At 45.9% G+C, this 138,979-nt stretch overlaps 49 non-coding genes and 7 pseudogenes across 49 annotated transcripts; all 56 read left to right on the forward strand.

The window, feature by feature from the left end:
• Positions 1-1,947: 1,947 nt before the first annotated feature.
• On the forward strand, positions 1,948-2,152 carry LOC130320818 (U2 spliceosomal RNA; annotated as a pseudogene).
• Positions 2,153-4,243: 2,091 nt separating this feature from the next.
• Positions 4,244-4,434, forward strand: LOC130320726 (U2 spliceosomal RNA). Its single transcript, XR_008866580.1, has one exon. It is a non-coding gene; the product is annotated as a U2 spliceosomal RNA (small nuclear RNA).
• Positions 4,435-6,508: 2,074 nt separating this feature from the next.
• LOC130320727 (U2 spliceosomal RNA) lies at positions 6,509-6,699 on the forward strand. The gene has a single exon (XR_008866581.1). It is a non-coding gene; the product is annotated as a U2 spliceosomal RNA (small nuclear RNA).
• Positions 6,700-8,782: 2,083 nt separating this feature from the next.
• LOC130320728 (U2 spliceosomal RNA) lies at positions 8,783-8,973 on the forward strand. The gene has a single exon (XR_008866582.1). It is a non-coding gene; the product is annotated as a U2 spliceosomal RNA (small nuclear RNA).
• Positions 8,974-11,062: 2,089 nt separating this feature from the next.
• On the forward strand, positions 11,063-11,253 carry LOC130320729 (U2 spliceosomal RNA). The gene has a single exon (XR_008866583.1). It is a non-coding gene; the product is annotated as a U2 spliceosomal RNA (small nuclear RNA).
• Positions 11,254-13,344: 2,091 nt separating this feature from the next.
• Positions 13,345-13,535, forward strand: LOC130320730 (U2 spliceosomal RNA). The gene has a single exon (XR_008866584.1). It is a non-coding gene; the product is annotated as a U2 spliceosomal RNA (small nuclear RNA).
• A 2,085-nt stretch (positions 13,536-15,620) lies between these two features.
• Positions 15,621-15,811, forward strand: LOC130320732 (U2 spliceosomal RNA). Its single transcript, XR_008866585.1, has one exon. It is a non-coding gene; the product is annotated as a U2 spliceosomal RNA (small nuclear RNA).
• A 7,840-nt stretch (positions 15,812-23,651) lies between these two features.
• LOC130320834 (U2 spliceosomal RNA) lies at positions 23,652-23,783 on the forward strand (annotated as a pseudogene).
• Positions 23,784-26,405: 2,622 nt separating this feature from the next.
• On the forward strand, positions 26,406-26,578 carry LOC130320813 (U2 spliceosomal RNA; annotated as a pseudogene).
• A 2,093-nt stretch (positions 26,579-28,671) lies between these two features.
• On the forward strand, positions 28,672-28,862 carry LOC130320733 (U2 spliceosomal RNA). The gene has a single exon (XR_008866586.1). It is a non-coding gene; the product is annotated as a U2 spliceosomal RNA (small nuclear RNA).
• Positions 28,863-30,955: 2,093 nt separating this feature from the next.
• LOC130320793 (U2 spliceosomal RNA) lies at positions 30,956-31,146 on the forward strand. Its single transcript, XR_008866640.1, has one exon. It is a non-coding gene; the product is annotated as a U2 spliceosomal RNA (small nuclear RNA).
• A 2,082-nt stretch (positions 31,147-33,228) lies between these two features.
• Positions 33,229-33,419, forward strand: LOC130320734 (U2 spliceosomal RNA). Its single transcript, XR_008866587.1, has one exon. It is a non-coding gene; the product is annotated as a U2 spliceosomal RNA (small nuclear RNA).
• A 2,087-nt stretch (positions 33,420-35,506) lies between these two features.
• LOC130320735 (U2 spliceosomal RNA) lies at positions 35,507-35,697 on the forward strand. The gene has a single exon (XR_008866588.1). It is a non-coding gene; the product is annotated as a U2 spliceosomal RNA (small nuclear RNA).
• A 2,087-nt stretch (positions 35,698-37,784) lies between these two features.
• Positions 37,785-37,975, forward strand: LOC130320736 (U2 spliceosomal RNA). Its single transcript, XR_008866589.1, has one exon. It is a non-coding gene; the product is annotated as a U2 spliceosomal RNA (small nuclear RNA).
• Positions 37,976-40,119: 2,144 nt separating this feature from the next.
• LOC130320739 (U2 spliceosomal RNA) lies at positions 40,120-40,310 on the forward strand. Its single transcript, XR_008866591.1, has one exon. It is a non-coding gene; the product is annotated as a U2 spliceosomal RNA (small nuclear RNA).
• A 2,094-nt stretch (positions 40,311-42,404) lies between these two features.
• Positions 42,405-42,564, forward strand: LOC130320830 (U2 spliceosomal RNA; annotated as a pseudogene).
• Positions 42,565-43,260: 696 nt separating this feature from the next.
• LOC130320815 (U2 spliceosomal RNA) lies at positions 43,261-43,444 on the forward strand. The gene has a single exon (XR_008866658.1). It is a non-coding gene; the product is annotated as a U2 spliceosomal RNA (small nuclear RNA).
• Positions 43,445-45,529: 2,085 nt separating this feature from the next.
• LOC130320804 (U2 spliceosomal RNA) lies at positions 45,530-45,720 on the forward strand. Its single transcript, XR_008866650.1, has one exon. It is a non-coding gene; the product is annotated as a U2 spliceosomal RNA (small nuclear RNA).
• A 2,102-nt stretch (positions 45,721-47,822) lies between these two features.
• On the forward strand, positions 47,823-48,013 carry LOC130320740 (U2 spliceosomal RNA). Its single transcript, XR_008866592.1, has one exon. It is a non-coding gene; the product is annotated as a U2 spliceosomal RNA (small nuclear RNA).
• Positions 48,014-50,103: 2,090 nt separating this feature from the next.
• LOC130320741 (U2 spliceosomal RNA) lies at positions 50,104-50,294 on the forward strand. The gene has a single exon (XR_008866593.1). It is a non-coding gene; the product is annotated as a U2 spliceosomal RNA (small nuclear RNA).
• A 2,111-nt stretch (positions 50,295-52,405) lies between these two features.
• On the forward strand, positions 52,406-52,596 carry LOC130320742 (U2 spliceosomal RNA). The gene has a single exon (XR_008866594.1). It is a non-coding gene; the product is annotated as a U2 spliceosomal RNA (small nuclear RNA).
• Positions 52,597-54,668: 2,072 nt separating this feature from the next.
• On the forward strand, positions 54,669-54,859 carry LOC130320743 (U2 spliceosomal RNA). The gene has a single exon (XR_008866595.1). It is a non-coding gene; the product is annotated as a U2 spliceosomal RNA (small nuclear RNA).
• A 2,098-nt stretch (positions 54,860-56,957) lies between these two features.
• LOC130320744 (U2 spliceosomal RNA) lies at positions 56,958-57,148 on the forward strand. The gene has a single exon (XR_008866596.1). It is a non-coding gene; the product is annotated as a U2 spliceosomal RNA (small nuclear RNA).
• Positions 57,149-59,239: 2,091 nt separating this feature from the next.
• Positions 59,240-59,430, forward strand: LOC130320745 (U2 spliceosomal RNA). Its single transcript, XR_008866597.1, has one exon. It is a non-coding gene; the product is annotated as a U2 spliceosomal RNA (small nuclear RNA).
• A 2,087-nt stretch (positions 59,431-61,517) lies between these two features.
• On the forward strand, positions 61,518-61,708 carry LOC130320746 (U2 spliceosomal RNA). The gene has a single exon (XR_008866598.1). It is a non-coding gene; the product is annotated as a U2 spliceosomal RNA (small nuclear RNA).
• Positions 61,709-63,781: 2,073 nt separating this feature from the next.
• Positions 63,782-63,972, forward strand: LOC130320747 (U2 spliceosomal RNA). The gene has a single exon (XR_008866599.1). It is a non-coding gene; the product is annotated as a U2 spliceosomal RNA (small nuclear RNA).
• A 2,068-nt stretch (positions 63,973-66,040) lies between these two features.
• On the forward strand, positions 66,041-66,231 carry LOC130320749 (U2 spliceosomal RNA). Its single transcript, XR_008866600.1, has one exon. It is a non-coding gene; the product is annotated as a U2 spliceosomal RNA (small nuclear RNA).
• A 2,074-nt stretch (positions 66,232-68,305) lies between these two features.
• On the forward strand, positions 68,306-68,496 carry LOC130320751 (U2 spliceosomal RNA). The gene has a single exon (XR_008866602.1). It is a non-coding gene; the product is annotated as a U2 spliceosomal RNA (small nuclear RNA).
• A 2,082-nt stretch (positions 68,497-70,578) lies between these two features.
• On the forward strand, positions 70,579-70,769 carry LOC130320752 (U2 spliceosomal RNA). Its single transcript, XR_008866603.1, has one exon. It is a non-coding gene; the product is annotated as a U2 spliceosomal RNA (small nuclear RNA).
• A 2,086-nt stretch (positions 70,770-72,855) lies between these two features.
• On the forward strand, positions 72,856-73,046 carry LOC130320712 (U2 spliceosomal RNA). The gene has a single exon (XR_008866568.1). It is a non-coding gene; the product is annotated as a U2 spliceosomal RNA (small nuclear RNA).
• Positions 73,047-75,122: 2,076 nt separating this feature from the next.
• LOC130320797 (U2 spliceosomal RNA) lies at positions 75,123-75,313 on the forward strand. The gene has a single exon (XR_008866644.1). It is a non-coding gene; the product is annotated as a U2 spliceosomal RNA (small nuclear RNA).
• Positions 75,314-77,389: 2,076 nt separating this feature from the next.
• On the forward strand, positions 77,390-77,607 carry LOC130320841 (U2 spliceosomal RNA; annotated as a pseudogene).
• Positions 77,608-82,997: 5,390 nt separating this feature from the next.
• LOC130320806 (U2 spliceosomal RNA) lies at positions 82,998-83,183 on the forward strand. The gene has a single exon (XR_008866652.1). It is a non-coding gene; the product is annotated as a U2 spliceosomal RNA (small nuclear RNA).
• Positions 83,184-85,257: 2,074 nt separating this feature from the next.
• On the forward strand, positions 85,258-85,448 carry LOC130320724 (U2 spliceosomal RNA). Its single transcript, XR_008866579.1, has one exon. It is a non-coding gene; the product is annotated as a U2 spliceosomal RNA (small nuclear RNA).
• A 2,082-nt stretch (positions 85,449-87,530) lies between these two features.
• On the forward strand, positions 87,531-87,721 carry LOC130320799 (U2 spliceosomal RNA). The gene has a single exon (XR_008866646.1). It is a non-coding gene; the product is annotated as a U2 spliceosomal RNA (small nuclear RNA).
• A 2,078-nt stretch (positions 87,722-89,799) lies between these two features.
• Positions 89,800-89,990, forward strand: LOC130320753 (U2 spliceosomal RNA). Its single transcript, XR_008866604.1, has one exon. It is a non-coding gene; the product is annotated as a U2 spliceosomal RNA (small nuclear RNA).
• A 2,085-nt stretch (positions 89,991-92,075) lies between these two features.
• On the forward strand, positions 92,076-92,293 carry LOC130320842 (U2 spliceosomal RNA; annotated as a pseudogene).
• Positions 92,294-97,682: 5,389 nt separating this feature from the next.
• LOC130320807 (U2 spliceosomal RNA) lies at positions 97,683-97,868 on the forward strand. The gene has a single exon (XR_008866653.1). It is a non-coding gene; the product is annotated as a U2 spliceosomal RNA (small nuclear RNA).
• A 2,087-nt stretch (positions 97,869-99,955) lies between these two features.
• LOC130320754 (U2 spliceosomal RNA) lies at positions 99,956-100,146 on the forward strand. Its single transcript, XR_008866605.1, has one exon. It is a non-coding gene; the product is annotated as a U2 spliceosomal RNA (small nuclear RNA).
• A 2,092-nt stretch (positions 100,147-102,238) lies between these two features.
• LOC130320755 (U2 spliceosomal RNA) lies at positions 102,239-102,429 on the forward strand. Its single transcript, XR_008866606.1, has one exon. It is a non-coding gene; the product is annotated as a U2 spliceosomal RNA (small nuclear RNA).
• A 2,080-nt stretch (positions 102,430-104,509) lies between these two features.
• LOC130320756 (U2 spliceosomal RNA) lies at positions 104,510-104,700 on the forward strand. The gene has a single exon (XR_008866607.1). It is a non-coding gene; the product is annotated as a U2 spliceosomal RNA (small nuclear RNA).
• A 2,091-nt stretch (positions 104,701-106,791) lies between these two features.
• Positions 106,792-106,982, forward strand: LOC130320795 (U2 spliceosomal RNA). Its single transcript, XR_008866642.1, has one exon. It is a non-coding gene; the product is annotated as a U2 spliceosomal RNA (small nuclear RNA).
• A 2,094-nt stretch (positions 106,983-109,076) lies between these two features.
• On the forward strand, positions 109,077-109,267 carry LOC130320757 (U2 spliceosomal RNA). The gene has a single exon (XR_008866608.1). It is a non-coding gene; the product is annotated as a U2 spliceosomal RNA (small nuclear RNA).
• Positions 109,268-111,347: 2,080 nt separating this feature from the next.
• LOC130320758 (U2 spliceosomal RNA) lies at positions 111,348-111,538 on the forward strand. Its single transcript, XR_008866609.1, has one exon. It is a non-coding gene; the product is annotated as a U2 spliceosomal RNA (small nuclear RNA).
• A 2,086-nt stretch (positions 111,539-113,624) lies between these two features.
• On the forward strand, positions 113,625-113,815 carry LOC130320760 (U2 spliceosomal RNA). The gene has a single exon (XR_008866610.1). It is a non-coding gene; the product is annotated as a U2 spliceosomal RNA (small nuclear RNA).
• Positions 113,816-115,904: 2,089 nt separating this feature from the next.
• LOC130320761 (U2 spliceosomal RNA) lies at positions 115,905-116,095 on the forward strand. The gene has a single exon (XR_008866611.1). It is a non-coding gene; the product is annotated as a U2 spliceosomal RNA (small nuclear RNA).
• Positions 116,096-118,175: 2,080 nt separating this feature from the next.
• LOC130320763 (U2 spliceosomal RNA) lies at positions 118,176-118,366 on the forward strand. The gene has a single exon (XR_008866613.1). It is a non-coding gene; the product is annotated as a U2 spliceosomal RNA (small nuclear RNA).
• A 2,097-nt stretch (positions 118,367-120,463) lies between these two features.
• On the forward strand, positions 120,464-120,623 carry LOC130320831 (U2 spliceosomal RNA; annotated as a pseudogene).
• Positions 120,624-121,317: 694 nt separating this feature from the next.
• LOC130320824 (U2 spliceosomal RNA) lies at positions 121,318-121,513 on the forward strand. Its single transcript, XR_008866665.1, has one exon. It is a non-coding gene; the product is annotated as a U2 spliceosomal RNA (small nuclear RNA).
• A 2,082-nt stretch (positions 121,514-123,595) lies between these two features.
• LOC130320802 (U2 spliceosomal RNA) lies at positions 123,596-123,786 on the forward strand. The gene has a single exon (XR_008866649.1). It is a non-coding gene; the product is annotated as a U2 spliceosomal RNA (small nuclear RNA).
• A 2,086-nt stretch (positions 123,787-125,872) lies between these two features.
• Positions 125,873-126,063, forward strand: LOC130320764 (U2 spliceosomal RNA). Its single transcript, XR_008866614.1, has one exon. It is a non-coding gene; the product is annotated as a U2 spliceosomal RNA (small nuclear RNA).
• A 2,090-nt stretch (positions 126,064-128,153) lies between these two features.
• On the forward strand, positions 128,154-128,344 carry LOC130320765 (U2 spliceosomal RNA). The gene has a single exon (XR_008866615.1). It is a non-coding gene; the product is annotated as a U2 spliceosomal RNA (small nuclear RNA).
• Positions 128,345-130,438: 2,094 nt separating this feature from the next.
• LOC130320766 (U2 spliceosomal RNA) lies at positions 130,439-130,629 on the forward strand. The gene has a single exon (XR_008866616.1). It is a non-coding gene; the product is annotated as a U2 spliceosomal RNA (small nuclear RNA).
• A 2,088-nt stretch (positions 130,630-132,717) lies between these two features.
• Positions 132,718-132,908, forward strand: LOC130320767 (U2 spliceosomal RNA). The gene has a single exon (XR_008866617.1). It is a non-coding gene; the product is annotated as a U2 spliceosomal RNA (small nuclear RNA).
• Positions 132,909-135,006: 2,098 nt separating this feature from the next.
• On the forward strand, positions 135,007-135,197 carry LOC130320768 (U2 spliceosomal RNA). Its single transcript, XR_008866618.1, has one exon. It is a non-coding gene; the product is annotated as a U2 spliceosomal RNA (small nuclear RNA).
• A 2,083-nt stretch (positions 135,198-137,280) lies between these two features.
• LOC130320769 (U2 spliceosomal RNA) lies at positions 137,281-137,471 on the forward strand. Its single transcript, XR_008866619.1, has one exon. It is a non-coding gene; the product is annotated as a U2 spliceosomal RNA (small nuclear RNA).
• The last annotated feature ends 1,508 nt before the right edge of the window (positions 137,472-138,979 follow it).

Raw genomic sequence — 138,979 nt, forward strand, 5'->3', positions numbered from 1 at the left:
GAACTCAAAAACTGGAGACCAATCACCCTTCTGAACTGCGACTATAAAATAATGGCGAAACTGTGTGCTAACCGCTTAAAGAACGTAATCCATAAAATAATTCATACAAACCAAGTCTGTGGGGTGCCTGGGAGGAGTTTATGGGAGAACCTAAACCTTTTAAAGGATGTAATTAGCGACACCAAATTAAGAAAAGGAAAGCTGGCGGTTTTATCCATAGATTTTGAAAAAGCTTTCGACAGGGTGTCGCATTTTTATCTTTTTAAGGTTTTAGAGAAAATGGGTATACCTGATGGCTTTTTATTGTCTCTTAGAGCTTTTTATGATAACTGTACTAGTAAAATTTTAGTAAATGGTTTTAAGACACAGGGCGTGATTTTAAATTCCGGAGTGAAGCAGGGGTGTCCCTTGTCCCCACTACTCTTCATTTGCGCAATAGAGCCTCTTTTATGTACAATACGAAAGGATAAGCAGATCCATGGAGTCCCCCTGCCAGGAGGAGGGGGACTAGAGGCGAAGGTAGTGGGGTACATGGACGATGTTGCGGTGTTTTGCAGGGACACCCCATCGCTTCAGAAGACGCTAAAACAGATTCAATATTTTAATTGTGCCTCCGGTTTTAAAGTCAATTTTAACAAAAGTAACATTTTAAACATAGGCGGAATGCCTTTGTATGATGTGCCCGTCCCTGTGTCTGAGTCGGTGCAGATTTTAGGTGTCTCCTTTGACGAGTCTAATAATGGTTTTAATAGCTGGGACTTGGTGGCTCAAAAAATAAATAAGAAAATATGTATGTGGAACATGCGAGAACTTACAATGGAAGGGAAGGTTTTAATTACAAAAATGGTGCTTTTACCTATTTTATTGTATTTAAGTCTGGTTTTCCCACCCCCCGAAATGGTTCTAAAGAAAATAACAAAAGCTTGTTTTACTTTCTTTTGGAGTTCTAAGAGCGAAAAATTAAAGAGACAAATTGTGATAAAACCGAACTCCAGGGGCGGTAAGGATTTTCCAGATTTTAAAGCTTTCCTTTTAATAAAGTTTTTTAGCATGTGTTTTACTACTGTTTTTAAAGATAGCTACTGGTCTTATTTTGTTCGTTTTAATACTGGTTATTTTATGCGGAGGAACGGCTGGTTTTCTACAGTTTTAAGTTGCCCTTATTCTTTGAATTTACCCCCTCAATACATGATTTTAGGAAAAATTTTAAACTTATATAATTTTAAAGGTAAAAGTGTTCAGGATCTGTGCAATAGCAAAAAACTACTAAAGGAAATAAAAGAAACCAGTACCGTGACTCCCATCAAAAATTTTAACGAACAGAAGTGTATACAGATTTGGAAGATGTTGAGTATTAATTATCTTTTTAATTCACAGAAGGACCTGGCCTGGAGCTGCGCACACGAGTGTCTTCCATGCCGGGCATTCCAGCACCGAAGAGGATTATCCAACTCTGCAACCTGCCCGAGGGAGGGATGCCGACAAGAGGAGACCGTGCACCATCTAATATGGACTTGTTTTTACTCGCAGAAAATATGGACAAAGATACTCCCTCTGGTAAAAAGGATAACTGGACTAAAAGACTTAAATATTGCAGTGGTTTTTTATGGTTGCCTGGAATGCCCAACATGGACTCAAGAGACTATTGCATGGAAGATCATAAACTGTGTGAAGGCAGCTCTGTGGAAGGCCAGGAATATTTTATTGTTCAAGCATGAGGTTTTATCTGTGAAGGACATTTTATCTATCTGTTTTTATGAAATGTACAAGTACTATCTTTTAGACAAGAAGAGATTTCCGCTTTTATCTAGAAAATGGTTTTTAAAAGAATGGAATTCTATCTTGTAAAGCCACCAAGTGCCCATTTTATGTTTTAATATGTTGTAAATATGTTATTTATATGTAACTGTATTTATTGACATATTTGCACAACTTTGTTAACATTATTTAATTTTTAATAAAGTTGCCCCCGTAAGGGTAGTCAAGTTAAAAAAAAAAATCTGTTCTTATCAGTTTAATATCTGATACGTCCCCTATCTGGGGACCATATATTAAATGGATTTTTGAGAACGGGGGCCGATTTCGAAGCTTGCTTCCGTCGCCCTATGCATTGACCCGATATGGCAGTATCTTCGGGTACAGTGCACCACCCCCTTACAGGGTTAAAAAGAAAGATTCCTACTTTCATTGCTACCTGCTTGCTGGCTAGCCAGCTAGCCAGCCCTGTGGGCCTTGCTGCTGCTGCAGCCAAAAAACAAAAGGTGGTGCTGCTGCTGCTTCTGCTGCTTCTGCTTCTGCTTGTGTCTGGCCGCTGTTGGAGCGTCCAGGCACAGGACTTCTGCTGCTGCTGACTAAATGGCCTCCTTAATTGGATCATTTGAGTAGCCAGCACACCTGTGCAGGTAGGGCATGACATGATAGGCAGCTGCCTTGATAGCGGGTGGGTGCTGAATGTTCCTAATTGACAAAATAAGATTAATGCTTATGAAGAAATATAAAATCTCATCCCTTCCCCAATATCGCGCCACACCCCTACCCCTTAATTCCCTGGTTGAACTTGATGGACATATGTCTTTTTTCGACCGTACTAACTATGTAACTATGTAACATAACATGGGGGGGGGGGTCTCCTGGCTGTTCACACAGGTGTGTCATTGCTGTACATTGACCATGCATTGCTTCTGTGGTATTGCAAAGGCAAAGACAAATGCTTCCAGCCATCAATTGCACTAATGGATTGGTCATCAGCTGGCTGTCTATGTCCCGCATCAATATAGACCAAAGTACAGAGGGTTAGGCTATGCTATTGTGCACCTACCTGATGCATCAGAAGGTGCGAGGCCCTTGCTAAATTCTGTGCACAGACTTTGAGATCTATACTTTAGACTGTATCTAAACCTGCTCCAACATGGACTGACATTCTGGCCTACTTTCAGCCGATGCGACTTGCCTGTCGCTGAACAGTCGCTTTTTATGTATTCAGCACCTATGTATAATGTTGTAAAAATGCTCTAGAAGCTAAAGTCGCAGAAATGTCACACATATTTGGCCTGCAACTTTCTGTGCGACAAATTCAGACAGGAAAAATCAGTATAAATCCTTAGAAAATTATCCCCCAGTGTCTCCATCTGCTGGCGGTATTGAATAAGCATTGCTGCACTGATGGGGTATGCATTAGACGAAAAAAAAGAAGAAAAAGAAGAATAATACGCCCAGAAAAGAGGCGAAAAGGAGAAAAACGTAAAAAAACGTGAAAAAAAAGTAAGAGGAAGAGAAGGGAAAAAAAGGTGGAAATGGGTTTAAAAGTGATTTCGGCGGAGAATATATATATATATATATATATATATATATATATATATATATATATATACGCGCACACACACACATATATATAAACGTATTCTCCGTTGAGATATTGCAGCCGCTGCTGTGTCCAGGCCCAGGAGCCTTAGCACTGTGCTGTGATGTCACTCAATACCACTGACATCACTAGGTGTAAACAACATCTCTCCTTTGCTGTGTATGTGACTATGGAGCTGTTTGGTGATGTCGTCTATTATGGCCTTCATAGAAGCAACAGGAGATTGTTGCATCCATCTAGAACCCTCAGAACTACAGTGCTATGATGTCACTCACTTCCACAGGCCTTGCAGAGTGTAAACAACAACAACCCAGCTTTGTTGTGTATGTAACCATAGGGATTTGTGATGTCACCTAGAACCTTCACAGCAGCGACAGCTTTATGAGGAGCATCAGCACTGCTCTGCCTGAGCAGAACCATCACCGCCATAGGTTGTCAAATAACCCGGGTTTAACCCACACAGGTAAGTCCAATGGGGTGCAGGCATGTCCTCTATGCTTACAGCTTCCCGTGGGTGTTGGTTTGATACCATTTGGGGACAGCCAAGGAGGCATCTGCAGGCAACAAAGGTAGGTGTGTGCTTGTGTGTGTGTTTCCTATGCAGATCCTAAGCCCAGTGTCACATGCAAGTAGGAGGAGTAAGAAGGGTTCCTGGCAAATCCGGGTTATGGATTGCATTTAAAAAGGCCCCGTGGGAGTGCAATGGGCCCCTGTCTTGCTGCTTAGCAATAATGGTATGGGTTTAGGTTCTGCTGTGTGTACTGGTGGTTGACTGCCCCCCAGCCCAGAGTGTGCATGGAAAATTGTCTGGCAGCCTCCCTGACAGCAAGCAGTGATAGTGCCCATGAAGGGCACCTTGTTGGGCCCGCCCCTTTCACGGTTATCGCTTCTCGGCCTTTTGGCTAAGATCAAGTGTAGTATCTGTTCTTATCAGTTTAATATCTGATACGTCCCCTATCTGGGGACCATATATTAAATGGATTTTTGAGAACGGGGGCCGATTTCGAAGCTTGCTTCCGTCGCCCTATGCATTGACCCGATATGGCAGTATCTTCGGGTACAGTGCACCACCCCCTTACAAAGTTAAAAAGAAAGATTCCTACTTTCATTGCTACCTGCTTGCTGGCTAGCCAGCTAGCCAGCCCTGTGGGCCTTGCTGCTGCTGCAGCCAAAAAACAAAAGGTGGTGCTGCTGCTGCTTCTGCTGCTTCTGCTTCTGCTTGTGTCTGGCCGCTGTTGGAGCGTCCAGGCACAGGACTTCTGCTGCTGCTGACTAAATGGCCTCCTTAATTGGATCATTTGAGTAGCCAGCACACCTGTGCAGGTAGGGCATGACATGATAGGCAGCTGCCTTGATAGCGGGTGGGTGCTGAATGTTCCTAATTGACAAAATAAGATTAATGCTTATGAAGAAATATAAAATCTCATCCCTTCCCCAATATCGCGCCACACCCCTACCCCTTAATTCCCTGGTTGAACTTGATGGACATATGTCTTTTTTCGACCGTACTAACTATGTAACATAACATGGGGGGGGGGGTCTCCTGGCTGTTCACACAGGTGTGTCATTGCTGTACATTGACCATGCATTGCTTCTGTGGTATTGCAAAGGCAAAGACAAATGCTTCCAGCCATCCATTGCACTAATGGATTGGTCATCAGCTGGCTGTCTATGTCCCGCATCAATATAGACCAAAGTACAGAGGGTTAGGCTATGCTATTGTGCACCTACCTGATGCATCAGAAGGTGCGAGGCCCTTGCTAAATTCTGTGCACAGACTTTGAGATCTATACTTTAGACTGTATCTAAACCTGCTCCAACATGGACTGACATTCTGGCCTACTTTCAGCCGATGCGACTTGTCTGTCGCTGAACAGTCGCTTTTTATGTATTCAGCACCTATGTATAATGTTGTAAAAATGCTCTAGAAGCTAAAGTCGCAGAAATGTCACACATATTTGGCCTGCAACTTTCTGTGCGACAAATTCAGACAGGAAAAATCAGTATAAATCCTTAGAAAATTATCCCCCAGTGTCTCCATCTGCTGGCGGTATTGAATAAGCATTGCTGCACTGATGGGGTATGCATTAGAAGAAAAAAAAGAAGAAAAAGAAGAATAATACGCCCAGAAAAGAGGCGAAAAGGAGAAAAACGTAAAAAAACGTGAAAAAAAAGTAAGAGGAAGAGAAGGGAAAAAAAGGTGGAAATGGGTTTAAAAGTGATTTCGGCGGAGAAATATATATATATATATATATATATATATATATATATATACGCGCACACACACACATATATATAAACGTATTCTCCGTTGAGATATTGCAGCCGCTGCTGTGTCCAGGCCCAGGAGCCTTAGCACTGTGCTGTGATGTCACTCAATACCACTGACATCACTAGGTGTAAACAACATCTCTCCTTTGCTGTGTATGTGACTATGGAGCTGTTTGGTGATGTCGTCTATTATGGCCTTCATAGAAGCAACAGGAGATTGTTGCATCCATCTAGAACCCTCAGAACTACAGTGCTATGATGTCACTCACTTCCACAGGCCTTGCAGAGTGTAAACAACAACAACCCAGCTTTGTTGTGTATGTAACCATAGGGATTTGTGATGTCACCTAGAACCTTCACAGCAGCGACAGCTTTATGAGGAGCATCAGCACTGCTCTGCCTGAGCAGAACCATCACCGCCATAGGTTGTCAAATAACCCGGGTTTAACCCACACAGGTAAGTCCAATGGGGTGCAGGCATGTCCTCTATGCTTACAGCTTCCCGTGGGTGTTGGTTTGATACCATTTGGGGACAGCCAAGGAGGCATCTGCAGGCAACAAAGGTAGGTGTGTGCTTGTGTGTGTGTTTCCTATGCAGATCCTAAGCCCAGTGTCACATGCAAGTAGGAGGAGTAAGAAGGGTTCCTGGCAAATCCGGGTTATGGATTGCATTTAAAAAGGCCCCGTGGGAGTGCAATGGGCCCCTGTCTTGCTGCTTAGCAATAATGGTATGGGTTTAGGTTCTGCTGTGTGTACTGGTGGTTGACTGCCCCCCAGCCCAGAGTGTGCATGGAAAATTGTCTGGCAGCCTCCCTGACAGCAAGCAGTGATAGTGCCCATGAAGGGCACCTTGTTGGGCCCGCCCCTTTCACGGTTATCGCTTCTCGGCCTTTTGGCTAAGATCAAGTGTAGTATCTGTTCTTATCAGTTTAATATCTGATACGTCCCCTATCTGGGGACCATATATTAAATGGATTTTTGAGAACGGGGGCCGATTTCGAAGCTTGCTTCCGTCGCCCTATGCATTGACCCGATATGGCAGTATCTTCGGGTACAGTGCACCACCCCCTTACAAAGTTAAAAAGAAAGATTCCTACTTTCATTGCTACCTGCTTGCTGGCTAGCCAGCTAGCCAGCCCTGTGGGCCTTGCTGCTGCTGCAGCCAAAAAACAAAAGGTGGTGCTGCTGCTGCTTCTGCTGCTTCTGCTTCTGCTTGTGTCTGGCCGCTGTTGGAGCGTCCAGGCACAGGACTTCTGCTGCTGCTGACTAAATGGCCTCCTTAATTGGATCATTTGAGTAGCCAGCACACCTGTGCAGGTAGGGCATGACATGATAGGCAGCTGCCTTGATAGCGGGTGGGTGCTGAATGTTCCTAATTGACAAAATAAGATTAATGCTTATGAAGAAATATAAAATCTCATCCCTTCCCCAATATCGCGCCACACCCCTACCCCTTAATTCCCTGGTTGAACTTGATGGACATATGTCTTTTTTCGACCGTACTAACTATGTAACATAACATGGGGGGGGGGTCTCCTGGCTGTTCACACAGGTGTGTCATTGCTGTACATTGACCATGCATTGCTTCTGTGGTATTGCAAAGGCAAAGACAAATGCTTCCAGCCATCCATTGCACTAATGGATTGGTCATCAGCTGGCTGTCTATGTCCCGCATCAATATAGACCAAAGTACAGAGGGTTAGGCTATGCTATTGTGCACCTACCTGATGCATCAGAAGGTGCGAGGCCCTTGCTAAATTCTGTGCACAGACTTTGAGATCTATACTTTAGACTGTATCTAAACCTGCTCCAACATGGACTGACATTCTGGCCTACTTTCAGCCGATGCGACTTGTCTGTCGCTGAACAGTCGCTTTTTATGTATTCAGCACCTATGTATAATGTTGTAAAAATGCTCTAGAAGCTAAAGTCGCAGAAATGTCACACATATTTGGCCTGCAACTTTCTGTGCGACAAATTCAGACAGGAAAAATCAGTATAAATCCTTAGAAAATTATCCCCCAGTGTCTCCATCTGCTGGCGGTATTGAATAAGCATTGCTGCACTGATGGGGTATGCATTAGAAGAAAAAAAAGAAGAAAAAGAAGAATAATACGCCCAGAAAAGAGGCGAAAAGGAGAAAAACGTAAAAAAACGTGAAAAAAAAGTAAGAGGAAGAGAAGGGAAAAAAAGGTGGAAATGGGTTTAAAAGTGATTTCGGCGGAGAAATATATATATATATATATATATATATATATATATATATATATATATATACGCGCACACACACACATATATATAAACGTATTCTCCGTTGAGATATTGCAGCCGCTGCTGTGTCCAGGCCCAGGAGCCTTAGCACTGTGCTGTGATGTCACTCAATACCACTGACATCACTAGGTGTAAACAACATCTCTCCTTTGCTGTGTATGTGACTATGGAGCTGTTTGGTGATGTCGTCTATTATGGCCTTCATAGAAGCAACAGGAGATTGTTGCATCCATCTAGAACCCTCAGAACTACAGTGCTATGATGTCACTCACTTCCACAGGCCTTGCAGAGTGTAAACAACAACAACCCAGCTTTGTTGTGTATGTAACCATAGGGATTTGTGATGTCACCTAGAACCTTCACAGCAGCGACAGCTTTATGAGGAGCATCAGCACTGCTCTGCCTGAGCAGAACCATCACCGCCATAGGTTGTCAAATAACCCGGGTTTAACCCACACAGGTAAGTCCAATGGGGTGCAGGCATGTCCTCTATGCTTACAGCTTCCCGTGGGTGTTGGTTTGATACCGTTTGGGGACAGCCAAGGAGGCATCTGCAGGCAACAAAGGTAGGTGTGTGCTTGTGTGTGTGTTTCCTATGCAGATCCTAAGCCCAGTGTCACATGCAAGTAGGAGGAGTAAGAAGGGTTCCTGGCAAATCCGGGTTATGGATTGCATTTAAAAAGGCCCCGTGGGAGTGCAATGGGCCCCTGTCTTGCTGCTTAGCAATAATGGTATGGGTTTAGGTTCTGCTGTGTGTACTGGTGGTTGACTGCCCCCCAGCCCAGAGTGTGCATGGAAAATTGTCTGGCAGCCTCCCTGACAGCAAGCAGTGATAGTGCCCATGAAGGGCACCTTGTTGGGCCCGCCCCTTTCACGGTTATCGCTTCTCGGCCTTTTGGCTAAGATCAAGTGTAGTATCTGTTCTTATCAGTTTAATATCTGATACGTCCCCTATCTGGGGACCATATATTAAATGGATTTTTGAGAACGGGGGCCGATTTCGAAGCTTGCTTCCGTCGCCCTATGCATTGACCCGATATGGCAGTATCTTCGGGTACAGTGCACCACCCCCTTACAAAGTTAAAAAGAAAGATTCCTACTTTCATTGCTACCTGCTTGCTGGCTAGCCAGCTAGCCAGCCCTGTGGGCCTTGCTGCTGCTGCAGCCAAAAAACAAAAGGTGGTGCTGCTGCTGCTTCTGCTGCTTCTGCTTCTGCTTGTGTCTGGCCGCTGTTGGAGCGTCCAGGCACAGGACTTCTGCTGCTGCTGACTAAATGGCCTCCTTAATTGGATCATTTGAGTAGCCAGCACACCTGTGCAGGTAGGGCATGACATGATAGGCAGCTGCCTTGATAGCGGGTGGGTGCTGAATGTTCCTAATTGACAAAATAAGATTAATGCTTATGAAGAAATATAAAATCTCATCCCTTCCCCAATATCGCGCCACACCCCTACCCCTTAATTCCCTGGTTGAACTTGATGGACATATGTCTTTTTTCGACCGTACTAACTATGTAACTATGTAACATAACATGGGGGGGGGGGGGGTCTCCTGGCTGTTCACACAGGTGTGTCATTGCTGTACATTGACCATGCATTGCTTCTGTGGTATTGCAAAGGCAAAGACAAATGCTTCCAGCCATCCATTGCACTAATGGATTGGTCATCAGCTGGCTGTCTATGTCCCGCATCAATATAGACCAAAGTACAGAGGGTTAGGCTATGCTATTGTGCACCTACCTGATGCATCAGAAGGTGCGAGGCCCTTGCTAAATTCTGTGCACAGACTTTGAGATCTATACTTTAGACTGTATCTAAACCTGCTCCAACATGGACTGACATTCTGGCCTACTTTCAGCCGATGCGACTTGTCTGTCGCTGAACAGTCGCTTTTTATGTATTCAGCACCTATGTATAATGTTGTAAAAATGCTCTAGAAGCTAAAGTCGCAGAAATGTCACACATATTTGGCCTGCAACTTTCTGTGCGACAAATTCAGACAGGAAAAATCAGTATAAATCCTTAGAAAATTATCCCCCAGTGTCTCCATCTGCTGGCGGTATTGAATAAGCATTGCTGCACTGATGGGGTATGCATTAGACGAAAAAAAAGAAGAAAAAGAAGAATAATACGCCCAGAAAAGAGGCGAAAAGGAGAAAAACGTAAAAAAACGTGAAAAAAAAGTAAGAGGAAGAGAAGGGAAAAAAAGGTGGAAATGGGTTTAAAAGTGATTTCGGCGGAGATATATATATATATATATATATATATATATATATATATATATATACGCGCACACACACACATATATATAAACATATTCTCCGTTGAGATATTGCAGCCGCTGCTGTGTCCAGGCCCAGGAGCCTTAGCACTGTGCTGTGATGTCACTCAATACCACTGACATCACTAGGTGTAAACAACATCTCTCCTTTGCTGTGTATGTGACTATGGAGCTGTTTGGTGATGTCGTCTATTATGGCCTTCATAGAAGCAACAGGAGATTGTTGCATCCATCTAGAACCCTCAGAACTACAGTGCTATGATGTCACTCACTTCCACAGGCCTTGCAGAGTGTAAACAACAACAACCCAGCTTTGTTGTGTATGTAACCATAGGGATTTGTGATGTCACCTAGAACCTTCACAGCAGCGACAGCTTTATGAGGAGCATCAGCACTGCTCTGCCTGAGCAGAACCATCACCGCCATAGGTTGTCAAATAACCCGGGTTTAACCCACACAGGTAAGTCCAATGGGGTGCAGGCATGTCCTCTATGCTTACAGCTTCCCGTGGGTGTTGGTTTGATACCGTTTGGGGACAGCCAAGGAGGCATCTGCAGGCAACAAAGGTAGGTGTGTGCTTGTGTGTGTGTTTCCTATGCAGATCCTAAGCCCAGTGTCACATGCAAGTAGGAGGAGTAAGAAGGGTTCCTGGCAAATCCGGGTTATGGATTGCATTTAAAAAGGCCCCGTGGGAGTGCAATGGGCCCCTGTCTTGCTGCTTAGCAATAATGGTATGGGTTTAGGTTCTGCTGTGTGTACTGGTGGTTGACTGCCCCCCAGTCCAGAGTGTGCATGGAAAATTGTCTGGCAGCCTCCCTGACAGCAAGCAGTGATAGTGCCCATGAAGGGCACCTTGTTGGGCCCGCCCCTTTCACGGTTATCGCTTCTCGGCCTTTTGGCTAAGATCAAGTGTAGTATCTGTTCTTATCAGTTTAATATCTGATACGTCCCCTATCTGGGGACCATATATTAAATGGATTTTTGAGAACGGGGGCCGATTTCGAAGCTTGCTTCCGTCGCCCTATGCATTGACCCGATATGGCAGTATCTTCGGGTACAGTGCACCACCCCCTTACAGGGTTAAAAAGAAAGATTCCTACTTTCATTGCTACCTGCTTGCTGGCTAGCCAGCTAGCCAGCCCTGTGGGCCTTGCTGCTGCTGCAGCCAAAAAACAAAAGGTGGTGCTGCTGCTGCTTCTGCTGCTTCTGCTTCTGCTTGTGTCTGGCCGCTGTTGGAGCGTCCAGGCACAGGACTTCTGCTGCTGCTGACTAAATGGCCTCCTTAATTGGATCATTTGAGTAGCCAGCACACCTGTGCAGGTAGGGCATGACATGATAGGCAGCTGCCTTGATAGCGGGTGGGTGCTGAATGTTCCTAATTGACAAAATAAGATTAATGCTTATGAAGAAATATAAAATCTCATCCCTTCCCCAATATCGCGCCACACCCCTACCCCTTAATTCCCTGGTTGAACTTGATGGACATATGTCTTTTTTCGACCGTACTAACTATGTAACTATGTAACATAACATGGGGGGGGGGGGGGTCTCCTGGCTGTTCACACAGGTGTGTCATTGCTGTACATTGACCATGCATTGCTTCTGTGGTATTGCAAAGGCAAAGACAAATGCTTCCAGCCATCCATTGCACTAATGGATTGGTCATCAGCTGGCTGTCTATGTCCCGCATCAATATAGACCAAAGTACAGAGGGTTAGGCTATGCTATTGTGCACCTACCTGATGCATCAGAAGGTGCGAGGCCCTTGCTAAATTCTGTGCACAGACTTTGAGATCTATACTTTAGACTGTATCTAAACCTGCTCCAACATGGACTGACATTCTGGCCTACTTTCAGCCGATGCGACTTGTCTGTCGCTGAACAGTCGCTTTTTATGTATTCAGCACCTATGTATAATGTTGTAAAAATGCTCTAGAAGCTAAAGTCGCAGAAATGTCACACATATTTGGCCTGCAACTTTCTGTGCGACAAATTCAGACAGGAAAAATCAGTATAAATCCTTAGAAAATTATCCCCCAGTGTCTCCATCTGCTGGCGGTATTGAATAAGCATTGCTGCACTGATGGGGTATGCATTAGACGAAAAAAAAGAAGAAAAAGAAGAATAATACGCCCAGAAAAGAGGCGAAAAGGAGAAAAACGTAAAAAAATGTGAAAAAAAAGTAAGAGGAAGAGAAGGGAAAAAAAGGTGGAAATGGGTTTAAAAGTGATTTCGGCGGAGAAATATATATATATATATATATATATATATATATATATATATATATACGCGCACACACACACATATATATAAACGTATTCTCCGTTGAGATATTGCAGCCGCTGCTGTGTCCAGGCCCAGGAGCCTTAGCACTGTGCTGTGATGTCACTCAATACCACTGACATCACTAGGTGTAAACAACATCTCTCCTTTGCTGTGTATGTGACTATGGAGCTGTTTGGTGATGTCGTCTATTATGGCCTTCATAGAAGCAACAGGAGATTGTTGCATCCATCTAGAACCCTCAGAACTACAGTGCTATGATGTCACTCACTTCCACAGGCCTTGCAGAGTGTAAACAACAACAACCCAGCTTTGTTGTGTATGTAACCATAGGGATTTGTGATGTCACCTAGAACCTTCACAGCAGCGACAGCTTTATGAGGAGCATCAGCACTGCTCTGCCTGAGCAGAACCATCACCGCCATAGGTTGTCAAATAACCCGGGTTTAACCCACACAGGTAAGTCCAATGGGGTGCAGGCATGTCCTCTATGCTTACAGCTTCCCGTGGGTGTTGGTTTGATACCGTTTGGGGACAGCCAAGGAGGCATCTGCAGGCAACAAAGGTAGGTGTGTGCTTGTGTGTGTGTTTCCTATGCAGATCCTAAGCCCAGTGTCACATGCAAGTAGGAGGAGTAAGAAGGGTTCCTGGCAAATCCGGGTTATGGATTGCATTTAAAAAGGCCCCGTGGGAGTGCAATGGGCCCCTGTCTTGCTGCTTAGCAATAATGGTATGGGTTTAGGTTCTGCTGTGTGTACTGGTGGTTGACTGCCCCCCAGCCCAGAGTGTGCATGGAAAATTGTCTGGCAGCCTCCCTGACAGCAAGCAGTGATAGTGCCCATGAAGGGCACCTTGTTGGGCCCGCCCCTTTCACGGTTATCGCTTCTCGGCCTTTTGGCTAAGATCAAGTGTAGTATCTGTTCTTATCAGTTTAATATCTGATACGTCCCCTATCTGGGGACCATATATTAAATGGATTTTTGAGAACGGGGGCCGATTTCGAAGCTTGCTTCCGTCGCCCTATGCATTGACCCGATATGGCAGTATCTTCGGGTACAGTGCACCACCCCCTTACAGGGTTAAAAAGAAAGATTCCTACTTTCATTGCTACCTGCTTGCTGGCTAGCCAGCTAGCCAGCCCTGTGGGCCTTGCTGCTGCTGCAGCCAAAAAACAAAAGGTGGTGCTGCTGCTGCTTCTGCTTCTGCTGCTTCTGCTTGTGTCTGGCCGCTGTTGGAGCGTCCAGGCACAGGACTTCTGCTGCTGCTGACTAAATGGCCTCCTTAATTGGATCATTTGAGTAGCCAGCACACCTGTGCAGGTAGGGCATGACATGATAGGCAGCTGCCTTGATAGCGGGTGGGTGCTGAATGTTCCTAATTGACAAAATAAGATTAATGCTTATGAAGAAATATAAAATCTCATCCCTTCCCCAATATCGCGCCACACCCCTACCCCTTAATTCCCTGGTTGAACTTGATGGACATATGTCTTTTTTCGACCGTACTAACTATGTAACTATGTAACATAACATGGGGGGGGGGGGGGGTCTCCTGGCTGTTCACACAGGTGTGTCATTGCTGTACATTGACCATGCATTGCTTCTGTGGTATTGCAAAGGCAAAGACAAATGCTTCCAGCCATCCATTGCACTAATGGATTGGTCATCAGCTGGCTGTCTATGTCCCGCATCAATATAGACCAAAGTACAGAGGGTTAGGCTATGCTATTGTGCACCTACCTGATGCATCAGAAGGTGCGAGGCCCTTGCTAAATTCTGTGCACAGACTTTGAGATCTATACTTTAGACTGTATCTAAACCTGCTCCAACATGGACTGACATTCTGGCCTACTTTCAGCCGATGCGACTTGTCTGTCGCTGAACAGTCGCTTTTTATGTATTCAGCACCTATGTATAATGTTGTAAAAATGCTCTAGAAGCTAAAGTCGCAGAAATGTCACACATATTTGGCCTGCAACTTTCTGTGCGACAAATTCAGACAGGAAAAATCAGTATAAATCCTTAGAAAATTATCCCCCAGTGTCTCCATCTGCTGGCGGTATTGAATAAGCATTGCTGCACTGATGGGGTATGCATTAGACGAAAAAAAAGAAGAAAAAGAATAATAATACGCCCAGAAAAGAGGCGAAAAGGAGAAAAACGTAAAAAAACGTGAAAAAAAAGTAAGAGGAAGAGAAGGGAAAAAAAGGTGGAAATGGGTTTAAAAGTGATTTCGGCGGAGAAATATATATATATATATATATATATATATATATATATATATACGCGCACACACACACACATATATATAAACGTATTCTCCGTTGAGATATTGCAGCCGCTGCTGTGTCCAGGCCCAGGAGCCTTAGCACTGTGCTGTGATGTCACTCAATACCACTGACATCACTAGGTGTAAACAACATCTCTCCTTTGCTGTGTATGTGACTATGGAGCTGTTTGGTGATGTCGTCTATTATGGCCTTCATAGAAGCAACAGGAGATTGTTGCATCCATCTAGAACCCTCAGAACTACAGTGCTATGATGTCACTCACTTCCACAGGCCTTGCAGAGTGTAAACAACAACAACCCAGCTTTGTTGTGTATGTAACCATAGGGATTTGTGATGTCACCTAGAACCTTCACAGCAGCGACAGCTTTATGAGGAGCATCAGCACTGCTCTGCCTGAGCAGAACCATCACCGCCATAGGTTGTCAAATAACCCGGGTTTAACCCACACAGTCCAATGGGGTGCAGGCATGTCCTCTATGCTTACAGCTTCCCGTGGGTGTTGGTTTGATACCGTTTGGGGACAGCCAAGGAGGCATCTGCAGGCAACAAAGGTAGGTGTGTGCTTGTGTGTGTGTTTCCTATGCAGATCCTAAGCCCAGTGTCACATGCAAGTAGGAGGAGTAAGAAGGGTTCCTGGCAAATCCGGGTTATGGATTGCATTTAAAAAGGCCCCGTGGGAGTGCAATGGGCCCCTGTCTTGCTGCTTAGCAATAATGGTATGGGTTTAGGTTCTGCTGTGTGTACTGGTGGTTGACTGCCCCCCAGCCCAGAGTGTGCATGGAAAATTGTCTGGCAGCCTCCCTGACAGCAAGCAGTGATAGTGCCCATGAAGGGCACCTTGTTGGGTCCGCCCCTTTCACGGTTATCGCTTCTCGGCCTTTTGGCTAAGATCAAGTGTAGTATCTGTTCTTATCAGTTTAATATCTGATACGTCCCCTATCTGGGGACCATATATTAAATGGATTTTTGAGAACGGGGGCCGATTTCGAAGCTTGCTTCCGTCGCCCTATGCATTGACCCGATATGGCAGTATCTTCGGGTACAGTGCACCACCCCCTTACAGGGTTAAAAAGAAAGATTCCTACTTTCATTGCTACCTGCTTGCTGGCTAGCCAGCTAGCCAGCCCTGTGGGCCTTGCTGCTGCTGCAGCCAAAAAACAAAAGGTGGTGCTGCTGCTGCTTCTGCTGCTTCTGCTTCTGCTTGTGTCTGGCCGCTGTTGGAGCGTCCAGGCACAGGACTTCTGCTGCTGCTGACTAAATGGCCTCCTTAATTGGATCATTTGAGTAGCCAGCACACCTGTGCAGGTAGGGCATGACATGATAGGCAGCTGCCTTGATAGCGGGTGGGTGCTGAATGTTCCTAATTGACAAAATAAGATTAATGCTTATGAAGAAATATAAAATCTCATCCCTTCCCCAATATCGCGCCACACCCCTACCCCTTAATTCCCTGGTTGAACTTGATGGACATATGTCTTTTTTCGACCGTACTAACTATGTAACTATGTAACATAACTTGGGGGGGGGGGGGGTCTCCTGGCTGTTCACACAGGTGTGTCATTGCTGTACATTGACCATGCATTGCTTCTGTGGTATTGCAAAGGCAAAGACAAATGCTTCCAGCCATCCATTGCACTAATGGATTGGTCATCAGCTGGCTGTCTATGTCCCGCATCAATATAGACCAAAGTACAGAGGGTTAGGCTATGCTATTGTGCACCTACCTGATGCATCAGAAGGTGCGAGGCCCTTGCTAAATTCTGTGCACAGACTTTGAGATCTATACTTTAGACTGTATCTAAACCTGCTCCAACATGGACTGACATTCTGGCCTACTTTCAGCCGATGCGACTTGTCTGTCGCTGAACAGTCGCTTTTTATGTATTCAGCACCTATGTATAATGTTGTAAAAATGCTCTAGAAGCTAAAGTCGCAGAAATGTCACACATATTTGGCCTGCAACTTTCTGTGCGACAAATTCAGACAGGAAAAATCAGTATAAATCCTTAGAAAATTATCCCCCAGTGTCTCCATCTGCTGGCGGTATTGAATAAGCATAGCTGCACTGATGGGGTATGCATTAGACGGAAAAAAAGAAAAAAAAGAAGAATAATACGCCCAGAAAAGAGGCGAAAAGGAGAAAAACGTAAAAAAACGTGAAAAAAAGTAAGAGGAAGAGAAGGGAAAAAAAGGTGGAAATGGGTTTAAAAGTGATTTCGGCGGAGAAATATATATATATATATATATATATATATATATATATATATATATACGCGCACACACACACATATATATAAACGTATTCTCCGTTGAGATATTGCAGCCGCTGCTGTGTCCAGGCCCAGGAGCCTTAGCACTGTGCTGTGATGTCACTCAATACCACTGACATCACTAGGTGTAAACAACATCTCTCCTTTGCTGTGTATGTGACTATGGAGCTGTTTGGTGATGTCGTCTATTATGGCCTTCATAGAAGCAACAGGAGATTTTATAACAAGACAGGAGGCTTGCATTATATGCATTGTTCTTCTTTACTGCAGACATATAGCAGCCCATAAACAGTTAAATTCCACAAGAAAAAACTTTACACACAATGTGAAACGTACAGGTGTGACCACCTAACTTGCTAGATAAATGTAACCAATGAGAATACAGGATCCCATATATAAGGTTCAGGTAAAGCATATTCTTCCTCTTCTTTGCTGCTTGCAGCCAGATAAGTATCACTGTGTACATTCAATTTTATAACATACAATTATATATTCTAGTAGATATTTTCCTTCCATTACTACTGTATTCTCTGTCTATCTATCTTTCCTGTCTTACGCCATTACTATCCCTTGTCCGGCTGCGGGTATAGATTTAAACATTCATTTTTATTTTCTTTATCTTAACTTTCCGGTTAATTTGACTATACATTACCTTTGTCGTGCGCTCTTGTGGTCCCGCTACTCTCCGGCGGCCATTAATACATCGCGCACCTCCTCAGTTTCCCCTGTACGAGACTGCTTCTAAGTCTCGCGAGAACTCGGCGCAAGTGGTTCTCACTTGCTGCGCTCGAGCCGTTCCTGTCAGACGCGCGCTGCTCGCCTGACAGGAATCCTCCCTGTGACACTTCTCCTCACAATAGTGATATACTGTCTTTAGAATAATAATTTTTACTTTATTCTCGGGGGTTTCTGTCTTATCTTGTCCTTTTTAGGACTACAGTATTACAATTTACTTATATATATTTAATTAATTATTTCCTGGATATTCACATATATTAATTTCAACATATATTAATTTTGGAAATAATTATACTAAGTGCCCTACTATTTCACTATGTCTACTGAACAGCAAAAGTCCTCTAATTCTGACATTATTATCAATGACCAACTACAATTATTGGTGGACCATTCAGTCTCTAGATCTGTGCACACTGCCGTTAATAATGCCATGGCAGCGGTTCAAGAAACCATTGCAGACTCTGTAGCCAGAGCGATATCTCAATCTTCAGCACAACTGGCACACCAATCCCTGAGTTCCCATAGTCATACAAAAAAGAGACTTTCTTCCCATGATGACCTATTACCTAAAAAACATAGAAAAACTATTTTCAAAGAAAAAGGTCAAAATGATGATGATAATCTGCTTAAAAAGTGCAGTCATACTGATGTTACCACACAACATCCAGGACCCTCTAGCCGGGAGGAGTATAATGATACACGGGTTAATATTACATCTGATATACCTATATCTGAGGAATATGTTTACGATGAAACCTATGAATATTATAATGGAGAACGAGATGATGGGGAACTTGTTGATGACTCCGATTTTACGGATGGAAATGACCCCTCATACTTACCTACTGAAATTGAGGGTGATGTTTATTGTGATGACAGTACACCTTCTAGTTCTAAGGTGGTAGATAGTCAAGGCATTCCTTACTTTGATCCCTCCCAAATAGTTCACCCCAGATCCGGAGAGTGGACCCCATCTGCTGAGGTAGACAAATTTATTTGTCTCTGGCTACGTAAAAACATGGACAATAAAGCCAGGAATAAACTTAGGGCCGAGTGCCCACGTCCCACTTTATCCACAGCTTCCTCAGCTACTCCCGATATTGATCCTATTTTATCTAGATTCATACAAAAATCGGGAAAAAATCCTATTAAAGGAATTGACCGCAGTTTTAAACTGTGTCAGGATAAGTTCTTAGATTTACTGGGCCCATTGACTCGTATTATGGAAATGTCCGAAGAGGCATTTAAAACTGGCAACCCTATTAACAATGACTCCCTTAGGGGATGGATACAAAGGACTATTTGCTTGTTCGGTAGCATAAATGAGGCCTTCTGTATAGAGAGAAGACGATCTATTTTATTAAAATTAGACCCACAGCTAACCTATTTGGCTCCCACTCCTACATCCACGGATGTGGATAATCACCTTTTCGGTGACAATTTTATCAAAGAAATTTCTAAGTACGTGGGCTTATTTTCCACACTGGACAAAGCCCAGGTGTCATTGAAAAAAGTCTTTCCCACTAGGGTTTTTGGAAGGGCCGGGAGAAGCAGGGGTCGTTTTCCCGGCCGTCACACTCAATTCAGAGCACAATATAGAGGCCCCGCTTACACAGACAGAGCTGCCTATTCCATCCCCCCTCCCCAACCACAACCTCAACCCCAACCCTTTTTCCCTTATCGAGGTCGAACATGGAGACCAAGGGGACAAAGATTCAACACCCGTTCCAGACCAACAGGTAAGTGCACAATTAACAACTTCTTTCCTTCCCCCAGTGGGCGGAAGACTCCTAAATTTTTCCCATTTTTGGGAAAGGATATCTTCCGACCAATGGATTATCAATACAACAAAGGGTTATCTGATAGAATTCATTACTATTCCATCTCAAACTCTTCCTCCTCCTCCCATTCATTTTTCTGTGGAGGATCAAAATCTTATAGAATTGGAAATAAAAGACCTTCTGACCAAACAAGCCATTATTCAGGTACCCCTAAATTCTCCAGGTTATGTAAGCAATCTTTTTCTAGTGAAAAAGAAGGATGCTGGCTATCGCCCAGTAATAAATTTAAAACATTAAACAATTTAGTAATATATCGCCATTTCAAGATGGAGGGCATCCATCTTCTAAGAGACATGTTATGGAAAACGATTGATGATAAAAGTCGATCTAAAAGATGCTTACCTCACGGTACCAATTCATCCTATTTCCCAACCGTTTCTTCAATTTGTTTGGAAAGGGAACAAATGGCAGTTCACTTGTCTTCCCTTCGGCCTTTCATCGGCCCCTTGTGTTTCACCAAATTGATGAAACCAATAATAGCACTATTACGATCCAGAGGTGTTCGTCTCATAATTTATTTGGACGACATTCTCATTATGGCAAGTTCATACCAATTAGCCATTCTCCATATGAATTGGACTCTGGATCTGTTATCAAATCTCGGATTCTTAATAAACCAAGACAAATCCATTCTTGTTCCTTCTCAGGAAATGGAATTTCTGGGTTTCTTGATCAATTCTCAGACGGCTCTATTGAGCCTTCCATTGAAGAAATTGAAGACGATTCGCAGGGAAATTCGATCATTACTCAACAAAAACCTAATTTCTCTTCGAGCCATAGCTCGAATTGTGGGTCTCTTATCTGCATCAATTCAGGCCATCTTTCCGGCCCCGTTACACTATCGAGCTCTTCAACGTCTAAAAATTCAGCACTTGAGAGAAGGCTTGGGATACTCAGACGAGATCCAACTATCTTCAGAAGCGAAGGAAGAGTTAATTTGGTGGCTGCACCATATCCAGGAATGGAATGGGAAGACCATTTTCAACCCCCTGCCAGATCTAATTCTGGAATCAGACGCAAGCCTAACTGGATGGGGAGCTCGTTGTGGCCACCTATCCACGGGTGGCAAATGGTCCATCCAGGAATCTCAAATCCACATCAATTGTCTGGAATTGATGGCCGGATTCTTTGCCCTCAAGAGTTTTGTGGGGGACAGAACCCATTGTTGTATACTTTTACGCATGGACAATATTTCAGCGGTCCAATATATCAATCGTTTAGGAGGAACGAATTCCCCTATGTTGGCGAGCATTGCCAAAGACCTATGGCATTTTTGTTTGGACAGGGAGATCATTCTCAAAGCAGAGTACATCCCGGGCCTTTCCAATATAATAGCCGATTGGAATTCCCGCTATCTCAAGGATTACAGCGATTGGAGATTAGATCCTTCTATATTTCACCAACTTCATCTTTTGTGGGGTCCTCTATACTTGGACCTGTTCGCTTCCAGACTGAATCGTCAGATTCAAAGATTCTTCAGTTGGCCCCCGGATCCGGAATCATTAGGGACAGATGCTCTCATACAAATTTGGCCAAATCAGAGACTATATGCGTTTCCCCCCTTCATTCTGATCCCCAGGTTACTTTTCCAGATCTCAATTCAGAAAGCTTCGGTAGTACTAATAACTCCGTGGTGGCCATCACAACCTTGGTTCCCCCAAATATTGGGGATGTTAATAGATTATCCAAGGATCTTACCCAATCTCAACAATTTGTTGTTAGACCCCCTAGGGAATCCACATCCACTGATTGTGTCGCAACAACTTCAACTTGTAGCTTGGTTAATTTCAGGCCAATCCCCTCGGAGTACGTACTTTCTCAATCAACTAGAGACATTTTATCAGAAGCATGGGCTCCAGGCACCAGGATCGCTTATAGATCAGCCTGGAGACTTTGGTCTGATTGGTGCCTACAACGGGATCTGGATCCCATATCGGCACCTATTCCCTGTATCTTGAATTATCTATCGGCTTCTTTTGATTCAGGAAAAGCGTATCGTACGTTGAACCTGTACCGATCAGCCATATCTTTCTATCACTCTCCAGTAAATACTCTCCCCATTGGGAAACATCCGATTGTATGTAAACTTCTAAAAGGCATGCGTTTTAAACGTCCACCCACTCCCAAATATCAATCTACTTGGGATGTCAATTTAATTTTAGAATTGTTTAATTCGTGGCAAGATAATGATACTCTTTCGTTAAAACTTCTGTCTTTTAAATTAACTACGTTACTCTGTCTAATATCCATTAAAAGGATTTCTGATGTCAGAATTCTTGATGTATCTCAAAGACAATTCTCCCCTCAAGGAGTTATCTTCTTTATATATAAAAGGACAAAAACTAATATTCGTCAGGTGTTTTATCCATCCTTTCCTCATAACGACAAACTTTGTGTAGTCAAATGTCTTCAAGCATATGAGACTAGAACTTTAACACTTCGACATTCTGCTTGTTCTCAATTACTCATTTCCTTCTGTAAACCTCATTTACCTGTTTCTTCTGCAACTCTAGCTAGATGGGTCAGAAACGTCATGTGTATGGCTGGTATCGATACTTCGGTATTTGGGGCTCATTCTGTTAGAGGAGCAGTATCCACTAAAATAATTCAAACAGGTGGCTCTTTATCAGACCTTCTGAAGGCAGCTAATTGGTCTTCAGATTCAACTTTTAAAACCTTTTATTATAGACCTGATTCCCATATATCTATGTCATTACTATAATTGATTATTATTTTTTGTTTGTTGAATATAATTCGATAACTTTAAACATGCATATAATGCGAGCCTCCTGTCTTGTTATAAAATTGGGGATTTTCCTAGTATTATGACGGAAAATATGGATTTTATAAAAGACAGGAGGCGAGCATTATCCCTCCCTCTACCACCCTTCTAACTATTATATTTTGATATATTTCAGCTTATTAATCAACCAGGGATGTCGACCTACGTTCTTCAATTTATATTCTTTTGGATGATGACCTCTTTCCTCTCTCAAGTTTTCCTCCAATTACATCATTGAAGGAGTCCAAATTGTATACAACCCTATTCAGTCATTCTACAGTTTTTCGAAGTTACAGAAAATTTTTCAGTTGGACCTTACTTATTGGACTTTATGTTGAACTTATCTATCCGCACAAAGAAGAGGAAGAATATGCTTTACCTGAACCTTATATATGGGATCCTGTATTCTCATTGGTTACATTTATCTAGCAAGTTAGGTGGTCACACCTGTACGTTTCACATTGTGTGTAAAGTTTTTTCTTGTGGAATTTAACTGTTTATGGGCTGCTATATGTCTGCAGTAAAGAAGAACAATGCATATAATGCTCGCCTCCTGTCTTTTATAAAATCCATATTTTCCGTCATAATACTAGGAAAATCCCCAATTGTTGCATCCATCTAGAACCCTCAGAACTACAGTGCTATGATGTCACTCACTTCCACAGGCCTTGCAGAGTGTAAACAACAACAACCCAGCTTTGTTGTGTATGTAACCATAGGGATTTGTGATGTCACCTAGAACCTTCACAGCAGCGACAGCTTTATGAGGAGCATCAGCACTGCTCTGCCTGAGCAGAACCATCACCGCCATAGGTTGTCAAATAACCCGGGTTTAACCCACACAGGTAAGTCCAATGGGGTGCAGGCATGTCCTCTATGCTTACAGCTTCCCGTGGGTGTTGGTTTCATACCGTTTGGGGACAGCCAAGGAGGCATCTGCAGGCAACAAAGGTAGGTGTGTGCTTGTGTGTGTGTTTCCTATGCAGATCCTAAGCCCAGTGTCACATGCAAGTAGGAGGAGTAAGAAGGGTTCCTGGCAAACCCGGGTTATGGATTGCATTTAAAAAGGCCCCGTGGGAGTGCAATGGGCCCCTGTCTTGCTGCTTAGCAATAATGGTATGGGTTTAGGTTCTGCTGTGTGTACTGGTGGTTGACTGCCCCCCAGCCCAGAGTGTGCATGGAAAATTGTCTGGCAGCCTCCCTGACAGCAAGCAGTGATAGTGCCCATGAAGGGCACCTTGTTGGGCCCGCCCCTTTCACGGTTATCGCTTCTCGGCCTTTTGGCTAAGATCAAGTGTAGTATCTGTTCTTACCTGCTCCAGTGTGGCTGGGACGTCAGGGAGGAGCTGGAGGAGACCAAAAAGAGCTTGAAAAGGCACTTTGAGGAGGAATCCAAGCGAATCGTCTTTCGTTCCAAGGTGGAGAACCTGGAGAAGGGTGAGAAATGTAACTCTTTCTTTTTCAGGAAGCTCCATGCCGGCCACACGCCCCTGACTGAGCTACGAGATGAGACCGGACACATGAGGAGCGGCAAGGAGGAAGTGATGGGGGTCGTCCACGACTTCTACAGCAACCTCTACGCCCCCAAGTCATCCGACCCCGAAGCCGCCGAGAGGTTCCTGTCAGGTGTCAATAACGTTGTTGATCCCGCAGGTGCGGCGGCTATGGACGATCCCTTGACGGTGGGGGAGCTGCTCTCTGCCGCTAAATCCTTTAAGCCCGGCAGGACCCCGGGCAGTGACGGTCTCCCGGCCGAGCTCTACGTAGCGCTGGGTGACCTGATCTGTCCGGACCTGTTGGAGGTGTACGAGGAGATGGTGGTGGGGGGCAGAATGCCTCCGTCGTTGAGGGAAGGGATGATCACGATCTTGTATAAGCGGAAGGGGGAGAGATGTGACCTGAAAAACTGGCGTCCCATCTCTCTCCTGAACGTGGACTACAAGATCCTCGCCAAGGTGCTGGCCAACAGGCTGAAACCTGTCATGGGGCAGATCGTCCATCCGGACCAGACCTGCAGCATTCCTGGCCGCAGGATTGCCGACAGCCTTGCCCTTGTGAGAGACACGGTCCATTACATCCAGGACTGCGGGGGCCGCGCCGCCCTGGTCAGCTTAGATCAGGAGAAGGCGTTCGACCGTGTCTCCCACGCATTCATGGACAGGGTTTTGCGCAGGCTGGGTCTGGGGAAGATGTTTTGCTCTTTTGTTAACGTTATGTATTTTGACATTTACAGCACGGTGTTGGTGAACGGCTGGAAGACTGACCCCTTTCCTATTCTTTCAGGGGTTAGACAAGGCTGCCCTCTTTCACCTCTCCTTTTTGTTTGTGTTATAGAGCTCTTCGCTGAGACTATCCGGCAGAATGGAGAGATCAGAGGGATCACCGCACCAGGACCAGATCGCCACGAGGTCAAGTGCTCGCTCTACATGGACGACGTGACCGTCTTCTGCGCTGACCAGCGTTCGGTGACTGCACTCGTCCAGACCTGCGAGGACTTCGGCAGAGCTTCGGGGGCAAAAGTCAACTGCGGGAAGTCGGAGGCCACGCTCTTCGGGGAGTGGCACCTGGCTTCTTCCGCCCCCTTCCCCTTTACTATTAAGCCGGACTTCATTCAAATTCTTGGAGTCTGGTTCGGGAAGGAAGGAGCGGCCCTTAAGTCTTGGCAAGACCGACTAGGAAGGATAAACTCAAAGATCGGACTGTGGAGCTCCAGAAAGCTCACGATGGAAGGCAAGGCACTTGTCCTGTGGAGTGAAGTTTTGCCTGTGCTCCAATATACCGCACAGGCCTGGCCTCCCCATACCACCGTTTGCAAGGCCATCACCCGGACAGTGTTTGGCTTCGTCTGGGGCAAAATGGACAGAGTCAAGAGGACCGTGATGTACAAGGAACCCCGCAAGGGTGGGAAGGGAATACCCGACATCCCCGCTCTGCTGAGGGCCTCCTTTGCATGTGTCACGGTGCAGCGGACTCTTGTTGAAAAGACTGGCTCAGCGGGCAGGTCCATGTCTCGCTTGCTTCTCATGCCCCTCTGGAGACAGCTGGGCTGGGACAAGTGGGACAGCTCCATCCCTTACAACTGGAACACTCCCTGGTTCTATGGGGATGTTGTCCGGTTTGTGAGGGAGCACCAGCTGGAAGGACTGAAACCCGACCTATGGAAGCCGAAGACAATCCACAAGCTCATCCGAGCTAAGGACTCGACCGAGCTGGTTCCGGGACTGCCCGCAGCCACTGCAGAGACAATTTGGAACAATGTGGCCTCAAAGCGGCTTACCAATGGACACAAGGACTTGTCGTGGATGGCCGTCATGGGAGGTCTCTCTCTCAGGTCATTCATGCATGCCCGCAACCTGTGCAAGACCCGGTACTGCCCCCGTTGCCCCTACGTGGAGGAAACATCTTTCCACGTGTTTTGGCAGTGCCCCTTTGCACAGGGTCTGTTGGACGCCCTAGAACAGGAACTCAGAGACTCAGTGCCCAGGAGCTGCCTATCGTACCATTCGGTGCTTTACGGCCTGTTCCCTGGGACCCACGACGTGGAGGCCATCCAGGAGGCCTGGCGCCTTATGAACTGTTTTAAGGACGCAGTGTGGCTTGCCAGGAACCGCCTCGTGATCAACAGGGAAAACATGTCCGTCCGGGACTGCCGCAGGTTCATCAAGAACCTGCTTAGAGACTATTCCATCTTGGACAGCTCGGCCGTTGATGAGGAAGAAGAGGAGTGAAGACCCCTCTCCTTCTCCCATGTCTCCCTGAAGATACAGCCCAACAGTTTGGCCCTGTGATCCGCCCCCTCCCTACCCCCACATAGTCGCCCCACACCCCTACCCCGATCACAGATTGTATTATTTGGTTTTTGTTTGATCTCTTGTGCCTTTATATTGCAGGATTGAGCTGAATGTTAGAGTAGCATGGTGTGCGATGTATAGCTTAGGGAACCTTTGCTGTGTATTGTACTATCATGCTTTGTGTGACTGTAATTTATTGTACGACTTGTAATGACTGAACGGAAAATAAAGCTCTTTCAATCAAAAATCTGTTCTTATCAGTTTAATATCTGATACGTCCCCTATCTGGGGACCATATATTAAATGGATTTTTGAGAACGGGGGCCGATTTCGAAGCTTGCTTCCGTCGCCCTATGCATTGACCCGATATGGCAGTATCTTTGGGTACAGTGCACCACCCCCTTACAGGGTTAAAAAGAAAGATTCCTACTTTCATTGCTACCTGCTTGCTGGCTAGCCAGCTAGCCAGCCCTGTGGGCCTTGCTGCTGCTGCAGCCAAAAAACAAAAGGTGGTGCTGCTGCTGCTTCTGCTGCTTCTGCTTCTGCTTGTGTCTGGCCGCTGTTGGAGCGTCCAGGCACAGGACTTCTGCTGCTGCTGACTAAATGGCCTCCTTAATTGGATCATTTGAGTAGCCAGCACACCTGTGCAGGTAGGGCATGACATGATAGGCAGCTGCCTTGATAGCGGGTGGGTGCTGAATGTTCCTAATTGACAAAATAAGATTAATGCTTATGAAGAAATATAAAATCTCATCCCTTCCCCAATATCGCGCCACACCCCTACCCCTTAATTCCCTGGTTGAACTTGATGGACATATGTCTTTTTTCGACCGTACTAACTATGTAACTATGTAACATAACATGGGGGGGGGGGGGGTCTCCTGGCTGTTCACACAGGTGTGTCATTGCTGTACATTGACCATGCATTGCTTCTGTGGTATTGCAAAGGCAAAGACAAATGCTTCCAGCCATCCATTGCACTAATGGATTGGTCATCAGCTGGCTGTCTATGTCCCGCATCAATATAGACCAAAGTACAGAGGGTTAGGCTATGCTATTGTGCACCTACCTGATGCATCAGAAGGTGCGAGGCCCTTGCTAAATTCTGTGCACAGACTTTGAGATCTATACTTTAGACTGTATCTAAACCTGCTCCAACATGGACTGACATTCTGGCCTACTTTCAGCCGATGCGACTTGTCTGTCGCTGAACAGTCGCTTTTTATGTATTCAGCACCTATGTATAATGTTGTAAAAATGCTCTAGAAGCTAAAGTCGCAGAAATGTCACACATATTTGGCCTGCAACTTTCTGTGCGACAAATTCAGACAGGAAAAATCAGTATAAATCCTTAGAAAATTAACCCCCAGTGTCTCCATCTGCTGGCGGTATTGAATAAGCATTGCTGCACTGATGGGGTATGCATTAGACGAAAAAAAAGAAGAAAAAGAAGAATAATACGCCCAGAAAAGAGGCGAAAAGGAGAAAAACGTAAAAAAACGTGAAAAAAAAGTAAGAGGAAGAGAAGGGAAAAAAAGGTGGAAATGGGTTTAAAAGTGATTTCGGCGGAGAAATATATATATATATATATATATATATATATATATATATATATATATACGCGCACACACACACATATATATAAACGTATTCTCCGTTGAGATATTGCAGCCGCTGCTGTGTCCAGGCCCAGGAGCCTTAGCACTGTGCTGTGATGTCACTCAATACCACTGACATCACTAGGTGTAAACAACATCTCTCCTTTGCTGTGTATGTGACTATGGAGCTGTTTGGTGATGTCGTCTATTATGGCCTTCATAGAAGCAACAGGAGATTGTTGCATCCATCTAGAACCCTCAGAACTACAGTGCTATGATGTCACTCACTTCCACAGGCCTTGCAGAGTGTAAACAACAACAACCCAGCTTTGTTGTGTATGTAACCATAGGGATTTGTGATGTCACCTAGAACCTTCACAGCAGCGACAGCTTTATGAGGAGCATCAGCACTGCTCTGCCTGAGCAGAACCATCACCGCCATAGGTTGTCAAATAACCCGGGTTTAACCCACACAGGTAAGTCCAATGGGGTGCAGGCATGTCCTCTATGCTTACAGCTTCCCGTGGGTGTTGGTTTGATACCGTTTGGGGACAGCCAAGGAGGCATCTGCAGGCAACAAAGGTAGGTGTGTGCTTGTGTGTGTGTTTCCTATGCAGATCCTAAGCCCAGTGTCACATGCAAGTAGGAGGAGTAAGAAGGGTTCCTGGCAAATCCGGGTTATGGATTGCATTTAAAAAGGCCCCGTGGGAGTGCAATGGGCCCCTGTCTTGCTGCTTAGCAATAATGGTATGGGTTTAGGTTCTGCTGTGTGTACTGGTGGTTGACTGCCCCCCAGCCCAGAGTGTGCATGGAAAATTGTCTGGCAGCCTCCCTGACAGCAAGCAGTGATAGTGCCCATGAAGGGCACCTTGTTGGGCCCGCCCCTTTCACGGTTATCGCTTCTCGGCCTTTTGGCTAAGATCAAGTGTAGTATCTGTTCTTATCAGTTTAATATCTGATACGTCCCCTATCTGGGGACCATATATTAAATGGATTTTTGAGAACGGGGGCCGATTTCGAAGCTTGCTTCCGTCGCCCTATGCATTGACCCGATATGGCAGTATCTTCGGGTACAGTGCACCACCCCCTTACAGGGTTAAAAAGAAAGATTCCTACTTTCATTGCTACCTGCTTGCTGGCTAGCCAGCTAGCCAGCCCTGTGGGCCTTGCTGCTGCTGCAGCCAAAAAACAAAAGGTGGTGCTGCTGCTGCTTCTGCTGCTTCTGCTTCTGCTTGTGTCTGGCCGCTGTTGGAGCGTCCAGGCACAGGACTTCTGCTGCTGCTGACTAAATGGCCTCCTTAATTGGATCATTTGAGTAGCCAGCACACCTGTGCAGGTAGGGCATGACATGATAGGCAGCTGCCTTGATAGCGGGTGGGTGCTGAATGTTCCTAATTGACAAAATAAGATTAATGCTTATGAAGAAATATAAAATCTCATCCCTTCCCCAATATCGCGCCACACCCCTACCCCTTAATTCCCTGGTTGAACTTGATGGACATATGTCTTTTTTCGACCGTACTAACTATGTAACTATGTAACATAACATGGGGGGGGGGGGGGGGGGTCTCCTGGCTGTTCACACAGGTGTGTCATTGCTGTACATTGACCATGCATTGCTTCTGTGGTATTGCAAAGGCAAAGACAAATGCTTCCAGCCATCCATTGCACTAATGGATTGGTCATCAGCTGGCTGTCTATGTCCCGCATCAATATAGACCAAAGTACAGAGGGTTAGGCTATGCTATTGTGCACCTACCTGATGCATCAGAAGGTGCGAGGCCCTTGCTAAATTCTGTGCACAGACTTTGAGATCTATACTTTAGACTGTATCTAAACCTGCTCCAACATGGACTGACATTCTGGCCTACTTTCAGCCGATGCGACTTGTCTGTCGCTGAACAGTCGCTTTTTATGTATTCAGCACCTATGTATAATGTTGTAAAAATGCTCTAGAAGCTAAAGTCGCAGAAATGTCACACATATTTGGCCTGCAACTTTCTGTGCGACAAATTCAGACAGGAAAAATCAGTATAAATCCTTAGAAAATTATCCCCCAGTGTCTCCATCTGCTGGCGGTATTGAATAAGCATTGCTGCACTGATGGGGTATGCATTAGACGAAAAAAAAGAAGAAAAAGAAGAATAATACGCCCAGAAAAGAGGCGAAAAGGAGAAAAACGTAAAAAAACGTGAAAAAAAAGTAAGAGGAAGAGAAGGGAAAAAAAGGTGGAAATGGGTTTAAAAGTGATTTCGGCGGAGAAATATATATATATATATATATATATATATATATATATATATATACGCGCACACACACACATATATATAAACGTATTCTCCGTTGAGATATTGCAGCCGCTGCTGTGTCCAGGCCCAGGAGCCTTAGCACTGTGCTGTGATGTCACTCAATACCACTGACATCACTAGGTGTAAACAACATCTCTCCTTTGCTGTGTATGTGACTATGGAGCTGTTTGGTGATGTCGTCTATTATGGCCTTCATAGAAGCAACAGGAGATTGTTGCATCCATCTAGAACCCTCAGAACTACAGTGCTATGATGTCACTCACTTCCACAGGCCTTGCAGAGTGTAAACAACAACAACCCAGCTTTGTTGTGTATGTAACCATAGGGATTTGTGATGTCACCTAGAACCTTCACAGCAGCGACAGCTTTATGAGGAGCATCAGCACTGCTCTGCCTGAGCAGAACCATCACCGCCATAGGTTGTCAAATAACCCGGGTTTAACCCACACAGGTAAGTCCAATGGGGTGCAGGCATGTCCTCTATGCTTACAGCTTCCCGTGGGTGTTGGTTTGATACCGTTTGGGGACAGCCAAGGAGGCATCTGCAGGCAACAAAGGTAGGTGTGTGCTTGTGTGTGTGTTTCCTATGCAGATCCTAAGCCCAGTGTCACATGCAAGTAGGAGGAGTAAGAAGGGTTCCTGGCAAATCCGGGTTATGGATTGCATTTAAAAAGGCCCCGTGGGAGTGCAATGGGCCCCTGTCTTGCTGCTTAGCAATAATGGTATGGGTTTAGGTTCTGCTGTGTGTACTGGTGGTTGACTGCCCCCCAGCCCAGAGTGTGCATGGAAAATTGTCTGGCAGCCTCCCTGACAGCAAGCAGTGATAGTGCCCATGAAGGGCACCTTGTTGGGCCCGCCCCTTTCACGGTTATCGCTTCTCGGCCTTTTGGCTAAGATCAAGTGTAGTATCTGTTCTTATCAGTTTAATATCTGATACGTCCCCTATCTGGGGACCATATATTAAATGGATTTTTGAGAACGGGGGCCGATTTCGAAGCTTGCTTCCGTCGTCCTATGCATTGACCCGATATGGCAGTATCTTCGGGTACAGTGCACCACCCCCTTACAGGGTTAAAAAGAAAGATTCCTACTTTCATTGCTACCTGCTTGCTGGCTAGCCAGCTAGCCAGCCCTGTGGGCCTTGCTGCTGCTGCAGCCAAAAAACAAAAGGTGGTGCTGCTGCTGCTTCTGCTGCTTCTGCTTCTGCTTGTGTCTGGCCGCTGTTGGAGCGTCCAGGCACAGGACTTCTGCTGCTGCTGCTGACTAAATGGCCTCCTTAATTGGATCATTTGAGTAGCCAGCACACCTGTGCAGGTAGGGCATGACATGATAGGCAGCTGCCTTGATAGCGGGTGGGTGCTGAATGTTCCTAATTGACAAAATAAGATTAATGCTTATGAAGAAATATAAAATCTCATCCCTTCCCCAATATCGCGCCACACCCCTACCCCTTAATTCCCTGGTTGAACTTGATGGACATATGTCTTTTTTCGACCGTACTAACTATGTAACTATGTAACATAACATGGGGGGGGGGTCTCCTGGCTGTTCACACAGGTGTGTCATTGCTGTACATTGACCATGCATTGCTTCTGTGGTATTGCAAAGGCAAAGACAAATGCTTCCAGCCATCCATTGCACTAATGGATTGGTCATCAGCTGGCTGTCTATGTCCCGCATCAATATAGACCAAAGTACAGAGGGTTAGGCTATGCTATTGTGCACCTACCTGATGCATCAGAAGGTGCGAGGCCCTTGCTAAATTCTGTGCACAGACTTTGAGATCTATACTTTAGACTGTATCTAAACCTGCTCCAACATGGACTGACATTCTGGCCTACTTTCAGCCGATGCGACTTGTCTGTCGCTGAACAGTCGCTTTTTATGTATTCAGCACCTATGTATAATGTTGTAAAAATGCTCTAGAAGCTAAAGTCGCAGAAATGTCACACATATTTGGCCTGCAACTTTCTGTGCGACAAATTCAGACAGGAAAAATCAGTATAAATCCTTAGAAAATTATCCCCCAGTGTCTCCATCTGCTGGCGGTATTGAATAAGCATTGCTGCACTGATGGGGTATGCATTAGACGAAAAAAAAGAAGAAAAAGAAGAATAATACGCCCAGAAAAGAGGCGAAAAGGAGAAAAACGTAAAAAAACGTGAAAAAAAAGTAAGAGGAAGAGAAGGGAAAAAAAGGTGGAAATGGGTTTAAAAGTGATTTCGGCGGAGAAATATATATATATATATATATATATATATATATATATACGCGCACACACACACATATATATAAACGTATTCTCCGTTGAGATATTGCAGCCGCTGCTGTGTCCAGGCCCAGGAGCCTTAGCACTGTGCTGTGATGTCACTCAATACCACTGACATCACTAGGTGTAAACAACATCTCTCCTTTGCTGTGTATGTGACTATGGAGCTGTTTGGTGATGTCGTCTATTATGGCCTTCATAGAAGCAACAGGAGATTGTTGCATCCATCTAGAACCCTCAGAACTACAGTGCTATGATGTCACTCACTTCCACAGGCCTTGCAGAGTGTAAACAACAACAACCCAGCTTTGTTGTGTATGTAACCATAGGGATTTGTGATGTCACCTAGAACCTTCACAGCAGCGACAGCTTTATGAGGAGCATCAGCACTGCTCTGCCTGAGCAGAACCATCACCGCCATAGGTTGTCAAATAACCCGGGTTTAACCCACACAGGTAAGTCCAATGGGGTGCAGGCATGTCCTCTATGCTTACAGCTTCCCGTGGGTGTTGGTTTGATACCGTTTGGGGACAGCCAAGGAGGCATCTGCAGGCAACAAAGGTAGGTGTGTGCTTGTGTGTGTGTTTCCTATGCAGATCCTAAGCCCAGTGTCACATGCAAGTAGGAGGAGTAAGAAGGGTTCCTGGCAAATCCGGGTTATGGATTGCATTTAAAAAGGCCCCGTGGGAGTGCAATGGGCCCCTGTCTTGCTGCTTAGCAATAATGGTATGGGTTTAGGTTCTGCTGTGTGTACTGGTGGTTGACTGCCCCCCAGCCCAGAGTGTGCATGGAAAATTGTCTGGCAGCCTCCCTGACAGCAAGCAGTGATAGTGCCCATGAAGGGCACCTTGTTGGGCCCGCCCCTTTCACGGTTATCGCTTCTCGGCCTTTTGGCTAAGATCAAGTGTAGTATCTGTTCTTATCAGTTTAATATCTGATACGTCCCCTATCTGGGGACCATATATTAAATGGATTTTTGAGAACGGGGGCCGATTTCGAAGCTTGCTTCCGTCGCCCTATGCATTGACCCGATATGGCAGTATCTTCGGGTACAGTGCACCACCCCCTTACAGGGTTAAAAAGAAAGATTCCTACTTTCATTGCTACCTGCTTGCTAGCTAGCCAGCCCTGTGGGCCTTGCTGCTGCTGCAGCCAAAAAACAAAAGGTGGTGCTGCTGCTGCTTCTGCTGCTTCTGCTTCTGCTTGTGTCTGGCCGCTGTTGGAGCGTCCAGGCACAGGACTTCTGCTGCTGCTGACTAAATGGCCTCCTTAATTGGATCATTTGAGTAGCCAGCACACCTGTGCAGGTAGGGCATGACATGATAGGCAGCTGCCTTGATAGCGGGTGGGTGCTGAATGTTCCTAATTGACAAAATAAGATTAATGCTTATGAAGAAATATAAAATCTCATCCCTTCCCCAATATCGCGCCACACCCCTACCCCTTAATTCCCTGGTTGAACTTGATGGACATATGTCTTTTTTCGACCGTACTAACTATGTAACTATGTAACATAACATGGGGGGGGGGGGGGGGGGTGTCTCCTGGCTGTTCACACAGGTGTGTCATTGCTGTACATTGACCATGCATTGCTTCTGTGGTATTGCAAAGGCAAAGACAAATGCTTCCAGCCATCCATTGCACTAATGGATTGGTCATCAGCTGGCTGTCTATGTCCCGCATCAATATAGACCAAAGTACAGAGGGTTAGGCTATGCTATTGTGCACCTACCTGATGCATCAGAAGGTGCGAGGCCCTTGCTAAATTCTGTGCACAGACTTTGAGATCTATACTTTAGACTGTATCTAAACCTGCTCCAACATGGACTGACATTCTGGCCTACTTTCAGCCGATGCGACTTGTCTGTCGCTGAACAGTCGCTTTTTATGTATTCAGCACCTATGTATAATGTTGTAAAAATGCTCTAGAAGCTAAAGTCGCAGAAATGTCACACATATTTGGCCTGCAACTTTCTGTGCGACAAATTCAGACAGGAAAAATCAGTATAAATCCTTAGAAAATTATCCCCCAGTGTCTCCATCTGCTGGCGGTATTGAATAAGCATTGCTGCACTGATGGGGTATGCATTAGACGAAAAAAAAGAAGAAAAAGAAGAATAATACGCCCAGAAAAGAGGCGAAAAGGAGAAAAACGTAAAAAAACGTGAAAAAAAAGTAAGAGGAAGAGAAGGGAAAAAAAGGTGGAAATGGGTTTAAAAGTGATTTCGGCGGAGAAATATATATATATATATATATATATATATATATATATATATATACGCGCACACACACACATATATATAAACGTATTCTCCGTTGAGATATTGCAGCCGCTGCTGTGTCCAGGCCCAGGAGCCTTAGCACTGTGCTGTGATGTCACTCAATACCACTGACATCACTAGGTGTAAACAACATCTCTCCTTTGCTGTGTATGTGACTATGGAGCTGTTTGGTGATGTCGTCTATTATGGCCTTCATAGAAGCAACAGGAGATTGTTGCATCCATCTAGAACCCTCAGAACTACAGTGCTATGATGTCACTCACTTCCACAGGCCTTGCAGAGTGTAAACAACAACAACCCAGCTTTGTTGTGTATGTAACCATAGGGATTTGTGATGTCACCTAGAACCTTCACAGCAGCGACAGCTTTATGAGGAGCATCAGCACTGCTCTGCCTGAGCAGAACCATCACCGCCATAGGTTGTCAAATAACCCGGGTTTAACCCACACAGGTAAGTCCAATGGGGTGCAGGCATGTCCTCTATGCTTACAGCTTCCCGTGGGTGTTGGTTTGATACCGTTTGGGGACAGCCAAGGAGGCATCTGCAGGCAACAAAGGTAGGTGTGTGCTTGTGTGTGTGTTTCCTATGCAGATCCTAAGCCCAGTGTCACATGCAAGTAGGAGGAGTAAGAAGGGTTCCTGGCAAATCCGGGTTATGGATTGCATTTAAAAAGGCCCCGTGGGAGTGCAATGGGCCCCTGTCTTGCTGCTTAGCAATAATGGTATGGGTTTAGGTTCTGCTGTGTGTACTGGTGGTTGACTGCCCCCCAGCCCAGAGTGTGCATGGAAAATTGTCTGGCAGCCTCCCTGACAGCAAGCAGTGATAGTGCCCATGAAGGGCACCTTGTTGGGCCCGCCCCTTTCACGGTTATCGCTTCTCGGCCTTTTGGCTAAGATCAAGTGTAGTATCTGTTCTTATCAGTTTAATATCTGATACGTCCCCTATCTGGGGACCATATATTAAATGGATTTTTGAGAACGGGGGCCGATTTCGAAGCTTGCTTCCGTCGCCCTATGCATTGACCCGATATGGCAGTATCTTCGGGTACAGTGCACCACCCCCTTACAGGGTTAAAAAGAAAGATTCCTACTTTCATTGCTACCTGCTTGCTGGCTAGCCAGCTAGCCAGCCCTGTGGGCCTTGCTGCTGCTGCAGCCAAAAAACAAAAGGTGGTGCTGCTGCTGCTTCTGCTGCTTCTGCTTCTGCTTGTGTCTGGCCGCTGTTGGAGCGTCCAGGCACAGGACTTCTGCTGCTGCTGACTAAATGGCCTCCTTAATTGGATCATTTGAGTAGCCAGCACACCTGTGCAGGTAGGGCATGACATGATAGGCAGCTGCCTTGATAGCGGGTGGGTGCTGAATGTTCCTAATTGACAAAATAAGATTAATGCTTATGAAGAAATATAAAATCTCATCCCTTCCCCAATATCGCGCCACACCCCTACCCCTTAATTCCCTGGTTGAACTTGATGGACATATGTCTTTTTTCGACCGTACTAACTATGTAACTATGTAACATAACATGGGGGGGGGGGGGGTCTCCTGGCTGTTCACACAGGTGTGTCATTGCTGTACATTGACCATGCATTGCTTCTGTGGTATTGCAAAGGCAAAGACAAATGCTTCCAGCCATCCATTGCACTAATGGATTGGTCATCAGCTGGCTGTCTATGTCCCGCATCAATATAGACCAAAGTACAGAGGGTTAGGCTATGCTATTGTGCACCTACCTGATGCATCAGAAGGTGCGAGGCCCTTGCTAAATTCTGTGCACAGACTTTGAGATCTATACTTTAGACTGTATCTAAACCTGCTCCAACATGGACTGACATTCTGGCCTACTTTCAGCCGATGCGACTTGTCTGTCGCTGAACAGTCGCTTTTTATGTATTCAGCACCTATGTATAATGTTGTAAAAATGCTCTAGAAGCTAAAGTCGCAGAAATGTCACACATATTTGGCCTGCAACTTTCTGTGCGACAAATTCAGACAGGAAAAATCAGTATAAATCCTTAGAAAATTATCCCCCAGTGTCTCCATCTGCTGGCGGTATTGAATAAGCATTGCTGCACTGATGGGGTATGCATTAGACGAAAAAAAAGAAGAAAAAGAAGAATAATACGCCCAGAAAAGAGGCGAAAAGGAGAAAAACGTAAAAAAACGTGAAAAAAAAGTAAGAGGAAGAGAAGGGAAAAAAAGGTGGAAATGGGTTTAAAAGTGATTTCGGCGGAGAAATATATATATATATATATATATATATATATATATATATATACGCGCACACACACACATATATATAAACGTATTCTCCGTTGAGATATTGCAGCCGCTGCTGTGTCCAGGCCCAGGAGCCTTAGCACTGTGCTGTGATGTCACTCAATACCACTGACATCACTAGGTGTAAACAACATCTCTCCTTTGCTGTGTATGTGACTATGGAGCTGTTTGGTGATGTCGTCTATTATGGCCTTCATAGAAGCAACAGGAGATTGTTGCATCCATCTAGAACCCTCAGAACTACAGTGCTATGATGTCACTCACTTCCACAGGCCTTGCAGAGTGTAAACAACAACAACCCAGCTTTGTTGTGTATGTAACCATAGGGATTTGTGATGTCACCTAGAACCTTCACAGCAGCGACAGCTTTATGAGGAGCATCAGCACTGCTCTGCCTGAGCAGAACCATCACCGCCATAGGTTGTCAAATAACCCGGGTTTAACCCACACAGGTAAGTCCAATGGGGTGCAGGCATGTCCTCTATGCTTACAGCTTCCCGTGGGTGTTGGTTTGATACCGTTTGGGGACAGCCAAGGAGGCATCTGCAGGCAACAAAGGTAGGTGTGTGCTTGTGTGTGTGTTTCCTATGCAGATCCTAAGCCCAGTGTCACATGCAAGTAGGAGGAGTAAGAAGGGTTCCTGGCAAATCCGGGTTATGGATTGCATTTAAAAAGGCCCCGTGGGAGTGCAATGGGCCCCTGTCTTGCTGCTTAGCAATAATGGTATGGGTTTAGGTTCTGCTGTGTGTACTGGTGGTTGACTGCCCCCCAGCCCAGAGTGTGCATGGAAAATTGTCTGGCAGCCTCCCTGACAGCAAGCAGTGATAGTGCCCATGAAGGGCACCTTGTTGGGCCCGCCCCTTTCACGGTTATCGCTTCTCGGCCTTTTGGCTAAGATCAAGTGTAGTATCTGTTCTTATCAGTTTAATATCTGATACGTCCCCTATCTGGGGACCATATATTAAATGGATTTTTGAGAACGGGGGCCGATTTCGAAGCTTGCTTCCGTCGCCCTATGCATTGACCCGATATGGCAGTATCTTCGGGTACAGTGCACCACCCCCTTACAGGGTTAAAAAGAAAGATTCCTACTTTCATTGCTACCTGCTTGCTGGCTAGCCAGCTAGCCAGCCCTGTGGGCCTTGCTGCTGCTGCAGCCAAAAAACAAAAGGTGGTGCTGCTGCTGCTTCTGCTGCTTCTGCTTCTGCTTGTGTCTGGCCGCTGTTGGAGCGTCCAGGCACAGGACTTCTGCTGCTGCTGACTAAATGGCCTCCTTAATTGGATCATTTGAGTAGCCAGCACACCTGTGCAGGTAGGGCATGACATGATAGGCAGCTGCCTTGATAGCGGGTGGGTGCTGAATGTTCCTAATTGACAAAATAAGATTAATGCTTATGAAGAAATATAAAATCTCATCCCTTCCCCAATATCGCGCCACACCCCTACCCCTTAATTCCCTGGTTGAACTTGATGGACATATGTCTTTTTTCGACCGTACTAACTATGTAACTATGTAACATAACATGGGGGGGGGGGGGGGGGGGTCTCCTGGCTGTTCACACAGGTGTGTCATTGCTGTACATTGACCATGCATTGCTTCTGTGGTATTGCAAAGGCAAAGACAAATGCTTCCAGCCATCCATTGCACTAATGGATTGGTCATCAGCTGGCTGTCTATGTCCCGCATCAATATAGACCAAAGTACAGAGGGTTAGGCTATGCTATTGTGCACCTACCTGATGCATCAGAAGGTGCGAGGCCCTTGCTAAATTCTGTGCACAGACTTTGAGATCTATACTTTAGACTGTATCTAAACCTGCTCCAACATGGACTGACATTCTGGCCTACTTTCAGCCGATGCGACTTGTCTGTCGCTGAACAGTCGCTTTTTATGTATTCAGCACCTATGTATAATGTTGTAAAAATGCTCTAGAAGCTAAAGTCGCAGAAATGTCACACATATTTGGCCTGCAACTTTCTGTGCGACAAATTCAGACAGGAAAAATCAGTATAAATCCTTAGAAAATTATCCCCCAGTGTCTCCATCTGCTGGCGGTATTGAATAAGCATTGCTGCACTGATGGGGTATGCATTAGACGAAAAAAAAGAAGAAAAAGAAGAATAATACGCCCAGAAAAGAGGCGAAAAGGAGAAAAACGTAAAAAAACGTGAAAAAAAAGTAAGAGGAAGAGAAGGGAAAAAAAGGTGGAAATGGGTTTAAAAGTGATTTCGGCGGAGAAATATAACCACCATTGTTTGCTGGATTGGATAAGTAGTGCTGCATTATTTTGGGACTTTATATATATATATATATATATATATATATATATATACGCGCACACACACACATATATATAAACGTATTCTCCGTTGAGATATTGCAGCCGCTGCTGTGTCCAGGCCCAGGAGCCTTAGCACTGTGCTGTGATGTCACTCAATACCACTGACATCACTAGGTGTAAACAACATCTCTCCTTTGCTGTGTATGTGACTATGGAGCTGTTTGGTGATGTCGTCTATTATGGCCTTCATAGAAGCAACAGGAGATTGTTGCATCCATCTAGAACCCTCAGAACTACAGTGCTATGATGTCACTCACTTCCACAGGCCTTGCAGAGTGTAAACAACAACAACCCAGCTTTGTTGTGTATGTAACCATAGGGATTTGTGATGTCACCTAGAACCTTCACAGCAGCGACAGCTTTATGAGGAGCATCAGCACTGCTCTGCCTGAGCAGAACCATCACCGCCATAGGTTGTCAAATAACCCGGGTTTAACCCACACAGGTAAGTCCAATGGGGTGCAGGCATGTCCTCTATGCTTACAGCTTCCCGTGGGTGTTGGTTTGATACCGTTTGGGGACAGCCAAGGAGGCATCTGCAGGCAACAAAGGTAGGTGTGTGCTTGTGTGTGTGTTTCCTATGCAGATCCTAAGCCCAGTGTCACATGCAAGTAGGAGGAGTAAGAAGGGTTCCTGGCAAATCCGGGTTATGGATTGCATTTAAAAAGGCCCCGTGGGAGTGCAATGGGCCCCTGTCTTGCTGCTTAGCAATAATGGTATGGGTTTAGGTTCTGCTGTGTGTACTGGTGGTTGACTGCCCCCCAGCCCAGAGTGTGCATGGAAAATTGTCTGGCAGCCTCCCTGACAGCAAGCAGTGATAGTGCCCATGAAGGGCACCTTGTTGGGCCCGCCCCTTTCACGGTTATCGCTTCTCGGCCTTTTGGCTAAGATCAAGTGTAGTATCTGTTCTTATCAGTTTAATATCTGATACGTCCCCTATCTGGGGACCATATATTAAATGGATTTTTGAGAACGGGGGCCGATTTCGAAGCTTGCTTCCGTCGCCCTATGCATTGACCCGATATGGCAGTATCTTCGGGTACAGTGCACCACCCCCTTACAGGGTTAAAAAGAAAGATTCCTACTTTCATTGCTACCTGCTTGCTGGCTAGCCAGCTAGCCAGCCCTGTGGGCCTTGCTGCTGCTGCAGCCAAAAAACAAAAGGTGGTGCTGCTGCTGCTTCTGCTGCTTCTGCTTCTGCTTGTGTCTGGCCGCTGTTGGAGCGTCCAGGCACAGGACTTCTGCTGCTGCTGACTAAATGGCCTCCTTAATTGGATCATTTGAGTAGCCAGCACACCTGTGCAGGTAGGGCATGACATGATAGGCAGCTGCCTTGATAGCGGGTGGGTGCTGAATGTTCCTAATTGACAAAATAAGATTAATGCTTATGAAGAAATATAAAATCTCATCCCTTCCCCAATATCGCGCCACACCCCTACCCCTTAATTCCCTGGTTGAACTTGATGGACATATGTCTTTTTTCGACCGTACTAACTATGTAACTATGTAACATAACATGGGGGGGGGGGGGTCTCCTGGCTGTTCACACAGGTGTGTCATTGCTGTACATTGACCATGCATTGCTTCTGTGGTATTGCAAAGGCAAAGACAAATGCTTCCAGCCATCCATTGCACTAATGGATTGGTCATCAGCTGGCTGTCTATGTCCCGCATCAATATAGACCAAAGTACAGAGGGTTAGGCTATGCTATTGTGCACCTACCTGATGCATCAGAAGGTGCGAGGCCCTTGCTAAATTCTGTGCACAGACTTTGAGATCTATACTTTAGACTGTATATAAACCTGCTCCAACATGGACTGACATTCTGGCCTACTTTCAGCCGATGCGACTTGTCTGTCGCTGAACAGTCGCTTTTTATGTATTCAGCACCTATGTATAATGTTGTAAAAATGCTCTAGAAGCTAAAGTCGCAGAAATGTCACACATATTTGGCCTGCAACTTTCTGTGCGACAAATTCAGACAGGAAAAATCAGTATAAATCCTTAGAAAATTATCCCCCAGTGTCTCCATCTGCTGGCGGTATTGAATAAGCATTGCTGCACTGATGGGGTATGCATTAGACGAAAAAAAAGAAGAAAAAGAAGAATAATACGCCCAGAAAAGAGGCGAAAAGGAGAAAAACGTAAAAAAACGTGAAAAAAAAGTAAGAGGAAGAGAAGGGAAAAAAAGGTGGAAATGGGTTTAAAAGTGATTTCGGCGGAGAAATATATATATATATATATATATATATATATATATATATATATATATATACGCGCACACACACACATATATATAAACGTATTCTCCGTTGAGATATTGCAGCCGCTGCTGTGTCCAGGCCCAGGAGCCTTAGCACTGTGCTGTGATGTCACTCAATACCACTGACATCACTAGGTGTAAACAACATCTCTCCTTTGCTGTGTATGTGACTATGGAGCTGTTTGGTGATGTCGTCTATTATGGCCTTCATAGAAGCAACAGGAGATTGTTGCATCCATCTAGAACCCTCAGAACTACAGTGCTATGATGTCACTCACTTCCACAGGCCTTGCAGAGTGTAAACAACAACAACCCAGCTTTGTTGTGTATGTAACCATAGGGATTTGTGATGTCACCTAGAACCTTCACAGCAGCGACAGCTTTATGAGGAGCATCAGCACTGCTCTGCCTGAGCAGAACCATCACCGCCATAGGTTGTCAAATAACCCGGGTTTAACCCACACAGGTAAGTCCAATGGGGTGCAGGCATGTCCTCTATGCTTACAGCTTCCCGTGGGTGTTGGTTTGATACCGTTTGGGGACAGCCAAGGAGGCATCTGCAGGCAACAAAGGTAGGTGTGTGCTTGTGTGTGTGTTTCCTATGCAGATCCTAAGCCCAGTGTCACATGCAAGTAGGAGGAGTAAGAAGGGTTCCTGGCAAATCCGGGTTATGGATTGCATTTAAAAAGGCCCCGTGGGAGTGCAATGGGCCCCTGTCTTGCTGCTTAGCAATAATGGTATGGGTTTAGGTTCTGCTGTGTGTACTGGTGGTTGACTGCCCCCCAGCCCAGAGTGTGCATGGAAAATTGTCTGGCAGCCTCCCTGACAGCAAGCAGTGATAGTGCCCATGAAGGGCACCTTGTTGGGCCCGCCCCTTTCACGGTTATCGCTTCTCGGCCTTTTGGCTAAGATCAAGTGTAGTATCTGTTCTTATCAGTTTTCATGCTGGTGGGGATGGGTGCTGCATGGAGGATGCAGGTGTACCAGGGCTTTCCGGGGCTGGTTCTGAGGAATCAGCTCGACGGCTGCCCCGATGTGACCTGTTCCCTCCGGGTCTCGCCATGAGGCTGAGAGGGTCTAGAGCCGAGGTACTTTTGTGCCTCGGGGAGTGGTGACCCCGAGGTGCCGAAACTCACTGGGAGAATAGGCTCACTGAGTTGAAGCACGGGCACCATAATCTCTTCACCTTGTGGCACTCACCTCTTGATTCCCGGCCTTTCTGGCTAGGATCAGAGAAATTTTTATAGATCCGGCCGGATGTCCGGGGCAGTATATCTGCACACATTCACTTATTTATTTATTTTTTGTCTCACTGTGTCACTTTTTGCGTGTTGTGTGTTCACAGGATTTGTCAGGATGCGGTAGCCCTTCTGGGTGTCCCTCCTGGCGGTCTAGGGGACGGTGTGTGTGGCCATTAGGTTCCGCACCTCCCTGCAAACACCCCGGGTACTCCTGCTTCGCAGGGTACCTACCGTAATCGGCTCTGCGGGCAGATACCTTTGGCTAACGCCAAGGGGGATGCCGGGAGCATTTGTGGTCTCCTAGTAGCTTCGGCGAAAAGGGACATCGAACCTGGAACCTCGCAGGTACCTTTTGGTCCGGAGGCGAAGGGTAAGGTTTGTTGGGGGGCCTCTCTCCTATCGGAGAAGGGCTTGCGATAGACCGCATCCTTTGTGCACGTTTTTTTAGTGTAACACGTTTGCACTTTTTCTTGCACTTTGGGTGAATCGAAAGCACGTTCCTCGGCTTTAAATTTAAAAAAAAAAAAAAAATCTGTTCTTATCAGTTTAATATCTGATACGTCCCCTATCTGGGGACCATATATTAAATGGATTTTTGAGAACGGGGGCCGATTTCGAAGCTTGCTTCCGTCGCCCTATGCATTGACCCGATATGGCAGTATCTTCGGGTACAGTGCACCACCCCCTTACAGGGTTAAAAAGAAAGATTCCTACTTTCATTGCTACCTGCTTGCTGGCTAGCCAGCTAGCCAGCCCTGTGGGCCTTGCTGCTGCTGCAGCCAAAAAACAAAAGGTGGTGCTGCTGCTGCTTCTGCTGCTTCTGCTTCTGCTTGTGTCTGGCCGCTGTTGGAGCGTCCAGGCACAGGACTTCTGCTGCTGCTGACTAAATGGCCTCCTTAATTGGATCATTTGAGTAGCCAGCACACCTGTGCAGGTAGGGCATGACATGATAGGCAGCTGCCTTGATAGCGGTGTGGGTGCTGAATGTTCCTAATTGACAAAATAAGATTAATGCTTATGAAGAAATATAAAATCTCATCCCTTCCCCAATATCGCGCCACACCCTACCCCTTAATTCCCTGGTTGAACTTGATGGACATATGTCTTTTTTCGACCGTACTAACTATGTAACTATGTAACATAACATGGGGGGGGGGGTCTCCTGGCTGTTCACACAGGTGTGTCATTGCTGTACATTGACCATGCATTGCTTCTGTGGTATTGCAAAGGCAAAGACAAATGCTTCCAGCCATCCATTGCACTAATGGATTGGTCATCAGCTGGCTGTCTATGTCCCGCATCAATATAGACCAAAGTACAGAGGGTTAGGCTATGCTATTGTGCACCTACCTGATGCATCAGAAGGTGCGAGGCCCTTGCTAAATTCTGTGCACAGACTTTGAGATCTATACTTTAGACTGTATCTAAACCTGCTCCAACATGGACTGACATTCTGGCCTACTTTCAGCCGATGCGACTTGTCTGTCGCTGAACAGTCGCTTTTTTATGTATTCAGCACCTATGTATAATGTTGTAAAAATGCTCTAGAAGCTAAAGTCGCAGAAATGTCACACATATTTGGCCTGCAACTTTCTGTGCGACAAATTCAGACAGGAAAAATCAGTATAAATCCTTAGAAAATTATCCCCCAGTGTCTCCATCTGCTGGCGGTATTGAATAAGCATTGCTGCACTGATGGGGTATGCATTAGACGAAAAAAAAGAAGAAAAGAAGAATAATACGCCCAGAAAAGAGGCGAAAAGGAGAAAAACGTAAAAAAACGTGAAAAAAAAGTAAGAGGAAGAGAAGGGAAAAAAAGGTGGAAATGGTTTAAAAGTGATTTCGGCGGAGAAATATATATATATATATATATATATATATATATATATATATATATATACGCGCACACACACACATATATATAAACGTATTCTCCGTTGAGATATTGCAGCCGCTGCTGTGTCCAGGCCCAGGAGCCTTAGCACTGTGCTGTGATGTCACTCAATACCACTGACATCACTAGGTGTAAACAACATCTCTCCTTTGCTGTGTATGTGACTATGGAGCTGTTGGTGATGTCGTCTATTATGGCCTTCATAGAAGCAACAGGAGATTGTTGCATCCATCTAGAACCCTCAGAACTACAGTGCTATGATGTCACTCACTTCCACAGGCCTTGCAGAGTGTAAACAACAACAACCCAGCTTTGTTGTGTATGTAACCATAGGGATTTGTGATGTCACCTAGAACCTTCACAGCAGCGACAGCTTTATGAGGAGCATCAGCACTGCTCTGCCTGAGCAGAACCATCACCGCCATAGGTTGTCAAATAACCCGGGTTTAACCCACACAGGTAAGTCCAATGGGGTGCAGGCATGTCCTCTATGCTTACAGCTTCCGTGGGTGTTGGTTTGATACCGTTTGGGGACAGCCAAGGAGGCATCTGCAGGGCAACAAAGGTAGGTGTGTGCTTGTGTGTGTGTTTCTATGCAGATCCTAAGCCCAGTGTCACATGCAAGTAGGAGGAGTAAGAAGGGTTCCTGGCAAATCCGGGTTATGGATTGCATTTAAAAAGGCCCGTGGGAGTGCAATGGGCCCCTGTCTTGCTGCTTAGCAATAATGGTATGGGTTTAAGGTTCTGCTGTGTGTACTGGTGGTTGACTGCCCCCCAGCCCAGAGTGTGCATGAAAATTGTCTGGCAGCCTCCCTGACAGCAAGCAGTGATAGTGCCCATGAAGGGCACCTTGTTGGGCCCGCCCCTTCACGGTTATCGCTTCTCGGCCTTTTGGCTAAGATCAAGTGTAGTATCTGTTCTTATCAGTTTAATATCTGATACGTCCCTATCTGGGGACCATATATTAAATGGATTTTTGAGAACGGGGGCCGATTTCGAAGCTTGCTTCCGTCGCCCTATGCATTGACCCGATATGGCAGTATCTTCGGGTACAGGTGCACCACCCCCCTTACAGGGTTAAAAAGAAAGATTCCTACTTTCATTGCTACCTGCTTGCTGGCTAGCCAGCTAGCCAGCCCTGTGGGCCTTGCTGCTGCTGCAGCCAAAAAACAAAAGGTGGTGCTGCTGCTGCTTCTGCTGCTTCTGCTTCTGCTTGTGTCTGGCCGCTGTTGGAGCGTCCCAGGCACAGGACTCTGGCTGCTGCTGACTAAATGGCCTCCTTAATTGGATCATTTGAGTAGCCAGCACACCTGTGCAGGTAGGGCATGACATGATAGGCAGCTGCCTTGATAGCGGTGGTGGTGCTGAATGTTCCTAATTGACAAAATAAGATTAATGCTTATGAAGAAATATAAAATCTCATCCTTCCCCAATATCGCGCCACACCCCTACCCCTTAATTCCCTGGTTGAACTTGATGGACATATGTCTTTTTTCGACCGTACTAACTATGTAACTATGTAACATAACATGGGGGGGGGGGGGGGGTCTCCTGGCTGTTCACACAGGTGTGTCATTGCTGTACATTGACCATGCATTGCTTCTGTGGTATTGCAAAGGCAAAGACAAATGCTTCCAGCCATCCATTGCACTAATGGATTGGTCATCAGCTGGCTGTCTATGTCCCCGCATCAATATAGACCAAAGTACAGAGGGTTAGGCTATGCTATTGTGCACCTACCTGATGCATCAGAAGGTGCGAGGCCCTTGCTAAATTCTGTGCACAGACTTTGAGATCTATACTTTAGACTGTATCTAAACCTGCTCCAACATGGACTGACATTCTGGCCTACTTTCAGCCGATGCGACTTGTCTGTCGCTGAACAGTCGCTTTTTATGTATTCAGCACCTATGTATAATGTTGTAAAAATGCTCTAGAAGCTAAAGTCGCAGAAATGTCACACATATTTGGCCTGCAACTTTCTGTGCGACAAATTCAGACAGGAAAAATCAGTATAAATCCTTAGAAAAATTATCCCCCAGTGTCTCCATCTGCTGGCGGTATTGAATAAGCATTGCTGCACTGATGGGGTATGCATTAGACGAAAAAAAGAAGAAAAAGAAGAATAATACGCCCAGAAAAGAGGCGAAAAGGAGAAAAACGTAAAAAAACGTGAAAAAAAAGTAAGAGGAAGAGAAGGGAAAAAAAGGTGGAAATGGGTTTAAAAGTGATTTCGGCGGGAGAAATATATATATATATATATATATATATATATAATATATATATATATACGCGCACACACACACAATATATATAAACGTATTCTCCGTTGAGATATTGCAGCCGCTGCTGTGTCCAGGCCCAGGAGCCTTAGCACTGTGCTGTGATGTCACTCAATACCACTGACATCACTAGGTGTAAACAACATCTCTCCTTTGCTGTGTATGTGACTATGGAGCTGTTTGGGTGATGTCGTCTATTATGGCCTTCATAGAAGCAACAGGAGATTGTTGCATCATCTAGAACCCTCAGTAACTACAGTGCTATGATGTCACTCACTTCCACAGGCCTTGCAGAGTGTAAACAACAACAACCCAGCTTTGTTGTGTATGTAACCATAGGGATTTGTGATGTCACCTAGAACCTTCACAGCAGCGACAGCTTTATGAGGAGCATCAGCACTGCTTCTGCCTGAGCAGAACCATCACCGCCATAGGTTGTCAAAATAACCCGGGTTTAACCCACACAGGTAAGTCCAATGGGGTGCAGGCATGTCCTCTATGCTTACAGCTTCCGTGGGTGTTGGTTTGATACCGTTTGGGGACAGCCAAGGAGGCATCTGCAGGCAACAAAGGTAGGTGTGTGCTTGTGTGTGTGTTTCCTATGCAGATCCTAAGCCCAGTGTCACATGCAAGTAGGAGGAGTAAGAAGGGTTCCTGGCAAATCCGGGTTATGGATTGCATTTAAAAAGGGCCCCGTGGGAGTGCAATGGGCCCCTGTCTTGCTGCTTAGCAATAATGGTATGGGTTTAGGTTCTGCTGTGTGTACTGGTGGTTGACTGCCCCCCAGCCCAGAGTGTGCATGGAAAATTGTCTGGCAGCCTCCCTGACAGCAAGCAGTGATAGTGCCCATGAAGGGCACCTTGTTGGGCCCGCCCCTTTCACGGTTATCGCTTCTCGGCCTTTTGGCTAAGATCAAGTGTAGTATCTGTTCTTATCAGTTTAATATCTGATACGTCCCCTATCTGGGGACCATATATTAAATGGATTTTTGAGAACGGGGGCCGATTTCGAAGCTTGCTTCCGTCGCCCTATGCATTGACCCGATATGGCAGTATCTTCGGGTACAGTGCACCACCCCCTTACAGGGTTAAAAAGAAAGATTCCTACTTTCATTGCTACCTGCTTGCTGGCTAGCCAGCTAGCCAGCCCTGTGGGGCCTTGCTGCTGCTGCAGCCAAAAAACAAAAGGTGGTGCTGCTGCTGCTTCTGCTGCTTCTGCTTCTGCTTGTGTCTGGCCGCTGTTGGAGCGTCCAGGCACAGGACTTCTGCTGCTGCTGACTAAATGGCCTCCTTAATTGGATCATTTGAGTAGCCAGCACACCTGTGCAGGTAGGGCATGACATGATAGGCAGCTGCCTTGATAGCAGGTGGGTGCTGAATGTTCCCTAATTGACAAAATAAGATTAATGCTTATGAAGAAATATAAAATCTCATCCCTTCCCCAATATCGCGCCACACCCCTACCCCTTAATTCCCTGGTTGAACTTGATGGACATATGTCTTTTTCGACCGTACTAACTATGTAACTATGTAACATAACATGGGGGGGGGGGGGGTCTCCTGGCTGTTCACACAGGTGTGTCATTGCTGTACATTGACCATGCATTGCTTCTGTGGTATTGCAAAGGCAAAGACAAATGCTTCCAGCCATCCATTGCACTAATGGATTGGTCATCAGCTGGCTGTCTATGTCCCGCATCAATATAGACCAAAGTACAGAGGGTTAGGCTATGCTATTGTGCACCTACCTGATGCATCAGAAGGTGCGAGGCCCTTGCTAAATTCTGTGCACAGACTTTGAGATCTATACTTTAGACTGTATCTAAACCTGCTCCAACATGGACTGACATTCTGGCCTACTTTCAGCCGATGCGACTTGTCTGTCGCTGAACAGTCGCTTTTTATGTATTCAGCACCTATGTATAATGTTGTAAAAATGCTCTAGAAGCTAAAGTCGCAGAAATGTCACACATATTGGCCTGCAACTTTCTGTGCGACAAATTCAGACAGGAAAAATCAGTATAAATCCTTAGAAAATTATCCCCCAGTGTCTCCATCTGCTGGCGGTATTGAATAAGCATTGCTGCACTGATGGGGTATGCATTAGACGAAAAAAAAGAAGAAAAAGAAGAATAATACGCCCAGAAAAGAGGCGAAAAAGGAGAAAAACGTAAAAAAAACGTGAAAAAAAAAGTAAGAGGAAGAGAAGGGAAAAAAAGGTGGAAATGGGTTTAAAAGTGATTTCGGCGGAGAAATATATATATATATATATATATATATATATATATATATATATATATATACGCGCACACACACACATTATATATAAACGTATTCTCCGTTGAGATATTTGCAGCCGCTGCTGTGTCCAGGCCCAGGAGCCTTAGCACTGTGCTGTGATGTCACTCAATACCACTGACATCACTAGGTGTAAACAACATCTCTCCTTTGCTGTGTATGTGACTATGGAGATGTCGTCTATTATGGCCTTCATAGAAGCAACAGGAGATTGTTGCATCCATCTAGAACCCTCAGAACTACAGTGCTATGATGTCACTCACTTCCACAGGCCTTGCAGAGTGTAAACAACAACAACCCAGCTTTGTTGTGTATGTAACCATAGGGATTTGTGATGTCACCTAGAACCTTCACAGCAGCGACAGCTTTATGAGGAGCATCAGCACTGCTCTGCCTGAGCAGAACCATCACCGCCATAGGTTGTCAAATAACCCGGGTTTAACCCACACAGGTAAGTCCAATGGGGTGCAGGCATGTCCTCTATGCTTACAGCTTCCCGTGGGTGTTGGTTTGATACCGTTTGGGGACAGCCAAGGAGGCATCTGCAGGCAACAAAGGTAGGTGTGTGCTTGTGTGTGTGTTTCCTATGCAGATCCTAAGCCCAGTGTCACATGCAAGTAGGAGGAGTAAGAAGGGTTCCTGGCAAATCCGGGTTATGGATTGCATTTAAAAAGGCCCCGTGGGAGTGCAATGGGCCCCTGTCTTGCTGCTTAGCAATAATGGTATGGGTTTAGGTTCTGCTGTGTGTACTGGTGGTTGACTGCCCCCCAGCCCAGAGTGTGCATGGAAAATTGTCTGGCAGCCTCCCTGACAGCAAGCAGTGATAGTGCCCATGAAGGGCACCTTGTTGGGCCCGCCCCTTTCACGGTTATCGCTTCTCGGCCTTTTGGCTAAGATCAAGTGTAGTATCTGTTCTTATCAGTTTAATATCTGATACGTCCCCTATCTGGGGACCATATATTAAATGGATTTTTGAGAACGGGGGCCGATTTCGAAGCTTGCTTCCGTCGCCCTATGCATTGACCCGATATGGCAGTATCTTCGGGTACAGTGCACCACCCCCTTACAGGGTTAAAAAGAAAGATTCCTACTTTCATTGCTACCTGCTTGCTGGCTAGCCAGCTAGCCAGCCCTGTGGGCCTTGCTGCTGCTGCAGCCAAAAAACAAAAGGTGGTGCTGCTGCTGCTTCTGCTGCTTCTGCTTCTGCTTGTGTCTGGCCGCTGTTGGAGCGTCCAGGCACAGGACTTCTGCTGCTGCTGACTAAATGGCCTCCTTAATTGGATCATTTGAGTAGCCAGCACACCTGTGCAGGTAGGGCATGACATGATAGGCAGCTGCCTTGATAGCGGGTGGGTGCTGAATGTTCCTAATTGACAAAATAAGATTAATGCTTATGAAGAAATATAAAATCTCATCCCTTCCCCAATATCGCGCCACACCCCTACCCCTTAATTCCCTGGTTGAACTTGATGGACATATGTCTTTTTTCGACCGTACTAACTATGTAACTATGTAACATAACATGGGGGGGGGGGGGGTCTCCTGGCTGTTCACACAGGTGTGTCATTGCTGTACATTGACCATGCATTGCTTCTGTGGTATTGCAAAGGCAAAGACAAATGCTTCCAGCCATCCATTGCACTAATGGATTGGTCATCAGCTGGCTGTCTATGTCCCGCATCAATATAGACCAAAGTACAGAGGGTTAGGCTATGCTATTGTGCACCTACCTGATGCATCAGAAGGTGCGAGGCCCTTGCTAAATTCTGTGCACAGACTTTGAGATCTATACTTTAGACTGTATCTAAACCTGCTCCAACATGGACTGACATTCTGGCCTACTTTCAGCCGATGCGACTTGTCTGTCGCTGAACAGTCGCTTTTTATGTATTCAGCACCTATGTATAATGTTGTAAAAATGCTCTAGAAGCTAAAGTCGCAGAAATGTCACACATATTTGGCCTGCAACTTTCTGTGCGACAAATTCAGACAGGAAAAATCAGTATAAATCCTTAGAAAATTATCCCCCAGTGTCTCCATCTGCTGGCGGTATTGAATAAGCATTGCTGCACTGATGGGGTATGCATTAGACGAAAAAAAAGAAGAAAAAGAAGAATAATACGCCCAGAAAAGAGGCGAAAAGGAGAAAAACGTAAAAAAACGTGAAAAAAAAGTAAGAGGAAGAGAAGGGAAAAAAAGGTGGAAATGGGTTTAAAAGTGATTTCGGCGGAGAAATATATATATATATATATATATATATATATATATATATATATATATATATATATATAAATATATACGCGCACACACACACATATATATAAACGTATTCTCCGTTGAGATATTGCAGCCGCTGCTGTGTCCAGGCCCAGGAGCCTTAGCACTGTGCTGTGATGTCACTCAATACCACTGACATCACTAGGTGTAAACAACATCTCTCCTTTGCTGTGTATGTGACTATGGAGCTGTTTGGTGATGTCGTCTATTATGGCCTTCATAGAAGCAACAGGAGATTGTTGCATCCATCTAGAACCCTCAGAACTACAGTGCTATGATGTCACTCACTTCCACAGGCCTTGCAGAGTGTAAACAACAACAACCCAGCTTTGTTGTGTATGTAACCATAGGGATTTGTGATGTCACCTAGAACCTTCACAGCAGCGACAGCTTTATGAGGAGCATCAGCACTGCTCTGCCTGAGCAGAACCATCACCGCCATAGGTTGTCAAATAACCCGGGTTTAACCCACACAGGTAAGTCCAATGGGGTGCAGGCATGTCCTCTATGCTTACAGCTTCCCGTGGGTGTTGGTTTGATACCGTTTGGGGACAGCCAAGGAGGCATCTGCAGGCAACAAAGGTAGGTGTGTGCTTGTGTGTGTGTTTCCTATGCAGATCCTAAGCCCAGTGTCACATGCAAGTAGGAGGAGTAAGAAGGGTTCCTGGCAAATCCGGGTTATGGATTGCATTTAAAAAGGCCCCGTGGGAGTGCAATGGGCCCCTGTCTTGCTGCTTAGCAATAATGGTATGGGTTTAGGTTCTGCTGTGTGTACTGGTGGTTGACTGCCCCCCAGCCCAGAGTGTGCATGGAAAATTGTCTGGCAGCCTCCCTGACAGCAAGCAGTGATAGTGCCCATGAAGGGCACCTTGTTGGGCCCGCCCCTTTCACGGTTATCGCTTCTCGGCCTTTTGGCTAAGATCAAGTGTAGTATCTGTTCTTATCAGTTTAATATCTGATACGTCCCCTATCTGGGGACCATATATTAAATGGATTTTTGAGAACGGGGGCCGATTTCGAAGCTTGCTTCCGTCGCCCTATGCATTGACCCGATATGGCAGTATCTTCGGGTACAGTGCACCACCCCCTTACAGGGTTAAAAAGAAAGATTCCTACTTTCATTGCTACCTGCTTGCTGGCTAGCCAGCTAGCCAGCCCTGTGGGCCTTGCTGCTGCTGCAGCCAAAAAACAAAAGGTGGTGCTGCTGCTGCTTCTGCTGCTTCTGCTTCTGCTTGTGTCTGGCCGCTGTTGGAGCGTCCAGGCACAGGACTTCTGCTGCTGCTGACTAAATGGCCTCCTTAATTGGATCATTTGAGTAGCCAGCACACCTGTGCAGGTAGGGCATGACATGATAGGCAGCTGCCTTGATAGCGGGTGGGTGCTGAATGTTCCTAATTGACAAAATAAGATTAATGCTTATGAAGAAATATAAAATCTCATCCCTTCCCCAATATCGCGCCACACCCCTACCCCTTAATTCCCTGGTTGAACTTGATGGACATATGTCTTTTTTCGACCGTACTAACTATGTAACTATGTAACATAACATGGGGGGGGGGGGGGTCTCCTGGCTGTTCACACAGGTGTGTCATTGCTGTACATTGACCATGCATTGCTTCTGTGGTATTGCAAAGGCAAAGACAAATGCTTCCAGCCATCCATTGCACTAATGGATTGGTCATCAGCTGGCTGTCTATGTCCCGCATCAATATAGACCAAAGTACAGAGGGTTAGGCTATGCTATTGTGCACCTACCTGATGCATCAGAAGGTGCGAGGCCCTTGCTAAATTCTGTGCACAGACTTTGAGATCTATACTTTAGACTGTATCTAAACCTGCTCCAACATGGACTGACATTCTGGCCTACTTTCAGCCGATGCGACTTGTCTGTCGCTGAACAGTCGCTTTTTATGTATTCAGCACCTATGTATAATGTTGTAAAAATGCTCTAGAAGCTAAAGTCGCAGAAATGTCACACATATTTGGCCTGCAACTTTCTGTGCGACAAATTCAGACAGGAAAAATCAGTATAAATCCTTAGAAAATTATCCCCCAGTGTCTCCATCTGCTGGCGGTATTGAATAAGCATTGCTGCACTGATGGGGTATGCATTAGACGAAAAAAAAGAAGAATAATACGCCCAGAAAAGAGGCGAAAAGGAGAAAAACGTTAAAAAACGTGAAAAAAAAGTAAGAGGAAGAGAAGGGAAAAAAAGGTGGAAATGGGTTTAAAAGTGATTTCGGCGGAGAAATATATATATATATATATATATATATATATATATACGCGCACACACACACATATATATAAACGTATTCTCCGTTGAGATATTGCAGCCGCTGCTGTGTCCAGGCCCAGGAGCCTTAGCACTGTGCTGTGATGTCACTCAATACCACTGACATCACTAGGTGTAAACAACATCTCTCCTTTGCTGTGTATGTGACTATGGAGCTGTTTGGTGATGTCGTCTATTATGGCCTTCATAGAAGCAACAGGAGATTGTTGCATCCATCTAGAACCCTCAGAACTACAGTGCTATGATGTCACTCACTTCCACAGGCCTTGCAGAGTGTAAACAACAACAACCCAGCTTTGTTGTGTATGTAACCATAGGGATTTGTGATGTCACCTAGAACCTTCACAGCAGCGACAGCTTTATGAGGAGCATCAGCACTGCTCTGCCTGAGCAGAACCATCACCGCCATAGGTTGTCAAATAACCCGGGTTTAACCCACACAGGTAAGTCCAATGGGGTGCAGGCATGTCCTCTATGCTTACAGCTTCCCGTGGGTGTTGGTTTGATACCGTTTGGGGACAGCCAAGGAGGCATCTGCAGGCAACAAAGGTAGGTGTGTGCTTGTGTGTGTGTTTCCTATGCAGATCCTAAGCCCAGTGTCACATGCAAGTAGGAGGAGTAAGAAGGGTTCCTGGCAAATCCGGGTTATGGATTGCATTTAAAAAGGCCCCGTGGGAGTGCAATGGGCCCCTGTCTTGCTGCTTAGCAATAATGGTATGGGTTTAGGTTCTGCTGTGTGTACTGGTGGTTGACTGCCCCCCAGCCCAGAGTGTGCATGGAAAATTGTCTGGCAGCCTCCCTGACAGCAAGCAGTGATAGTGCCCATGAAGGGCACCTTGTTGGGCCCGCCCCTTTCACGGTTATCGCTTCTCGGCCTTTTGGCTAAGATCAAGTGTAGTATCTGTTCTTATCAGTTTAATATCTGATACGTCCCCTATCTGGGGACCATATATTAAATGGATTTTTGAGAACGGGGGCCGATTTCGAAGCTTGCTTCCGTCGCCCTATGCATTGACCCGATATGGCAGTATCTTCGGGTACAGTGCACCACCCCCTTACAGGGTTAAAAAGAAAGATTCCTACTTTCATTGCTACCTGCTTGCTGGCTAGCCAGCTAGCCAGCCCTGTGGGCCTTGCTGCTGCTGCAGCCAAAAAACAAAAGGTGGTGCTGCTGCTGCTTCTGCTGCTTCTGCTTCTGCTTGTGTCTGGCCGCTGTTGGAGCGTCCAGGCACAGGACTTCTGCTGCTGCTGACTAAATGGCCTCCTTAATTGGATCATTTGAGTAGCCAGCACACCTGTGCAGGTAGGGCATGACATGATAGGCAGCTGCCTTGATAGCGGGTGGGTGCTGAATGTTCCTAATTGACAAAATAAGATTAATGCTTATGAAGAAATATAAAATCTCATCCCTTCCCCAATATCGCGCCACACCCCTACCCCTTAATTCCCTGGTTGAACTTGATGGACATATGTCTTTTTTCGACCGTACTAACTATGTAACTATGTAACATAACATGGGGGGGGGGGGGGGGGGTCTCCTGGCTGTTCACACAGGTGTGTCATTGCTGTACATTGACCATGCATTGCTTCTGTTGTATTGCAAAGGCAAAGACAAATGCTTCCAGCCATCCATTGCACTAATGGATTGGTCATCAGCTGGCTGTCTATGTCCCGCATCAATATAGACCAAAGTACAGAGGGTTAGGCTATGCTATTGTGCACCTACCTGATGCATCAGAAGGTGCGAAGGCCCTTGCTAAATTCTGTGCACAGACTTTGAGATCTATACTTTAGACTGTATCTAAACCTGCTCCAACATGGACTGACATTCTGGCCTACTTTCAGCCGATGCGACTTGTCTGTCGCTGAACAGTCGCTTTTTATGTATTCAGCACCTATGTATAATGTTGTAAAAATGCTCTAGAAGCTAAAGTCGCAGAAATGTCACACATATTTGGCCTGCAACTTTCTGTGCGACAAATTCAGACAGGAAAAATCAGTATAAATCCTTAGAAAATTATCCCCCAGTGTCTCCATCTGCTGGCGGTATTGAATAAGCATTGCTGCACTGATGGGGTATGCATTAGACGAAAAAAAAGAAGAAAAAGAAGAATAATACGCCCAGAAAAGAGGCGAAAAGGAGAAAAACGTTAAAAAACGTGAAAAAAAAGTAAGAGGAAGAGAAGGGAAAAAAAGGTGGAAATGGGTTTAAAAGTGATTTCGGCGGAGAAATATATATATATATATATATATATATATATATATATATATATATATACGCGCACACACACACATATATATAAACGTATTCTCCGTTGAGATATTGCAGCCGCTGCTGTGTCCAGGCCCAGGAGCCTTAGCACTGTGCTGTGATGTCACTCAATACCACTGACATCACTAGGTGTAAACAACATCTCTCCTTTGCTGTGTATGTGACTATGGAGCTGTTTGGTGATGTCGTCTATTATGGCCTTCATAGAAGCAACAGGAGATTGTTGCATCCATCTAGAACCCTCAGAACTACAGTGCTATGATGTCACTCACTTCCACAGGCCTTGCAGAGTGTAAACAACAACAACCCAGCTTTGTTGTGTATGTAACCATAGGGATTTGTGATGTCACCTAGAACCTTCACAGCAGCGACAGCTTTATGAGGAGCATCAGCACTGCTCTGCCTGAGCAGAACCATCACCGCCATAGGTTGTCAAATAACCCGGGTTTAACCCACACAGGTAAGTCCAATGGGGTGCAGGCATGTCCTCTATGCTTACAGCTTCCCGTGGGTGTTGGTTTGATACCGTTTGGGGACAGCCAAGGAGGCATCTGCAGGCAACAAAGGTAGGTGTGTGCTTGTGTGTGTGTTTCCTATGCAGATCCTAAGCCCAGTGTCACATGCAAGTAGGAGGAGTAAGAAGGGTTCCTGGCAAATCCGGGTTATGGATTGCATTTAAAAAGGCCCCGTGGGAGTGCAATGGGCCCCTGTCTTGCTGCTTAGCAATAATGGTATGGGTTTAGGTTCTGCTGTGTGTACTGGTGGTTGACTGCCCCCCAGCCCAGAGTGTGCATGGAAAATTGTCTGGCAGCCTCCCTGACAGCAAGCAGTGATAGTGCCCATGAAGGGCACCTTGTTGGGCCCGCCCCTTTCACGGTTATCGCTTCTCGGCCTTTTGGCTAAGATCAAGTGTAGTATCTGTTCTTATCAGTTTAATATCTGATACGTCCCCTATCTGGGGACCATATATTAAATGGATTTTTGAGAACGGGGGCCGATTTCGAAGCTTGCTTCCGTCGCCCTATGCATTGACCCGATATGGCAGTATCTTCGGGTACAGTGCACCACCCCCTTACAGGGTTAAAAAGAAAGATTCCTACTTTCATTGCTACCTGCTTGCTGGCTAGCCAGCTAGCCAGCCCTGTGGGCCTTGCTGCTGCTGCAGCCAAAAAACAAAAGGTGGTGCTGCTGCTGCTTCTGCTGCTTCTGCTTCTGCTTGTGTCTGGCCGCTGTTGGAGCGTCCAGGCACAGGACTTCTGCTGCTGCTGACTAAATGGCCTCCTTAATTGGATCATTTGAGTAGCCAGCACACCTGTGCAGGTAGGGCATGACATGATAGGCAGCTGCCTTGATAGCGGGTGGGTGCTGAATGTTCCTAATTGACAAAATAAGATTAATGCTTATGAAGAAATATAAAATCTCATCCCTTCCCCAATATCGCGCCACACCCCTACCCCTTAATTCCCTGGTTGAACTTGATGGACATATGTCTTTTTTCGACCGTACTAACTATGTAACTATGTAACATAACATGGGGGGGGGAGGGGGGGGTCTCCTGGCTGTTCACACAGGTGTGTCATTGCTGTACATTGACCATGCATTGCTTCTGTGGTATTGCAAAGGCAAAGACAAATGCTTCCAGCCATCCATTGCACTAATGGATTGGTCATCAGCTGGCTGTCTATGTCCCGCATCAATATAGACCAAAGTACAGAGGGTTAGGCTATGCTATTGTGCACCTACCTGATGCATCAGAAGGTGCGAGGCCCTTGCTAAATTCTGTGCACAGACTTTGAGATCTATACTTTAGACTGTATCTAAACCTGCTCCAACATGGACTGACATTCTGGCCTACTTTCAGCCGATGCGACTTGTCTGTCGCTGAACAGTCGCTTTTTATGTATTCAGCACCTATGTATAATGTTGTAAAAATGCTCTAGAAGCTAAAGTCGCAGAAATGTCACACATATTTGGCCTGCAACTTTCTGTGCGACAAATTCAGACAGGAAAAATCAGTATAAATCCTTAGAAAATTATCCCCCAGTGTCTCCATCTGCTGGCGGTATTGAATAAGCATTGCTGCACTGATGGGGTATGCATTAGACGAAAAAAAAGAAGAAAAAGAAGAATAATACGCCCAGAAAAGAGGCGAAAAGGAGAAAAACGTAAAAAAACGTGAAAAAAAAGTAAGAGGAAGAGAAGGGAAAAAAAGGTGGAAATGGGTTTAAAAGTGATTTCGGCGGAGAAATATATATATATATATATATATATATATATATATATATATACGCGCACACACACACATATATATAAACGTATTCTCCGTTGAGATATTGCAGCCGCTGCTGTGTCCAGGCCCAGGAGCCTTAGCACTGTGCTGTGATGTCACTCAATACCACTGACATCACTAGGTGTAAACAACATCTCTCCTTTGCTGTGTATGTGACTATGGAGCTGTTTGGTGATGTCGTCTATTATGGCCTTCATAGAAGCAACAGGAGATTGTTGCATCCATCTAGAACCCTCAGAACTACAGTGCTATGATGTCACTCACTTCCACAGGCCTTGCAGAGTGTAAACAACAACAACCCAGCTTTGTTGTGTATGTAACCATAGGGATTTGTGATGTCACCTAGAACCTTCACAGCAGCGACAGCTTTATGAGGAGCATCAGCACTGCTCTGCCTGAGCAGAACCATCACCGCCATAGGTTGTCAAATAACCCGGGTTTAACCCACACAGGTAAGTCCAATGGGGTGCAGGCATGTCCTCTATGCTTACAGCTTCCCGTGGGTGTTGGTTTGATACCGTTTGGGGACAGCCAAGGAGGCATCTGCAGGCAACAAAGGTAGGTGTGTGCTTGTGTGTGTGTTTCCTATGCAGATCCTAAGCCCAGTGTCACATGCAAGTAGGAGGAGTAAGAAGGGTTCCTGGCAAATCCGGGTTATGGATTGCATTTAAAAAGGCCCCGTGGGAGTGCAATGGGCCCCTGTCTTGCTGCTTAGCAATAATGGTATGGGTTTAGGTTCTGCTGTGTGTACTGGTGGTTGACTGCCCCCCAGCCCAGAGTGTGCATGGAAAATTGTCTGGCAGCCTCCCTGACAGCAAGCAGTGATAGTGCCCATGAAGGGCACCTTGTTGGGCCCGCCCCTTTCACGGTTATCGCTTCTCGGCCTTTTGGCTAAGATCAAGTGTAGTATCTGTTCTTATCAGTTTAATATCTGATACGTCCCCTATCTGGGGACCATATATTAAATGGATTTTTGAGAACGGGGGCCGATTTCGAAGCTTGCTTCCGTCGCCCTATGCATTGACCCGATATGGCAGTATCTTCGGGTACAGTGCACCACCCCCTTACAGGGTTAAAAAGAAAGATTCCTACTTTCATTGCTACCTGCTTGCTGGCTAGCCAGCTAGCCAGCCCTGTGGGCCTTGCTGCTGCTGCAGCCAAAAAACAAAAGGTGGTGCTGCTGCTGCTTCTGCTGCTTCTGCTTCTGCTTGTGTCTGGCCGCTGTTGGAGCGTCCAGGCACAGGACTTCTGCTGCTGCTGACTAAATGGCCTCCTTAATTGGATCATTTGAGTAGCCAGCACACCTGTGCAGGTAGGGCATGACATGATAGGCAGCTGCCTTGATAGCGGGTGGGTGCTGAATGTTCCTAATTGACAAAATAAGATTAATGCTTATGAAGAAATATAAAATCTCATCCCTTCCCCAATATCGCGCCACACCCCTACCCCTTAATTCCCTGGTTGAACTTGATGGACATATGTCTTTTTTCGACCGTACTAACTATGTAACTATGTAACATAACATGGGGGGGGGAGGGGGGGGTCTCCTGGCTGTTCACACAGGTGTGTCATTGCTGTACATTGACCATGCATTGCTTCTGTGGTATTGCAAAGGCAAAGACAAATGCTTCCAGCCATCCATTGCACTAATGGATTGGTCATCAGCTGGCTGTCTATGTCCCGCATCAATATAGACCAAAGTACAGAGGGTTAGGCTATGCTATTGTGCACCTACCTGATGCATCAGAAGGTGCGAGGCCCTTGCTAAATTCTGTGCACAGACTTTGAGATCTATACTTTAGACTGTATCTAAACCTGCTCCAACATGGACTGACATTCTGGCCTACTTTCAGCCGATGCGACTTGTCTGTCGCTGAACAGTCGCTTTTTATGTATTCAGCACCTATGTATAATGTTGTAAAAATGCTCTAGAAGCTAAAGTCGCAGAAATGTCACACATATTTGGCCTGCAACTTTCTGTGCGACAAATTCAGACAGGAAAAATCAGTATAAATCCTTAGAAAATTATCCCCCAGTGTCTCCATCTGCTGGCGGTATTGAATAAGCATTGCTGCACTGATGGGGTATGCATTAGACGAAAAAAAAGAAGAAAAAGAAGAATAATACGCCCAGAAAAGAGGCGAAAAGGAGAAAAACGTAAAAAAACGTGAAAAAAAAGTAAGAGGAAGAGAAGGGAAAAAAAGGTGGAAATGGGTTTAAAAGTGATTTCGGCGGAGAAATATATATATATATATATATATATATATATATATATACGCGCACACACACACATATATATAAACGTATTCTCCGTTGAGATATTGCAGCCGCTGCTGTGTCCAGGCCCAGGAGCCTTAGCACTGTGCTGTGATGTCACTCAATACCACTGACATCACTAGGTGTAAACAACATCTCTCCTTTGCTGTGTATGTGACTATGGAGCTGTTTGGTGATGTCGTCTATTATGGCCTTCATAGAAGCAACAGGAGATTGTTGCATCCATCTAGAACCCTCAGAACTACAGTGCTATGATGTCACTCACTTCCACAGGCCTTGCAGAGTGTAAACAACAACAACCCAGCTTTGTTGTGTATGTAACCATAGGGATTTGTGATGTCACCTAGAACCTTCACAGCAGCGACAGCTTTATGAGGAGCATCAGCACTGCTCTGCCTGAGCAGAACCATCACCGCCATAGGTTGTCAAATAACCCGGGTTTAACCCACACAGGTAAGTCCAATGGGGTGCAGGCATGTCCTCTATGCTTACAGCTTCCCGTGGGTGTTGGTTTGATACCGTTTGGGGACAGCCAAGGAGGCATCTGCAGGCAACAAAGGTAGGTGTGTGCTTGTGTGTGTGTTTCCTATGCAGATCCTAAGCCCAGTGTCACATGCAAGTAGGAGGAGTAAGAAGGGTTCCTGGCAAATCCGGGTTATGGATTGCATTTAAAAAGGCCCCGTGGGAGTGCAATGGGCCCCTGTCTTGCTGCTTAGCAATAATGGTATGGGTTTAGGTTCTGCTGTGTGTACTGGTGGTTGACTGCCCCCCAGCCCAGAGTGTGCATGGAAAATTGTCTGGTAGCCTCCCTGACAGCAAGCAGTGATAGTGCCCATGAAGGGCACCTTGTTGGGCCCGCCCCTTTCACGGTTATCGCTTCTCGGCCTTTTGGCTAAGATCAAGTGTAGTATCTGTTCTTATCAGTTTAATATCTGATACGTCCCCTATCTGGGGACCATATATTAAATGGATTTTTGAGAACGGGGGCCGATTTCGAAGCTTGCTTCCGTCGCCCTATGCATTGACCCGATATGGCAGTATCTTCGGGTACAGTGCACCACCCCCTTACAGGGTTAAAAAGAAAGATTCCTACTTTCATTGCTACCTGCTTGCTGGCTAGCCAGCTAGCCAGCCCTGTGGGCCTTGCTGCTGCTGCAGCCAAAAAACAAAAGGTGGTGCTGCTGCTGCTGCTTCTGCTTCTGCTTGTGTCTGGCCGCTGTTGGAGCGTCCAGGCACAGGACTTCTGCTGCTGCTGACTAAATGGCCTCCTTAATTGGATCATTTTAGTAGCCAGCACACCTGTGCAGGTAGGGCATGACATGATAGGCAGCTGCCTTGATAGCGGGTGGGTGCTGAATGTTCCTAATTGACAAAATAAGATTAATGCTTATGAAGAAATATAAAATCTCATCCCTTCCCCAATATCGCGCCACACCCCTACCCCTTAATTCCCTGGTTGAACTTGATGGACATATGTCTTTTTTCGACCGTACTAACTATGTAACTATGTAACATAACATGGGGGGGGGGGGGGGGGTCTCCTGGCTGTTCACACAGGTGTGTCATTGCTGTACATTGACCATGCATTGCTTCTGTGGTATTGCAAAGGCAAAGACAAATGCTTCCAGCCATCCATTGCACTAATGGATTGGTCATCAGCTGGCTGTCTATGTCCCGCATCAATATAGACCAAAGTACAGAGGGTTAGGCTATGCTATTGTGCACCTACCTGATGCATCAGAAGGTGCGAGGCCCTTGCTAAATTCTGTGCACAGACTTTGAGATCTATACTTTAGACTGTATCTAAACCTGCTCCAACATGGACTGACATTCTGGCCTACTTTCAGCCGATGCGACTTGTCTGTCGCTGAACAGTCGCTTTTTATGTATTCAGCACCTATGTATAATGTTGTAAAAATGCTCTAGAAGCTAAAGTCGCAGAAATGTCACACATATTTGGCCTGCAACTTTCTGTGCGACAAATTCAGACAGGAAAAATCAGTATAAATCCTTAGAAAATTATCCCCCAGTGTCTCCATCTGCTGGCGGTATTGAATAAGCATTGCTGCACTGATGGGGTATGCATTAGACGAAAAAAAAGAAGAATAATACGCCCAGAAAAGAGGCGAAAAGGAGAAAAACGTAAAAAAACGTGAAAAAAAAGTAAGAGGAAGAGAAGGGAAAAAAAGGTGGAAATGGGTTTAAAAGTGATTTCGGCGGAGAAATATATATATATATATATATATATATATATATATATATACGCGCACACACACACATATATATAAACGTATTCTCCGTTGAGATATTGCAGCCGCTGCTGTGTCCAGGCCCAGGAGCCTTAGCACTGTGCTGTGATGTCACTCAATACCACTGACATCACTAGGTGTAAACAACATCTCTCCTTTGCTGTGTATGTGACTATGGAGCTGTTTGGTGATGTCGTCTATTATGGCCTTCATAGAAGCAACAGGAGATTGTTGCATCCATCTAGAACCCTCAGAACTACAGTGCTATGATGTCACTCACTTCCACAGGCCTTGCAGAGTGTAAACAACAACAACCCAACTTTGTTGTGTATGTAACCATAGGGTTTTGTGATGTCACCTAGAACCTTCACAGCAGCGACAGCTTTATGAGGAGCATCAGCACTGCTCTGCCTGAGCAGAACCATCACCGCCATAGGTTGTCAAATAACCCGGGTTTAACCCACACAGGTAAGTCCAATGGGGTGCAGGCATGTCCTCTATGCTTACAGCTTCCCGTGGGTGTTGGTTTGATACCGTTTGGGGACAGCCAAGGAGGCATCTGCAGGCAACAAAGGTAGGTGTGTGCTTGTGTGTGTGTTTCCTATGCAGATCCTAAGCCCAGTGTCACATGCAAGTAGGAGGAGTAAGAAGGGTTCCTGGCAAATCCGGGTTATGGATTGCATTTAAAAAGGCCCTGTGGGAGTGCAATGGGCCCCTGTCTTGCTGCTTAGCAATAATGGTATGGGTTTAGGTTCTGCTGTGTGTACTGGTGGTTGACTGCCCCCCAGCCCAGAGTGTGCATGGAAAATTGTCTGGCAGCCTCCCTGACAGCAAGCAGTGATAGTGCCCATGAAGGGCACCTTGTTGGGCCCGCCCCTTTCACGGTTATCGCTTCTCGGCCTTTTGGCTAAGATCAAGTGTAGTATCTGTTCTTATCAGTTTAATATCTGATACGTCCCCTATCTGGGGACCATATATTAAATGGATTTTTGAGAACGGGGGCCGATTTCGAAGCTTGCTTCCGTCGCCCTATGCATTGACCCGATATGGCAGTATCTTCGGGTACAGTGCACCACCCCCTTACAGGGTTAAAAAGAAAGATTCCTACTTTCATTGCTACCTGCTTGCTGGCTAGCCAGCTAGCCAGCCCTGTGGGCCTTGCTGCTGCTGCAGCCAAAAAACAAAAGGTGGTGCTGCTGCTGCTTCTGCTTCTGCTTGTGTCTGGCCGCTGTTGGAGCGTCCAGGCACAGGACTTCTGCTGCTGCTGACTAAATGGCCTCCTTAATTGGATCATTTGAGTAGCCAGCACACCTGTGCAGGTAGGGCATGACATGATAGGCAGCTGCCTTGATAGCGGGTGGGTGCTGAATGTTCCTAATTGACAAAATAAGATTAATGCTTATGAAGAAATATAAAATCTCATCCCTTCCCCAATATCGCGCCACACCCCTACCCCTTAATTCCCTGGTTGAACTTGATGGACATATGTCTTTTTTCGACCGTACTAACTATGTAACTATGTAACATAACATGGGGGGGGGGGTCTCCTGGCTGTTCACACAGGTGTGTCATTGCTGTACATTGACCATGCATTGCTTCTGTGGTATTGCAAAGGCAAAGACAAATGCTTCCAGCCATCCATTGCACTAATGGATTGGTCATCAGCTGGCTGTCTATGTCCCGCATCAATATAGACCAAAGTACAGAGGGTTAGGCTATGCTATTGTGCACCTACCTGATGCATCAGAAGGTGCGAGGCCCTTGCTAAATTCTGTGCACAGACTTTGAGATCTATACTTTAGACTGTATCTAAACCTGCTCCAACATGGACTGACATTCTGGCCTACTTTCAGCCGATGCGACTTGTCTGTCGCTGAACAGTCGCTTTTTATGTATTCAGCACCTATGTATAATGTTGTAAAACTGCTCTAGAAGCTAAAGTCGCAGAAATGTCACACATATTTGGCCTGCAACTTTCTGTGCGACAAATTCAGACAGGAAAAATCAGTATAAATCCTTAGAAAATTATCCCCCAGTGTCTCCATCTGCTGGCGGTATTGAATAAGCATTGCTGCACTGATGGGGTATGCATTAGACGAAAAAAAAGAAGAAAAAGAAGAATAATACGCCCAGAAAAGAGGCGAAAAGGAGAAAAACGTAAAAAAACGTGAAAAAAAAAGTAAGAGGAAGAGAAGGGAAAAAAAGGTGGAAATGGGTTTAAAAGTGATTTCGGCGGAGAAATATATATATATATATATATATATATATATATACACGCACACACACACATATATATAAACGTATTCTCCGTTGAGATATTGCAGCCGCTGCTGTGTCCAGGCCCAGGAGCCTTAGCACTGTGCTGTGATGTCACTCAATACCACTGACATCACTAGGTGTAAACAACATCTCTCCTTTGCTGTGTATGTGACTATGGAGCTGTTTGGTGATGTCGTCTATTATGGCCTTCATAGAAGCAACAGGAGATTGTTGCATCCATCTAGAACCCTCAGAACTACAGTGCTATGATGTCACTCACTTCCACAGGCCTTGCAGAGTGTAAACAACAACAACCCAGCTTTGTTGTGTATGTAACCATAGGGATTTGTGATGTCACCTAGAACCTTCACAGCAGCGACAGCTTTATGAGGAGCATCAGCACTGCTCTGCCTGAGCAGAACCATCACCGCCATAGGTTGTCAAATAACCCGGGTTTAACCCACACAGGTAAGTCCAATGGGGTGCAGGCATGTCCTCTATGCTTACAGCTTCCCGTGGGTGTTGGTTTGATACCGTTTGGGGACAGCCAAGGAGGCATCTGCAGGCAACAAAGGTAGGTGTGTGCTTGTGTGTGTGTTTCCTATGCAGATCCTAAGCCCAGTGTCACATGCAAGTAGGAGGAGTAAGAAGGGTTCCTGGCAAATCCGGGTTATGGATTGCATTTAAAAAGGCCCCGTGGGAGTGCAATGGGCCCCTGTCTTGCTGCTTAGCAATAATGGTATGGGTTTAGGTTCTGCTGTGTGTACTGGTGGTTGACTGCCCCCCAGCCCAGAGTGTGCATGGAAAATTGTCTGGTAGCCTCCCTGACAGCAAGCAGTGATAGTGCCCATGAAGGGCACCTTGTTGGGCCCGCCCCTTTCACGGTTATCGCTTCTCGGCCTTTTGGCTAAGATCAAGTGTAGTATCTGTTCTTATCAGTTTAATATCTGATACGTCCCCTATCTGGGGACCATATATTAAATGGATTTTTGAGAACGGGGGCCGATTTCGAAGCTTGCTTCCGTCGCCCTATGCATTGACCCGATATGGCAGTATCTTCGGGTACAGTGCACCACCCCCTTACAGGGTTAAAAAGAAAGATTCCTACTTTCATTGCTACCTGCTTGCTGGCTAGCCAGCTAGCCAGCCCTGTGGGCCTTGCTGCTGCTGCAGCCAAAAAACAAAAGGTGGTGCTGCTGCTGCTTCTGCTTCTGCTTGTGTCTGGCCGCTGTTGGAGCATCCAGGCACAGGACTTCTGCTGCTGCTGACTAAATGGCCTCCTTAATTGGATCATTTGAGTAGCCAGCACACCTGTGCAGGTAGGGCATGACATGATAGGCAGCTGCCTTGATAGCGGGTGGGTGCTGAATGTTCCTAATTGACAAAATAAGATTAATGCTTATGAAGAAATATAAAATCTCATCCCTTCCCCAATATCGCGCCACACCCCTACCCCTTAATTCCCTGGTTGAACTTGATGGACATATGTCTTTTTTCGACCGTACTAACTATGTAACTATGTAACATAACATGGGGGGGGGGGGGGGGGTCTCCTGGCTGTTCACACAGGTGTGTCATTGCTGTACATTGACCATGCATTGCTTCTGTGGTATTGCAAAGGCAAAGACAAATGCTTCCAGCCATCCATTGCACTAATGGATTGGTCATCAGCTGGCTGTCTATGTCCCGCATCAATATAGACCAAAGTACAGAGGGTTAGGCTATGCTATTGTGCACCTACCTGATGCATCAGAAGGTGCGAGGCCCTTGCTAAATTCTGTGCACAGACTTTGAGATCTATACTTTAGACTGTATCTAAACCTGCTCCAACATGGACTGACATTCTGGCCTACTTTCAGCCGATGCGACTTGTCTGTCGCTGAACAGTCGCTTTTTATGTATTCAGCACCTATGTATAATGTTGTAAAAATGCTCTAGAAGCTAAAGTCGCAGAAATGTCACACATATTTGGCCTGCAACTTTCTGTGCGACAAATTCAGACAGGAAAAATCAGTATAAATCCTTAGAAAATTATCCCCCAGTGTCTCCATCTGCTGGCGGTATTGAATAAGCATTGCTGCACTGATGGGGTATGCATTAGACGAAAAAAAAGAAGAATAATACGCCCAGAAAAGAGGCGAAAAGGAGAAAAACGTAAAAAAACGTGAAAAAAAAGTAAGAGGAAGAGAAGGGAAAAAAAGGTGGAAATGGGTTTAAAAGTGATTTCGGCGGAGAAATATATATATATATATATATATATATATATATATATATATATACGCGCACACACACACATATATATAAACGTATTCTCCGTTGAGATATTGCAGCCGCTGCTGTGTCCAGGCCCAGGAGCCTTAGCACTGTGCTGTGATGTCACTCAATACCACTGACATCACTAGGTGTAAACAACATCTCTCCTTTGCTGTGTATGTGACTATGGAGCTGTTTGGTGATGTCGTCTATTATGGCCTTCATAGAAGCAACAGGAGATTGTTGCATCCATCTAGAACCCTCAGAACTACAGTGCTATGATGTCACTCACTTCCACAGGCCTTGCAGAGTGTAAACAACAACAACCCAGCTTTGTTGTGTATGTAACCATAGGGATTTGTGATGTCACCTAGAACCTTCACAGCAGCGACAGCTTTATGAGGAGCATCAGCACTGCTCTGCCTGAGCAGAACCATCACCGCCATAGGTTGTCAAATAACCCGGGTTTAACCCACACAGGTAAGTCCAATGGGGTGCAGGCATGTCCTCTATGCTTACAGCTTCCCGTGGGTGTTGGTTTGATACCGTTTGGGGACAGCCAAGGAGGCATCTGCAGGCAACAAAGGTAGGTGTGTGCTTGTGTGTGTGTTTCCTATGCAGATCCTAAGCCCAGTGTCACATGCAAGTAGGAGGAGTAAGAAGGGTTCCTGGCAAATCCGGGTTATGGATTGCATTTAAAAAGGCCCCGTGGGAGTGCAATGGGCCCCTGTCTTGCTGCTTAGCAATAATGGTATGGGTTTAGGTTCTGCTGTGTGTACTGGTGGTTGACTGCCCCCCAGCCCAGAGTGTGCATGGAAAATTGTCTGGCAGCCTCCCTGACAGCAAGCAGTGATAGTGCCCATGAAGGGCACCTTGTTGGGCCCGCCCCTTTCACGGTTATCGCTTCTCGGCCTTTTGGCTAAGATCAAGTGTAGTATCTGTTCTTATCAGTTTAATATCTGATACGTCCCCTATCTGGGGACCATATATTAAATGGATTTTTGAGAACGGGGGCCGATTTCGAAGCTTGCTTCCGTCGCCCTATGCATTGACCCGATATGGCAGTATCTTCGGGTACAGTGCACCACCCCCTTACAGGGTTAAAAAGAAAGATTCCTACTTTCATTGCTACCTGCTTGCTGGCTAGCCAGCTAGCCAGCCCTGTGGGCCTTGCTGCTGCTGCAGCCAAAAAACAAAAGGTGGTGCTGCTGCTGCTTCTGCTTCTGCTTGTGTCTGGCCGCTGTTGGAGCGTCCAGGCACAGGACTTCTGCTGCTGCTGACTAAATGGCCTCCTTAATTGGATCATTTGAGTAGCCAGCACACCTGTGCAGGTAGGGCATGACATGATAGGCAGCTGCCTTGATAGCGGGTGGGTGCTGAATGTTCCTAATTGACAAAATAAGATTAATGCTTATGAAGAAATATAAAATCTCATCCCTTCCCCAATATCGCGCCACACCCCTACCCCTTAATTCCCTGGTTGAACTTGATGGACATATGTCTTTTTTCGACCGTACTAACTATGTAACTATGTAACATAACATGGGGGGGGGGGGGGTCTCCTGGCTGTTCACACAGGTGTGTCATTGCTGTACATTGACCATGCATTGCTTCTGTGGTATTGCAAAGGCAAAGACAAATGCTTCCAGCCATCCATTGCACTAATGGATTGGTCATCAGCTGGCTGTCTATGTCCCGCATCAATATAGACCAAAGTACAGAGGGTTAGGCTATGCTATTGTGCACCTACCTGATGCATCAGAAGGTGCGAGGCCCTTGCTAAATTCTGTGCACAGACTTTGAGATCTATACTTTAGACTGTATCTAAACCTGCTCCAACATGGACTGACATTCTGGCCTACTTTCAGCCGATGCGACTTGTCTGTCGCTGAACAGTCGCTTTTTATGTATTCAGCACCTATGTATAATGTTGTAAAAATGCTCTAGAAGCTAAAGTCGCAGAAATGTCACACATATTTGGCCTGCAACTTTCTGTGCGACAAATTCAGACAGGAAAAATCAGTATAAATCCTTAGAAAATTATCCCCCAGTGTCTCCATCTGCTGGCGGTATTGAATAAGCATTGCTGCACTGATGGGGTATGCATTAGACGAAAAAAAAGAAGAAAAAGAAGAATAATACGCCCAGAAAAGAGGCGAAAAGGAGAAAAACGTAAAAAAACGTGAAAAAAAAGTAAGAGGAAGAGAAGGGAAAAAAAGGTGGAAATGGGTTTAAAAGTGATTTCGGCGGAGAAATATATATATATATATATATATATATATATATATATATATATATACGCGCACACACACACATATATATAAACGTATTCTCCGTTGAGATATTGCAGCCGCTGCTGTGTCCAGGCCCAGGAGCCTTAGCACTGTGCTGTGATGTCACTCAATACCACTGACATCACTAGGTGTAAACAACATCTCTCCTTTGCTGTGTATGTGACTATGGAGCTGTTTGGTGATGTCGTCTATTATGGCCTTCATAGAAGCAACAGGAGATTGTTGCATCCATCTAGAACCCTCAGAACTACAGTGCTATGATGTCACTCACTTCCACAGGCCTTGCAGAGTGTAAACAACAACAACCCAGCTTTGTTGTGTATGTAACCATAGGGATTTGTGATGTCACCTAGAACCTTCACAGCAGCGACAGCTTTATGAGGAGCATCAGCACTGCTCTGCCTGAGCAGAACCATCACCGCCATAGGTTGTCAAATAACCCGGGTTTAACCCACACAGGTAAGTCCAATGGGGTGCAGGCATGTCCTCTATGCTTACAGCTTCCCGTGGGTGTTGGTTTGATACCGTTTGGGGACAGCCAAGGAGGCATCTGCAGGCAACAAAGGTAGGTGTGTGCTTGTGTGTGTGTTTCCTATGCAGATCCTAAGCCCAGTGTCACATGCAAGTAGGAGGAGTAAGAAGGGTTCCTGGCAAATCCGGGTTATGGATTGCATTTAAAAAGGCCCCGTGGGAGTGCAATGGGCCCCTGTCTTGCTGCTTAGCAATAATGGTATGGGTTTAGGTTCTGCTGTGTGTACTGGTGGTTGACTGCCCCCCAGCCCAGAGTGTGCATGGAAAATTGTCTGGTAGCCTCCCTGACAGCAAGCAGTGATAGTGCCCATGAAGGGCACCTTGTTGGGCCCGCCCCTTTCACGGTTATCGCTTCTCGGCCTTTTGGCTAAGATCAAGTGTAGTATCTGTTCTTATCAGTTTAATATCTGATACGTCCCCTATCTGGGGACCATATATTAAATGGATTTTTGAGAACGGGGGCCGATTTCGAAGCTTGCTTCCGTCGCCCTATGCATTGACCCGATATGGCAGTATCTTCGGGTACAGTGCACCACCCCCTTACAGGGTTAAAAAGAAAGATTCCTACTTTCATTGCTACCTGCTTGCTGGCTAGCCAGCTAGCAAGCCCTGTGGGCCTTGCTGCTGCTGCAGCCAAAAAACAAAAGGTGGTGCTGCTGCTGCTTCTGCTTCTGCTTGTGTCTGGCCGCTGTTGGAGCGTCCAGGCACAGGACTTCTGCTGCTGCTGACTAAATGGCCTCCTTAATTGGATCATTTTAGTAGCCAGCACACCTGTGCAGGTAGGGCATGACATGATAGGCAGCTGCCTTGATAGCGGGTGGGTGCTGAATGTTCCTAATTGACAAAATAAGATTAATGCTTATGAAGAAATATAAAATCTCATCCCTTCCCCAATATCGCGCCACACCCCTACCCCTTAATTCCCTGGTTGAACTTGATGGACATATGTCTTTTTTCGACCGTACTAACTATGTAACTATGTAACATAACATGGGGGGGGGGGGGGGGTCTCCTGGCTGTTCACACAGGTGTGTCATTGCTGTACATTGACCATGCATTGCTTCTGTGGTATTGCAAAGGCAAAGACAAATGCTTCCAGCCATCCATTGCACTAATGGATTGGTCATCAGCTGGCTGTCTATGTCCCGCATCAATATAGACCAAAGTACAGAGGGTTAGGCTATGCTATTGTGCACCTACCTGATGCATCAGAAGGTGCGAGGCCCTTGCTAAATTCTGTGCACAGACTTTGAGATCTATACTTTAGACTGTATCTAAACCTGCTCCAACATGGACTGACATTCTGGCCTACTTTCAGCCGATGCGACTTGTCTGTCGCTGAACAGTCGCTTTTTATGTATTCAGCACCTATGTATAATGTTGTAAAAATGCTCTAGAAGCTAAAGTCGCAGAAATGTCACACATATTTGGCCTGCAACTTTCTGTGCGACAAATTCAGACAGGAAAAATCAGTATAAATCCTTAGAAAATTATCCCCCAGTGTCTCCATCTGCTGGCGGTATTGAATAAGTATTGCTGCACTGATGGGGTATGCATTAGACGAAAAAAAAGAAGAAAAAGAAGAATAATACGCCCAGAAAAGAGGCGAAAAGGAGAAAAACGTAAAAAAACGTGAAAAAAAAGTAAGAGGAAGAGAAGGGAAAAAAAGGTGGAAATGGGTTTAAAAGTGATTTCGGCGGAGAAATATATATATATATATATATATATATATATATATATATATATATATACGCGCACACACACACATATATATAAACGTATTCTCCGTTGAGATATTGCAGCCGCTGCTGTGTCCAGGCCCAGGAGCCTTAGCACTGTGCTGTGATGTCACTCAATACCACTGACATCACTAGGTGTAAACAACATCTCTCCTTTGCTGTGTATGTGACTATGGAGCTGTTTGGTGATGTCGTCTATTATGGCCTTCATAGAAGCAACAGGAGATTGTTGCATCCATCTAGAACCCTCAGAACTACAGTGCTATGATGTCACTCACTTCCACAGGCCTTGCAGAGTGTAAACAACAACAACCCAGCTTTGTTGTGTATGTAACCATAGGGATTTGTGATGTCACCTAGAACCTTCACAGCAGCGACAGCTTTATGAGGAGCATCAGCACTGCTCTGCCTGAGCAGAACCATCACCGCCATAGGTTGTCAAATAACCCGGGTTTAACCCACACAGGTAAGTCCAATGGGGTGCAGGCATGTCCTCTATGCTTACAGCTTCCCGTGGGTGTTGGTTTGATACCGTTTGGGGACAGCCAAGGAGGCATCTGCAGGCAACAAAGGTAGGTGTGTGCTTGTGTGTGTGTTTCCTATGCAGATCCTAAGCCCAGTGTCACATGCAAGTAGGAGGAGTAAGAAGGGTTCCTGGCAAATCCGGGTTATGGATTGCATTTAAAAAGGCCCCGTGGGAGTGCAATGGGCCCCTGTCTTGCTGCTTAGCAATAATGGTATGGGTTTAGGTTCTGCTGTGTGTACTGGTGGTTGACTGCCCCCCAGCCCAGAGTGTGCATGGAAAATTGTCTGGCAGCCTCCCTGACAGCAAGCAGTGATAGTGCCCATGAAGGGCACCTTGTTGGGCCCGCCCCTTTCACGGTTATCGCTTCTCGGCCTTTTGGCTAAGATCAAGTGTAGTATCTGTTCTTATCAGTTTAATATCTGATACGTCCCCTATCTGGGGACCATATATTAAATGGATTTTTGAGAATGGGGGCCGATTTCGAAGCTTGCTTCCGTCGCCCTATGCATTGACCCGATATGGCAGTATCTTCGGGTACAGTGCACCACCCCCTTACAGGGTTAAAAAGAAAGATTCCTACTTTCATTGCTACCTGCTTGCTGGCTAGCCAGCTAGCCAGCCCTGTGGGCCTTGCTGCTGCTGCAGCCAAAAAACAAAAGGTGGTGCTGCTGCTGCTTCTGCTTCTGCTTGTGTCTGGCCGCTGTTGGAGCGTCCAGGCACAGGACTTCTGCTGCTGCTGACTAAATGGCCTCCTTAATTGGATCATTTTAGTAGCCAGCACACCTGTGCAGGTAGGGCATGACATGATAGGCAGCTGCCTTGATAGCGGGTGGGTGCTGAATGTTCCTAATTGACAAAATAAGATTAATGCTTATGAAGAAATATAAAATCTCATCCCTTCCCCAATATCGCGCCACACCCCTACCCCTTAATTCCCTGGTTGAACTTGATGGACATATGTCTTTTTTCGACCGTACTAACTATGTAACTATGTAACATAACATGGGGGGGGGGGGGGGGTCTCCTGGCTGTTCACACAGGTGTGTCATTGCTGTACATTGACCATGCATTGCTTCTGTGGTATTGCAAAGGCAAAGACAAATGCTTCCAGCCATCCATTGCACTAATGGATTGGTCATCAGCTGGCTGTCTATGTCCCGCATCAATATAGACCAAAGTACAGAGGGTTAGGCTATGCTATTGTGCACCTACCTGATGCATCAGAAGGTGCGAGGCCCTTGCTAAATTCTGTGCACAGACTTTGAGATCTATACTTTAGACTGTATCTAAACCTGCTCCAACATGGACTGACATTCTGGCCTACTTTCAGCCGATGCGACTTGTCTGTCGCTGAACAGTCGCTTTTTATGTATTCAGCACCTATGTATAATGTTGTAAAAATGCTCTAGAAGCTAAAGTCGCAGAAATGTCACACATATTTGGCCTGCAACTTTCTGTGCGACAAATTCAGACAGGAAAAATCAGTATAAATCCTTAGAAAATTATCCCCCAGTGTCTCCATCTGCTGGCGGTATTGAATAAGCATTGCTGCACTGATGGGGTATGCATTAGACGAAAAAAAAGAAGAAAAAGAAGAATAATACGCCCAGAAAAGAGGCGAAAAGGAGAAAAACGTAAAAAAACGTGAAAAAAAAGTAAGAGGAAGAGAAGGGAAAAAAAGGTGGAAATGGGTTTAAAAGTGATTTCGGCGGAGAAATATATATATATATATATATATATATATATATATATACGCGCACACACACACATATATATAAACGTATTCTCCGTTGAGATATTGCAGCCGCTGCTGTGTCCAGGCCCAGGAGCCTTAGCACTGTGCTGTGATGTCACTCAATACCACTGACATCACTAGGTGTAAACAACATCTCTCCTTTGCTGTGTATGTGACTATGGAGCTGTTTGGTGATGTCGTCTATTATGGCCTTCATAGAAGCAACAGGAGATTGTTGCATCCATCTAGAACCCTCAGAACTACAGTGCTATGATGTCACTCACTTCCACAGGCCTTGCAGAGTGTAAACAACAACAACCCAGCTTTGTTGTGTATGTAACCATAGGGATTTGTGATGTCACCTAGAACCTTCACAGCAGCGACAGCTTTATGAGGAGCATCAGCACTGCTCTGCCTGAGCAGAACCATCACCGCCATAGGTTGTCAAATAACCCGGGTTTAACCCACACAGGTAAGTCCAATGGGGTGCAGGCATGTCCTCTATGCTTACAGCTTCCCGTGGGTGTTGGTTTGATACCGTTTGGGGACAGCCAAGGAGGCATCTGCAGGCAACAAAGGTAGGTGTGTGCTTGTGTGTGTGTTTCCTATGCAGATCCTAAGCCCAGTGTCACATGCAAGTAGGAGGAGTAAGAAGGGTTCCTGGCAAATCCGGGTTATGGATTGCATTTAAAAAGGCCCCGTGGGAGTGCAATGGGCCCCTGTCTTGCTGCTTAGCAATAATGGTATGGGTTTAGGTTCTGCTGTGTGTACTGGTGGTTGACTGCCCCCCAGCCCAGAGTGTGCATGGAAAATTGTCTGGTAGCCTCCCTGACAGCAAGCAGTGATAGTGCCCATGAAGGGCACCTTGTTGGGCCCGCCCCTTTCACGGTTATCGCTTCTCGGCCTTTTGGCTAAGATCAAGTGTAGTATCTGTTCTTATCAGTTTAATATCTGATACGTCCCCTATCTGGGGACCATATATTAAATGGATTTTTGAGAACGGGGGCCGATTTCGAAGCTTGCTTCCGTCGCCCTATGCATTGACCCGATATGGCAGTATCTTCGCGTACAGTGCACCACCCCCTTACAGGGTTAAAAAGAAAGATTCCTACTTTCATTGCTACCTGCTTGCTGGCTAGCCAGCTAGCCAGCCCTGTGGGCCTTGCTGCTGCTGCAGCCAAAAAACAAAAGGTGGTGCTGCTGCTGCTTCTGCTTCTGCTTGTGTCTGGCCGCTGTTGGAGCGTCCAGGCACAGGACTTCTGCTGCTGCTGACTAAATGGCCTCCTTAATTGGATCATTTGAGTAGCCAGCACACCTGTGCAGGTAGGGCATGACATGATAGGCAGCTGCCTTGATAGCGGGTGGGTGCTGAATGTTCCTAATTGACAAAATAAGATTAATGCTTATGAAGAAATATAAAATCTCATCCCTTCCCCAATATCGCGCCACACCCCTACCCCTTAATTCCCTGGTTGAACTTGATGGACATATGTCTTTTTTCGACCGTACTAACTATGTAACTATGTAACATAACATGGGGGGGGGGGGGGTCTCCTGGCTGTTCACACAGGTGTGTCATTGCTGTACATTGACCATGCATTGCTTCTGTGGTATTGCAAAGGCAAAGACAAATGCTTCCAGCCATCCATTGCACTAATGGATTGGTCATCAGCTGGCTGTCTATGTCCCGCATCAATATAGACCAAAGTACAGAGGGTTAGGCTATGCTATTGTGCACCTACCTGATGCATCAGAAGGTGCGAGGCCCTTGCTAAATTCTGTGCACAGACTTTGAGATCTATACTTTAGACTGTATCTAAACCTGCTCCAACATGGACTGACATTCTGGCCTACTTTCAGCCGATGCGACTTGTCTGTCGCTGAACAGTCGCTTTTTATGTATTCAGCACCTATGTATAATGTTGTAAAAATGCTCTAGAAGCTAAAGTCGCAGAAATGTCACACATATTTGGCCTGCAACTTTCTGTGCGACAAATTCAGACAGGAAAAATCAGTATAAATCCTTAGAAAATTATCCCCCAGTGTCTCCATCTGCTGGCGGTATTGAATAAGCATTGCTGCACTGATGGGGTATGCATTAGACGAAAAAAAAGAAGAATAATACGCCCAGAAAAGAGGCGAAAAGGAGAAAAACGTAAAAAAAACGTGAAAAAAAAGTAAGAGGAAGAGAAGGGAAAAAAAGGTGGAAATGGGTTTAAAAGTGATTTCGGCGGAGAAATATATATATATATATATATATATATATATATATATATATATATATACGCGCACACACACACATATATATAAACGTATTCTCCGTTGAGATATTGCAGCCGCTGCTGTGTCCAGGCCCAGGAGCCTTAGCACTGTGCTGTGATGTCACTCAATACCACTGACATCACTAGGTGTAAACAACATCTCTCCTTTGCTGTGTATGTGACTATGGAGCTGTTTGGTGATGTCGTCTATTATGGCCTTCATAGAAGCAACAGGAGATTGTTGCATCCATCTAGAACCCTCAGAACTACAGTGCTATGATGTCACTCACTTCCACAGGCCTTGCAGAGTGTAAACAACAACAACCCAGCTTTGTTGTGTATGTAACCATAGGGATTTGTGATGTCACCTAGAACCTTCACAGCAGCGACAGCTTTATGAGGAGCATCAGCACTGCTCTGCCTGAGCAGAACCATCACCGCCATAGGTTGTCAAATAACCCGGGTTTAACCCACACAGGTAAGTCCAATGGGGTGCAGGCATGTCCTCTATGCTTACAGCTTCCCGTGGGTGTTGGTTTGATACCGTTTGGGGACAGCCAAGGAGGCATCTGCAGGCAACAAAGGTAGGTGTGTGCTTGTGTGTGTGTTTCCTATGCAGATCCTAAGCCCAGTGTCACATGCAAGTAGGAGGAGTAAGAAGGGTTCCTGGCAAATCCGGGTTATGGATTGCATTTAAAAAGGCCCCGTGGGAGTGCAATGGGCCCCTGTCTTGCTGCTTAGCAATAATGGTATGGGTTTAGGTTCTGCTGTGTGTACTGGTAGTTGACTGCCCCCCAGCCCAGAGTGTGCATGGAAAATTGTCTGGCAGCCTCCCTGACAGCAAGCAGTGATAGTGCCCATGAAGGGCACCTTGTTGGGCCCGCCCCTTTCACGGTTATCGCTTCTCGGCCTTTTGGCTAAGATCAAGTGTAGTATCTGCATTTGGTCTGGTCGGAAGGTGTCTGTGGTACCCCGCTTCTCGGCCTTGGGGGATTGTCTCTCCTTACGGAGGGACTTCACCCCCTTGCTGCTATTGGGGAGCGGGCTTAGTCCACGGACAACGGGTTGCGATCCCCCTGTCTCTGGGACCTTGTGTCTCAGAAGGCATTTTCGGTACGTTGAGCGTTACCTGTAGCTTCGGAAGCACCTAGGGTACCCCCGACCTCTGCCTTGGGTAAGGGTTCCGCTTTTATAGCGGGATTCCGAGCCCCTGCTGCTATTGGGGAAGGGGCTTAGTCCCTGGGTGTGGAAGATGCCGTTCTCCTGGGCTTTCCCCTCTGGGGAAATGTCGATGCGAAATACCATCCGCATAGAGGTGTCGGAGAGCCATCGTCAGTTGAAGAACCTCCGCTTCATTGCGGAGGTGATTCTTCTTGACTACTTCCGCCTCAATAGGGAGGACATCCTGTGTCTAAATGACCAGGAAAGCCGTGGCCTGTATACCGTCACCTTCACGGCCACGGCGTGTTGCGATAACATCTATGCAACCTTGTCTGGTGCGGACCAGAGGGACGATCGACTCGACGGTCTTTCGTTCCAGTTCCTCTATGGTGAGGAACATATACCGTTGGTGGTGGCTATGCACAGCCCTTATGTGACCACGGAGGATATAGCCACTTTTCTTCGGCGATACTGCGAAGAGGTGCGATTCGCAAACAAAATCTTGAACTCCGTGCGGTTCTGGAACGGCAAGAGGAAGTTCTGGGTCAAGCTCCGTAAGGATCCCGGTGGTATTGGGGGTCTTTGCCATCCGCCCCCAAATTTTGCCATCGGGAGAGTTCGGGGCTTCTTGTTCTATCCTCAAATGCCTATGTATTGCCGAAATTGCTTGAGGTTTGGCCACACCCAGGAGACCTGCGGCGCGGAGCGTGTGATTCGCTGCAATAGGTGTGGCCAAGAAGGTCACATAGCCTCAAGATGTAGCCATACGATAAGGTGCAACCTCTGCGGAGAGGAAAATCACGATTTTAATTCCTGTCCCCATAAAGCAAAAACTACGATGGGTGGGTCAAGGCTGGGCCCACCCAAAGAGGGGACAGGACAAAAGACGTCCTTTTTTAAGATGCCCAAACCCCAGATGGCAGGTACTGATGGGTCCAGGCCCAAGACCTCTGGTGCTCCATCGGGGGGCCCACCGGTGGTAGTGCTAGGGGGAGGCCATGGGGATTCCACGAAGCCCGGGCGGGTAATCGAGTTTACTGCCCGGGAAATTGAAAGACGTCGATCGACTTCCTACCTGGCTCAAGAGCCCGCCGAAACTTCTGAAGGGGGCTCACCTGTGGCGGGTGGCAGCCGACGGGCCTCGGTGGGGGCAAAGGTGGACCCAAAATTGCAGCATAAGCCAGGTACTGGCTTGGCCCAGGGTCGCCCTGCTCCGGACGAAGAGGCCCCGGTGAAAGCCCGCCGGAAGGGGAGCCAGGTGGCCAGGTCTGAGCCCGGTCCTGTTACTCCGCCTATACAGGACAGGGCCAAGAAGATAAGTGGCGCCAAACCAGGGTTTGCTGCCCCGCCAGCAGTGGACCCGGTGGGTAAAACTGGCCATCGTCGATCGATGGGGAAGTTGGAGCAACAGTCCTCAGCAACGCTTGCTGGGGAACAAGCGATGAAAACTTCCCAAGGTAGCGGCAAAGGTTCCGGAAAAGAGGCCTCACAGGCCCCTGTGCAGCAGTTCCAGTCGTCAAATGATGAAAGAAGACGCAGATCCATCAGCCGGGGGCCAGAGATTACATCGAGTGAGAGCAACACAGAGGATATGGACAGCAGTGTGACATTTAAAAGACAAAGAGAAGAAGAAGAGGAAGACATTCAAAGGAAAGCGGCGTGCCGTAGTTCGGACGAGAGCGAGCTCAGGGTCGGGGCATCATCGATCTCAAGCTCCGACCCTCAGAACATCAAGGAGCTGATGACCCCGCAGGCGGGGGATGACGGTACGCAGCTTATTATTGACTTTGATTCTCCAAGCACTGACTCTCCATAAACTATGCCTATCCCTGTAAAAATTGCCTCACTCAATGTGAGGTCCTTAAAGAGCCCTGATCGCAGGGCTGCTTTATTTTCTTATCTAGAGACATGTGACTTTGACCTTTGCCTGCTACAAGAATGTGGAATCCCTAGTAAAATGGACTATAAAGACTTAAAAGAAGACTGGAAGCTGGGCCCATCCATATGGTCCGGTGCAAATGACTGTCGTTCTGTGGGTGTTGGGCTGCTCTGCCGAGGCCAGTCCTTTTCTATTCATACAGTAACTGAGATTGTGCCTGGCAGAGCTCTTTTAATTCATCTATATTTTAATGGACTTTTAATTCGTGTTTTAAATGTGTATGCCCCTCCTGATAAACAGGATCGGGCAGAACTATTTGAAATTTTACCACTGTTTTGTGTTGGGTCTTCTCCCCTGCTGGTGGGAGGTGATTTTAACTGCATACGTGATGGGGAACACCGGCAGGGTGGGGATATTAATCGTAAAGACCGCACTTCTTACCTGCTTAAAAATTTTATTGATGATTTTAATTTGAAAGATTGCTGGAAGGATCTCTTGCCGGAGGACCCGGGCGCCACATGGTCCAATGGAAGAGTGAGCTCCAGAATCGATTTTATTTTTTCCTCTAGAGCTTTTAAACCCCTGAAATGCACGCTCGAGCAGAATATCTTCTCTGATCATAAGCTCCTCTTGGTGGGCCTGGAGCTAGAGGGGGAGCAAAAAGCAAAAAGGGGCCTCTGGAGATTAAACACCACACTCCTAGAGGACCCTGAGATAAAAGAGGAGTTTGTGCGGACCTACCAGTGCTGGCAATCACAAAGAAAACCCCACGAGCCTATGCTGCACTGGTGGGAGGGCACCAAATCTAAAATCAGATTTTTTTTTATCAAAGCAGGTAAGAAGGAAGGCAAAAATGGAAAAACAGTGGTTTTATGTTCTTAACATGCGTTTAAATGTACTTTTTAAATTGAAAGAAGCTGGTATGGATGTAGAAAATGATATTTTAAACCTTAAAACTGAAATAAAACATGCCATAGAAAAGAAAGGGAAACAAATCATTTTTAACTCACATGTGCAGCACCTGGAGGAGGGCGAGAAATGTTCCCGTTTCTTTTTTAAAAAAGTGATGAATAGGAGGGATATCATCCAAAACCTTGAGGGTGAATCCACTCCAAAAGGCATGTTAGATGCAGTTTTTAACTTCTACCAGCTTCTTTTTAATAAGAAAGATCTTAATCCATCCTTTTTAGAACATGTTCTTAATTCCCTTGATTTTAAGCTAGATGTTTTAGACCAGGAGGTTTTATCCCGTGATCTTAACTTAGATGAACTTTTATTTGTTTTTAAAAGTTTTTCTAGTGGGAAGGCCCCTGGGGAAGATGGTTTACCCATCGAATTTTATTTAGCTTTTTGGGATATTTTAAAGGATGATATGGTTTTATTGTATAAAGAAACTTTTATTGTTAATGAACTTCCCCCTTCCTGGAGGAGGGGGATTGTATCATTACTTTTTAAAAAAGGTGAAAAGGATATGCTAAAAAATTGGCGCCCCATCACACTTTTAAATGTCGATTATAAAGTTTTAGCCAAGTTATTAGCTGTCCGTTTTAAACCTTTTATTCATAAATTAATTCACCCAAATCAGGTTTGTGGGGTACCTGGAAGGTCTATAGCTGAATCCCTAAATATTTTAAGAGATGTTTTATGGTATTTTAAGGATAGAAATCAAACTGTAGCAATTTTATCCTTAGACTTTGAAAAAGCCTTTGATAGGGTCTCCCATGAATACCTGTTTTTAGTTCTTAAAAAGATGGCAGTGCCTGAAACGATTTTAAGCCGAATCATGCTTTTATACCGATCCTGTTTTAGTCAAGTCTCTGTTAATGGCTTTTTAACCAGCGGTGTTCCTCTTTTATCAGGTGTCAAACAGGGCTGCCCCCTGTCCCCACTCCTTTTTATTTGCGCAATCGAACCACTGATGGCCCTCCTCAGAAAAGACTGGGTAGTAAGAGGCGTACCGATACCTGGTGGAGGAGGGACCCATCTAAAGGTGTTGGGGTACATGGATGATGTCACCATACTGTGCCCGGACTCTCCATCCATGAGGGGGGCATTGAGGAACACCAGCTATTTCTGCGAGGTCTCTGGTTTTAAGCTAAACACAGATAAATGTGACTGTTTTTATATTGGCTCCTGGGATTCATCCATCACCCCAGGAGTCACAATGCAACAGGATCAAATTAAAGTTTTAGGTATTGTTTTTAACCAGGTCAATGATGGGAGCCCTAACTGGGATTCAGCTATAGCTAAGATTGAGAAGAAGATTTTAATGTGGAATCTTAGAAACCTTACCATGGAGGGGAAGATTTTAATAATAAAGATGGTTTTACTCCCTATTATGCTATACATTGCCATGGTATTTCCTCCATCTATTTTATACATTAAAAAAGTAACTAGAATTGTTTTTACCTTTTTATGGGGTTCAAAAATGGAGAAATTAAAGCGTGATTTTATGTACAAAAGTAAAGATAATGGCGGGAAAGATGTTCCTAACCTTTTTACTTTCTTTTACATAAAGTATTTCTGTTTCTGTTTTAAAATTATTAAATCCGATGGCATTTTTAGCTGCTTTTTAAGGTACGCTGCGGGCATGGTTTTTAAAAGATGGTTGCGCATCCCTCTGAACGCTCCGGTGCTTCTGTGTCCCCCAAAACATTATGTGGTGTTGGAAAAGACAGTCAGGCTCCTAGGTCTCCAAGATTTGGAGCCTGACATACTGGGGGACCAGAGAAAGGTATCAAAGGTCCTCAGGCGGAGTGAGGTTACCCTGGCAGTGTCCAATTTCACACAGGCAAGATCCAAAAAGGTATGGCGGAACGTGTACGGGAAGTTTCTGGCGAATGTACACAGGGATCTTGCCTGGGCAATCGTCCACCAGTGCCTCCCTACTCGTGAGTTCCAGCACAGGCGAGGACTGGTGGCGAGAGCCAAGTGCCCGAGAGATGGCTGCGGAGTGGACGAAACGGTGCTGCACATATTTTGGAACTGCCCTTTTGCACGGGAGCTTTGGAGGAAGGTAGGCCCACTTTTGAAGTGGGCCTGCGGCCTAAAAGATTTTAATCACGAATGTGTCTTTTACGGTCTTTTTAACTGCCCCAATTTTAAACAGCAGATGATCTGCTGGATGATTATTAATTGTTTTAAAAATGCCATCTGGAAAGTTAGGAACATCTTACTTTTTAAACATGATTTTATTGATGTTAAAAACTGTATAAAGCTGGCCCTGAGTGAGATGTACATCTATTACCTAAGAGACAAGAAACAGTTGGGGGCCAGCGAGGCAGCATCCATGTGGTGTCTGCCTCTATGGAACGAAATAACAGTATAATCAGTTTTTATGATATTTGTATAATGTTTTATCCTGCCATTTTTATTTTTTCTCCTTTTATTACTGGTTTTATTATTTGTATTTTAAAACTTTTGTGAACCTTTTATTATTTTGCATTTTAAATTTTGTATGGTTTCTTATTTATTCAATAAAATTTTGTTGAAACCTTATCTGTTCTTATCAGTTTAATATCTGATACGTCCCCTATCTGGGGACCATATATTAAATGGATTTTTGAGAACGGGGGCCGATTTCGAAGCTTGCTTCCGTCGCCCTATGCATTGACCCGATATGGCAGTATCTTCGGGTACAGTGCACCACCCCCTTACAGGGTTAAAAAGAAAGATTCCTACTTTCATTGCTACCTGCTTGCTGGCTAGCCAGCTAGCCAGCCCTGTGGGCCTTGCTGCTGCTGCAGCCAAAAAACAAAAGGTGGTGCTGCTGCTGCTTCTGCTTCTGCTTGTGTCTGGCCGCTGTTGGAGCGTCCAGGCACAGGACTTCTGCTGCTGCTGACTAAATGGCCTCCTTAATTGGATCATTTGAGTAGCCAGCACACCTGTGCAGGTAGGGCATGACATGATAGGCAGCTGCCTTGATAGCGGGTGGGTGCTGAATGTTCCTAATTGACAAAATAAGATTAATGCTTATGAAGAAATATAAAATCTCATCCCTTCCCCAATATCGCGCCACACCCCTACCCCTTAATTCCCTGGTTGAACTTGATGGACATATGTCTTTTTTCGACCGTACTAACTATGTAACTATGTAACATAACATGGGGGGGGGGGGGGTCTCCTGGCTGTTCACACAGGTGTGTCATTGCTGTACATTGACCATGCATTGCTTCTGTGGTATTGCAAAGGCAAAGACAAATGCTTCCAGCCATCCATTGCACTAATGGATTGGTCATCAGCTGGCTGTCTATGTCCCGCATCAATATAGACCAAAGTACAGAGGGTTAGGCTATGCTATTGTGCACCTACCTGATGCATCAGAAGGTGCGAGGCCCTTGCTAAATTCTGTGCACAGACTTTGAGATCTATACTTTAGACTGTATCTAAACCTGCTCCAACATGGACTGACATTCTGGCCTACTTTCAGCCGATGCGACTTGTCTGTCGCTGAACAGTCGCTTTTTATGTATTCAGCACCTATGTATAATGTTGTAAAAATGCTCTAGAAGCTAAAGTCGCAGAAATGTCACACATATTTGGCCTGCAACTTTCTGTGCGACAAATTCAGACAGGAAAAATCAGTATAAATCCTTAGAAAATTATCCCCCAGTGTCTCCATCTGCTGGCGGTATTGAATAAGTATTGCTGCACTGATGGGGTATGCATTAGACGAAAAAAAAGAAGAAAAAGAAGAATAATACGCCCAGAAAAGAGGCGAAAAGGAGAAAAACGTAAAAAAACGTGAAAAAAAAGTAAGAGGAAGAGAAGGGAAAAAAAGGTGGAAATGGGTTTAAAAGTGATTTCGGCGGAGAAATATATATATATATATATATATATATATATATATATACGCGCACACACACACATATATATAAACGTATTCTCCGTTGAGATATTGCAGCCGCTGCTGTGTCCAGGCCCAGGAGCCTTAGCACTGTGCTGTGATGTCACTCAATACCACTGACATCACTAGGTGTAAACAACATCTCTCCTTTGCTGTGTATGTGACTATGGAGCTGTTTGGTGATGTCGTCTATTATGGCCTTCATAGAAGCAACAGGAGATTGTTGCATCCATCTAGAACCCTCAGAACTACAGTGCTATGATGTCACTCACTTCCACAGGCCTTGCAGAGTGTAAACAACAACAACCCAGCTTTGTTGTGTATGTAACCATAGGGATTTGTGATGTCACCTAGAACCTTCACAGCAGCGACAGCTTTATGAGGAGCATCAGCACTGCTCTGCCTGAGCAGAACCATCACCGCCATAGGTTGTCAAATAACCCGGGTTTAACCCACACAGGTAAGTCCAATGGGGTGCAGGCATGTCCTCTATGCTTACAGCTTCCCGTGGGTGTTGGTTTGATACCGTTTGGGGACAGCCAAGGAGGCATCTGCAGGCAACAAAGGTAGGTGTGTGCTTGTGTGTGTGTTTCCTATGCAGATCCTAAGCCCAGTGTCACATGCAAGTAGGAGGAGTAAGAAGGGTTCCTGGCAAATCCGGGTTATGGATTGCATTTAAAAAGGCCCCGTGGGAGTGCAATGGGCCCCTGTCTTGCTGCTTAGCAATAATGGTATGGGTTTAGGTTCTGCTGTGTGTACTGGTGGTTGACTGCCCCCCAGCCCAGAGTGTGCATGGAAAATTGTCTGGCAGCCTCCCTGACAGCAAGCAGTGATAGTGCCCATGAAGGGCACCTTGTTGGGCCCGCCCCTTTCACGGTTATCGCTTCTCGGCCTTTTGGCTAAGATCAAGTGTAGTATCTGTTCTTATCAGTTTAATATCTGATACGTCCCCTATCTGGGGACCATATATTAAATGGATTTTTGAGAATGGGGGCCGATTTCGAAGCTTGCTTCCGTCGCCCTATGCATTGACCCGATATGGCAGTATCTTCGGGTACAGTGCACCACCCCCTTACAGGGTTAAAAAGAAAGATTCCTACTTTCATTGCTACCTGCTTGCTGGCTAGCCAGCTAGCCAGCCCTGTGGGCCTTGCTGCTGCTGCAGCCAAAAAACAAAAGGTGGTGCTGCTGCTGCTTCTGCTTCTGCTTGTGTCTGGCCGCTGTTGGAGCGTCCAGGCACAGGACTTCTGCTGCTGCTGACTAAATGGCCTCCTTAATTGGATCATTTTAGTAGCCAGCACACCTGTGCAGGTAGGGCATGACATGATAGGCAGCTGCCTTGATAGCGGGTGGGTGCTGAATGTTCCTAATTGACAAAATAAGATTAATGCTTATGAAGAAATATAAAATCTCATCCCTTCCCCAATATCGCGCCACACCCCTACCCCTTAATTCCCTGGTTGAACTTGATGGACATATGTCTTTTTTCGACCGTACTAACTATGTAACTATGTAACATAACATGGGGGGGGGGGGGGTCTCCTGGCTGTTCACACAGGTGTGTCATTGCTGTACATTGACCATGCATTGCTTCTGTGGTATTGCAAAGGCAAAGACAAATGCTTCCAGCCATCCATTGCACTAATGGATTGGTCATCAGCTGGCTGTCTATGTCCCGCATCAATATAGACCAAAGTACAGAGGGTTAGGCTATGCTATTGTGCACCTACCTGATGCATCAGAAGGTGCGAGGCCCTTGCTAAATTCTGTGCACAGACTTTGAGATCTATACTTTAGACTGTATCTAAACCTGCTCCAACATGGACTGACATTCTGGCCTACTTTCAGCCGATGCGACTTGTCTGTCGCTGAACAGTCGCTTTTTATGTATTCAGCACCTATGTATAATGTTGTAAAAATGCTCTAGAAGCTAAAGTCGCAGAAATGTCACACATATTTGGCCTGCAACTTTCTGTGCGACAAATTCAGACAGGAAAAATCAGTATAAATCCTTAGAAAATTATCCCCCAGTGTCTCCATCTGCTGGCGGTATTGAATAAGCATTGCTGCACTGATGGGGTATGCATTAGACGAAAAAAAAGAAGAAAAAGAAGAATAATACGCCCAGAAAAGAGGCGAAAAGGAGAAAAACGTAAAAAAACGTGAAAAAAAAGTAAGAGGAAGAGAAGGGAAAAAAAGGTGGAAATGGGTTTAAAAGTGATTTCGGCGGAGAAATATATATATATATATATATATATATATATATATATATATATATACGCGCACACACACACATATATATAAACGTATTCTCCGTTGAGATATTGCAGCCGCTGCTGTGTCCAGGCCCAGGAGCCTTAGCACTGTGCTGTGATGTCACTCAATACCACTGACATCACTAGGTGTAAACAACATCTCTCCTTTGCTGTGTATGTGACTATGGAGCTGTTTGGTGATGTCGTCTATTATGGCCTTCATAGAAGCAACAGGAGATTGTTGCATCCATCTAGAACCCTCAGAACTACAGTGCTATGATGTCACTCACTTCCACAGGCCTTGCAGAGTGTAAACAACAACAACCCAGCTTTGTTGTGTATGTAACCATAGGGATTTGTGATGTCACCTAGAACCTTCACAGCAGCGACAGCTTTATGAGGAGCATCAGCACTGCTCTGCCTGAGCAGAACCATCACCGCCATAGGTTGTCAAATAACCCGGGTTTAACCCACACAGGTAAGTCCAATGGGGTGCAGGCATGTCCTCTATGCTTACAGCTTCCCGTGGGTGTTGGTTTGATACCGTTTGGGGACAGCCAAGGAGGCATCTGCAGGCAACAAAGGTAGGTGTGTGCTTGTGTGTGTGTTTCCTATGCAGATCCTAAGCCCAGTGTCACATGCAAGTAGGAGGAGTAAGAAGGGTTCCTGGCAAATCCGGGTTATGGATTGCATTTAAAAAGGCCCCGTGGGAGTGCAATGGGCCCCTGTCTTGCTGCTTAGCAATAATGGTATGGGTTTAGGTTCTGCTGTGTGTACTGGTGGTTGACTGCCCCCCAGCCCAGAGTGTGCATGGAAAATTGTCTGGTAGCCTCCCTGACAGCAAGCAGTGATAGTGCCCATGAAGGGCACCTTGTTGGGCCCGCCCCTTTCACGGTTATCGCTTCTCGGCCTTTTGGCTAAGATCAAGTGTAGTATCTGTTCTTATCAGTTTAATATCTGATACGTCCCCTATCTGGGGACCATATATTAAATGGATTTTTGAGAACGGGGGCCGATTTCGAAGCTTGCTTCCGTCGCCCTATGCATTGACCCGATATGGCAGTATCTTCGCGTACAGTGCACCACCCCCTTACAGGGTTAAAAAGAAAGATTCCTACTTTCATTGCTACCTGCTTGCTGGCTAGCCAGCTAGCCAGCCCTGTGGGCCTTGCTGCTGCTGCAGCCAAAAAACAAAAGGTGGTGCTGCTGCTGCTTCTGCTTCTGCTTGTGTCTGGCCGCTGTTGGAGCGTCCAGGCACAGGACTTCTGCTGCTGCTGACTAAATGGCCTCCTTAATTGGATCATTTGAGTAGCCAGCACACCTGTGCAGGTAGGGCATGACATGATAGGCAGCTGCCTTGATAGCGGGTGGGTGCTGAATGTTCCTAATTGACAAAATAAGATTAATGCTTATGAAGAAATATAAAATCTCATCCCTTCCCCAATATCGCGCCACACCCCTACCCCTTAATTCCCTGGTTGAACTTGATGGACATATGTCTTTTTTCGACCGTACTAACTATGTAACTATGTAACATAACATGGGGGGGGGGGGGGGTCTCCTGGCTGTTCACACAGGTGTGTCATTGCTGTACATTGACCATGCATTGCTTCTGTGGTATTGCAAAGGCAAAGACAAATGCTTCCAGCCATCCATTGCACTAATGGATTGGTCATCAGCTGGCTGTCTATGTCCCGCATCAATATAGACCAAAGTACAGAGGGTTAGGCTATGCTATTGTGCACCTACCTGATGCATCAGAAGGTGCGAGGCCCTTGCTAAATTCTGTGCACAGACTTTGAGATCTATACTTTAGACTGTATCTAAACCTGCTCCAACATGGACTGACATTCTGGCCTACTTTCAGCCGATGCGACTTGTCTGTCGCTGAACAGTCGCTTTTTATGTATTCAGCACCTATGTATAATGTTGTAAAAATGCTCTAGAAGCTAAAGTCGCAGAAATGTCACACATATTTGGCCTGCAACTTTCTGTGCGACAAATTCAGACAGGAAAAATCAGTATAAATCCTTAGAAAATTATCCCCCAGTGTCTCCATCTGCTGGCGGTATTGAATAAGCATTGCTGCACTGATGGGGTATGCATTAGACGAAAAAAAAGAAGAATAATACGCCCAGAAAAGAGGCGAAAAGGAGAAAAACGTAAAAAAACTTGAAAAAAAAGTAAGAGGAAGAGAAGGGAAAAAAAGGTGGAAATGGGTTTAAAAGTGATTTCGGCGGAGAAATATATATATATATATATATATATATATATATATATATATATATATATACGCGCACACACACACATATATATAAACGTATTCTCCGTTGAGATATTGCAGCCGCTGCTGTGTCCAGGCCCAGGAGCCTTAGCACTGTGCTGTGATGTCACTCAATACCACTGACATCACTAGGTGTAAACAACATCTCTCCTTTGCTGTGTATGTGACTATGGAGCTGTTTGGTGATGTCGTCTATTATGGCCTTCATAGAAGCAACAGGAGATTGTTGCATCCATCTAGAACCCTCAGAACTACAGTGCTATGATGTCACTCACTTCCACAGGCCTTGCAGAGTGTAAACAACAACAACCCAGCTTTGTTGTGTATGTAACCATAGGGATTTGTGATGTCACCTAGAACCTTCACAGCAGCGACAGCTTTATGAGGAGCATCAGCACTGCTCTGCCTGAGCAGAACCATCACCGCCATAGGTTGTCAAATAACCCGGGTTTAACCCACACAGGTAAGTCCAATGGGGTGCAGGCATGTCCTCTATGCTTACAGCTTCCCGTGGGTGTTGGTTTGATACCGTTTGGGGACAGCCAAGGAGGCATCTGCAGGCAACAAAGGTAGGTGTGTGCTTGTGTGTGTGTTTCCTATGCAGATCCTAAGCCCAGTGTCACATGCAAGTAGGAGGAGTAAGAAGGGTTCCTGGCAAATCCGGGTTATGGATTGCATTTAAAAAGGCCCCGTGGGAGTGCAATGGGCCCCTGTCTTGCTGCTTAGCAATAATGGTATGGGTTTAGGTTCTGCTGTGTGTACTGGTGGTTGACTGCCCCCCAGCCCAGAGTGTGCATGGAAAATTGTCTGGCAGCCTCCCTGACAGCAAGCAGTGATAGTGCCCATGAAGGGCACCTTGTTGGGCCCGCCCCTTTCACGGTTATCGCTTCTCGGCCTTTTGGCTAAGATCAAGTGTAGTATCTGTTCTTATCAGTTTAATATCTGATACGTCCCCTATCTGGGGACCATATATTAAATGGATTTTTGAGAACGGGGGCCGATTTCGAAGCTTGCTTCCGTCGCCCTATGCATTGACCCGATATGGCAGTATCTTCGGGTACAGTGCACCACCCCCTTACAGGGTTAAAAAGAAAGATTCCTACTTTCATTGCTACCTGCTTGCTGGCTAGCCAGCTAGCCAGCCCTGTGGGCCTTGCTGCTGCTGCAGCCAAAAAACAAAAGGTGGTGCTGCTGCTGCTTCTGCTTCTGCTTGTGTCTGGCCGCCGTTGGAGCGTCCAGGCACAGGACTTCTGCTGCTGCTGACTAAATGGCCTCCTTAATTGGATCATTTGAGTAGCCAGCACACCTGTGCAGGTAGGGCATGACATGATAGGCAGCTGCCTTGATAGCGGGTGGGTGCTGAATGTTCCTAATTGACAAAATAAGATTAATGCTTATGAAGAAATATAAAATCTCATCCCTTTCCCAATATCGCGCCACACCCCTACCCCTTAATTCCCTGGTTGAACTTGATGGACATATGTCTTTTTTCGACCGTACTAACTATGTAACTATGTAACATAACATGGGGGGGGGGGGGGGTCTCCTGGCTGTTCACACAGGTGTGTCATTGCTGTACATTGACCATGCATTGCTTCTGTGGTATTGCAAAGGCAAAGACAAATGCTTCCAGCCATCCATTGCACTAATGGATTGGTCATCAGCTGGCTGTCTATGTCCCGCATCAATATAGACCAAAGTACAGAGGGTTAGGCTATGCTATTGTGCACCTACCTGATGCATCAGAAGGTGCGAGGCCCTTGCTAAATTCTGTGCACAGACTTTGAGATCTATACTTTAGACTGTATCTAAACCTGCTCCAACATGGACTGACATTCTGGCCTACTTTCAGCCGATGCGACTTGTCTGTCGCTGAACAGTCGCTTTTTATGTATTCAGCACCTATGTATAATGTTGTAAAAATGCTCTAGAAGCTAAAGTCGCAGAAATGTCACACATATTTGGCCTGCAACTTTCTGTGCGACAAATTCAGACAGGAAAAATCAGTATAAATCCTTAGAAAATTATCCCCCAGTGTCTCCATCTGCTGGCGGTATTGAATAAGTATTGCTGCACTGATGGGGTATGCATTAGACGAAAAAAAAGAAGAAAAAGAAGAATAATACGCCCAGAAAAGAGGCGAAAAGGAGAAAAACGTAAAAAAACGTGAAAAAAAAGTAAGAGGAAGAGAAGGGAAAAAAAGGTGGAAATGGGTTTAAAAGTGATTTCGGCGGAGAAATATATATATATATATATATATATATATATATATATATATATATATACGCGCACACACACACATATATATAAACGTATTCTCCGTTGAGATATTGCAGCCGCTGCTGTGTCCAGGCCCAGGAGCCTTAGCACTGTGCTGTGATGTCACTCAATACCACTGACATCACTAGGTGTAAACAACATCTCTCCTTTGCTGTGTATGTGACTATGGAGCTGTTTGGTGATGTCGTCTATTATGGCCTTCATAGAAGCAACAGGAGATTGTTGCATCCATCTAGAACCCTCAGAACTACAGTGCTATGATGTCACTCACTTCCACAGGCCTTGCAGAGTGTAAACAACAACAACCCAGCTTTGTTGTGTATGTAACCATAGGGATTTGTGATGTCACCTAGAACCTTCACAGCAGCGACAGCTTTATGAGGAGCATCAGCACTGCTCTGCCTGAGCAGAACCATCACCGCCATAGGTTGTCAAATAACCCGGGTTTAACCCACACAGGTAAGTCCAATGGGGTGCAGGCATGTCCTCTATGCTTACAGCTTCCCGTGGGTGTTGGTTTGATACCGTTTGGGGACAGCCAAGGAGGCATCTGCAGGCAACAAAGGTAGGTGTGTGCTTGTGTGTGTGTTTCCTATGCAGATCCTAAGCCCAGTGTCACATGCAAGTAGGAGGAGTAAGAAGGGTTCCTGGCAAATCCGGGTTATGGATTGCATTTAAAAAGGCCCCGTGGGAGTGCAATGGGCCCCTGTCTTGCTGCTTAGCAATAATGGTATGGGTTTAGGTTCTGCTGTGTGTACTGGTAGTTGACTGCCCCCCAGCCCAGAGTGTGCATGGAAAATTGTCTGGCAGCCTCCCTGACAGCAAGCAGTGATAGTGCCCATGAAGGGCACCTTGTTGGGCCCGCCCCTTTCACGGTTATCGCTTCTCGGCCTTTTGGCTAAGATCAAGTGTAGTATCTGCATTTGGTCTGGTCGGAAGGTGTCTGTGGTACCCCGCTTCTCGGCCTTGGGGGATTGTCTCTCCTTACGGAGGGACTTCACCCCCTTGCTGCTATTGGGGAGCGGGCTTAGTCCACGGACAACGGGTTGCGATCCCCCTGTCTCTGGGACCTTGTGTCTCAGAAGGCATTTTCGGTACGTTGAGCGTTACCTGTAGCTTCGGAAGCACCTAGGGTACCCCCGACCTCTGCCTTGGGTAAGGGTTCCGCTTTTATAGCGGGATTCCGAGCCCCTGCTGCTATTGGGGAAGGGGCTTAGTCCCTGGGTGTGGAAGATGCCGTTCTCCTGGGCTTTCCCCTCTGGGGAAATGTCGATGCGAAATACCATCCGCATAGAGGTGTCGGAGAGCCATCGTCAGTTGAAGAACCTCCGCTTCATTGCGGAGGTGATTCTTCTTGACTACTTCCGCCTCAATAGGGAGGACATCCTGTGTCTAAATGACCAGGAAAGCCGTGGCCTGTATACCGTCACCTTCACGGCCACGGCGTGTTGCGATAACATCTATGCAACCTTGTCTGGTGCGGACCAGAGGGACGATCGACTCGACGGTCTTTCGTTCCAGTTCCTCTATGGTGAGGAACATATACCGTTGGTGGTGGCTATGCACAGCCCTTATGTGACCACGGAGGATATAGCCACTTTTCTTCGGCGATACTGCGAAGAGGTGCGATTCGCAAACAAAATCTTGAACTCCGTGCGGTTCTGGAACGGCAAGAGGAAGTTCTGGGTCAAGCTCCGTAAGGATCCCGGTGGTATTGGGGGTCTTTGCCATCCGCCCCCAAATTTTGCCATCGGGAGAGTTCGGGGCTTCTTGTTCTATCCTCAAATGCCTATGTATTGCCGAAATTGCTTGAGGTTTGGCCACACCCAGGAGACCTGCGGCGCGGAGCGTGTGATTCGCTGCAATAGGTGTGGCCAAGAAGGTCACATAGCCTCAAGATGTAGCCATACGATAAGGTGCAACCTCTGCGGAGAGGAAAATCACGATTTTAATTCCTGTCCCCATAAAGCAAAAACTACGATGGGTGGGTCAAGGCTGGGCCCACCCAAAGAGGGGACAGGACAAAAGACGTCCTTTTTTAAGATGCCCAAACCCCAGATGGCAGGTACTGATGGGTCCAGGCCCAAGACCTCTGGTGCTCCATCGGGGGGCCCACCGGTGGTAGTGCTAGGGGGAGGCCATGGGGATTCCACGAAGCCCGGGCGGGTAATCGAGTTTACTGCCCGGGAAATTGAAAGACGTCGATCGACTTCCTACCTGGCTCAAGAGCCCGCCGAAACTTCTGAAGGGGGCTCACCTGTGGCGGGTGGCAGCCGACGGGCCTCGGTGGGGGCAAAGGTGGACCCAAAATTGCAGCATAAGCCAGGTACTGGCTTGGCCCAGGGTCGCCCTGCTCCGGACGAAGAGGCCCCGGTGAAAGCCCGCCGGAAGGGGAGCCAGGTGGCCAGGTCTGAGCCCGGTCCTGTTACTCCGCCTATACAGGACAGGGCCAAGAAGATAAGTGGCGCCAAACCAGGGTTTGCTGCCCCGCCAGCAGTGGACCCGGTGGGTAAAACTGGCCATCGTCGATCGATGGGGAAGTTGGAGCAACAGTCCTCAGCAACGCTTGCTGGGGAACAAGCGATGAAAACTTCCCAAGGTAGCGGCAAAGGTTCCGGAAAAGAGGCCTCACAGGCCCCTGTGCAGCAGTTCCAGTCGTCAAATGATGAAAGAAGACGCAGATCCATCAGCCGGGGGCCAGAGATTACATCGAGTGAGAGCAACACAGAGGATATGGACAGCAGTGTGACATTTAAAAGACAAAGAGAAGAAGAAGAGGAAGACATTCAAAGGAAAGCGGCGTGCCGTAGTTCGGACGAGAGCGAGCTCAGGGTCGGGGCATCATCGATCTCAAGCTCCGACCCTCAGAACATCAAGGAGCTGATGACCCCGCAGGCGGGGGATGACGGTACGCAGCTTATTATTGACTTTGATTCTCCAAGCACTGACTCTCCATAAACTATGCCTATCCCTGTAAAAATTGCCTCACTCAATGTGAGGTCCTTAAAGAGCCCTGATCGCAGGGCTGCTTTATTTTCTTATCTAGAGACATGTGACTTTGACCTTTGCCTGCTACAAGAATGTGGAATCCCTAGTAAAATGGACTATAAAGACTTAAAAGAAGACTGGAAGCTGGGCCCATCCATATGGTCCGGTGCAAATGACTGTCGTTCTGTGGGTGTTGGGCTGCTCTGCCGAGGCCAGTCCTTTTCTATTCATACAGTAACTGAGATTGTGCCTGGCAGAGCTCTTTTAATTCATCTATATTTTAATGGACTTTTAATTCGTGTTTTAAATGTGTATGCCCCTCCTGATAAACAGGATCGGGCAGAACTATTTGAAATTTTACCACTGTTTTGTGTTGGGTCTTCTCCCCTGCTGGTGGGAGGTGATTTTAACTGCATACGTGATGGGGAACACCGGCAGGGTGGGGATATTAATCGTAAAGACCGCACTTCTTACCTGCTTAAAAATTTTATTGATGATTTTAATTTGAAAGATTGCTGGAAGGATCTCTTGCCGGAGGACCCGGGCGCCACATGGTCCAATGGAAGAGTGAGCTCCAGAATCGATTTTATTTTTTCCTCTAGAGCTTTTAAACCCCTGAAATGCACGCTCGAGCAGAATATCTTCTCTGATCATAAGCTCCTCTTGGTGGGCCTGGAGCTAGAGGGGGAGCAAAAAGCAAAAAGGGGCCTCTGGAGATTAAACACCACACTCCTAGAGGACCCTGAGATAAAAGAGGAGTTTGTGCGGACCTACCAGTGCTGGCAATCACAAAGAAAACCCCACGAGCCTATGCTGCACTGGTGGGAGGGCACCAAATCTAAAATCAGATTTTTTTTTATCAAAGCAGGTAAGAAGAAGGCAAAAATGGAAAAACAGTGGTTTTATGTTCTTAACATGCGTTTAAATGTACTTTTTAAATTGAAAGAAGCTGGTATGGATGTAGAAAATGATATTTTAAACCTTAAAACTGAAATAAAACATGCCATAGAAAAGAAAGGGAAACAAATCATTTTTAACTCACATGTGCAGCACCTGGAGGAGGGCGAGAAATGTTCCCGTTTCTTTTTTAAAAAAGTGATGAATAGGAGGGATATCATCCAAAACCTTGAGGGTGAATCCACTCCAAAAGGCATGTTAGATGCAGTTTTTAACTTCTACCAGCTTCTTTTTAATAAGAAAGATCTTAATCCATCCTTTTTAGAACATGTTCTTAATTCCCTTGATTTTAAGCTAGATGTTTTAGACCAGGAGGTTTTATCCCGTGATCTTAACTTAGATGAACTTTTATTTGTTTTTAAAAGTTTTTCTAGTGGGAAGGCCCCTGGGGAAGATGGTTTACCCATCGAATTTTATTTAGCTTTTTGGGATATTTTAAAGGATGATATGGTTTTATTGTATAAAGAAACTTTTATTGTTAATGAACTTCCCCCTTCCTGGAGGAGGGGGATTGTATCATTACTTTTTAAAAAAGGTGAAAAGGATATGCTAAAAAATTGGCGCCCCATCACACTTTTAAATGTCGATTATAAAGTTTTAGCCAAGTTATTAGCTGTCCGTTTTAAACCTTTTATTCATAAATTAATTCACCCAAATCAGGTTTGTGGGGTACCTGGAAGGTCTATAGCTGAATCCCTAAATATTTTAAGAGATGTTTTATGGTATTTTAAGGATAGAAATCAAACTGTAGCAATTTTATCCTTAGACTTTGAAAAAGCCTTTGATAGGGTCTCCCATGAATACCTGTTTTTAGTTCTTAAAAAGATGGCAGTGCCTGAAACGATTTTAAGCCGAATCATGCTTTTATACCGATCCTGTTTTAGTCAAGTCTCTGTTAATGGCTTTTTAACCAGCGGTGTTCCTCTTTTATCAGGTGTCAAACAGGGCTGCCCCCTGTCCCCACTCCTTTTTATTTGCGCAATCGAACCACTGATGGCCCTCCTCAGAAAAGACTGGGTAGTAAGAGGCGTACCGATACCTGGTGGAGGAGGGACCCATCTAAAGGTGTTGGGGTACATGGATGATGTCACCATACTGTGCCCGGACTCTCCATCCATGAGGGGGGCATTGAGGAACACCAGCTATTTCTGCGAGGTCTCTGGTTTTAAGCTAAACACAGATAAATGTGACTGTTTTTATATTGGCTCCTGGGATTCATCCATCACCCCAGGAGTCACAATGCAACAGGATCAAATTAAAGTTTTAGGTATTGTTTTTAACCAGGTCAATGATGGGAGCCCTAACTGGGATTCAGCTATAGCTAAGATGGAGAAGAAGATTTTAATGTGGAATCTTAGAAACCTTACCATGGAGGGGAAGATTTTAATAATAAAGATGGTTTTACTCCCTATTATGCTATACATTGCCATGGTATTTCCTCCATCTATTTTATACATTAAAAAAGTAACTAGAATTGTTTTTACCTTTTTATGGGGTTCAAAAATGGAGAAATTAAAGCGTGATTTTATGTACAAAAGTAAAGATAATGGCGGGAAAGATGTTCCTAACCTTTTTACTTTCTTTTACATAAAGTATTTCTGTTTCTGTTTTAAAATTATTAAATCCGATGGCATTTTTAGCTGCTTTTTAAGGTACGCTGCGGGCATGGTTTTTAAAAGATGGTTGCGCATCCCTCTGAACGCTCCGGTGCTTCTGTGTCCCCCAAAACATTATGTGGTGTTGGAAAAGACAGTCAGGCTCCTAGGTCTCCAAGATTTGGAGCCTGACATACTGGGGGACCAGAGAAAGGTATCAAAGGTCCTCAGGCGGAGTGAGGTTACCCTGGCAGTGTCCAATTTCACACAGGCAAGATCCAAAAAGGTATGGCGGAACGTGTACGGGAAGTTTCTGGCGAATGTACACAGGGATCTTGCCTGGGCAATCGTCCACCAGTGCCTCCCTACTCGTGAGTTCCAGCACAGGCGAGGACTGGTGGCGAGAGCCAAGTGCCCGAGAGATGGCTGCGGAGTGGACGAAACGGTGCTGCACATATTTTGGAACTGCCCTTTTGCACGGGAGCTTTGGAGGAAGGTAGGCCCACTTTTGAAGTGGGCCTGCGGCCTAAAAGATTTTAATCACGAATGTGTCTTTTACGGTCTTTTTAACTGCCCCAATTTTAAACAGCAGATGATCTGCTGGATGATTATTAATTGTTTTAAAAATGCCATCTGGAAAGTTAGGAACATCTTACTTTTTAAACATGATTTTATTGATGTTAAAAACTGTATAAAGCTGGCCCTGAGTGAGATGTACATCTATTACCTAAGAGACAAGAAACAGTTGGGGGCCAGCGAGGCAGCATCCATGTGGTGTCTGCCTCTATGGAACGAAATAACAGTATAATCAGTTTTTATGATATTTGTATAATGTTTTATCCTGCCATTTTTATTTTTTCTCCTTTTATTACTGGTTTTATTATTTGTATTTTAAAACTTTTGTGAACCTTTTATTATTTTGCATTTTAAATTTTGTATGGTTTCTTATTTATTCAATAAAATTTTGTTGAAACCTTATCTGTTCTTATCAGTTTAATATCTGATACGTCCCCTATCTGGGGACCATATATTAAATGGATTTTTGAGAACGGGGGCCGATTTCGAAGCTTGCTTCCGTCGCCCTATGCATTGACCCGATATGGCAGTATCTTCGGGTACAGTGCACCACCCCCTTACAGGGTTAAAAAGAAAGATTCCTACTTTCATTGCTACCTGCTTGCTGGCTAGCCAGCTAGCCAGCCCTGTGGGCCTTGCTGCTGCTGCAGCCAAAAAACAAAAGGTGGTGCTGCTGCTGCTTCTGCTGCTTCTGCTTCTGCTTGTGTCTGGCCGCTGTTGGAGCGTCCAGGCACAGGACTTCTGCTGCTGCTGACTAAATGGCCTCCTTAATTGGATCATTTGAGTAGCCAGCACACCTGTGCAGGTAGGGCATGACATGATAGGCAGCTGCCTTGATAGCGGGTGGGTGCTGAATGTTCCTAATTGACAAAATAAGATTAATGCTTATGAAGAAATATAAAATCTCATCCCTTCCCCAATATCGCGCCACACCCCTACCCCTTAATTCCCTGGTTGAACTTGATGGACATATGTCTTTTTTCGACCGTACTAACTATGTAACTATGTAACATAACATGGGGGGGGGGGGGGGTCTCCTGGCTGTTCACACAGGTGTGTCATTGCTGTACATTGACCATGCATTGCTTCTGTGGTATTGCAAAGGCAAAGACAAATGCTTCCAGCCATCCATTGCACTAATGGATTGGTCATCAGCTGGCTGTCTATGTCCCGCATCAATATAGACCAAAGTACAGAGGGTTAGGCTATGCTATTGTGCACCTACCTGATGCATCAGAAGGTGCGAGGCTCTTGCTAAATTCTGTGCACAGACTTTGAGATCTATACTTTAGACTGTATCTAAACCTGCTCCAACATGGACTGACATTCTGGCCTACTTTCAGCCGATGCGACTTGTCTGTCGCTGAACAGTCGCTTTTTATGTATTCAGCACCTATGTATAATGTTGTAAAAATGCTCTAGAAGCTAAAGTCGCAGAAATGTCACACATATTTGGCCTGCAACTTTCTGTGCGACAAATTCAGACAGGAAAAATCAGTATAAATCCTTAGAAAATTATCCCCCAGTGTCTCCATCTGCTGGCGGTATTGAATAAGCATTGCTGCACTGATGGGGTATGCATTAGACGAAAAAAAAGAAGAATAATACGCCCAGAAAAGAGGCGAAAAGGAGAAAAACGTAAAAAAACGTGAAAAAAAAGTAAGAGGAAGAGAAGGGAAAAAAAGGTGGAAATGGGTTTAAAAGTGATTTCGGCGGAGAAATATATATATATATATATATATATATATATATATATATATATATATATACGCGCACACACACACATATATATAAACGTATTCTCCGTTGAGATATTGCAGCCGCTGCTGTGTCCAGGCCCAGGAGCCTTAGCACTGTGCTGTGATGTCACTCAATACCACTGACATCACTAGGTGTAAACAACATCTCTCCTTTGCTGTGTATGTGACTATGGAGCTGTTTGGTGATGTCGTCTATTATGGCCTTCATAGAAGCAACAGGAGATTGTTGCATCCATCTAGAACCCTCAGAACTACAGTGCTATGATGTCACTCACTTCCACAGGCCTTGCAGAGTGTAAACAACAACAACCCAGCTTTGTTGTGTATGTAACCATAGGGATTTGTGATGTCACCTAGAACCTTCACAGCAGCGACAGCTTTATGAGGAGCATCAGCACTGCTCTGCCTGAGCAGAACCATCACCGCCATAGGTTGTCAAATAACCCGGGTTTAACCCACACAGGTAAGTCCAATGGGGTGCAGGCATGTCCTCTATGCTTACAGCTTCCCGTGGGTGTTGGTTTGATACCGTTTGGGGACAGCCAAGGAGGCATCTGCAGGCAACAAAGGTAGGTGTGTGCTTGTGTGTGTGTTTCCTATGCAGATCCTAAGCCCAGTGTCACATGCAAGTAGGAGGAGTAAGAAGGGTTCCTGGCAAATCCGGGTTATGGATTGCATTTAAAAAGGCCCCGTGGGAGTGCAATGGGCCCCTGTCTTGCTGCTTAGCAATAATGGTATGGGTTTAGGTTCTGCTGTGTGTACTGGTGGTTGACTGCCCCCCAGCCCAGAGTGTGCATGGAAAATTGTCTGGCAGCCTCCCTGACAGCAAGCAGTGATAGTGCCCATGAAGGGCACCTTGTTGGGCCCGCCCCTTTCACGGTTATCGCTTCTCGGCCTTTTGGCTAAGATCAAGTGTAGTATCTGTTCTTATCAGTTTAATATCTGATACGTCCCCTATCTGGGGACCATATATTAAATGGATTTTTGAGAACGGGGGCCGATTTCGAAGCTTGCTTCCGTCGCCCTATGCATTGACCCGATATGGCAGTATCTTCGGGTACAGTGCACCACCCCCTTACAGGGTTAAAAAGAAAGATTCCTACTTTCATTGCTACCTGCTTGCTGGCTAGCCAGCTAGCCAGCCCTGTGGGCCTTGCTGCTGCTGCAGCCAAAAAACAAAAGGTGGTGCTGCTGCTGCTTCTGCTGCTTCTGCTTCTGCTTGTGTCTGGCCGCTGTTGGAGCGTCCAGGCACAGGACTTCTGCTGCTGCTGACTAAATGGCCTCCTTAATTGGATCATTTGAGTAGCCAGCACACCTGTGCAGGTAGGGCATGACATGATAGGCAGCTGCCTTGATAGCGGGTGGGTGCTGAATGTTCCTAATTGACAAAATAAGATTAATGCTTATGAAGAAATATAAAATCTCATCCCTTCCCCAATATCGCGCCACACCCCTACCCCTTAATTCCCTGGTTGAACTTGATGGACATATGTCTTTTTTCGACCGTACTAACTATGTAACTATGTAACATAACATGGGGGGGGGGGGGTCTCCTGGCTGTTCACACAGGTGTGTCATTGCTGTACATTGACCATGAATTGCTTCTGTGGTATTGCAAAGGCAAAGACAAATGCTTCCAGCCATCCATTGCACTAATGGATTGGTCATCAGCTGGCTGTCTATGTCCCGCATCAATATAGACCAAAGTACAGAGGGTTAGGCTATGCTATTGTGCACCTACCTGATGCATCAGAAGGTGCGAGGCCCTTGCTAAATTCTGTGCACAGACTTTGAGATCTATACTTTAGACTGTATCTAAACCTGCTCCAACATGGACTGACATTCTGGCCTACTTTCAGCCGATGCGACTTGTCTGTCGCTGAACAGTCGCTTTTTATGTATTCAGCACCTATGTATAATGTTGTAAAAATGCTCTAGAAGCTAAAGTCGCAGAAATGTCACACATATTTGGCCTGCAACTTTCTGTGCGACAAATTCAGACAGGAAAAATCAGTATAAATCCTTAGAAAATTATCCCCCAGTGTCTCCATCTGCTGGCGGTATTGAATAAGCATTGCTGCACTGATGGGGTATGCATTAGACGAAAAAAAAGAAGAAAAAGAAGAATAATACGCCCAGAAAAGAGGCGAAAAGGAGAAAAACGTAAAAAAACGTGAAAAAAAAGTAAGAGGAAGAGAAGGGAAAAAAAGGTGGAAATGGGTTTAAAAGTGATTTCGGCGGAGAAATATATATATATATATATATATATATATATATATATATATATATATACGCGCACACACACACATATATATAAACGTATTCTCCGTTGAGATATTGCAGCCGCTGCTGTGTCCAGGCCCAGGAGCCTTAGCACTGTGCTGTGATGTCACTCAATACCACTGACATCACTAGGTGTAAACAACATCTCTCCTTTGCTGTGTATGTGACTATGGAGCTGTTTGGTGATGTCGTCTATTATGGCCTTCATAGAAGCAACAGGAGATTGTTGCATCCATCTAGAACCCTCAGAACTACAGTGCTATGATGTCACTCACTTCCACAGGCCTTGCAGAGTGTAAACAACAACAACCCAGCTTTGTTGTGTATGTAACCATAGGGATTTGTGATGTCACCTAGAACCTTCACAGCAGCGACAGCTTTATGAGGAGCATCAGCACTGCTCTGCCTGAGCAGAACCATCACCGCCATAGGTTGTCAAATAACCCGGGTTTAACCCACACAGGTAAGTCCAATGGGGTGCAGGCATGTCCTCTATGCTTACAGCTTCCCGTGGGTGTTGGTTTGATACCGTTTGGGGACAGCCAAGGAGGCATCTGCAGGCAACAAAGGTAGGTGTGTGCTTGTGTGTGTGTTTCCTATGCAGATCCTCAGCCCAGTGTCACATGCAAGTAGGAGGAGTAAGAAGGGTTCCTGGCAAATCCGGGTTATGGATTGCATTTAAAAAGGCCCCGTGGGAGTGCAATGGGCCCCTGTCTTGCTGCTTAGCAATAATGGTATGGGTTTAGGTTCTGCTGTGTGTACTGGTGGTTGACTGCCCCCCAGCCCAGAGTGTGCATGGAAAATTGTCTGGCAGCCTCCCTGACAGCAAGCAGTGATAGTGCCCATGAAGGGCACCTTGTTGGGCCCGCCCCTTTCACGGTTATCGCTTCTCGGCCTTTTGGCTAAGATCAAGTGTAGTATCTGTTCTTATCAGTTTAATATCTGATACGTCCCCTATCTGGGGACCATATATTAAATGGATTTTTGAGAACGGGGGCCGATTTCGAAGCTTGCTTCCGTCGCCCTATGCATTGACCCGATATGGCAGTATCTTCGGGTACAGTGCACCACCCCCTTACAGGGTTAAAAAGAAAGATTCCTACTTTCATTGCTACCTGCTTGCTGGCTAGCCAGCTAGCCAGCCCTGTGGGCCTTGCTGCTGCTGCAGCCAAAAAACAAAAGGTGGTGCTGCTGCTGCTTCTGCTTCTGCTTGTGTCTGGCCGCTGTTGGAGCGTCCAGGCACAGGACTTCTGCTGCTGCTGACTAAATGGCCTCCTTAATTGGATCATTTGAGTAGCCAGCACACCTGTGCAGGTAGGGCATGACATGATAGGCAGCTGCCTTGATAGCGGGTGGGTGCTGAATGTTCCTAATTGACAAAATAAGATTAATGCTTATGAAGAAATATAAAATCTCATTCCTTCCCCAATATCGCGCCACACCCCTACCCCTTAATTCCCTGGTTGAACTTGATGGACATATGTCTTTTTTTCGACCGTACTAACTATGTAACTATGTAACATAACATGGGGGGGGGGGGGGGTCTCCTGGCTGTTCACACAGGTGTGTCATTGCTGTACATTGACCATGCATTGCTTCTGTGGTATTGCAAAGGCAAAGACAAATGCTTCCAGCCATCCATTGCACTAATGGATTGGTCATCAGCTGGCTGTCTATGTCCCGCATCAATATAGACCAAAGTACAGAGGGTTAGGCTATGCTATTGTGCACCTACCTGATGCATCAGAAGGTGCGAGGCCCTTGCTAAATTCTGTGCACAGACTTTGAGATCTATACTTTAGACTGTATCTAAACCTGCTCCAACATGGACTGACATTCTGGCCTACTTTCAGCCGATGCGACTTGTCTGTCGCTGAACAGTCGCTTTTTATGTATTCAGCACCTATGTATAATGTTGTAAAAATGCTCTAGAAGCTAAAGTCGCAGAAATGTCACACATATTTGGCCTGCAACTTTCTGTGCGACAAATTCAGACAGGAAAAATCAGTATAAATCCTTAGAAAATTATCCCCCAGTGTCTCCATCTGCTGGCGGTATTGAATAAGCATTGCTGCACTGATGGGGTATGCATTAGACGAAAAAAAAGAAGAAAAAGAAGAATAATACGCCCAGAAAAGAGGCGAAAAGGAGAAAAACGTAAAAAAACGTGAAAAAAAAGTAAGAGGAAGAGAAGGGAAAAAAAGGTGGAAATGGGTTTAAAAGTGATTTCGGCGGAGAAATATATATATATATATATATATATATATATATATATATATACGCGCACACACACACATATATATAAACGTATTCTCCGTTGAGATATTGCAGCCGCTGCTGTGTCCAGGCCCAGGAGCCTTAGCACTGTGCTGTGATGTCACTCAATACCACTGACATCACTAGGTGTAAACAACATCTCTCTTTTGCTGTGTATGTGACTATGGAGCTGTTTGGTGATGTCGTCTATTATGGCCTTCATAGAAGCAACAGGAGATTGTTGCATCCATCTAGAACCCTCAGAACTACAGTGCTATGATGTCACTCACTTCCACAGGCCTTGCAGAGTGTAAACAACAACAACCCAGCTTTGTTGTGTATGTAACCATAGGGATTTGTGATGTCACCTAGAACCTTCACAGCAGCGACAGCTTTATGAGGAGCATCAGCACTGCTCTGCCTGAGCAGAACCATCACCGCCATAGGTTGTCAAATAACCCGGGTTTAACCCACACAGGTAAGTCCAATGGGGTGCAGGCATGTCCTCTATGCTTACAGCTTCCCGTGGGTGTTGGTTTGATACCGTTTGGGGACAGCCAAGGAGGCATCTGCAGGCAACAAAGGTAGGTGTGTGCTTGTGTGTGTGTTTCCTATGCAGATCCTAAGCCCAGTGTCACATGCAAGTAGGAGGAGTAAGAAGGGTTCCTGGCAAATCCGGGTTATGGATTGCATTTAAAAAGGCCCCGTGGGAGTGCAATGGGCCCCTGTCTTGCTGCTTAGCAATAATGGTATGGGTTTAGGTTCTGCTGTGTGTACTGGTGGTTGACTGCCCCCCAGCCCAGAGTGTGCATGGAAAATTGTCTGGCAGCCTCCCTGACAGCAAGCAGTGATAGTGCCCATGAAGGGCACCTTGTTGGGCCCGCCCCTTTCACGGTTATCGCTTCTCGGCCTTTTGGCTAAGATCAAGTGTAGTATCTGTTCTTATCAGTTTAATATCTGATACGTCCCCTATCTGGGGACCATATATTAAATGGATTTTTGAGAACGGGGGCCGATTTCGAAGCTTGCTTCCGTCGCCCTATGCATTGACCCGATATGGCAGTATCTTCGGGTACAGTGCACCACCCCCTTACAGGGTTAAAAAGAAAGATTCCTACTTTCATTGCTACCTGCTTGCTGGCTAGCCAGCTAGCCAGCCCTGTGGGCCTTGCTGCTGCTGCAGCCAAAAAACAAAAGGTGGTGCTGCTGCTGCTTCTGCTGCTTCTGCTTCTGCTTGTGTCTGGCCGCTGTTGGAGCGTCCAGGCACAGGACTTCTGCTGCTGCTGACTAAATGGCCTCCTTAATTGGATCATTTGAGTAGCCAGCACACCTGTGCAGGTAGGGCATGACATGATAGGCAGCTGCCTTGATAGCGGGTGGGTGCTGAATGTTCCTAATTGACAAAATAAGATTAATGCTTATGAAGAAATATAAAATCTCATCCCTTCCCCAATATCGCGCCACACCCCTACCCCTTAATTCCCTGGTTGAACTTGATGGACATATGTCTTTTTTCGACCGTACTAACTATGTAACTATGTAACATAACATGGGGGGGGGGGGTCTCCTGGCTGTTCACACAGGTGTGTCATTGCTGTACATTGACCATGCATTGCTTCTGTGGTATTGCAAAGGCAAAGACAAATGCTTCCAGCCATCCATTGCACTAATGGATTGGTCATCAGCTGGCTGTCTATGTCCCGCATCAATATAGACCAAAGTACAGAGGGTTAGGCTATGCTATTGTGCACCTACCTGATGCATCAGAAGGTGCGAGGCCCTTGCTAAATTCTGTGCACAGACTTTGAGATCTATACTTTAGACTGTATCTAAACCTGCTCCAACATGGACTGACATTCTGGCCTACTTTCAGCCGATGCGACTTGTCTGTCGCTGAACAGTCGCTTTTTATGTATTCAGCACCTATGTATAATGTTGTAAAAATGCTCTAGAAGCTAAAGTCGCAGAAATGTCACACATATTTGGCCTGCAACTTTCTGTGCGACAAATTCAGACAGGAAAAATCAGTATAAATCCTTAGAAAATTATCCCCCAGTGTCTCCATCTGCTGGCGGTATTGAATAAGCATTGCTGCACTGATGGGGTATGCATTAGACGAAAAAAAAGAAGAAAAAGAAGAATAATACGCCCAGAAAAGAGGCGAAAAGGAGAAAAACGTAAAAAAACGTGAAAAAAAAGTAAGAGGAAGAGAAGGGAAAAAAAGGTGGAAATGGGTTTAAAAGTGATTTCGGCGGAGAAATATATATATATATATATATATATATATATTTATATATATATATATACGCGCACACACACACATATATATAAACGTATTCTCCGTTGAGATATTGCAGCCGCTGCTGTGTCCAGGCCCAGGAGCCTTAGCACTGTGCTGTGATGTCACTCAATACCACTGACATCACTAGGTGTAAACAACATCTCTCCTTTGCTGTGTATGTGACTATGGAGCTGTTTGGTGATGTCGTCTATTATGGCCTTCATAGAAGCAACAGGAGATTGTTGCATCCATCTAGAACCCTCAGAACTACAGTGCTATGATGTCACTCACTTCCACAGGCCTTGCAGAGTGTAAACAACAACAACCCAGCTTTGTTGTGTATGTAACCATAGGGATTTGTGATGTCACCTAGAACCTTCACAGCAGCGACAGCTTTATGAGGAGCATCAGCACTGCTCTGCCTGAGCAGAACCATCACCGCCATAGGTTGTCAAATAACCCGGGTTTAACCCACACAGGTAAGTCCAATGGGGTGCAGGCATGTCCTCTATGCTTACAGCTTCCCGTGGGTGTTGGTTTGATACCGTTTGGGGACAGCCAAGGAGGCATCTGCAGGCAACAAAGGTAGGTGTGTGCTTGTGTGTGTGTTTCCTATGCAGATCCTCAGCCCAGTGTCACATGCAAGTAGGAGGAGTAAGAAGGGTTCCTGGCAAATCCGGGTTATGGATTGCATTTAAAAAGGCCCCGTGGGAGTGCAATGGGCCCCTGTCTTGCTGCTTAGCAATAATGGTATGGGTTTAGGTTCTGCTGTGTGTACTGGTGGTTGACTGCCCCCCAGCCCAGAGTGTGCATGGAAAATTGTCTGGCAGCCTCCCTGACAGCAAGCAGTCATAGTGCCCATGAAGGGCACCTTGTTGGGCCCGCCCCTTTCACGGTTATCGCTTCTCGGCCTTTTGGCTAAGATCAAGTGTAGTATCTGTTCTTATCAGTTTAATATCTGATACGTCCCCTATCTGGGGACCATATATTAAATAGATTTTTGAGAACGGGGGCCGATTTCGAAGCTTGCTTCCGTCGCCCTATGCATTGACCCGATATGGCAGTATCTTTGGGTACAGTGCACCACCCCCTTACAGGGTTAAAAAGAAAGATTCCTACTTTCATTGCTACCTGCTTGCTGGCTAGCCAGCTAGCCAGCCCTGTGGGCCTTGCTGCTGCTGCAGCCAAAAAACAAAAGGTGGTGCTGCTGCTGCTTCTGCTGCTTCTGCTTCTGCTTGTGTCTGGCCGCTGTTGGAGCGTCCAGGCACAGGACTTCTGCTGCTGCTGACTAAATGGCCTCCTTAATTGGATCATTTGAGTAGCCAGCACACCTGTGCAGGTAGGGCATGACATGATAGGCAGCTGCCTTGATAGCGGGTGGGTGCTGAATGTTCCTAATTGACAAAATAAGATTAATGCTTATGAAGAAATATAAAATCTCATCCCTTCCCCAATATCGCGCCACACCCCTACCCCTTAATTCCCTGGTTGAACTTGATGGACATATGTCTTTTTTCGACCGTACTAACTATGTAACTATGTAACATAACATGGGGGGGGGGGGGGGGGTCTCCTGGCTGTTCACACAGGTGTGTCATTGCTGTACATTGACCATGCATTGCTTCTGTGGTATTGCAAAGGCAAAGACAAATGCTTCCAGCCATCCATTGCACTAATGGATTGGTCATCAGCTGGCTGTCTATGTCCCGCATCAATATAGACCAAAGTACAGAGGGTTAGGCTATGCTATTGTGCACCTACCTGATGCATCAGAAGGTGCGAGGCCCTTGCTAAATTCTGTGCACAGACTTTGAGATCTATACTTTAGACTGTATCTAAACCTGCTCCAACATGGACTGACATTCTGGCCTACTTTCAGCCGATGCGACTTGTCTGTCGCTGAACAGTCGCTTTTTATGTATTCAGCACCTATGTATAATGTTGTAAAAATGCTCTAGAAGCTAAAGTCGCAGAAATGTCACACATATTTGGCCTGCAACTTTCTGTGCGACAAATTCAGACAGGAAAAATCAGTATAAATCCTTAGAAAATTATCCCCCAGTGTCTCCATCTGCTGGCGGTATTGAATAAGCATTGCTGCACTGATGGGGTATGCATTAGACGAAAAAAAAGAAGAAAAAGAAGAATAATACGCCCAGAAAAGAGGCGAAAAGGAGAAAAACGTAAAAAAACGTGAAAAAAAAGTAAGAGGAAGAGAAGGGAAAAAAAGGTGGAAATGGGTTTAAAAGTGATTTCGGCGGAGAAATATATATATATATATATATATATATATATATATATATATATATACGCGCACACACACACATATATATAAACGTATTCTCCGTTGAGATATTGCAGCCGCTGCTGTGTCCAGGCCCAGGAGCCTTAGCACTGTGCTGTGATGTCACTCAATACCACTGACATCACTAGGTGTAAACAACATCTCTCCTTTGCTGTGTATGTGACTATGGAGCTGTTTGGTGATGTCGTCTATTATGGCCTTCATAGAAGCAACAGGAGATTGTTGCATCCATCTAGAACCCTCAGAACTACAGTGCTATGATGTCACTCACTTCCACAGGCCTTGCAGAGTGTAAACAACAACAACCCAGCTTTGTTGTGTATGTAACCATAGGGATTTGTGATGTCACCTAGAACCTTCACAGCAGCGACAGCTTTATGAGGAGCATCAGCACTGCTCTGCCTGAGCAGAACCATCACCGCCATAGGTTGTCAAATAACCCGGGTTTAACCCACACAGGTAAGTCCAATGGGGTGCAGGCATGTCCTCTATGCTTACAGCTTCCCGTGGGTGTTGGTTTGATACCGTTTGGGGACAGCCAAGGAGGCATCTGCAGGCAACAAAGGTAGGTGTGTGCTTGTGTGTGTGTTTCCTATGCAGATCCAAAGCCCAGTGTCACATGCAAGTAGGAGGAGTAAGAAGGGTTCCTGGCAAATCCGGGTTATGGATTGCATTTAAAAAGGCCCCGTGGGAGTGCAATGGGCCCCTGTCTTGCTGCTTAGCAATAATGGTATGGGTTTAGGTTCTGCTGTGTGTACTGGTGGTTGACTGCCCCCCAGCCCAGAGTGTGCATGGAAAATTGTCTGGCAGCCTCCCTGACAGCAAGCAGTGATAGTGCCCATGAAGGGCACCTTGTTGGGCCCGCCCCTTTCACGGTTATCGCTTCTCGGCCTTTTGGCTAAGATCAAGTGTAGTATCTGTTCTTATCAGTTTAATATCTGATACGTCCCCTATCTGGGGACCATATATTAAATGGATTTTTGAGAACGGGGGCCGATTTCGAAGCTTGCTTCCGTCGCCCTATGCATTGACCCGATATGGCAGTATCTTCGGGTACAGTGCACCACCCCCTTACAGGGTTAAAAAGAAAGATTCCTACTTTCATTGCTACCTGCTTGCTGGCTAGCCAGCTAGCCAGCCCTGTGGGCCTTGCTGCTGCTGCAGCCAAAAAACAAAAGGTGGTGCTGCTGCTGCTTCTGCTGCTTCTGCTTCTGCTTGTGTCTGGCCGCTGTTGGAGCGTCCAGGCACAGGACTTCTGCTGCTGCTGACTAAATGGCCTCCTTAATTGGATCATTTGAGTAGCCAGCACACCTGTGCAGGTAGGGCATGACATGATAGGCAGCTGCCTTGATAGCGGGTGGGTGCTGAATGTTCCTAATTGACAAAATAAGATTAATGCTTATGAAGAAATATAAAATCTCATCCCTTCCCCAATATCGCGCCACACCCCTACCCCTTAATTCCCTGGTTGAACTTGATGGACATATGTCTTTTTTCGACCGTACTAACTATGTAACTATGTAACATAACATGGGGGGGGGGGGGGTCTCCTGGCTGTTCACACAGGTGTGTCATTGCTGTACATTGACCATGCATTGCTTCTGTGGTATTGCAAAGGCAAAGACAAATGCTTCCAGCCATCCATTGCACTAATGGATTGGTCATCAGCTGGCTGTCTATGTCCCGCATCAATATAGACCAAAGTACAGAGGGTTAGGCTATGCTATTGTGCACCTACCTGATGCATCAGAAGGTGCGAGGCCCTTGCTAAATTCTGTGCACAGACTTTGAGATCTATACTTTAGACTGTATCTAAACCTGCTCCAACATGGACTGACATTCTGGCCTACTTTCAGCCGATGCGACTTGTCTGTCGCTGAACAGTCGCTTTTTATGTATTCAGCACCTATGTATAATGTTGTAAAAATGCTCTAGAAGCTAAAGTCGCAGAAATGTCACACATATTTGGCCTGCAACTTTCTGTGCGACAAATTCAGACAGGAAAAATCAGTATAAATCCTTAGAAAATTATCCCCCAGTGTCTCCATCTGCTGGCGGTATTGAATAAGCATTGCTGCACTGATGGGGTATGCATTAGACGAAAAAAAAGAAGAAAAAGAAGAATAATACGCCCAGAAAAGAGGCGAAAAGGAGAAAAACGTAAAAAAACGTGAAAAAAAAGTAAGAGGAAGAGAAGGGAAAAAAAGGTGGAAATGGGTTTAAAAGTGATTTCGGCGGAGAATATATATATATATATATATATATATATATATATACGCGCACACACACACATATATATAAACGTATTCTCCGTTGAGATATTGCAGCCGCTGCTGTGTCCAGGCCCAGGAGCCTTAGCACTGTGCTGTGATGTCACACAATACCACTGACATCACTAGGTGTAAACAACATCTCTCCTTTGCTGTGTATGTGACTATGGAGCTGTTTGGTGATGTCGTCTATTATGGCCTTCATAGAAGCAACAGGAGATTGTTGCATCCATCTAGAACCCTCAGAACTACAGTGCTATGATGTCACTCACTTCCACAGGCCTTGCAGAGTGTAAACAACAACAACCCAGCTTTGTTGTGTATGTAACCATAGGGATTTGTGATGTCACCTAGAACCTTCACAGCAGCGACAGCTTTATGAGGAGCATCAGCACTGCTCTGCCTGAGCAGAACCATCACCGCCATAGGTTGTCAAATAACCCGGGTTTAACCCACACAGGTAAGTCCAATGGGGTGCAGGCATGTCCTCTATGCTTACAGCTTCCCGTGGGTGTTGGTTTGATACCGTTTGGGGACAGCCAAGGAGGCATCTGCAGGCAACAAAGGTAGGTGTGTGCTTGTGTGTGTGTTTCCTATGCAGATCCTAAGCCCAGTGTCACATGCAAGTAGGAGGAGTAAGAAGGGTTCCTGGCAAATCCGGGTTATGGATTGCATTTAAAAAGGCCCCGTGGGAGTGCAATGGGCCCCTGTCTTGCTGCTTAGCAATAATGGTATGGGTTTAGGTTCTGCTGTGTGTACTGGTGGTTGACTGCCCCCCAGCCCAGAGTGTGCATGGAAAATTGTCTGGCAGCCTCCCTGACAGCAAGCAGTGATAGTGCCCATGAAGGGCACCTTGTTGGGCCCGCCCCTTTCACGGTTATCGCTTCTCGGCCTTTTGGCTAAGATCAAGTGTAGTATCTGTTCTTATCAGTTTAATATCTGATACGTCCCCTATCTGGGGACCATATATTAAATGGATTTTTGAGAACGGGGGCCGATTTCGAAGCTTGCTTCCGTCGCCCTATGCATTGACCCGATATGGCAGTATCTTCGGGTACAGTGCACCACCCCCTTACAGGGTTAAAAAGAAAGATTCCTACTTTCATTGCTACCTGCTTGCTGGCTAGCCAGCTAGCCAGCCCTGTGGGCCTTGCTGCTGCTGCAGCCAAAAAACAAAAGGTGGTGCTGCTGCTGCTTCTGCTGCTTCTGCTTCTGCTTGTGTCTGGCCGCTGTTGGAGCGTCCAGGCACAGGACTTCTGCTGCTGCTGACTAAATGGCCTCCTTAATTGGATCATTTGAGTAGCCAGCACACCTGTGCAGGTAGGGCATGACATGATAGGCAGCTGCCTTGATAGCGGGTGGGTGCTGAATGTTCCTAATTGACAAAATAAGATTAATGCTTATGAAGAAATATAAAATCTCATCCCTTCCCCAATATCGCGCCACACCCCTACCCCTTAATTCCCTGGTTGAACTTGATGGACATATGTCTTTTTTCGACCGTACTAACTATGTAACTATGTAACATAACATGGGGGGGGGTCTCCTGGCTGTTCACACAGGTGTGTCATTGCTGTACATTGACCATGCATTGCTTCTGTGGTATTGCAAAGGCAAAGACAAATGCTTCCAGCCATCCATTGCACTAATGGATTGGTCATCAGCTGGCTGTCTATGTCCCGCATCAATATAGACCAAAGTACAGAGGGTTAGGCTATGCTATTGTGCACCTACCTGATGCATCAGAAGGTGCGAGGCCCTTGCTAAATTCTGTGCACAGACTTTGAGATCTATACTTTAGACTGTATCTAAACCTGCTCCAACATGGACTGACATTCTGGCCTACTTTCAGCCGATGCGACTTGTCTGTCGCTGAACAGTCGCTTTTTATGTATTCAGCACCTATGTATAATGTTGTAAAAATGCTCTAGAAGCTAAAGTCGCAGAAATGTCACACATATTTGGCCTGCAACTTTCTGTGCGACAAATTCAGACAGGAAAAATCAGTATAAATCCTTAGAAAATTATCCCCCAGTGTCTCCATCTGCTGGCGGTATTGAATAAGCATTGCTGCACTGATGGGGTATGCATTAGACGACAAAAAAGAAGAAAAAGAAGAAGAATACGCCCAGAAAAGAGGCGAAAAGGAGAAAAACGTAAAAAAACGTGAAAAAAAAGTAAGAGGAAGAGAAGGGAAAAAAAGGTGGAAATGGGTTTAAAAGTGATTTCGGCGGAGAAATATATATATATATATATATATATATATATATATATATATATATACGCGCACACACACACATATATATAAACGTATTCTCCGTTGAGATATTGCAGCCGCTGCTGTGTCCAGGCCCAGGAGCCTTAGCACTGTGCTGTGATGTCACTCAATACCACTGACATCACTAGGTGTAAACAACATCTCTCCTTTGCTGTGTATGTGACTATGGAGCTGTTTGGTGATGTCGTCTATTATGGCCTTCATAGAAGCAACAGGAGATTGTTGCATCCATCTAGAACCCTCAGAACTACAGTGCTATGATGTCACTCACTTCCACAGGCCTTGCAGAGTGTAAACAACAACAACCCAGCTTTGTTGTGTATGTAACCATAGGGATTTGTGATGTCACCTAGAACCTTCACAGCAGCGACAGCTTTATGAGGAGCATCAGCACTGCTCTGCCTGAGCAGAACCATCACCGCCATAGGTTGTCAAATAACCCGGGTTTAACCCACACAGGTAAGTCCAACGGGGTGCAGGCATGTCCTCTATGCTTACAGCTTCCCGTGGGTGTTGGTTTGATACCGTTTGGGGACAGCCAAGGAGGCATCTGCAGGCAACAAAGGTAGGTGTGTGCTTGTGTGTGTGTTTCCTATGCAGATCCTAAGCCCAGTGTCACATGCAAGTAGGAGGAGTAAGAAGGGTTCCTGGCAAATCCGGGTTATGGATTGCATTTAAAAAGGCCCCGTGGGAGTGCAATGGGCCCCTGTCTTGCTGCTTAGCAATAATGGTATGGGTTTAGGTTCTGCTGTGTGTACTGGTGGTTGACTGCCCCCCAGCCCAGAGTGTGCATGGAAAATTGTCTGGCAGCCTCCCTGACAGCAAGCAGTGATAGTGCCCATGAAGGGCACCTTGTTGGGCCCGCCCCTTTCACGGTTATCGCTTCTCGGCCTTTTGGCTAAGATCAAGTGTAGTATCTGTTCTTATCAGTTTAATATCTGATACGTCCCCTATCTGGGGACCATATATTAAATGGATTTTTGAGAACGGGGGCCGATTTCGAAGCTTGCTTCCGTCGCCCTATGCATTGACCCGATATGGCAGTATCTTCGGGTACAGTGCACCACCCCCTTACAGGGTTAAAAAGAAAGATTCCTACTTTCATTGCTACCTGCTTGCTGGCTAGCCAGCTAGCCAGCCCTGTGGGCCTTGCTGCTGCTGCAGCCAAAAAACAAAAGGTGGTGCTGCTGCTGCTTCTGCTGCTTCTGCTTCTGCTTCTGCTTGTGTCTGGCCGCTGTTGGAGCGTCCAGGCACAGGACTTCTGCTGCTGCTGACTAAATGGCCTCCTTAATTGGATCATTTGAGTAGCCAGCACACCTGTGCAGGTAGGGCATGACATGATAGGCAGCTGCCTTGATAGCGGGTGGGTGCTGAATGTTCCTAATTGACAAAATAAGATTAATGCTTATAAAGAAATATAAAATCTCATCCCTTCCCCAATATCGCGCCACACCCCTACCCCTTAATTCCCTGGTTGAACTTGATGGACATATGTCTTTTTTCGACCGTACTAACTATGTAACTATGTAACATAACATGGGGGGGGGGGGGGTCTCCTGGCTGTTCACACAGGTGTGTCATTGCTGTACATTGACCATGCATTGCTTCTGTGGTATTGCAAAGGCAAAGACAAATGCTTCCAGCCATCCATTGCACTAATGGATTGGTCATCAGCTGGCTGTCTATGTCCCGCATCAATATAGACCAAAGTACAGAGGGTTAGGCTATGCTATTGTGCACCTACCTGATGCATCAGAAGGTGCGAGGCCCTTGCTAAATTCTGTGCACAGACTTTGAGATCTATACTTTAGACTGTATCTAAACCTGCTCCAACATGGACTGACATTCTGGCCTACTTTCAGCCGATGCGACTTGTCTGTCGCTGAACAGTCGCTTTTTATGTATTCAGCACCTATGTATAATGTTGTAAAAATGCTCTAGAAGCTAAAGTCGCAGAAATGTCACACATATTTGGCCTGCAACTTTCTGTGCGACAAATTCAGACAGGAAAAATCAGTATAAATCCTTAGAAAATTATCCCCCAGTGTCTCCATCTGCTGGCAGTATTGAATAAGCATTGCTGCACTGATGGGGTATGCATTAGACGAAAAAAAAGAAGAAAAAGAAGAATAATACGCCCAGAAAAGAGGCGAAAAGGAGAAAAACGTAAAAAAACGTGAAAAAAAAGTAAGAGGAAGAGAAGGGAAAAAAAGGTGGAAATGGGTTTAAAAGTGATTTCGGCGGAGAAATATATATATATATATATATATATATATATATATATACGCGCACACACACACATATATATAAACGTATTCTCCGTTGAGATATTGCAGCCGCTGCTGTGTCCAGGCCCAGGAGCCTTAGCACTGTGCTGTGATGTCACTCAATACCACTGACATCACTAGGTGTAAACAACATCTCTCCTTTGCTGTGTATGTGACTATGGAGCTGTTTGGTGATGTCGTCTATTATGGCCTTCATAGAAGCAACAGGAGATTGTTGCATCCATCTAGAACCCTCAGAACTACAGTGCTATGATGTCACTCACTTCCACAGGCCTTGCAGAGTGTAAACAACAACAACCCAGCTTTGTTGTGTATGTAACCATAGGGATTTGTGATGTCACCTAGAACCTTCACAGCAGCGACAGCTTTATGAGGAGCATCAGCACTGCTCTGCCTGAGCAGAACCATCACCGCCATAGGTTGTCAAATAACCCGGGTTTAACCCACACAGGTAAGTCCAATGGGGTGCAGGCATGTCCTCTATGCTTACAGCTTCCCGTGGGTGTTGGTTTGATACCGTTTGGGGACAGCCAAGGAGGCATCTGCAGGCAACAAAGGTAGGTGTGTGCTTGTGTGTGTGTTTCCTATGCAGATCCTAAGCCCAGTGTCACATGCAAGTAGGAGGAGTAAGAAGGGTTCCTGGCAAATCCGGGTTATGGATTGCATTTAAAAAGGCCCCGTGGGAGTGCAATGGGCCCCTGTCTTGCTGCTTAGCAATAATGGTATGGGTTTAGGTTCTGCTGTGTGTACTGGTGGTTGACTGCCCCCCAGCCCAGAGTGTGCATGGAAAATTGTCTGGCAGCCTCCCTGACAGCAAGCAGTGATAGTGCCCATGAAGGGCACCTTGTTGGGCCCGCCCCTTTCACGGTTATCGCTTCTCGGCCTTTTGGCTAAGATCAAGTGTAGTATCTGTTCTTATCAGTTTAATATCTGATACGTCCCCTATCTGGGGACCATATATTAAATGGATTTTTGAGAACGGGGGCCGATTTCGAAGCTTGCTTCCGTCGCCCTATGCATTGACCCGATATGGCAGTATCTTCGGGTACAGTGCACCACCCCCTTACAGGGTTAAAAAGAAAGATTCCTACTTTCATTGCTACCTGCTTGCTGGCTAGCCAGCTAGCCAGCCCTGTGGGCCTTGCTGCTGCTGCAGCCAAAAAACAAAAGGTGGTGCTGCTGCTGCTTCTGCTGCTTCTGCTTCTGCTTGTGTCTGGCCGCTGTTGGAGCGTCCAGGCACAGGACTTCTGCTGCTGCTGACTAAATGGCCTCCTTAATTGGATCATTTGAGTAGCCAGCACACCTGTGCAGGTAGGGCATGACATGATAGGCAGCTGCCTTGATAGCGGGTGGGTGCTGAATGTTCCTAATTGACAAAATAAGATTAATGCTTATGAAGAAATATAAAATCTCATCCCTTCCCCAATATCGCGCCACACCCCTACCCCTTAATTCCCTGGTTGAACTTGATGGACATATGTCTTTTTTCGACCGTACTAACTATGTAACTATGTAACATAACATGGGGGGGGGGGTCTCCTGGCTGTTCACACAGGTGTGTCATTGCTGTACATTGACCATGCATTGCTTCTGTGGTATTGCAAAGGCAAAGACAAATGCTTCCAGCCATCCATTGCACTAATGGATTGGTCATCAGCTGGCTGTCTATGTCCCGCATCAATATAGACCAAAGTACAGAGGGTTAGGCTATGCTATTGTGCACCTACCTGATGCATCAGAAGGTGCGAGGCCCTTGCTAAATTCTGTGCACAGACTTTGAGATCTATACTTTAGACTGTATCTAAACCTGCTCCAACATGGACTGACATTCTGGCCTACTTTCAGCCGATGCGACTTGTCTGTCGCTGAACAGTCGCTTTTTATGTATTCAGCACCTATGTATAATGTTGTAAAAATGCTCTAGAAGCTAAAGTCGCAGAAATGTCACACATATTTGGCCTGCAACTTTCTGTGCGACAAATTCAGACAGGAAAAATCAGTATAAATCCTTAGAAAATTATCCCCCAGTGTCTCCATCTGCTGGCGGTATTGAATAAGCATTGCTGCACTGATGGGGTATGCATTAGACGAAAAAAAAGAAGAAAAAGAAGAATAATACGCCCAGAAAAGAGGCGAAAAGGAGAAAAACGTAAAAAAACGTGAAAAAAAAGTAAGAGGAAGAGAAGGGAAAAAAAGGTGGAAATGGGTTTAAAAGTGATTTCGGCGGAGAAATATATATATATATATATATATATATATATATATATACGCGCACACACACACATATATATAAACGTATTCTCCGTTGAGATATTGCAGCCGCTGCTGTGTCCAGGCCCAGGAGCCTTAGCACTGTGCTGTGATGTCACTCAATACCACTGACATCACTAGGTGTAAACAACATCTCTCCTTTGCTGTGTATGTGACTATGGAGCTGTTTGGTGATGTCGTCTATTATGGCCTTCATAGAAGCAACAGGAGATTGTTGCATCCATCTAGAACCCTCAGAACTACAGTGCTATGATGTCACTCACTTCCACAGGCCTTGCAGAGTGTAAACAACAACAACCCAGCTTTGTTGTGTATGTAACCATAGGGATTTGTGATGTCACCTAGAACCTTCACAGCAGCGACAGCTTTATGAGGAGCATCAGCACTGCTCTGCCTGAGCAGAACCATCACCGCCATAGGTTGTCAAATAACCCGGGTTTAACCCACACAGGTAAGTCCAATGGGGTGCAGGCATGTCCTCTATGCTTACAGCTTCCCGTGGGTGTTGGTTTGATACCGTTTGGGGACAGCCAAGGAGGCATCTGCAGGCAACAAAGGTAGGTGTGTGCTTGTGTGTGTGTTTCCTATGCAGATCCTAAGCCCAGTGTCACATGCAAGTAGGAGGAGTAAGAAGGGTTCCTGGCAAATCCGGGTTATGGATTGCATTTAAAAAGGCCCCGTGGGAGTGCAATGGGCCCCTGTCTTGCTGCTTAGCAATAATGGTATGGGTTTAGGTTCTGCTGTGTGTACTGGTGGTTGACTGCCCCCCAGCCCAGAGTGTGCATGGAAAATTGTCTGGCAGCCTCCCTGACAGCAAGCAGTGATAGTGCCCATGAAGGGCACCTTGTTGGGCCCGCCCCTTTCACGGTTATCGCTTCTCGGCCTTTTGGCTAAGATCAAGTGTAGTATCTGTTCTTATCAGTTTAATATCTGATACGTCCCCTATCTGGGGACCATATATTAAATGGATTTTTGAGAACGGGGGCCGATTTCGAAGCTTGCTTCCGTCGCCCTATGCATTGACCCGATATGGCAGTATCTTCGGGTACAGTGCACCACCCCCTTACAGGGTTAAAAAGAAAGATTCCTACTTTCATTGCTACCTGCTTGCTGGCTAGCCAGCTAGCCAGCCCTGTGGGCCTTGCTGCTGCTGCAGCCAAAAAACAAAAGGTGGTGCTGCTGCTGCTGCTTCTGCTGCTTCTGCTTCTGCTTGTGTCTGGCCGCTGTTGGAGCGTCCAGGCACAGGACTTCTGCTGCTGCTGACTAAATGGCCTCCTTAATTGGATCATTTGAGTAGCCAGCACACCTGTGCAGGTAGGGCATGACATGATAGGCAGCTGCCTTGATAGCGGGTGGGTGCTGAATGTTCCTAATTGACAAAATAAGATTAATGCTTATGAAGAAATATAAAATCTCATCCCTTCCCCAATATCGCGCCACACCCCTATCCCTTAATTCCCTGGTTGAACTTGATGGACATATGTCTTTTTTCGACCGTACTAACTATGTAACTATGTAACATAACATGGGGGGGGAGGGGGGGTTCTCCTGGCTGTTCACACAGGTGTGTCATTGCTGTACATTGACCATGCATTGCTTCTGTGGTATTGCAAAGGCAAAGACAAATGCTTCCAGCCATCCATTGCACTAATGGATTGGTCATCAGCTGGCTGTCTATGTCCCGCATCAATATAGACCAAAGTACAGAGGGTTAGGCTATGCTATTGTGCACCTACCTGATGCATCAGAAGGTGCGAGGCCCTTGCTAAATTCTGTGCACAGACTTTGAGATCTATACTTTAGACTGTATCTAAACCTGCTCCAACATGGACTGACATTCTGGCCTACTTTCAGCCGATGCGACTTGTCTGTCGCTGAACAGTCGCTTTTTATGTATTCAGCACCTATGTATAATGTTGTAAAAATGCTCTAGAAGCTAAAGTCGCAGAAATGTCACACATATTTGGCCTGCAACTTTCTGTGCGACAAATTCAGACAGGAAAAATCAGTATAAATCCTTAGAAAATTATCCCCCAGTGTCTCCATCTGCTGGCGGTATTGAATAAGCATTGCTGCACTGATGGGGTATGCATTAGACGAAAAAAAAGAAGAAAAAGAAGAATAATACGCCCAGAAAAGAGGCGAAAAGGAGAAAAACGTAAAAAAACGTGAAAAAAAAGTAAGAGGAAGAGAAGGGAAAAAAAGGTGGAAATGGGTTTAAAAGTGATTTCGGCGGAGAAATATATATATATATATATATATATATATATATATATATATATATACGCGCACACACACACATATATATAAACGTATTCTCCGTTGAGATATTGCAGCCGCTGCTGTGTCCAGGCCCAGGAGCCTTAGCACTGTGCTGTGATGTCACTCAATACCACTGACATCACTAGGTGTAAACAACATCTCTCCTTTGCTGTGTATGTGACTATGGAGCTGTTTGGTGATGTCGTCTATTATGGCCTTCATAGAAGCAACAGGAGATTGTTGCATCCATCTAGAACCCTCAGAACTACAGTGCTATGATGTCACTCACTTCCACAGGCCTTGCAGAGTGTAAACAACAACAACCCAGCTTTGTTGTGTATGTAACCATAGGGATTTGTGATGTCACCTAGAAACTTCACAGCAGCGACAGCTTTATGAGGAGCATCAGCACTGCTCTGCCTGAGCAGAACCATCACCGCCATAGGTTGTCAAATAACCCGGGTTTAACCCACACAGGTAAGTCCAATGGGGTGCAGGCATGTCCTCTATGCTTACAGCTTCCCGTGGGTGTTGGTTTGATACCGTTTGGGGACAGCCAAGGAGGCATCTGCAGGCAACAAAGGTAGGTGTGTGCTTGTGTGTGTGTTTCCTATGCAGATCCTAAGCCCAGTGTCACATGCAAGTAGGAGGAGTAAGAAGGGTTCCTGGCAAATCCGGGTTATGGATTGCATTTAAAAAGGCCCCGTGGGAGTGCAATGGGCCCCTGTCTTGCTGCTTAGCAATAATGGTATGGGTTTAGGTTCTGCTGTGTGTACTGGTGGTTGACTGCCCCCCAGCCCAGAGTGTGCATGGAAAATTGTCTGGCAGCCTCCCTGACAGCAAGCAGTGATAGTGCCCATGAAGGGCACCTTGTTGGGCCCGCCCCTTTCACGGTTATCGCTTCTCGGCCTTTTGGCTAAGATCAAGTGTAGTATCTGTTCTTATCAGTTTTCATGCTGGTGGGGATGGGTGCTGCATGGAGGATGCAGGTGTACCAGGGCTTTCCGGGGCTGGTTCTGAGGAATCAGCTCGACGGCTGCCCCGATGTGACCTGTTCCCTCCGGGTCTCGCCATGAGGCTGAGAGGGTCTAGAGCCGAGGTACTTTTGTGCCTCGGGGAGTGGTGACCCCGAGGTGCCGAAACTCACTGGGAGAATAGGCTCACTGAGTTGAAGCACGGGCACCATAATCTCTTCACCTTGTGGCACTCACCTCTTGATTCCCGGCCTTCTGGCTAGGATCAGAGAAATTTTTATAGATCCGGCCGGATGTCCGGGCAGTATATCTGCACACATTCACTTATTTATTTATTTTTTGTCTCACTGTGTCACTTTTTGCGTGTTGTGTGTTCACAGGATTTGTCAGGATGCGGTAGCCCTTCTGGGTGTCCCTCCTGGCGGTCTAGGGGAGGTGTGTGTGGCCATTAGGTTCCGCACCTCCCTGCAAACACCCCGGGTACTCCTGCTTCGCAGGGTACCTACCGTAATCGGCTCTGCGGGCAGATACCTTGGCTAACGCCAAGGGGGATGCCGGGAGCATTTGTGGTCTCCTAGTAGCTTCGGCGAAAAGGGACATCGAACCTGGAACCTCGCAGGTACCTTTTGGTCCGGAGGCGAAGGGTAAGGTTTGTTGGGGGGCCTCTCTCCTATCGGAGAAGGGCTTGCGATAGACCGCATCCTTTGTGCACGTTTTTTTTTAGTGTAACACGTTTGCACTTTTTCTTGCACTTTGGGTGAATCGAAAGCACGTTCCTCGGCTTTAAAAAAAAAAAAAAAAAAAAAAAAAAAAAAAAAATCTGTTCTTATCAGTTTAATATCTGATACGTCCCCTATCTGGGGACCATATATTAAATGGATTTTTGAGAACGGGGGCCGATTTCGAAGCTTGCTTCCGTCGCCCTATGCATTGACCCGATATGGCAGTATCTTCGGGTACAGTGCACCACCCCCTTACAGGGTTAAAAAGAAAGATTCCTACTTTCATTGCTACCTGCTTGCTGGCTAGCCAGCTAGCCAGCCCTGTGGGCCTTGCTGCTGCTGCAGCCAAAAAACAAAAGGTGGTGCTGCTGCTGCTTCTGCTGCTTCTGCTTCTGCTTGTGTCTGGCCGCTGTTGGAGCGTCCAGGCACAGGACTTCTGCTGCTGCTGACTAAATGGCCTCCTTAATTGGATCATTTGAGTAGCCAGCACACCTGTGCAGGTAGGGCATGACATGATAGGCAGCTGCCTTGATAGCGGGTGGGTGCTGAATGTTCCTAATTGACAAAATAAGATTAATGCTTATGAAGAAATATAAAATCTCATCCCTTCCCCAATATCGCGCCACACCCCTACCCCTTAATTCCCTGGTTGAACTTGATGGACATATGTCTTTTTTCGACCGTACTAACTATGTAACTATGTAACATAACATGGGGGGGGGGGGGGGTCTCCTGGCTGTTCACACAGGTGTGTCATTGCTGTACATTGACCATGCATTGCTTCTGTGGTATTGCAAAGGCAAAGACAAATGCTTCCAGCCATCCATTGCACTAATGGATTGGTCATCAGCTGGCTGTCTATGTCCCGCATCAATATAGACCAAAGTACAGAGGGTTAGGCTATGCTATTGTGCACCTACCTGATGCATCAGAAGGTGCGAGGCCCTTGCTAAATTCTGTGCACAGACTTTGAGATCTATACTTTAGACTGTATCTAAACCTGCTCCAACATGGACTGACATTCTGGCCTACTTTCAGCCGATGCGACTTGTCTGTCGCTGAACAGTCGCTTTTTATGTATTCAGCACCTATGTATAATGTTGTAAAAATGCTCTAGAAGCTAAAGTCGCAGAAATGTCACACATATTTGGCCTGCAACTTTCTGTGCGACAAATTCAGACAGGAAAAATCAGTATAAATCCTTAGAAAATTATCCCCCAGTGTCTCCATCTGCTGGCGGTATTGAATAAGCATTGCTGCACTGATGGGGTATGCATTAGACGAAAAAAAAGAAGAAAAAGAAGAATAATACGCCCAGAAAAGAGGCGAAAAGGAGAAAAACGTAAAAAAACGTGAAAAAAAAGTAAGAGGAAGAGAAGGGAAAAAAAGGTGGAAATGGGTTTAAAAGTGATTTCGGCGGAGAAATATATATATATATATATATATATATATATATATACGCGCACACACACACATATATATAAACGTATTCTCCGTTGAGATATTGCAGCCGCTGCTGTGTCCAGGCCCAGGAGCCTTAGCACTGTGCTGTGATGTCACTCAATACCACTGACATCACTAGGTGTAAACAACATCTCTCCTTTGCTGTGTATGTGACTATGGAGCTGTTTGGTGATGTCGTCTATTATGGCCTTCATAGAAGCAACAGGAGATTGTTGCATCCATCTAGAACCCTCAGAACTACAGTGCTATGATGTCACTCACTTCCACAGGCCTTGCAGAGTGTAAACAACAACAACCCAGCTTTGTTGTGTATGTAACCATAGGGATTTGTGATGTCACCTAGAACCTTCACAGCAGCGACAGCTTTATGAGGAGCATCAGCACTGCTCTGCCTGAGCAGAACCATCACCGCCATAGGTTGTCAAATAACCCGGGTTTAACCCACACAGGTAAGTCCAATGGGGTGCAGGCATGTCCTCTATGCTTACAGCTTCCCGTGGGTGTTGGTTTGATACCGTTTGGGGACAGCCAAGGAGGCATCTGCAGGCAACAAAGGTAGGTGTGTGCTTGTGTGTGTGTTTCCTATGCAGATCCTAAGCCCAGTGTCACATGCAAGTAGGAGGAGTAAGAAGGGTTCCTGGCAAATCCGGGTTATGGATTGCATTTAAAAAGGCCCCGTGGGAGTGCAATGGGCCCCTGTCTTGCTGCTTAGCAATAATGGTATGGGTTTAGGTTCTGCTGTGTGTACTGGTGGTTGACTGCCCCCCAGCCCAGAGTGTGCATGGAAAATTGTCTGGCAGCCTCCCTGACAGCAAGCAGTGATAGTGCCCATGAAGGGCACCTTGTTGGGCCCGCCCCTTTCACGGTTATCGCTTCTCGGCCTTTTGGCTAAGATCAAGTGTAGTATCTGTTCTTATCAGTTTAATATCTGATACGTCCCCTTTCTGGGAACCATATATTAAATGGATTTTTGAGAACGGGGGCCGATTTCGAAGCTTGCTTCCGTCGCCCTATGCATTGACCCGATATGGCAGTATCTTCGGGTACATTGCACCACCCCCTTACAGGGTTAAAAAGAAAGATTCCTACTTTCATTGCTACCTGCTTGCTGGCTAGCCAGCTAGCCAGCCCTGTGGGCCTTGCTGCTGCTGCAGCCAAAAAACAAAAGGTGGTGCTGCTGCTGCTTCTGCTGCTTCTGCTTCTGCTTGTGTCTGGCCGCTGTTGGAGCGTCCAGGCACAGGACTTCTGCTGCTGCTGACTAAATGGCCTCCTTAATTGGATCATTTGAGTAGCCAGCACACCTGTGCAGGTAGGGCATGACATGATAGGCAGCTGCCTTGATAGCGGGTGGGTGCTGAATGTTCCTAATTGACAAAATAAGATTAATGCTTATGAAGAAATATAAAATCTCATCCCTTCCCCAATATCGCGCCACACCCCTACCCCTTAATTCCCTGGTTGAACTTGATGGACATATGTCTTTTTTCGACCGTACTAACTATGTAACTATGTAACATAACATGGGGGGGGGGGGTCTCCTGGCTGTTCACACAGGTGTGTCATTGCTGTACATTGACCATACATTGCTTCTGTGGTATTGCAAAGGCAAAGACAAATGCTTCCAGCCATCCATTGCACTAATGGATTGGTCATCAGCTGGCTGTCTATGTCCCGCATCAATATAGACCAAAGTACAGAGGGTTAGGCTATGCTATTGTGCACCTACCTGATGCATCAGAAGGTGCGAGGCCCTTGCTAAATTCTGTGCACAGACTTTGAGATCTATACTTTAGACTGTATCTAAACCTGCTCCAACATGGACTGACATTCTGGCCTACTTTCAGCCGATGCGACTTGTCTGTCGCTGAACAGTCGCTTTTTATGTATTCAGCACCTATGTATAATGTTGTAAAAATGCTCTAGAAGCTAAAGTCGCAGAAATGTCACACATATTTGGCCTGCAACTTTCTGTGCGACAAATTCAGACAGGAAAAATCAGTATAAATCCTTAGAAAATTATCCCCCAGTGTCTCCATCTGCTGGCGGTATTGAATAAGCATTGCTGCACTGATGGGGTATGCATTAGACGAAAAAAAAGAAGAAAAAGAAGAATAATACGCCCAGAAAAGAGGCGAAAAGGAGAAAAACGTAAAAAAACGTGAAAAAAAAGTAAGAGGAAGAGAAGGGAAAAAAAAGGTGGAAATGGGTTTAAAAGTGATTTCGGCGGAGAAATATATATATATATATATATATATATATATATATATATATACGCGCACACACACACATATATATAAACGTATTCTCCGTTGAGATATTGCAGCCGCTGCTGTGTCCAGGCCCAGGAGCCTTAGCACTGTGCTGTGATGTCACTCAATACCACTGACATCACTAGGTGTAAACAACATCTCTCCTTTGCTGTGTATGTGACTATGGAGCTGTTTGGTGATGTCGTCTATTATGGCCTTCATAGAAGCAACAGGAGATTGTTGCATCCATCTAGAACCCTCAGAACTACAGTGCTATGATGTCACTCACTTCCACAGGCCTTGCAGAGTGTAAACAACAACAACCCAGCTTTGTTGTGTATGTAACCATAGGGATTTGTGATGTCACCTAGAACCTTCACAGCAGCGACAGCTTTATGAGGAGCATCAGCACTGCTCTGCCTGAGCAGAACCATCACCGCCATAGGTTGTCAAATAACCCGGGTTTAACCCACACAGGTAAGTCCAATGGGGTGCAGGCATGTCCTCTATGCTTACAGCTTCCCGTGGGTGTTGGTTTGATACCGTTTGGGGACAGCCAAGGAGGCATCTGCAGGCAACAAAGGTAGGTGTGTGCTTGTGTGTGTGTTTCCTATGCAGATCCTAAGCCCAGTGTCACATGCAAGTAGGAGGAGTAAGAAGGGTTCCTGGCAAATCCGGGTTATGGATTGCATTTAAAAAGGCCCCGTGGGAGTGCAATGGGCCCCTGTCTTGCTGCTTAGCAATAATGGTATGGGTTTAGGTTCTGCTGTGTGTACTGGTGGTTGACTGCCCCCCAGCCCAGAGTGTGCATGGAAAATTGTCTGGCAGCCTCCCTGACAGCAAGCAGTGATAGTGCCCATGAAGGGCACCTTGTTGGGCCCGCCCCTTTCACGGTTATCGCTTCTCGGCCTTTTGGCTAAGATCAAGTGTAGTATCTGTTCTTATCAGTTTAATATCTGATACGTCCCCTATCTGGGGACCATATATTAAATGGATTTTTGAGAACGGGGGCCGATTTCGAAGCTTGCTTCCGTCGCCCTATGCATTGACCCGATATGGCAGTATCTTCGGGTACAGTGCACCACCCCCTTACAGGGTTAAAAAGAAAGATTCCTACTTTCATTGCTACCTGCTTGCTGGCTAGCCAGCTAGCCAGCCCTGTGGGCCTTGCTGCTGCTGCAGCCAAAAAACAAAAGGTGGTGCTGCTGCTGCTTCTGCTGCTTCTGCTTCTGCTTGTGTCTGGCCGCTGTTGGAGCGTCCAGGCACAGGACTTCTGCTGCTGCTGACTAAATGGCCTCCTTAATTGGATCATTTGAGTAGCCAGCACACCTGTGCAGGTAGGGCATGACATGATAGGCAGCTGCCTTGATAGCGGGTGGGTGCTGAATGTTCCTAATTGACAAAATAAGATTAATGCTTATGAAGAAATATAAAATCTCATCCCTTCCCCAATATCGCGCCACACCCCTACCCCTTAATTCCCTGGTTGAACTTGATGGACATATGTCTTTTTTCGACCGTACTAACTATGTAACTATGTAACATAACATGGGGGGGGGGGGGTCTCCTGGCTGTTCACACAGGTGTGTCATTGCTGTACATTGACCATGCATTGCTTCTGTGGTATTGCAAAGGCAAAGACAAATGCTTCCAGCCATCCATTGCACTAATGGATTGGTCATCAGCTGGCTGTCTATGTCCCGCATCAATATAGACCAAAGTACAGAGGGTTAGGCTATGCTATTGTGCACCTACCTGATGCATCAGAAGGTGCGAGGCCCTTGCTAAATTCTGTGCACAGACTTTGAGATCTATACTTTAGACTGTATCTAAACCTGCTCCAACATGGACTGACATTCTGGCCTACTTTCAGCCGATGCGACTTGTCTGTCGCTGAACAGTCGCTTTTTATGTATTCAGCACCTATGTATAATGTTGTAAAAATGCTCTAGAAGCTAAAGTCGCAGAAATGTCACACATATTTGGCCTGCAACTTTCTGTGCGACAAATTCAGACAGGAAAAATCAGTATAAATCCTTAGAAAATTATCCCCCAGTGTCTCCATCTGCTGGCGGTATTGAATAAGCATTGCTGCACTGATGGGGTATGCATTAGACGAAAAAAAAGAAGAAAAAGAAGAATAATACGCCCAGAAAAGAGGCGAAAAGGAGAAAAACGTAAAAAAACGTGAAAAAAAAGTAAGAGGAAGAGAAGGGAAAAAAAGGTGGAAATGGGTTTAAAAGTGATTTCGGCGGAGAAATATATATATATATATATATATATATATATATATATATATATATACGCGCACACACACACATATATATAAACGTATTCTCCGTTGAGATATTGCAGCCGCTGCTGTGTCCAGGCCCAGGAGCCTTAGCACTGTGCTGTGATGTCACTCAATACCACTGACATCACTAGGTGTAAACAACATCTCTCCTTTGCTGTGTATGTGACTATGGAGCTGTTTGGTGATGTCGTCTATTATGGCCTTCATAGAAGCAACAGGAGATTGTTGCATCCATCTAGAACCCTCAGAACTACAGTGCTATGATGTCACTCACTTCCACAGGCCTTGCAGAGTGTAAACAACAACAACCCAGCTTTGTTGTGTATGTAACCATAGGGATTTGTGATGTCACCTAGAACCTTCACAGCAGCGACAGCTTTATGAGGAGCATCAGCACTGCTCTGCCTGAGCAGAACCATCACCGCCATAGGTTGTCAAATAACCCGGGTTTAACCCACACAGGTAAGTCCAATGGGGTGCAGGCATGTCCTCTATGCTTACAGCTTCCCGTGGGTGTTGGTTTGATACCGTTTGGGGACAGCCAAGGAGGCATCTGCAGGCAACAAAGGTAGGTGTGTGCTTGTGTGTGTGTTTCCTATGCAGATCCTAAGCCCAGTGTCACATGCAAGTAGGAGGAGTAAGAAGGGTTCCTGGCAAATCCGGGTTATGGATTGCATTTAAAAAGGCCCCGTGGGAGTGCAATGGGCCCCTGTCTTGCTGCTTAGCAATAATGGTATGGGTTTAGGTTCTGCTGTGTGTACTGGTGGTTGACTGCCCCCCAGCCCAGAGTGTGCATGGAAAATTGTCTGGCAGCCTCCCTGACAGCAAGCAGTGATAGTGCCCATGAAGGGCACCTTGTTGGGCCCGCCCCTTTCACGGTTATCGCTTCTCGGCCTTTTGGCTAAGATCAAGTGTAGTATCTGTTCTTATCAGTTTAATATCTGATACGTCCCCTATCTGGGGACCATATATTAAATGGATTTTTGAGAACGGGGGCCGATTTCGAAGCTTGCTTCCGTCGCCCTATGCATTGACCCGATATGGCAGTATCTTCGGGTACAGTGCACCACCCCCTTACAGGGTTAAAAAGAAAGATTCCTACTTTCATTGCTACCTGCTTGCTGGCTAGCCAGCTAGCCAGCCCTGTGGGCCTTGCTGCTGCTGCAGCCAAAAAACAAAAGGTGGTGCTGCTGCTGCTTCTGCTGCTTCTGCTTCTGCTTGTGTCTGGCCGCTGTTGGAGCGTCCAGGCACAGGACTTCTGCTGCTGCTGACTAAATGGCCTCCTTAATTGGATCATTTGAGTAGCCAGCACACCTGTGCAGGTAGGGCATGACATGATAGGCAGCTGCCTTGATAGCGGGTGGGTGCTGAATGTTCCTAATTGACAAAATAAGATTAATGCTTATGAAGAAATATAAAATCTCATCCCTTCCCCAATATCGCGCCACACCCCTACCCCTTAATTCCCTGGTTGAACTTGATGGACATATGTCTTTTTTCGACCGTACTAACTATGTAACTATGTAACATAACATGGGGGGGGGGGGGGGGGTCTCCTGGCTGTTCACACAGGTGTGTCATTGCTGTACATTGACCATGCATTGCTTCTGTGGTATTGCAAAGGCAAAGACAAATGCTTCCAGCCATCCATTGCACTAATGGATTGGTCATCAGCTGGCTGTCTATGTCCCGCATCAATATAGACCAAAGTACAGAGGGTTAGGCTATGCTATTGTGCACCTACCTGATGCATCAGAAGGTGCGAGGCCCTTGCTAAATTCTGTGCACAGACTTTGAGATCTATACTTTAGACTGTATCTAAACCTGCTCCAACATGGACTGACATTCTGGCCTACTTTCAGCCGATGCGACTTGTCTGTCGCTGAACAGTCGCTTTTTATGTATTCAGCACCTATGTATAATGTTGTAAAAATGCTCTAGAAGCTAAAGTCGCAGAAATGTCACACATATTTGGCCTGCAACTTTCTGTGCGACAAATTCAGACAGGAAAAATCAGTATAAATCCTTAGAAAATTATCCCCCAGTGTCTCCATCTGCTGGCGGTATTGAATAAGCATTGCTGCACTGATGGGGTATGCATTAGACGAAAAAAAAGAAGAAAAAGAAGAATAATACGCCCAGAAAAGAGGCGAAAAGGAGAAAAACGTAAAAAAACGTGAAAAAAAAGTAAGAGGAAGAGAAGGGAAAAAAAGGTGGAAATGGGTTTAAAAGTGATTTCGGCGGAGAAATATATATATATATATATATATATATATATATATATATATATATACGCGCACACACACACATATATATAAACGTATTCTCCGTTGAGATATTGCAGCCGCTGCTGTGTCCAGGCCCAGGAGCCTTAGCACTGTGCTGTGATGTCACTCAATACCACTGACATCACTAGGTGTAAACAACATCTCTCCTTTGCTGTGTATGTGACTATGGAGCTGTTTGGTGTTGTCGTCTATTATGGCCTTCATAGAAGCAACAGGAGATTGTTGCATCCATCTAGAACCCTCAGAACTACAGTGCTATGATGTCACTCACTTCCACAGGCCTTGCAGAGTGTAAACAACAACAACCCAGCTTTGTTGTGTATGTAACCATAGGGATTTGTGATGTCACCTAGAACCTTCACAGCAGCGACAGCTTTATGAGGAGCATCAGCACTGCTCTGCCTGAGCAGAACCATCACCGCCATAGGTTGTCAAATAACCCGGGTTTAACCCACACAGGTAAGTCCAATGGGGTGCAGGCATGTCCTCTATGCTTACAGCTTCCCGTGGGTGTTGGTTTGATACCGTTTGGGGACAGCCAAGGAGGCATCTGCAGGCAACAAAGGTAGGTGTGTGCTTGTGTGTGTGTTTCCTATGCAGATCCTAAGCCCAGTGTCACATGCAAGTAGGAGGAGTTAGAAGGGTTCCTGGCAAATCCGGGTTATGGATTGCATTTAAAAAGGCCCCGTGGGAGTGCAATGGGCCCCTGTCTTGCTGCTTAGCAATAATGGTATGGGTTTAGGTTCTGCTGTGTGTACTGGTGGTTGACTGCCCCCCAGCCCAGAGTGTGCATGGAAAATTGTCTGGCAGCCTCCCTGACAGCAAGCAGTGATAGTGCCCATGAAGGGCACCTTGTTGGGCCCGCCCCTTTCACGGTTATCGCTTCTCGGCCTTTTGGCTAAGATCAAGTGTAGTATCTGTTCTTATCAGTTTAATATCTGATACGTCCCCTATCTGGGGACCATATATTAAATGGATTTTTGAGAACGGGGGCCGATTTCGAAGCTTGCTTCCGTCGCCCTATGCATTGACCCGATATGGCAGTATCTTCGGGTACAGTGCACCACCCCCTTACAGGGTTAAAAAGAAAGATTCCTACTTTCATTGCTACCTGCTTGCTGGCTAGCCAGCTAGCCAGCCCTGTGGGCCTTGCTGCTGCTGCAGCCAAAAAACAAAAGGTGGTGCTGCTGCTGCTTCTGCTGCTTCTGCTTCTGCTTGTGTCTGGCCGCTGTTGGAGCGTCCAGGCACAGGACTTCTGCTGCTGCTGACTAAATGGCCTCCTTAATTGGATCATTTGAGTAGCCAGCACACCTGTGCAGGTAGGGCATGACATGATAGGCAGCTGCCTTGATAGCGGGTGGGTGCTGAATGTTCCTAATTGACAAAATAAGATTAATGCTTATGAAGAAATATAAAATCTCATCCCTTCCCCAATATCGCGCCACACCCCTACCCCTTAATTCCCTGGTTGAACTTGATGGACATATGTCTTTTTTCGACCGTACTAACTATGTAACTATGTAACATAACATGGGGGGGGGGGGGTCTCCTGGCTGTTCACACAGGTGTGTCATTGCTGTACATTGACCATGCATTGCTTCTGTGGTATTGCAAAGGCAAAGACAAATGCTTCCAGCCATCCATTGCACTAATGGATTGGTCATCAGCTGGCTGTCTATGTCCCGCATCAATATAGACCAAAGTACAGAGGGTTAGGCTATGCTATTGTGCACCTACCTGATGCATCAGAAGGTGCGAGGCCCTTGCTAAATTCTGTGCACAGACTTTGAGATCTATACTTTAGACTGTATCTAAACCTGCTCCAACATGGACTGACATTCTGGCCTACTTTCAGCCGATGCGACTTGTCTGTAGCTGAACAGTCGCTTTTTATGTATTCAGCACCTATGTATAATGTTGTAAAAATGCTCTAGAAGCTAAAGTCGCAGAAATGTCACACATATTTGGCCTGCAACTTTCTGTGCGACAAATTCAGACAGGAAAAATCAGTATAAATCCTTAGAAAATTATCCCCCAGTGTCTCCATCTGCTGGCGGTATTGAATAAGCATTGCTGCACTGATGGGGTATGCATTAGACGAAAAAAAAGAAGAAAAAGAAGAATAATACGCCCAGAAAAGAGGCGAAAAGGAGAAAAACGTAAAAAAACGTGAAAAAAAAGTAAGAGGAAGAGAAGGGAAAAAAAGGTGGAAATGGGTTTCAAAGTGATTTCGGCGGAGAAATATATATATATATATATATATATATATATATATATATATATACGCGCACACACACACATATATATAAACGTATTCTCCGTTGAGATATTGCAGCCGCTGCTGTGTCCAGGCCCAGGAGCCTTAGCACTGTGCTGTGATGTCACTCAATACCACTGACATCACTAGGTGTAAACAACATCTCTCCTTTGCTGTGTATGTGACTATGGAGCTGTTTGGTGATGTCGTCTATTATGGCCTTCATAGAAGCAACAGGAGATTGTTGCATCCATCTAGAACCCTCAGAACTACAGTGCTATGATGTCACTCACTTCCACAGGCCTTGCAGAGTGTAAACAACAACAACCCAGCTTTGTTGTGTATGTAACCATAGGGATTTGTGATGTCACCTAGAACCTTCACAGCAGCGACAGCTTTATGAGGAGCATCAGCACTGCTCTGCCTGAGCAGAACCATCACCGCCATAGGTTGTCAAATAACCCGGGTTTAACCCACACAGGTAAGTCCAATGGGGTGCAGGCATGTCCTCTATGCTTACAGCTTCCCGTGGGTGTTGGTTTGATACCGTTTGGGGACAGCCAAGGAGGCATCTGCAGGCAACAAAGGTAGGTGTGTGCTTGTGTGTGTGTTTCCTATGCAGATCCTAAGCCCAGTGTCACATGCAAGTAGGAGGAGTAAGAAGGGTTCCTGGCAAATCCGGGTTATGGATTGCATTTAAAAAGGCCCCGTGGGAGTGCAATGGGCCCCTGTCTTGCTGCTTAGCAATAATGGTATGGGTTTAGGTTCTGCTGTGTGTACTGGTGGTTGACTGCCCCCCAGCCCAGAGTGTGCATGGAAAATTGTCTGGCAGCCTCCCTGACAGCAAGCAGTGATAGTGCCCATGAAGGGCACCTTGTTGGGCCCGCCCCTTTCACGGTTATCGCTTCTCGGCCTTTTGGCTAAGATCAAGTGTAGTATCTGTTCTTATCAGTTTAATATCTGATACGTCCCCTATCTGGGGACCATATATTAAATGGATTTTTGAGAACGGGGGCCGATTTCGAAGCTTGCTTCCGTCGCCCTATGCATTGACCCGATATGGCAGTATCTTCGGGTACAGTGCACCACCCCCTTACAGGGTTAAAAAGAAAGATTCCTACTTTCATTGCTACCTGCTTGCTGGCTAGCCAGCTAGCCAGCCCTGTGGGCCTTGCTGCTGCTGCTGCAGCCAAAAAACAAAAGGTGGTGCTGCTGCTGCTTCTGCTGCTTCTGCTTCTGCTTGTGTCTGGCCGCTGTTGGAGCGTCCAGGCACAGGACTTCTGCTGCTGCTGACTAAATGGCCTCCTTAATTGGATCATTTGAGTAGCCAGCACACCTGTGCAGGTAGGGCATGACATGATAGGCAGCTGCCTTGATAGCGGGTGGGTGCTGAATGTTCCTAATTGACAAAATAAGATTAATGCTTATGAAGAAATATAAAATCTCATCCCTTCCCCAATATCGCGCCACACCCCTACCCCTTAATTCCCTGGTTGAACTTGATGGACATATGTCTTTTTTCGACCGTACTAACTATGTAACTATGTAACATAACATGGGGGGGGGGGGGGGGGGTCTCCTGGCTGTTCACACAGGTGTGTCATTGCTGTACATTGACCATGCATTGCTTCTGTGGTATTGCAAAGGCAAAGACAAATGCTTCCAGCCATCCATTGCACTAATGGATTGGTCATCAGCTGGCTGTCTATGTCCCGCATCAATATAGACCAAAGTACAGAGGGTTAGGCTATGCTATTGTGCACCTACCTGATGCATCAGAAGGTGCGAGGCCCTTGCTAAATTCTGTGCACAGACTTTGAGATCTATACTTTAGACTGTATCTAAACCTGCTCCAACATGGACTGACATTCTGGCCTACTTTCAGCCGATGCGACTTGTCTGTCGCTGAACAGTCGCTTTTTATGTATTCAGCACCTATGTATAATGTTGTAAAAATGCTCTAGAAGCTAAAGTCGCAGAAATGTCACACATATTTGGCCTGCAACTTTCTGTGCGACAAATTCAGACAGGAAAAATCAGTATAAATCCTTAGAAAATTATCCCCCAGTGTCTCCATCTGCTGGCAGTATTGAATAAGCATTGCTGCACTGATGGGGTATGCATTAGACGAAAAAAAAGAAGAAAAAGAAGAATAATACGCCCAGAAAAGAGGCGAAAAGGAGAAAAACGTAAAAAAACGTGAAAAAAAAGTAAGAGGAAGAGAAGGGAAAAAAAGGTGGAAATGGGTTTAAAAGTGATTTCGGCGGAGAAATATATATATATATATATATATATATATATATATATATATATATACGCGCACACACACACATATATATAAACGTATTCTCCGTTGAGATATTGCAGCCGCTGCTGTGTCCAGGCCCAGGAGCCTTAGCACTGTGCTGTGATGTCACTCAATACCACTGACATCACTAGGTGTAAACAACATCTCTCCTTTGCTGTGTATGTGACTATGGAGCTGTTTGGTGATGTCGTCTATTATGGCCTTCATAGAAGCAACAGGAGATTGTTGCATCCATCTAGAACCCTCAGAACTACAGTGCTATGATGTCACTCACTTCCACAGGCCTTGCAGAGTGTAAACAACAACAACCCAGCTTTGTTGTGTATGTAACCATAGGGATTTGTGATGTCACCTAGAACCTTCACAGCAGCGACAGCTTTATGAGGAGCATCAGCACTGCTCTGCCTGAGCAGAACCATCACCGCCATAGGTTGTCAAATAACCCGGGTTTAACCCACACAGGTAAGTCCAATGGGGTGCAGGCATGTCCTCTATGCTTACAGCTTCCCGTGGGTGTTGGTTTGATACCGTTTGGGGACAGCCAAGGAGGCATCTGCAGGCAACAAAGGTAGGTGTGTGCTTGTGTGTGTGTTTCCTATGCAGATCCTAAGCCCAGTGTCACATGCAAGTAGGAGGAGTAAGAAGGGTTCCTGGCAAATCCGGGTTATGGATTGCATTTAAAAAGGCCCCGTGGGAGTGCAATGGGCCCCTGTCTTGCTGCTTAGCAATAATGGTATGGGTTTAGGTTCTGCTGTGTGTACTGGTGGTTGACTGCCCCCCAGCCCAGAGTGTGCATGGAAAATTGTCTGGCAGCCTCCCTGACAGCAAGCAGTGATAGTGCCCATGAAGGGCACCTTGTTGGGCCCGCCCCTTTCACGGTTATCGCTTCTCGGCCTTTTGGCTAAGATCAAGTGTAGTATCTGTTCTTATCAGTTTAATATCTGATACGTCCCCTATCTGGGGACCATATATTAAATGGATTTTTGAGAACGGGGGCCGATTTCGAAGCTTGCTTCCGTCGCCCTATGCATTGACCCGATATGGCAGTATCTTCGGGTACAGTGCACCACCCCCTTACAGGGTTAAAAAGAAAGATTCCTACTTTCATTGCTACCTGCTTGCTGGCTAGCCAGCTAGCCAGCCCTGTGGGCCTTGCTGCTGCTGCAGCCAAAAAACAAAAGGTGGTGCTGCTGCTGCTTCTGCTGCTTCTGCTTCTGCTTGTGTCTGGCCGCTGTTGGAGCGTCCAGGCACAGGACTTCTGCTGCTGCTGACTAAATGGCCTCCTTAATTGGATCATTTGAGTAGCCAGCACACCTGTGCAGGTAGGGCATGACATGATAGGCAGCTGCCTTGATAGCGGGTGGGTGCTGAATGTTCCTAATTGACAAAATAAGATTAATGCTTATGAAGAAATATAAAATCTCATCCCTTCCCCAATATCGCGCCACACCCCTACCCCTTAATTCCCTGGTTGAACTTGATGGACATATGTCTTTTTTCGACCGTACTAACTATGTAACTATGTAACATAACATGGGGGGGGGGTCTCCTGGCTGTTCACACAGGTGTGTCATTGCTGTACATTGACCATGCATTGCTTCTGTGGTATTGCAAAGGCAAAGACAAATGCTTCCAGCCATCCATTGCACTAATGGATTGGTCATCAGCTGGCTGTCTATGTCCCGCATCAATATAGACCAAAGTACAGAGGGTTAGGCTATGCTATTGTGCACCTACCTGATGCATCAGAAGGTGCGAGGCCCTTGCTAAATTCTGTGCACAGACTTTGAGATCTATACTTTAGACTGTATCTAAACCTGCTCCAACATGGACTGACATTCTGGCCTACTTTCAGCCGATGCGACTTGTCTGTCGCTGAACAGTCGCTTTTTATGTATTCAGCACCTATGTATAATGTTGTAAAAATGCTCTAGAAGCTAAAGTCGCAGAAATGTCACACATATTTGGCCTGCAACTTTCTGTGCGACAAATTCAGACAGGAAAAATCAGTATAAATCCTTAGAAAATTATCCCCCAGTGTCTCCATCTGCTGGCGGTATTGAATAAGCATTGCTGCACTGATGGGGTATGCATTAGACGAAAAAAAAGAAGAAAAAGAAGAATAATACGCCCAGAAAAGAGGCGAAAAGGAGAAAAACGTAAAAAAACGTGAAAAAAAAGTAAGAGGAAGAGAAGGGAAAAAAAGGTGGAAATGGGTTTAAAAGTGATTTCGGCGGAGAAATATATATATATATATATATATATATATATATATATATATACGCGCACACACACACATATATATAAACGTATTCTCCGTTGAGATATTGCAGCCGCTGCTGTGTCCAGGCCCAGGAGCCTTAGCACTGTGCTGTGATGTCACTCAATACCACTGACATCACTAGGTGTAAACAACATCTCTCCTTTGCTGTGTATGTGACTATGGAGCTGTTTGGTGATGTCGTCTATTATGGCCTTCATAGAAGCAACAGGAGATTGTTGCATCCATCTAGAACCCTCAGAACTACAGTGCTATGATGTCACTCACTTCCACAGGCCTTGCAGAGTGTAAACAACAACAACCCAGCTTTGTTGTGTATGTAACCATAGGGATTTGTGATGTCACCTAGAACCTTCACAGCAGCGACAGCTTTATGAGGAGCATCAGCACTGCTCTGCCTGAGCAGAACCATCACCGCCATAGGTTGTCAAATAACCCGGGTTTAACCCACACAGGTAAGTCCAATGGGGTGCAGGCATGTCCTCTATGCTTACAGCTTCCCGTGGGTGTTGGTTTGATACCGTTTGGGGACAGCCAAGGAGGCATCTGCAGGCAACAAAGGTAGGTGTGTGCTTGTGTGTGTGTTTCCTATGCAGATCCTAAGCCCAGTGTCACATGCAAGTAGGAGGAGTAAGAAGGGTTCCTGGCAAATCCGGGTTATGGATTGCATTTAAAAAGGCCCCGTGGGAGTGCAATGGGCCCCTGTCTTGCTGCTTAGCAATAATGGTATGGGTTTAGGTTCTGCTGTGTGTACTGGTGGTTGACTGCCCCCCAGCCCAGAGTGTGCATGGAAAATTGTCTGGCAGCCTCCCTGACAGCAAGCAGTGATAGTGCCCATGAAGGGCACCTTGTTGGGCCCGCCCCTTTCACGGTTATCGCTTCTCGGCCTTTTGGCTAAGATCAAGTGTAGTATCTGTTCTTATCAGTTTAATATCTGATACGTCCCCTATCTGGGGACCATATATTAAATGGATTTTTGAGAACGGGGGCCGATTTCGAAGCTTGCTTCCGTCGCCCTATGCATTGACCCGATATGGCAGTATCTTCGGGTACAGTGCACCACCCCCTTACAGGGTTAAAAAGAAAGATTCCTACTTTCATTGCTACCTGCTTGCTGGCTAGCCAGCTAGCCAGCCCTGTGGGCCTTGCTGCTGCTGCAGCCAAAAAACAAAAGGTGGTGCTGCTGCTGCTGCTTCTGCTGCTTCTGCTTCTGCTTGTGTCTGGCCGCTGTTGGAGCGTCCAGGCACAGGACTTCTGCTGCTGCTGACTAAATGGCCTCCTTAATTGGATCATTTGAGTAGCCAGCACACCTGTGCAGGTAGGGCATGACATGATAGGCAGCTGCCTTGATAGCGGGTGGGTGCTGAATGTTCCTAATTGACAAAATAAGATTAATGCTTATGAAGAAATATAAAATCTCATCCCTTCCCCAATATCGCGCCACACCCCTATCCCTTAATTCCCTGGTTGAACTTGATGGACATATGTCTTTTTTCGACCGTACTAACTATGTAACTATGTAACATAACATGGGGGGGGAGGGGGGGTTCTCCTGGCTGTTCACACAGGTGTGTCATTGCTGTACATTGACCATGCATTGCTTCTGTGGTATTGCAAAGGCAAAGACAAATGCTTCCAGCCATCCATTGCACTAATGGATTGGTCATCAGCTGGCTGTCTATGTCCCGCATCAATATAGACCAAAGTACAGAGGGTTAGGCTATGCTATTGTGCACCTACCTGATGCATCAGAAGGTGCGAGGCCCTTGCTAAATTCTGTGCACAGACTTTGAGATCTATACTTTAGACTGTATCTAAACCTGCTCCAACATGGACTGACATTCTGGCCTACTTTCAGCCGATGCGACTTGTCTGTCGCTGAACAGTCGCTTTTTATGTATTCAGCACCTATGTATAATGTTGTAAAAATGCTCTAGAAGCTAAAGTCGCAGAAATGTCACACATATTTGGCCTGCAACTTTCTGTGCGACAAATTCAGACAGGAAAAATCAGTATAAATCCTTAGAAAATTATCCCCCAGTGTCTCCATCTGCTGGCGGTATTGAATAAGCATTGCTGCACTGATGGGGTATGCATTAGACGAAAAAAAAGAAGAAAAAGAAGAATAATACGCCCAGAAAAGAGGCGAAAAGGAGAAAAACGTAAAAAAACGTGAAAAAAAAGTAAGAGGAAGAGAAGGGAAAAAAAGGTGGAAATGGGTTTAAAAGTGATTTCGGCGGAGAAATATATATATATATATATATATATATATATATATATATATATATATACGCGCACACACACACATATATATAAACGTATTCTCCGTTGAGATATTGCAGCCGCTGCTGTGTCCAGGCCCAGGAGCCTTAGCACTGTGCTGTGATGTCACTCAATACCACTGACATCACTAGGTGTAAACAACATCTCTCCTTTGCTGTGTATGTGACTATGGAGCTGTTTGGTGATGTCGTCTATTATGGCCTTCATAGAAGCAACAGGAGATTGTTGCATCCATCTAGAACCCTCAGAACTACAGTGCTATGATGTCACTCACTTCCACAGGCCTTGCA

Source organism: Hyla sarda, unplaced genomic scaffold (genome assembly GCF_029499605.1).
Source record: "Hyla sarda isolate aHylSar1 unplaced genomic scaffold, aHylSar1.hap1 scaffold_222, whole genome shotgun sequence".
NCBI lineage: Eukaryota > Metazoa > Chordata > Amphibia > Anura > Hylidae > Hyla > Hyla sarda.